This window comes from Archocentrus centrarchus, chromosome 17, assembly GCF_007364275.1.
Source record: "Archocentrus centrarchus isolate MPI-CPG fArcCen1 chromosome 17, fArcCen1, whole genome shotgun sequence".
Lineage (NCBI taxonomy): Eukaryota > Metazoa > Chordata > Actinopteri > Cichliformes > Cichlidae > Archocentrus > Archocentrus centrarchus.
The window spans coordinates 2,667,004-2,811,182 of record NC_044362.1 but is presented as its reverse complement, the minus strand read 5'-3'; the positions used below and the strand labels follow the sequence as shown (position 1 = coordinate 2,811,182).

Genomic DNA, 144,179 nt, shown 5'->3' with positions numbered 1-144,179 from the left:
ATTCTCTGTGACCAGGGGACAAACTTCCGAGGAGGAGAACGTGAGCTGCAGGAGGCATTTCAACAACTTCACCCTAACCTCAAAGAGCAACTAGCTTGCCAACAAATCAAGTTTGCCTTCAATCCTCCTGGATCCCCACACTTCGGAGGTTGCTGGGAGCGGGAAATCCGCTCGCTAAAGACTGCTCTTCAAGTCATCATTGGAGCCCAAACCATCACTGAGGAGGTGTTTCGCACAGTTCTGATTGAAATTGAGGGGATACTCAATTCAAAACCCCTGGGCTACACTTCATCTGAGGTAGCAGATCCTGACCCTGTTACCCCCAACTATCTCCTCATGGGGCGGCGGGATGCCTCGTTGCCGCAAGTCATCTATGATGGCCCAGATATTCTTGGGCGGCGAAGATGGAGACACAGCCAAATTCTAGCTGACCATTTCTGGCGAACTTTCCTGAGGCATTACCTGCCAGGACTCCAAGCCCGCCAGAAGTGGCAGACAGAATCAGCCAATCTACAAATAGGAGATGTTGTCATGATAGTGGACAACCAGCTCCCGCGGGCCCTTTGGCCTGTGGGGAAAGTCTCCCAAGTTTTTTCTGGATCAGATACCCGGATCAGATCAGCTGAAGTGACTGTAAAGGGAAGAACCTACGTGCGACCCGTGGCACGACTTGTCAGCCTACCCACCTTGCCAAAGGATGATTGATCGCCCTCCCCTTTACTCAGCCTTTTCTTGGTTGTTCGTATTCACAGGCGAATACGGGGGCGGCTGTGGAAAAGGCTGCCTAAAAGGAACTGTCATGCTGGCCCTTTAAGGGGGGGGCGGAGCTTAGACCACCAGTGTGCAGCATGCAGACAAGGAATGGCAGAGAGGGGAGAGGAGCTGAACCAGAGTTTACAGTCTGAAGTTGGTGGAATTATTTGTTGTTTAGAGTTTGCTAGCCACCCCAGTTTGAGTTGTGTGCGTGAAAATACAAGTAAGTGATGTTAACAGTAAATGACCTAGTTTATTTATCAAAATATACATGTTTCACCCTTAATTGATATCATGCTCTGTTTGCATGCGCATTTAGTAAGTGCTATCTACGTGAGTTCCGTGTGTTGTACTTTTGTAAACCCAGTGTATTGAGAAACATTAATGTTGCAGTCATGAAGAGTGTCATTGTGATAGTATTTCAGTTATTTGGCATTATTTAGACACTGTTGTCACATTATTTGTTATCTGTTTTAGGACCACACACATCCAGTTCCTGTACCGTAAAGAATAAGCAGTAAATTCACGTTACTGAACCCACGGGAGTGCGACTCTACTCTTTTCTGGAGTTCTAACCGGACTCACCACAGTGATCCAACCCCTCCAACCAGCCCAAGATAAAACCTATTTTACAAGGGCTCTTCAACTCCAGGCCTCGAGGTCTGGCGTCCTGCAGGTATTAGATGTGTCCCTGATCCAGCACACCTGAATCAAATGGTTGAATTTCCTCCTCAGTATGCAGTCAAGTTCTCCATGAAAAACCTGTAACTGTGAATAAACATAAAAAATGTTATTCTTTTTAAAAGTTTTTTCACAGTAAAAAAACTGTAAAAATACAGTCAAACAGACCTTATAAGAGCAACCACTGAAAATGTTTATTTTCAGACAACTGCCATGGATGAAAATTGTTGACGTAAGAACAATGTCTAATTCTGAGGGTGGGAAAACGACAGTCAGAGCTGCAGGCCCAATGGTACACACTGTATCTGCAAGACAAGTGTACCAAAGCTCAGTAGCATTAGCTTGATAATGTACCACCCTGACTTTACTCCAGCTTAGCACTAAATCTCTGACCAGTCATGTTGCATATAGTTAATGAAAGTGTCACCTTTAAACTAACTCTTCCCTTTCATGATAATGAGAGGAGAGTGGGCTTACAGCACAGTTAATGACTGAGGTTTTGCCTTTTTAATTACCTGCAACAAAATAGTTCTCATTCACTATACATGCTTCTTTTAATTTACCTACTCAAGTGTCCCCTGCGCTCATATATTTTCTTTCTTTCAGCAGATTTATTAAATGACTTATTCTGAAAAGTTAAAAATTAACTTTGGATAACATGGTATTAGCTGCACTACATTTTAAAATTGACCTCACAGCTAGCTAATAAACCTAACACATTTTAAATACATTAATTATTGTAGAATTGGAACAAAGTGTATCATCTCATCCGTATCTGCCTCCATTCACAGGACATGCAGTCTCTCTTCCACACTGCTGTGCCTCAGGCTGCAGCTTCGCCTCGTCACCTCTGCTCCTGAGGCCTGAAAGCAACGTGATTCAACTGTTTCACTCTGAATTTCACTCTTTAGCTGCTCTGATAGGTTCTCCACACTCTCTGCCCAGTTCAGCTACAGCCCCCCTGCTGCTCTGGACAGCCAGCAGCCCTCTCCACACACTCTGTCACACACTCCCCTGCTCCAACACACTGCGCCGGTGTTGTGCCAAAAAGTAAATTCCAATGTTTTCTGTGTTTTTTATGTCCTAATAATAAGGTGATGTTGGAGGCCTGCAGCACCAGGTGGACTCGTCATGTTCAGTGTTTGGGGTACTCTTGGTTTAATTGCTAGATCTTTTTAATAAGTTACCATTTTGTCATCAAGAAAGTTGAACAAGGGGCAATTTTTTCTGTTGTGATTGATTTCTTAACGCAATTAAATGCTGTGGACAGGAAGTGAGTGCATCCTAATTGCTTACGAGTTGTCACTATAAAACTAAAATTACACATAAAACCCAAAAAGTAATTAAATTAATTATTATAATTAAAAATGAATGAATTAAATTGAATCTGAAGGTGCAGGCATGAATTAAGATTTGCCTCCAAAACAAGGGAACAAGTTCTCTTCTCCATCTTTGGCATATTGTGCACGTGGCTGGTCTGTAGCTACATACATAAACCCTGACTGATGATGACTGACTGTACCTTAAAAATCCCCCTGGAGCCTACAGCTGGATTCTGGGTGGCAGAGAGATTGAAACAGTGAGCAGTGATGCAGCAACACCGTGCTGTCAGAGGGGAGATGCGATGCTCTGCAGATCAAATAGCATTTTGGTTTTATGACATAAGGAGAAGAATGCTAGTGTGCTGCCTGCTTGAGCAATCTCAAAGGTTTCACTATATACTTGAAGTTGGTAAGTTTACTTCACAGATCCTGGGAAAAAGTCCAAAGCAGTTCTGCTTGTACATCCTGATGGTATGTTAAAGCCGTCCCTCTTCATGGTTTCCTGCATCTGGAGCATTTATAACAGGAGATTCTGGTTCCCAGCAGTTCCTGTCTAGCTGTGTGTTTTGTCTCAGGCCATCTGTGCCGTGTCTTATCCAGCCAAAGATAATAATGAGTGTTCAAAATCACCCACCTCCTCTTTTATCTTAGTGACCAGAAGGAGGCGTATGAAGAGTTTTTGATGTAAAACCAAATATAGCAAGTATACATCATCATATGCTCAGTGATTTCACACTTTGCTAAAACCTGAATTACAATTACATAAAAGTGCTGCATGAGGTTGTTGCATGTAATTGTCCTTCAGTGGTTACTTGCTGTATTGTGATTCGATGTTCGAATGCTCACTGTCTGTTTCCACTTTGGCACATAAAAGGCTGATCTGAGCCGGCAGAGCTTTCTCATATTGCATCCTGTTTTTTTCCTTCTTCCTTTTTTTAGCATCCTACCAGATGCTTCTCGGGTCTGTCACTCTAACACTCCACACTGTGTTTCACACTCAACTTCACAATTTCACACACAAAAAGAAGCTCTTCAAACCTGTGCCCCTTCAAGACTTTGCTCTCTTCACAACTTTACCAGAATCCATTAAGAATTTCAGCACACCCCTACACACACCTGAAAACACCACTTCTCTTTCTTCCAAAAAGCACTTAAGGGTATGTGACCCTCCCTTCTGTCACTCCCTTCATCCTTTCTATCTTGCTTCCTGGAGGACCCTCAGATGGAGGCTGTGGACATGCCTGGAGAGCATTAAGCTCCATTCCACTGTTTGATGGCTTGTGATTGGGTGATAATCTGTGTGCTTATGTGTTCACTAACTTATCTTCTTATATAGAGAATATAGAGAATGGCTGCACAGAAACCCATGCTGAACGCATGTTAATGGTTGATTCAACTCTTCTTGAAGTGAGTGCTGCACACTGAGCTAATTTCATTAAAGCTCGCTTTTTATTTTAAAAATGGATCACACGACAGTGTGTTGATCCCACAGAAAATTACCAGCAACTCTGCAGTTCTAACATCTCAGATGTTTTTAATAACTTTGAGTTTGCTGTTTATTAATATTTGCTGCAGCTTTTCCAAGTGAAATGCTCAGCACCAAGCAGAGAGAAATATCAAGTAGGTCCTCCTTGTGCCATTCATCAGCATCATTCTGGGTTTTTTGCTGCACGCTTTGTGTTAGCATGCTGCTTGTGCAGGCGCTTCCAAACAGCTGGTGTCCTCTTAGCAGCAGTGCACGTAACCATCATACTCTTGTCCTCTCATGCAATAACAATGCATGCACAGGAACACAGTGTGCATCTGTCCATTGTGCAGAAAAGACAAGTAACGACATAACTGTAACTGTAACATTTGCTGAACTCAGTACAGTAATATCTAAGGTCAGATTACTGCATTACACCCAACACTGTAGATGATCAGTGTTTGTCACTGTTGTTCTTTCTATTCCACTGGTTCCAAATTCTAATTATATTAAGTAGTTTAGTTTTTACAAACTTCAGTGTGTAAAGCCAGAGGCCATGCAATAACCCCTTACAGTCGATTGTGGATGTTTAGGAGGGAAGAAATTTCATAAACTGACTGTAGCTCAGTAGGTAGAGCAGGTCACCTACTGATCGGAAGGTCAGTGGTTCGATTCCTGGCTACTCCGGGCTACATGCCAATGTATCCTTGGGCAAGATACTTAACCCCAAGTTGCTCTCCGACCGTCCCGTCGGAGTATGAATGTGTGTGAATGTTAGCTAATTAAAAAGCACTTAGCTTAGTAAACATGGAAGTACTTGTATGAATGGGAGTGCATGGGTGAATGTAAAACGTGTTGTATAAGCGCTTTGAGTGCTCATACTGAGTAGAAAAGCGCTATATAAGAACTAGTCCATTTACCATTTACTTGTTACAATTACTATTACAGCACCACGCTCAAACACGGCGAGCTCTGTAGAGTGATCCATTCGTTCTTAAATGTTTTAAAGGCAGACTCTGGTTGGGTGTTGGATCGTACATACCTGCAGCACCGGGACTGAAAATGCCTGAATTCAGAGAGTTATGGCCATTACGTTTGTCCTTAAATTGTATGTTCTACAGTCAAATGGAAAGTTAATCCACTGACTCTTTACAGTTATGAGATATGTTATTATTTAGATAGTGAATGTTTTGATCAGTTAATATTTTTGTAATTAATTACATATACATTACAGCATGCAAGCAGAACTCTGCAACGTATGATTTTCAATACATCTGTAGTTATGTTTGGTTTCTGTTGCAATCCTTAGTTTTCTCATGTTTCTCAGTGTCATTTCTTTTTCTCTGTTTCAGAAAAAACAAAAATTACCGGAGTCAACATTATTAACCTTCTGAAAAACTGATCTTTTCATTGAGTCATAGCACAAACCACTTGCTGTGCGATGATGTGCTTCAACTCTGTAATACTCAAAGCTTATAAAATCAAGTTCAAGCTGAGGATTATCTTCCAATTTATTGACTGTATAAAAACTTCAGCAAGAGTTTGAGCTGTCACTTGAAAAAGTCTCATGCCAAAAATAAAAGAAATCAGTTTAGACGTGATGCTTGCAAAGCAGGAGATGGATATACAAAGTTATCACAGCATTTCCAAGTCTGGAGAAGTGGAATGAGAAATATCATCATGAATTCAAAGAGTGCAGAACAAACCTGGCAGAGGTAGGAAGCCAAATATTCCAAAGACTCTGGAAAGAAAAAAAGTGAGAGATGTTTTCAAAGACCCCAAGACTGCCAATGCACCAGTGAACGACTCAGCCAAGTTGGGAATTGTAGTCTCAAAGAAGACAATCACTGGGACCCTGAAGAGGAACAGACTGCAAGGTTGCAGACCAAGACAAAATCCACTACTGCAGAAGAGACACTGTCAAGCCAGACTGAAGCACGCTAAGGACAATCTGGTGAAAGATTATGCATACTTTGCTGAGATGAGAAGAAACTAGAGCTCTTTGGCCAAAGATACGCTGCTTCTGGCGTACCAAAGAGCACCATCCCCACAGGGAAACACAGCAGCAGTTTCATTGATTGATTATCTTCATTTTGGACATATAAAACAACAAACCAACATATACACATACTGGCATATATGTATGCACATAGACACGTACACAGAGAGACGTGCACAGACAAAATCAAACAAAATCTACGTGCCTGAAATGGAGTAGGACGAAGTATGTACATACTTATTAATCCCTACCACTGTGCTATGTTCACCGTCACCCTCACTTCCCTTCAGCACATGTATACACTAACCCCACAAAAAAGTGAGAGAGAAAGCAGAATTTAAAAAAAAAGTATAAATATACCTATAAGTGATTAGCTTTACTAATTATACTAATTTGTTTCACCAGAGACATAATTATCAGTCATCAATTTCATACCCTTCCAAAAGTGTGTTTCAAAAGTATTTTTTGCACTGAATAATGCTCGAACATTGCTGTAGGAAAACTGTTCCACAATTTGACTCCACGAATGGAAACACAAAAGGTTTTAATTGTTGTTCACGCCTTAAGAGTCCTCAAATTTCACTTTCCCCTCAGGTTGTTGTTCCCCTTTCTCGGTCAACAAACATCCTCTGTACATTTCCCAGCAACATATTATATCTGGCTTTAGACATAATTTGTCCATCCATTCGCTTACCCTTTTCAGGGTCGCGGGGGGGCTGGAGCCTATCTCAGTTGTCATGGGGTGAGAGGCAGGGTACACCCTGTACAGGTCGCCAGCCTGTCGCAGGGCCAACACAGAGAGACAGACAACCATTCACACTCACACCTATGGGCAATTTAGAGTGGAAAATTAACCTCACCCCAGTAAGTGCATATCTTTGGACTGTGGGAGGAAACCCAGAGGAAACCCATGCAGACACAGGGAGAACATGCAAACATGCAAAAGTTTTGTATGTGTTGCCCCAGACTTCCACACAGTACTCTGTATGTTTTGCTTTACTGAGTACAGAGATGCTTCCCGACACTTTAGTTTGTGAATATTTGATTTTGACTCAGAAATTTCCCAACTTCCTTTCCTATCCCAGCTGTCATAGGGCAAGAGGCAGGGCACACCCTGTACAGGTCACAAGTCTGTCATCAGCCTAACACAGAGAAGCAAACAACCATTCTCACTTATAGGCAGTCCAGAATCACCAATTAACCTACCCCCAGTAACTACATGTCTTTGGACTGTGGTAGGAAACCCACACAGACACAGGGAGGACATGCAAACTCCACACACAAAGGTCTGGGCCAAGGTGGAGTCGAACCACCACACCACCATGCTGCAACTCAACTCAACTCAGCTCAACTCATATAGCACCAAATCACAGCAAACAGTCACCTCAAGGTGCTTTATATGGTAGGCAAAGACCCTACAATAATTACAGAGAAAACCCAACAATCAAAACGACCTCCTATGAGCAGCACTTGGTGACAGTGTGAAGGAAAAACTCCCTTTAACAGGAAGAAACCTCCAGCAGAACCAGGCTAAGGGAGGGGGGGTCATCTGCTGAGACCGGTTGGGCTGAGGGGAGAGAGACAGGACAGAGGACACACTGTGGAATAGAGACAGAGATTAATAATAATTAATGATTAAACCTTCAGCTGAAGCACCCTTTGGATAATGAATGATTATGCATCTTTCACTTGTATTTATGAATACATAGCATGTGTGTGCAGTACTCATTGAGTGGGGCTGGGATTTTTTTAGGTTGACAGCCCTATGAAAGATTTACTGTGAGGAAAAAAACATGAAGCATTAATGGAGACACACCATGTACTCCAAGCAAGATAAAGTTACAGTTCTCATCACACACACAGACAGACACACACACACTGAGGTGACGGATGCACTCTACCTCTCACTTTGTGCTGTCCATAAGAGGAACAGAAAATAGAGCAGTGATGCTCTTAGTGAGGGTTAGAGGTTTAAAGTCCCGTCCTCCTGTACAAACAAACAAAATGAGTAAAAGTGCTGCTGTCGGCAGATTTACTGTATCTGCAGTTCTCTCTGAATTCAGCCCAGAAGGAGAAAGTGTGAATCATTTATGGCATTCTGTCTTATCTCAATATGTAGGTTGTTTATTCATTTCTCTGTTTCATTTACAGATATAAACATGGTCATGTGCTGTTAAAAATTGATATCAGTGCAGCACTGACCCATTTTCTTAAAGTCTTTTTTTTAAGGGTTTCTTGGGGGCAAAAAAAACAACTCACCAGACAGAAGCATGGACTAATTTTATTCAAGTATCCATAAAAACAAGTCAGATTTATTTATTTATTTAATTTTAATTTATGTATTTATTTATTTTTTGCCAACCAGTCTGCAATCAATAAAAGAACATGGGGGGGGGGGGGCATGATCGTTTGAGCATCATTGTCATATTATATAGTTTAAATGAATATAATTAGCTGATACTGGCCAATGGGCCTCCTGTATGTGGAATAAGGTAAAAATGTGACTGAGTAATCCAGTAAACAACCAGTATCACCTGTTTTCTAAGACTGGGCCACAGGGTGAGCTAATGATGCAGAACATTTCTTAATTTCATTTAACACATCATGATTTTGTGCTTTAGTGTTCCTGGTTCCAAAATGGGAAAGCAGTTTCAAATCAGTGAGTTTACTTCTAACCAGAGGAACCAGAAGTTTGAGTGGGCTGGGATTCTGGGCTTTAATTAGTAACATAACTTATACACAATAACATAAACAGAACAAATGACTTTTATTTCTTCACCACCATTTCTACCAGGTACTGGACAGAAAACCCCAACAATCAGATGAGGAGCAGGAGCAGCACTTGGTCACAGTGTGGGGGGGAGGAACTCGTTTTTAATAGGATCATCCAGGCTGAGAGAAGGAGAGTCATCTGCTGCATTTAACAATAACTTATTTCAGACTGAATCTATAATATTGTACAATTTTGATAAAGCTGTTTAGTGATGAAATAAATGGATTTGAAAATCATCCAAATATTATGTGTTGCCAAATGTGTAATTATTCATATTTTTAAGATTAAAACAGCTGATCCTGCCATTAAATAATTTCTTAACAATATAAATCTACCAAAACTAAAAGCGAACAGACTCCGGGTTCACCTCCTTCTCCACAAAGCCCTACAGCATCTTCCAAAGAATAAAGCTCCAGGTCCAGATGGTTTTCCAGCAGAGTTTGGCATGTGCTAGCACCCACTTTTTTCAGAACGATAACTCAAATTTAAAAAGATCGCACACTATCTCCGAACATGAACTCTGCCTCCATTAGCCTGCTTCTTAAACCAGGCAAAGACTCCCATCCAGCTGTCCAGAAAGACAATCAGACGAGGTTACAAAATCCATCTTCATAGTGACCAGCTGTCAGTGCAGATTTAACTGGACCTCATTCAGTGGATTAGGCCCCAAACACAACCTCAAAGGGACTGAGACCCTGTTTGACCCTAGTTCACATACGCATATAGAAAAGCACTAATCAGGGGGGGAGGTCTGAGCTTCACATTTAACAACAGCATCAGAACGTGGTAGCAAAACAACCTCTACAAGGGCGGTGACAAGGTTGTGGTGTGCGATGGATTTCACTGATGAAGCGAGGAATCCCCTTTATATTATAAAATAAAGACCATACAGTAAATACAGAGAAAACCCAACAACCAAAACGACCCCCTGTGAGCAAGCACTCGATGACAGCAGGAAGGAAAAACTCCGTTTTTAACAGGAAGAAACATCTGGCAGAACCAGAGAGGGGGCAGTCATCTTCAGCCGGTTGGGGGTGAGGAAGGAGATTACATTTTTAACAGTATGTTGGGCCTTTCTAATAATGTGTGATATCTGAGCCCTCTTTGTGCTGAAAGGTGCGATGTTTGTTGGGCTGGCAAGATCTGTGACACAGCATGTGGAACCAGAATCACTTCATCAGAATAACCCCAATATCACGGGGTGCAAGCACAGTCTTCTCTGCTGCTGGCACTGCCTGCAGGCAGTGAGGAAGACCAGAGGCTACTGGACCGAACTAAGAGGAGAAGTAGTCAACAGGTCCATCAATTACATGACCTAAATGAGTAACCTGCTTTTTTTGGTGTTTTTTGCCAACTGGAGCTTTTTGCTGGCTTACCTTGTGACCATTCTCTGCTAAATGCAGTACCAGTGTGTCCAAGCCTTTGATTGGTACTGTATGTTAGTAGTGCTACAGTGACAACTTTACAAGCCTCCTCAGAAGGGCTGCAGATCAATAGATCTTCAACATACTGCACAAGAGCAGACCCCCGGGGGAGATTTAAATTTTTTTGCTCTGTGAAACACGCCTGGGATTTGGTGGTAGCCCATTGGACACCTGGTCCACGTGTGGGCCCGCCCACTGAAGAAGAAAGCAAACCAATACTGGCTGTCCGGATACACTGGGATAGAAAAGAATGCATTAGCCAGGTCACCAACAGAGAAATGCGTAGAATCAGGTGAAGTTACTGATAAAACTGTATGTGGATTTTCTAAATCAAAACTTCCAAAATGTGAGGCAAATATTTATGTGGATGGGGAAAAACTACAACTTGTGAATGAATGTAAATATCTCGGTATCATAATAGACTCAAAACTCACTTTTAAACCTCAGATTAAAAAAGTTTGTAATCGTGTTAAATTTACTTTATCAATTTTTAGGTTTATAAGACCACAGCTATCACTACAGGCTTCTAAACTGTTCATGCATGCATGTGTTTTATCACACATAACTTATTGTCTCACAACTTGGTCACAAGCAAAAACAACAGCACTGAAATCCATAGAGTCATTATACAAACAAACAATGAAAATATTGGACAAAAAACCATTAAGATGTCATCATTGCAATATTTTAGACAAACATGGGTTCTTGGGTTGGGTTGAGTTTGGTCAAATTCTCAAATCTCTGTCTTTTTTACAAAATTGTTAAAGGTCTGTCATCTCCACCACTCACTCAGTCTGTAAATATAAGGAACAATACATCTCGATTAACAAGAGGGGCAATCCGGGAAGATTGTGTTGTTCCTTTCCGGAAAAGTGCTTTTGGTCAGAGTGCATTTTCGGTTCCAGCTGCGCGGGAGTGGAACTCTATTCCTCAGACAATCAGAACATCTGCCACTTATAATCAATTTAAAAAACAACTAAAGAATTGGTTCATAACACATCACATCTGTGAACATTCTGTATAACAAACACCTTCTCCTAATCCAATCATGGGACCACCCGTGGCATCAATATGAACAAGTAATTTAGTTTTAATTACTTATTCTTTTTATGTAGTTTCCATATGTATTCATTGTATTGTATTGTTTGTATTGCTTGTATTTTCTTTCATTCAATTTTGTGTAGTTTAGTCATTTTAATCTTGGTTGTATAACTTGTTTGTTTATTAGCATGACAAATTGTGGTTTGTCCAGGGACAACAGATGAAAAATAGCCTTTTGGCTAATTCTGGCACATTTACAGGATTGTTTATTAATGTGCATTGTCCCTACTAAATAAATAAACTCAAACTCAAACTCAAACATCAGGTGCTCACTGATAAACAGCGGGATTTGCTACATTTAAGTCCTGCATGAACCTCCATTCAGTGGCTGGCCTTCATCACAAAGCTTTTTAACTGGAAAAATAGGCTTACATCATGACAAGGCACGATAATCCCTGATCTCAACAATGATTCAAACACTGGTGTTATTCCATCAATGGCTTCTTGCTTAGGGGTTATTGTTTAAGACATGGCTGATAATCTGATGGCAGCATGGTGGTTAGCACTGTTGCGTCAAAGCTAGAAAGTCTGAGTTTGAATCCACTTTTCTGTGTGGAGTTTGCATGTTCTCCCTGTGTTTGTGTGGGTTCTTATTGGTACTCCGGGTTCCTCCCACAGTCCAAAGACATGCACTTAGTAGGGTTAGGTTAACTGGTGATTCTAAATTGCCCATAGGTGTGAATGGAAGAGAATGGATGGATTGACATTCTGATTTGGGACTTACTAACAAAAGTACCGCCCCCTTTAGCTGACAAGAGATTAAGGGAGACTGAGCAACTAGGTGTGTGATGTCACCAAAAGAGTACCCAACCAAAACCAGTGTCAACCATATCAACATGCCAGTGTTTATAATTGGTACCAGCTTATGCACAGGAGAGCTCAAACTCTCAACAACATAAAGGATTCATTTGGGTTATATTTTTCCTTTTATCAGTTATAAAGAATGGAAAAAAAATCAAGAGACGCCTCGTGCAAAGTTAAAACTCTGACTTTAAAAAGACAAAGTTTTTACAATGATCTGAAACCGACAACTGAAGAAGTCCATTGACAGCCAAACTGTACCAAGGCTGTGTATAAAACAAACTATATATTTATGACAGAAAATAGAGCAAATTATGGAGATTAATATTATAATTGTACAATGATAATTCTCTGTATCCAATAACAGCCATGCCCAGGTGGCGTTTTTCGACAACATCTTGTGTACAAAAATGTTTGTATACACATATTATTTTACCATTTTATTAATAGCAACACTTAAAAAAAGTGATTTGTGAAAATTTTATATTTTGCAATATTTTATGTTTTTACCCCGGAGTACCTCAAACGCTCTGGCTGATGAGTGCTGGCTGTTAGATCACTGCTTCTCATAACAGCTGCTGTGGAGCAGCCACAACTATTTACTCTGGAGGAGTAAAAGTGAAAGGAGTCTGCTACAGGTGGATGAGTCAGCGAAGCTCATGTCTGACTGATACCAGCGATTCTGATGTAAGTTGTTGAGGATTTCCAGAGCTTCTCCGTCAGTAACTGCCCCTGTTTGTGTGCAGTGAGCTACAGTTAGCCGGTGTTACTGGAACTTTCCTCAAGATGGATCTATTATTATCAACGACTCAGACACTGAGCAAATAAACTCTCATACAATGTGAGAATGTAATCAAACTGTTTATCAGAGGAAAAGTGATTTTTAGGACACAGAGTCCAACATTAGCTGGTACACAGCTTATAGCCGCTCCTGTCGGCTGTCTGGAGGGTTGCATGTCTGATCTGCTGAAAAATCAGTAACTTTGACAAAATCTGTAATAAACAAACACCTTTATGTATGCTTTATGCTAGTGCTATCAAGAGTTGAAGTCACATGCTATTGCGGTATTGAGTGTGAAATAATGCATTGAATTGACAGTAACTCCGAATGCATTAAAATAATGTTTCACAAATCAGCAAACACCCATTCTGATTCACTGACCCTTATTTTACTCCATCATCATCAGATTGAACTTACGGCATCGATCGCTCACTTCTCGTCAGTAGTAAATCGATGGAATCTGTACTCCTGACCCACCCTGGGGTCAGTGGAAGTCTTGCTGTTATTGCTGCGGTTTATGGGACAGCAAAGTTGAGCCCCTTTGTGGTCATTCTTGCAGACATTCAGGAAATCTTTGGCAACTCGATACAAAACTAAACAAAAAAACCCACACCGAGCCTAACGCCGCACAATAGACAAATACTGTCACGGACAGTGGCCGATGCACTAAGTCGACCTGAAATGCAGACGAGGCAGAGACGGCACTTATAAGACAGTTTATTAGGAACAGAAACTATAAATGACACGTCTAACAAACGGGACTCTTAATGACTGCGTCCAAAACACTGAGGGTTCAGAGGAGAGGCAGTTCATGAGAGGAGAGGTCGCTCTAACAAATGGTGAAAAATCCAGAAGCAGTCAGGGGTGAGGGGTTAATGGGGGTGAGTTACTTGGGGGTGGCGGTGGTAGAATCCAAAGAGGGGGAAAAGGTGAGTAGGAGGTCAGGCAGGCTGGAGAGGATTTATGCTTCCTGCAGCACGTTGATAGGTAGTCAGTTCCACCGATGCAGGGAGTAACCGGAGGATTGATCTTCAAAGCAAAGAAGTCAAGCAGGTTGGAGGTCCACTACCACACAGACTAGCAGACACTGGTGAAGACAGGAGGCCAAAGCTGGTCCTTCACAGCAGATCACATTTAATGAACCACAGGTGTGCCGGCCCGCCGCATGTCAGCCTCCAGCTCCACCCTGCAGAGGAAGAGAAACCAGCCTCCCCACCTACTGGATCAACAAAGGGGGAAGAGAGGGACAACCACAACAATCACACCCAGCTCTATGACAAATACAAATAGCAGCCTCAGAGGTCACGTGACTTGCTGGGCTCATTGAAACGTGACTTACTCAGTCACCCTTAATCTCTGGTCGCTGAGGCCCATCGTACATATGAATAGCCCATAAATAGGGGGGAAGTTGATCCATTTCCGTGAGTGGGTACAGCTCTGTATGCTGAACATGCTCCTCCATGCTACTGTGCGCCAATACCTCACGTGCCAGTATTTTTCAATACACCTTACCAGCAGTGCTGTACTCAATACCATGGGCCCCCGCAGCCCATCCAAAACTAAGGCAATACTGCAGCCACAGGCCAAGGTCTTCCCATCGTCCATGTAACGGTTTAGCCAGTGACACATGGGGGGCGGTGGCACAAAAGAGCTTTGCCTATGCAAGGGTGAGAGACAGAGACACAGCAGCGCTCTCTGTCCAATATACATATTTCATCTTATTAAACCATTCATGTGTGATGTGCAGTGTTTGTTCCTGTATGTAGTCTCCCAAATCTGGACAGTGTGTTTGTATAAATGTAATTAGGTCACGGGAAATTAATGCAACACTGACAATTAGATATTTGTATGCATATAAAAGAAAACTTGGACTATGCTTAATCATTTGAAGCCTCAGGCCTGTGTAACGGCTAAACGGCATATCAAATCCCATCCCAACAGATTCACAGGACAAATTTGTGATACTAAGAAATTGTGTTTAACCTTTTGATCATCTAGTTCAGTTCTCAAGGGAACAGTACAGTTTTCTGAAATTGGGACTCCCACTGTAAGGCATGTTCTGCCACTTTTCTTTGGAGGATGTGGCAATTCTTATACCCGAGTGTACCAAAAACCTTACAGGATGGTCAGAAATCATTAGGCTTAATTGTGGAAATATTCTTATATCCCTCAACATCAGCATAGCAATTAGCCAGTGACGTGCAGTCAGGGGAGGCAGGTGAGGCACGGCCTCACCTGTCATCGTGGAAATATAAAATTAAAAAATAAATTAAATGGTTATATTCATTCAGTGATTTGTATTTTAAAGTTCTTTTCCATTTAACTACACCATTTTTAGATTAGTTTTTTTTCAAAATCGCTGAATTTTCGCATTTGCCGGTCAAATACTAAGAGACGAACGGTGAGGCACCAGCCCGGCGAGCCGCACCACGTATTGCGCAATCGGTGGTGCGGCTCAGTATAGTCATTGCCAATGACTACTAACTGTGCTGGCATGCTATGCAGTGAGACCGGATTACTTTCCGGTCTCACTGCACTTTTACTATATGAACTAAATTTCCATATTTTAGCTGGTGTATATAATGCACAGTTTTTTTTTTGTTTTTTTCATTAACAACTGTATGTGTGTGTAATGCATTCTTGTGTTGAGCGATCATGAAACTGCTGCGAAGAGACTCTAGGTGAGGCACGCAGTTCTCGTGCCTCATGGTAGGGGGCGCTGGTGATCCCAGGGACTCTACGACTCCTCGGCGGCAAGCTACCATAAACAGTTAGCAAGGCCAGTTAGTTTTTCCTGTTGCTTGGCCTTATGTTCAACATGGAAGATTACATAACTCAACTGAAAGAATTTTCTAAACTGGACTTTCAATCGAAGCAGAAGATAATAATTAAAGGAAGACCAACACCGGAGCTAAAAGGTTTGCTTCAGACTATGTTAATGTTAAACAAAACAACTGTTGCCAATCAAATGGTGAATAAGCTATATGTTTGTAAATCTGATGTGATGACGTCAGTGCCTCACCAGTCACGACCCTCACCGCACGTCACTGCAATTAGCATAGCATTAGCATAGCATAGCAGTGTCTGTGCTATACCCTGTGATGGTGTGTGCATCAAGTGTTTCTTAAGAAATGAGGCACTCTCTACCATTTGTGACAGTTCAGGTTTCATTCTGCTCTGAAAATGTTCCTTCAGATGAACTTTGTAAAGCTCTCTGCCCGCAGGGGTTGGGTCTCGTGAGGCCACTGTGCAGACTGATGGCTGACATCACAGATTGCAGTGATGGCTGATAAGTTCAGTCTCAGAGCGAACTGTCACAATGTCAGTACGTACAGTCAGTGCTCTTCTGAGCTCTGCATTGTCCCCATGGTCAAAGTCTATGTGCTCCAACTGAGCCATCATTATGTGTGGGGTGAACACGCTCTGGATGTGGTGATTGCCCAGAGACCGACTCATCAAGAGTCTCAGTTCAGTCTTTGGACTTGAGTGACAGACCTACAAATTCGTGTGAAGGCAGATGGACAAATACAGTGCAGTGTATTTTGTAGATGTTTATGCAGAAATTAATGGTGGAACATATGTGTGTTTTACAGTAATCCATCAGATAAATATCTGTTATCAGGCATACCTTTGAGAGACTTGCCTATGGTATGCAAGCAAAAAATGCAGACATCATGCTCTGATCACACAGCACAGGTCACAGTTATGTGGAGCCACATCGAGGAGAAAACTGTACGTGATAAAAAAGGGTTTTCTCTGGAAAACTCATCATTTCAGAAGAAGGTTGGAGTCGTGTATGATGAGTGGCAGCTGCTTCCCCAAGGTCGAGCCTCGCCTTTTGGGTATTGATTAACTGTTTTCATCAAATCAAACTGAGGTTGACTACAACCTCAGTTTGATTTGTCAGTTCAGACTACAAGTACCATTTTCATGTCTGATTGTTGGACCAGTGAAAGTGGAAATTAATTAATTAATTGTAATTAATTAATCGAAATTAATCGCATTTTAATCACATTTAAATATTTAACATGATAAATATTAATTTAAGTTTGGTTGATGAATGAATGAATATACATAAGCTTAAACTTCAAAATTTTGTTTATTTTCCCACCGGTCTACTACACAGACCAATGAAGGGTGGAAGTGCTCCTGTAATAAGCAAACTCCTGAAATTAAAGTTCAGCATCATAACTGGATAGTTTTATTCAACATTAATGTCTCACTTGTTATAGTTGGAAATTAATCATTCTCTCAGCTGTATTCCTTGATGTTGTCATGCTTATTTTAACAGCTTATTTTGAATTAAAGACTTAAAATTAAACCACAAAAAGGAGAAAAAGTTCGTTCTCCGTTTAACCAGCTGCTGTTACACAGCTGTGCTTCGCACTCACGGTTGCTAGGCGACACGAGCTACGCAGAGGTGAGGGCAGGTGACGCTGACATGAAGGCCAGCCGCTCACTTCCGGTCTTCGTGGGCTGTGAAGCACCCGGTGAACGTGGGCCGGGTGCTTCACAGGATGCGGCCCCTGAATTTGGGCACAGCTCCTGAATTTTTGACATCGTGCGTCGATATAATCTGTATGCCGGGAACTCGTGCACTGAGAAATGTTCCGGTGCAAAGTGCGATTAAAATGCGTTAAAATTTTTAATTCATTATTTTCCCCGTAATTAATTAATCGAAATTAACGCGTTAACGTCCCAGCCTTAATATATATATTGGATGTCATGATTTTGAATATATTTCTCCAAGACAAGCACAGTTGTATGATGAGACTATGAGGGTGGATGTGTGCAGTGAGGGGACTCATCTTATATTGCTGGGCTTAGATTAAAAACAAATAAGGCACTAAAAATCCTCTTGGCTGATGCAGAGAGGTAAATCTTTTAAATGCCTCCCTGTCACTGTATAAATAATGTAGAACTCTCTGACTGACTGATCCTTATTAAACTGTGACTGAAAAGCTTTTGCAGGTATCTCTCTACTGTCTTAACAAAGGGACAGATAACATTTTGTAGAGGATCGCAGGGGGAAAAGGGGACCATGTACAGAGCTCACCAAGTTTTATTCATTTATTTATTTCTCCTTAGTGGTCTGACTTTATCTGAAAAGTACTTAACGTTTTCTACTTCCTCATCAATCATCTTCAACCATTCCTTCACAGAATGCACAGTATAGTTTCAAACACGGATCATTCTGAACTGTAGTAGTTCAATACAATTTTGCCCGATGGTTTATTGCTGTCTGTGATCTGATGGCTCGGAAAGCTGTACTATTTACCAAAAGGTGCACTTTTTATCTCCCACGTGCTGAATGTTGACACGTTTCCTCTGATATTCTTTTTCTTTTACCCTCACTGTGCTGGTGATGAGCATTTGTGTTTGCTGCTCTTTCCTCGGCGGTTCTTCCTTCTGACGCTCTTCTGCAGCAATGCTTTCTGTGTGTTCTCATGAAATAACACAGCCCAGTCTGCCGGTGTCAATGCTGACTTCACCATTATCAGGCCACAACTTTTTCCTCCATCCCTGACTCACTGTGTCAAACTCCCGCCCACACACCTGCTCAATTTGACACCCCCCCCTGCACTTAATTAACCCAGCTACTCCAATTTGAATGAACTCTGCTAAGACCGAAGGCTTGTTAAATTAAAAAAAAAAACCCAAAACAATTATATTTTAAAAAAGCACACATCTTAACATGTGATAGTTCAATACAACAATCTTCATTCTGTGGCTTGTATTGTTAATGCCTTAGCTAGGTTAGCTGTTAGCCCACATATTCAGGGCATTAGCAGCTTGTAGTTAGCAATTCCACACACCTGTGCTGCACTCATTTTTATTATATTTGAATGGATAGTTGCAGTTTAGTTTTTCTTATCCTCATTTTAGTGTGCATCAAATTTTGCTTTTTGAGATTTTAGCATAAGACTGTGGATGATATAAACACACTGAAGGTTTATAGCCCCAAATCAAAACAACTGTCATCTGAAGGTGCTTTATATTTTAGGGTAAAGACCCTACAGAAATACAGAAAAAAACAACAACAATTAGACAACCTCCTGTGAATAAGCACTTGGAGACAGTAGGAAGGAAAAACTCCCTTTTAACAGGAAGAAACCTCCAGCAGAACCAGGCTCAGGGAGGGGCAGTCATCTGCTGTGACCGGCTGGGGCTGAGGGGAGAGAAAAGACATGCTGTGGAAGAGAGCCAGAGATAGAATAATAACTAACGATTAAATGCAGAGTGGAGTATAAACAAAGTAAATAAGGTGAATGAAAAGAAACGGTGCATCATGTGAACCCCCCAGCAGTTTAGGCCTATAGCAGCATAACTAAGGGATGGTTCAGGGTCACCTGATCCAGCCCTAACTATAAGTTTGATGAATAATGAAAGTTTTAAGCCTAATCTTAAAAATAGAGAGGGTGTCTGTCTCCCGAATCCAAGCTGGGAGCTTGTTCCACAGAAGAGGGGCCTGAAAGCTGAAGGCTCTGCCTCCCATTCTACTCTTAAGTATCCTAGGAACCACAAGTAAGCCAGCAGTCTGAGAGCGAAGTGCTCTGTTGGGGTGATATGGTACTATGAGGTCTTTGAGATAAGATGGGGCCTGATTATTCAAGACCTTGTAGGTGAGGAGAAGGATTTTAAATTCAAATGTTCAAATGTTTAGATTTATTTAATATGAAACCTAAATTATAATGTCCAGAGTGCCTGCAGGGCGCCACATGTACAGTCAGGTCAAGTTGACAATGACACAGTTTTTCCTTGATTTGCCTCTGTCAACCACCACAGTGGATTTTAAATCAAACAATCACAATGTGCTTGAAGTGTCGAGTTTCAGCTTTAATTTAAGCAGTGCCACAAAAGTATTGCCTTAACTGTTTAGGAATTACAGCCAGTTTTACACAGAGTCCTGCATCGTTGTCCAAATACTTGATGACCTAACTGTATGTCTACGCTACATGTTCATTCTCTATCAGGTAACGCTTTCTTTTACGGCCCGCCCTGCGGCCATAACTACACGTAATTTTCAGGGATTTACCCTGTAAGTAAATTTAGGTGTAATTAGGCTGCACTATTTTTAATTAGGCCGTAATTATTTTGACTAAGGCCATAATTACCGTGACTAAGGCCACACTACTTTGATCAAGGCTGTACTATTTTGATTAAGGACGAAATTACCATGACTGAGGCCGTACTATTTTGAATTAGGCTGTAATTATCGTGACTAAGGCCATACTATTTTGAATAAATAATGTTTTTTCTAAATTATTTTTCCTAAATTATGCAGTTTTTCACTTATTTAAATGATACTTCATTCACTTACAGGGTATTTAAATTAAATTTACTTACAGGGTAACTACATTTACTCAGACATTGGTTATGATGTATGATGAGAAAGTGTTTTTTTCTCTAAATAACACTGAATTGTACTTAGAGGGTACATCCCTGTAAAATATTTAGTCAAAGTAGTATGGCCTTAGTCACAGTAATTATGGCCTAATTTAAAATAGTACAGCCTAATTACACATAACTTAAATTTAGTTTACTGGGTAAATCCCTGTAAATTAAGCGTAGTTAAGGCATAAAGACGGGCCGTAAAAGAAAGCGTTTATCACTGTACTTTGAAGCAGTGGTCCTTCCTTTCAGCTGTAGATGTTGGAAGAAGTATTTACAGCAGAACTTTAATGAGAGTTTAGTGATGGACAGCTGTAGCAATGACACATCAAAATGACTTATTGGGCTGCTAAGATATCAGATAGAAACAGACCACAGCTTCACTATAAAAGTTTATTCTGATAAAATTAAAGAACTTGATAATACATCATTGTATACAGACAGCAGACTGCCCACAGCAAGTTTCACACCTCCAAAATTACATTAAAAAACAGTGAAGCTGGATGGCATTTAGATTATTCTCCCTCCCAGAATATCATCATTGTGTCCTATAAATATTTGGTACAAAAAGAATGACTTACAAGATAAAGAAAAATAAGAGGACATTTCAGTTTTAAGCCTTCAGAGCAGAGCACGTCACAAAACACTACTGGAACAAACTGATGCTTTTACTGAAACTGCCAAGACGCACAATACAAAACACCTGATATCAAATAAGAAGAACAAGAATCTGTAAATGGGCATGACCTCATAGTTTCTTCCTTCATCTGGAAACTCTTTTCTTTCTCATGTAGCACTGAGGTTGGTTGTTGTGATTTTTCACCTTTAGCTTCATTAATTAGTGTGACATCAAAGCAAATGACAAATACACTGCCCTCCAGTTTGACTTAATTACAACATTTAACAATAAAACCTCGGGCTGAAGAAAAGCAAGCAAATAAACCGGCGGCTCTTTTTTTTTTTCTCATCTCACACAAAGCAGCGAGTGAGATCTGTGCCACAACACTTTCGGGCAAAAACATTTAGATCATATCCTCAAACTATGAACTACAAGGGAGACGACAACTGATATGAAACTGAAAACAAGGTTACCAGTCACTGAAAGACATTCAAGCTGCTGTGCTGACTGTGAAGTAGGGGCTGTCACTTTTCCAGCAAAATCGACCTGGAACAACAACTGTGCATCGTTTGCTGCCATTCATTTGAATGCACGTCTGGCTCTAATGATGTACTGCAATATGAAACGAGCGCGCTCATTGCGCTGCCCCCCCCCCCCCCCCCCCCCCCCCCCCACGCTGCCTCTTCAGCAGCTTACTTTGAATTTCTTACCTTAATGTTACTCTGAGGCCATTTCCCCGCTATTCTGACCTCCTGAAAGAAAAGATGGAGTCTGGGAAATCTTGTCATCCCCACGAGTTCTTTCAGTCTTTGTTTTAGAAAAAAAAAACAATTATATTAACTTTATAGGCGCTGATGCTGATGGGTTATTTTAATTAGTTTTAAAAACTGCCTTGCTAGCTGTTTCCCTCGTTTCAGCCTCCCTGTTAAGCTTTAAGTGCCTGCTTGCTTGCTTTGTATTGAGGCCACAGTACTTATCCAACTCTCAAGACTGCAAAGAAAACCAAATTTTTAAAATGTGCAACTAATGACTTAAACTGAGCAGTGTGTAGGATTTAGTGGCATCTAGTGCTGAGGATCCAGACTGCAATCTGGTGAATGCCCCTCATCTCGCCCTGACCTTCCCAATAAGGAAGAGAACGTAAAGCGGCAGCTAAAAATGCCAAAGGTCCTCAGCAGAGCCACAGCGATTGTGGTAAAAGTGAAGCTGTCAGGAGGCTGCTGCTGCTTGCTTCATGGCTCAAATCAAAATACAGGGTGCAGTAAAGCGGCTGTGGATGCTGTGATGCTCAAAGAAAGGTATTTTACTGCAATCTGATTCGTTTCTATCAAAATGCAATGATTAGGCCAGAGTTTTGGGCTACAGCTCCACAGTACACCAAGCAGAGTTCTTGAATATTTAAAAAAATTCTGTCCAGTTTTTCTATTGCTAACAAAAACGCAATGACTAATATTTTGAGGTGATTATACGCTGATGCCAATTTACATTTTTGGAATGCAGTCCTCACACTTCTGATAATAGAACCCCCTACATCCTACACACTGGACAAAATATCTTATTTACAATATTCTTAATATGGCTGATGTGTTAGCATACAGTTGGTAATACTAATGTCCAACTGACTCTGAGTCTCCACCAGCTCCTGAGAGAAATGTGCAGCACCGCTGAATTGGCTGGATGTCTCTGTCTGTACCCACACCGAGGACTTGATGATTATTCGACGTCTAACATTACATGTAGTAATTTCATGCAATGCAAAACAGTGCATTGCATGAAATACTGTACCAGCAGGCTAAATTTTTGCATAAAAAAGGGACACCCCTACTGTGAAGGCACGGCCTCTCCATGTCCTTCGTGAAGGCTATAAAGCATAATCTCAAAGAAAACCACTTTTTGTCTGAACTTGTATTTTGTTCTAGAAAAAGACTCCAGTGAAATGAAAGATCCACAGAACTTACTGCACTTCCAGTACAACTCAGTTCAACCACAGTTCTGTCACAATAGACAGCAAGGAGCTAAAAATGCAGAAATGGTGCTGTGAACATGTCTTCTTCTTCTTGTGTGCAGTACATAAAAAAGAAAAAAAAACCCAGAAAGAAATCATTGCATTTAGCCACACAATTTGTCCTCTTCTTTCACAAAGAAGGCGATTTTAAAGAGAGGACCGTTCAGAAAAGTTCCTCTGGAATGGTCATTTTGTACAAGAAAGCAACCCCCCCCCCCCCCCCCCCCCCCAAAAACAAAACAAAAACAAAAACAAAAAAAAACCCATCATGTAAGATTCATTAGCCCCCTCCAGTCTCAGCCAGCCAACAGGCATCCGCAGTTCAGTTTGAAGGGCAGCAGAAGGGCACTTAGTTCAAAAGAAAGAAAGAACAACTCATCTTTCCACACACGTCACATCTCCAGTGTTGTGTGTTCGGCTCGGGCCTGAAACAACTATGGTGGGCTTTTCTGATGACGTCCTTCTCAACGTTTGATTCAGTTTGCCTTGAATGGCAGATGTAAAGCCACAGAAACACTCTGCAAAATGTTTTCTTTTGGTTACCAAGAAAATTTAAAGAAAACCAAAGAAAGTATTAAAAGTCCAATTCTCAATAAAAAGAGTCCAATTTTGGCTCTAAACTCCATTTAGGCCTGACACGAGTCTTTGAAGGAGGTTCACGTGGGTAGAGCTGAAGATCTTTGGGCTCCACTGTTGTGCTGGTTGATTAACATCTCTACATATGTTCCCAAAAAATAGACATTTAAGACTTTTGCCCCCTTTGTAAATGACTTGGCAAATCCCATTTCTGGATTGGTGTGCAGTAAAGGCAGATCAAAGGTCAGCTGGGGATCCTGAATATCATTTTAATGGAACTGAGACCTACCAGCACATCTGTTGGTTTATCGTGTGTGTGTGTGTGTGTGTGTGTGTGTGTGTGTGTGTGTGTGTGTGTGTGTGTGTGTGTGTGTGTGTGCTTAAGTTCTCACATTTTCTTAAAGCTCAGCAGCAACTTTCTCAGCCTCTAATACTGAGCTAGTAGCTGTCATCAGCCCTGCACTGGTCTAAACGTCACCTGAACTCATCTTTGACATGGACAGTGTAACTGTTAGGAGAAGTCACTATCGTCAGCCCCATACAGGTCAGCTAGTTTCCTGAACCGCGGCCCCCAGTCACTCAGGTAGTTGTAGTCCTGTTCAGCCTCAGATGAAGCCGTGCCCAGTGAGCTAAGAGACTCAGCCACTGACCCCGCTCCCTCATAGGCGTAAGTGGCCAGTGAGTCGTATGGTGGTGCTGTAGGGTTGCAGTCGTTCTCCATCACTCTCTGGCTGATGAACTCATGTACATCCCCATTATCCTGTGGAGCCATGCTTACTGGGGGCATGAGGAGGCTGGAGGGAGCAGGGGCAAGGTGGCAATGTGGTGGGTACAGCAGAGTATCAGTGGGAATGATGTCACGCCTCTGTTTACCACACTCTTCCAAGGCGGCCGCGGCATCAGGGTGTCGGAGGGCACCAATATCAAAAGCCTGGGTGTCCTCCTCACCACCACCCTCGTCATTGTAGCTAACCACGTTGTCCCTGACATCCTCTTTAGAGATGATGAGAGGTTCCTGCTTCCTTTGGCGTTTTAATGCCGTGAACAGAACCACAATCACTGCAAGAAACACAACAAAGATACTGAATTAGATCACAACCATACACCAAATGAGCATGAATTAAAAAGAACCAGAAACAATAGATAATGGATCTAAGGACCATTTGTGGTTGATTCATTTTGGTCACTTTGCTTTTCTTGGTTATGACTGATGATGAACATTGTTCCCAATATTTCCTGAGGTGGTAACAGATGACCACTGATGCCAGGGTACCTACACCATTTTAAGTTGTGGTAAAGCCAGACTGTACCTTGGCCATGAAAACATGCTGTAACATTTCTTCCACATGTATGTGGCAGGCACCCTCTTGCCTCTCACAGTCCTAAAGTTGGTGGGCGTGATTTAGACAATTCTAAGGAAATGAAGAGTAAAACAACTGTGTGCTGTCACGTGATCAGCGCAGGCATAACTGTTAGCTTGCATCAGGGGTTAAAATGGGCTGGAATAATGTGAAACAATATTCTGGGACTGCTGAAATCAATAAATCTGATTGGCGGTTTCATACATAATGTCAACTGGTGTGATTTTTACTGTGCTGCAGCCTGGCGTTCCTTCCAGCTGAAGCATGGGGATACCGACTCAACAATAACTCGCATGTGTTGAGCGAGTTTCTTGGTAATTTCAAAGGTAACATTTTTCAGATAGCTCAAAGCAGAACACCAAACACACAACCTGTTTTCAATATGCAACCTGACTCTGTAGCTAACAGCAGAGAGACACACAGCCAGGTAAAGACACGGGCAAAGATATTTCTAAATTTAAGTAAGCAAATAAAATTTTATTTATATAGCACCTTTCAGTATAAATACAAAGTGCTTCCCAACAAATATACTAGAACATAAAAACAAAAAATCACCCCAAAACAAGTTTAAAAGTTTTTAGCTGCTTTATGAAAAGGAATCACCGAGTCTACAGAGCTCAGAGGAAGAGAGCTCCAGAGTTTGCTGCAAAAGCTCTGTCTCCTTCAGTTCTCGGCGTTGCACGATGCACAGCCAGCAGGCCCTGATCACATGACCTCAGGGATTTGCTGGGGATGCATGGACATAAAAATTCACACTGGTGCTTGCCCATGCAGAGCTGTGAAAGTCAAAACCAGAATCTTAAAGTGGACTCTGAAGTTAATGGGGTGACACTGAGATGTGCCATGTGACTACATGTGAGCACAGAAGTCTTCCAGCCCGCAGATGCTCCAAACAAGCTTTGTTAAGACAAGTAAGCAATATATTACCAGACATGATGAAGTAAATACATGAATAACAATGTCCAGTTTTGAGCACGATACAGTAGAATGGATTCTTCCTGATAAAAGGAAGAGTGAAACAGACGCTTGGAGTCTTCCCATGATGCACTGAGTGTTTCTTCTTCACTCACCTCTTTTCACTTGTTATGTGTTTATGCACCACTCTGCATTTAATCATTAGTTATTATTAATCTCTGGCTCTCTCCCACAGCATGTCTTCTGTCCTGTCTCTCTCCCCTCACCCCCAACTGGTTGCAGCAGATGACTGCCCCTCTCTGAGCCTGGTTCTGCTGGAGGTTTCTTCCTGTTAAAAGGGAGTTTTTTCCTTCGATTGTTGGGATTTTCTCTGTATACTTACAATATAAAATGGCTTGAATAAAATTTAATTGATTTAAACAAAGATATAGCTAAAATGTCAAGAAAGCAGGAGAATGCTTTCATTGAGTTAACTAATTTGACCAGCTCAGGTTAAAAAAAAAAAAAAGGGTAAGCATCTTTCTAAAATAGGCAATGATCATTAAACTGATCTGCTGAGAGATCAGCAGTGTTGTAAGGGGATAAAGATAAATTAAAAGCATCGGAAAATTCATCACCAGCAAAGGAATTTATAGATTCCTTTATGACTAGCAAGAGCAAGCCGTATGGCGAACATGAAAGAGATACATAAAAAAAAGATGATCAGAAATAAAAATGTCCTCAGAACAAAAACAGTCAATATTTAATAAAACAAAGTTAAAACAAGGTCTGGTATGTGTGTCCTTTGGTATGTGTGGGGTCAGACACATGCTGGGTAAGATGAAAAGAAGCTATGATGCTGATAAAAGCTCTGGCAAAGAGGTCAGAGTCAGTGTGTTTATACTGAAACTATAACTAACCTGGAGAGCTTCATGGTGGAAGATAAAACTCACTTCACTCCTTCAAGAACAAGCTATTTGGGCCAGGTAGATGATACACCACAGCACAATCAATCAATCAATCCATCAATCCATCAATCCATCCATCCATCCATCCATCCATCCATCCATCCATCCATCCATCCATCCATCCATCCATAACTGCTTACCCATGGCTGGTCTGCATGGGCAGCAGCGTAAGCAGAGAACTTTTGACCTCCTTTTCCTCAGCCACCTCTTTCAGCTCATCTGAGGTGTTCCGAGGCAAGCTGTCAGACATAATCTCTCCAGTGTGTCCTGGGTCTAGCTTAGAACCTCCTCCTGGTAGGACATGCCCACAACACCTCCCCCAGGAGGTGCAGAGGAGGTAACCTAATCAGATGCCCGAACTACCTGAACTGGCTCCTGTTGATGTGGAGGAGTAGCAGCTCTGCTCGAGTCCCTCACAAATTACTTAACCAACTGCAGGAGTGCTTCCAGCAGACAGAGTGGGCCATATTTGTTCATATGGAGCTACAGGAGTGCACAGAGGCAGTTTTGGCATCAAGCACCACGCAGACACTGTCACTGTAGACAAAAGAAACTGGCTCTATCGCAACGAAAAACCTTGGATGACCTCCAAAGTGAAGGCACTTCTGAAGGCCAGGAACTTAGCATTTAAGTCAGGTGACACAGAACTCTACAGTGCAGCAAGAGTTAACATCAAGAGGGGCATCAAAGTGGTCAAAGATGATTACCTGGAAGCCAACAACTCGTGACGGTTGTGTCAAGAGACCCGGCACCTGACAAAGGCAACTTACCAGCTGCAGTTGACGCTGATGCCTCGCTAAGAAGAACTCAATTACTTCTTCGAGTCACCCAGACCTGCTACTCCAGAGGTGACCCACCAAACCACCAGTCATCCCACTTTCACACTGCAGGAATGCCAGGCGAGGTGCACACTGAAGACAATAAATCAGCGGAAAGCTTCTAGATTGGACAGTGTACTGGGCACAGTGGACATGCATTGACAGGGGTCCTGACTGGGACCTTCAACACCTCCCTGTCACTGGCTCAGGCCCCATCCTGTCTAAAGGCAGCCACCATCATCCCGGTGCCAAAAAAGAACCACCTCGAACCTAAATAACTACAGACCTGTGACACTGACATTTGTGGTCATGAAGTGCTCTGAAAGACTCCAGCACCTCAAAGCCTGCTTACCAGAGTCCCACGACAAACATCCATATGCCTACAAGCCAAACCAATCTATAGAACACGCCATAGTCACCACACTCAGATGACCTGACCTGGACAGTCCACACATCTATGCTCGTCCAAAAGGCTCAGCAAACTTTCTGTGGGTGCTGCGGAGGTGTCAGCTGGAGGAGAAGCTGCTTGTGTCTTTTTACAGGCCCACCATCGAGTCAGTACTGACTCACGGCATTACGGGGTGGTTCACTGCTCCTCTGCTCACCCTGGAAGACATCGGTAGCTCCCACGGGGGATTTGCAGATCCAGGAAAATTTCCACAGACACTACTTAACCCAGCCATGTACTGTTTAACTTTCTGCCATCAGGCAAATGGTTCAGGTCCCAGAAATGCAGAACCAACAGACTGAACAACAGTTTTTATCTATGAACTCTCAGACTCCTAAACACATCACAATAACACACCTGCTCCTTCATCCCATGAGACAATTATTTATTTATTTTTTTTTGCTAGCAGCAGAGCAATACTCAATTGATAATAGTGCAATATTTTATTTGTGAGTGCAATGCCAAATTATGTGCAATATTTCAAACCCTCGTGCAATACAAACTGCATTATTTATTAACAGGTACCCTCCCTATGTAAATGTAAATATACTTTTGCTGTGTGAATGCTGTTTTTCTCTCATATTTGTATCCTTGTATCCTTACACACATTTGCTCATTCACACACACACACACACACACACACACGCTTGTATTTATTTATTTTAATAAAGCACTGACCGGCACTGACTGTCACAATTTCATCAAGCACCTCTGTTTGATGACACTAAAGGCTGATTCTGATTCTGAATAACATCAGTCACCCTTCACAGAAAACTCATTCCTGCCGCTTGTATTTGCAACCTCATTCTTTCGGTCACTACGCAAAGCTTGTGACCAAAAGCGAGGGTAGAGACGTAGATTGATCTGTAACTCAACAGCTTCACTCTTACACTCAGCTCTCTCTTCACCACATCACTCCATCACTGCAGACACTGCACCAATCTGCCTGTCAGTCTCCCACTCCCCTTAGGATCCTTAAACTCCTCCACCTGGGGCAATAACCTCTCTCTGACCCAAAGTGAGCACTCCACCCTTTTCCCACTGATTAAGGATCCTTATTCCAGACTTGAATCAGCTGTAGCTCAAACGATGAAAAATGTCTGACATTCAGTGAATGACATGAGAATTGGTTTCCAAACACTGCAGCGAGACCTCCTCCTTGAATGGATGGCTGGCTAATGAAGGAGTACCCACTCGGGCAAAGTTTGAAGGACGAATAATCTGAGTTGTGTTGCCAGGTTTCAGGAAGAACTAAGAAATCCAGTTTCTTGGACGATGTAAAATCAAGAACAGTCACAGATCGTGCATTAAACAGCACAACGCTCAGCGAAGTAGAAGTCTGATTATTTGGAGACGTCGTCTGAGTTAGGGAACGTAAAAACTGATGATGCTCCTGAATTCCACTCGCCGAAGGAAAAGAAGCCAAAACAACCAGAGAGTCTGGATATACGCTCCTGAGGTAATCCAGGCCCTGCGTTTCCAAGTGGGGATGAGGAAGAAAAATTCTCCTCCGCAGAAATCCTCTCAGCACAGGTAATCAGAAATGCTTGACGTTGCTTACCAGCCGCGCTACGCTTCCAGAACAGTCTGGCTTCACCTGGACACCTGCTCCTCCTCCACGGTCTGCGTGGACCCAGGAGAACACCACAGAGGGCGCCAGATGAGGATACAGCTACCAGCAACAGAGGATGGGAAACACCGACCCAGGAGGATGAGGTATCTTGATCCATCATAGAGGATCGGACAGATAACTGTGTCAGGCGATCACTGACTAAGGCATCATTGCAACAAAGCATGAACAGCAGAGCAGAGAGCGGGGCACGCCGACACCATCATACTGGAAGTTGGTTCATGGCTGTGATGTGGTTGCTGCAGTAGTTGTATTTCACAGTTAAAAAGCACAAAATCAATGTTAATGGGTGATAACTTAATTCTTAAGAATGAAGATATGATTATATTCAAGGCTCACTTAATGAATTTGATAAACTGAATTCAAATCTGAAGTTTGTGTAAGTAATGCTATTTTACATTAATCGGACTGAATATGTACCATAAGCTACTTGACGTATTGCTGAAGTGTTCTGGTTCATTCTAATGAGAAGTCTGTAAAAACAAATGAACTGATCCATTTATGTCATTCAAAGGTTGTATGAAAATACTGGAGAAATGTAGGATATGAAGCTGGCTGCTTGTTGTGTTTGGTAAACTTTAAAGTAATGCTCAGTATATTTTTAAGCCGATGATGCTCTTTAGTATCACTTGCCACATTTATCCTGAAAACAGCCACGGCGGCTCGTGCAATATCTGCTTTTAAATTATAGCTGGGAGTTGGCTAAATCCACAGAATAGCAGATCAGTAAACCTCAGAGCGCAGCTTGACCACAAAGAAAACAGGTGAGTCAAGCTTCCCCCACCTGCCAGATCCCACTTTAACCCGCGGCTGCTGCCCCTGAGCATCACGAAGCATTTCCACACATTCAGAGGATTTTAATCTAAATGATATCCTGTCACTTCAACTAAGTTTGAATGTGTCAATCGGGTTCAGTCTCTAAATTGTGAAAGGATTTACTGTCTTTGGGTAATAAAACTTCCTATTTGCCTTCTTCTTTTTATTAATTTATAATTAATAAATAAATAATAGTAATTTCCAGTTAACTCGGACAAAACTATCTAGAATTACAATAAAGTTTAGAATGACAGAAAACTATGAAAATAATCATCCAGCACACATTGTGTGACTGTAAAAGATGGACAGTGTTGACATTTTACATCTAATCTTGGACCTCATCTCCCTCTAAAACGTGGAACGAAGCTGATGAAAAAGTGGGAAGTGAGGATAAAAAGTAGCCCCTGTGGGCTGTGCAGGTTTGGAGCCCACAAGTGGAAGCTAGGTCTTTTGAAATATTACACGAACAGCAGCGAGTGACAGCGTAGCTCTCAGGTGAGCGCTGTGGTAGCAGAAGAGAAAGCAGAGCTCTTACATTCCTGCAGTGACAGGAATATGTCATGTGACTGGTGTGGCGGACTGCAGTCAGCTCATAATGAAGCTAAATAATCAGCGACAGCCTGCAGACTGCACAGTGTTATTCTGCAACGCAAAGATGAAAGCTTAAAACAGATCTGGAGTGACAATGTGCACCACATGTAGTTTGTAATGATTTAGACAACATGGAAGAGTACAAATGAGGAAGCGAGCATTCCTGGTGTTCAGACCTTTTGTGCTTGTAGTCATGCACAGCCATCATAAAATCTAACTCTTGTTTCTAAATATGTGGTATTTTATTTGCCATTGTAGTGTAGATAGTAGGAGGATATGCCAAAACCTCAGTGGGTTGCTAATGTGACACTCACCCATTCATATGAAAGGGTGAGTGTGTCTGGTACTGTATATATGGATGCCTTGTCTGAAAAGCATCTTATTACACTAAGCTCCTTTCAGACAAGTACTCGATGGTATCTGAACATGTTAGCTTCACGACTGAATGAACACTTTTCTATTAAAGCCATGGTGGCAATGTTACTAGGTCATACCCAGTAACATTAACATATCACATTCAATGTAGCACAAGCCTGAATTTCAATGCGTGCTGTCACATTTACACATAAGTCATACGTTTGTATAACTGTGCGGGTCTCTCCCACAATTTGAGTTGCTCAGCTCACTGAAAGATAATTGTTTTGGAGAGTGCCCCAAACAGCAACAGCATGAGGAAATAAAATCACTCTCAGTCTCTGTTTGCATACTAATCCCACAAAAGTGTCTATATCCATATCAGAGTATAGTATGTAATACTGTACAAGTACTGTGGCTCTATGAGGGCCGTGGCGATGGCTTGAAGATGTGGGGATGAAGACATGAGAAACATTAACATAAGTGACCAACGTCTGAATGACAGAATACTGTGACCCTAACAGACTGATGAAGCTATGCATCCCATACCTGAAAGGTGCCTTTTTTGTCTTTTTTTTTTCTTTGTGCCTGCCATTTGAGGATGCTGTATGTCAGATCCCTGCCTGAGCACTATGTGCTCATTCTTCTAGTCGGACAGGAACGTTAAAAATACTATGAATGTAAAGTTACTTGAGTTATGTGTGATGACTGTCTGCTCTCATCACTATATGCACTCAGATCTGTATGGATTCTGCATTACAGCACTGCCTACCTCCTGTGTGTATCTCCATACATCCCTTGTTTTGTTCTGTGTGTGTGTGTGTGTGTGTGTGTGTGTGTGTGTGTGTGTGTGTGTGCGTGCGTGTGTGTGTGTGTGTGTGTGTGTGTGTGTGTGTGTGTGTGTGTGTGTGTGTGTCTACCAAGTCTGCAATGACTGCACTTTCAGAGGCATAAATATGTATTCATTTTTCCAAGCAGCCCACTGGACTGTGACCACTGTATGAATAATAGGATAAGTAGGGATATGGTGGCAGATGGGCAGATGAGATGCATTCATTTCCATATGAGGTTTGCCTCAAACGAATGGCAAGTTACTGGAGCTGTGAACCAATACTGTTTTCCATTATAGCAATTTAGAAAGCATAACAGCTGCATGTGTTTACAATATTGGGAAAATAGAACCTCTACATATACACTCACTGTCCACTATATTAGGTATAGCTTGGTAGTACTGCATTGGACCCACTTTTGACTTCAGGGCTGCCTTAACTGTTGGCAGCTTAGGCGGCTGCTGCAGATTTGTTGGCTACCAATCCATAATGCGAATCTCCCATGTCACCATACCCCAAAGGTACTCTATTTGATTGCATTCTGGTGACTATAGAGGCCATCTGAGTACAGTGAGCTCAACGTCACATTCAAGAAACCAGCTTGAGACAATCTGAGCTTTGTGACACGGTGTCTGATCCTGCTGGAAGCAGCCATCAGAAAATGCGTACACTACGGTCATAAAGGGTTGAACATGGTCAGCAAAAATTCTCAGGTAGGCCGTGGCATTTAAATGATTCTCGACTGGTAGTAAGGAGCCCTAAGTGTGCCAACAAAATATCCCCTACACTATTACGGCACCACCAGCAGCCTGAACTACTGACAGTGCAGGATGGATCCATGCTTTGACAAAATTTGCGAACTGTTAAAAAACACTATCAATTTGTATAAAATCCAATATGGTGGCTCAATCAAATCAGTCAACATCAAAAGTGGCCACTTCTCAGGCTCAGGACCTCTGACAGTATTAGCCAGAACACGAATTTCATTGTAAATCCTAACATGACTCATTATTGGTCCAAACCCATTTTTACTAATTAAAGCACCCCCTAAAGGTCAAATGTCACCAAAATTATTGTGCTTCCTTCTGAAAGGGTTCCAAGTCTACATACAAAGTTTGACTTTGATAAGTTAAAGTGTTGCCAAGATATGAGATCAGTTCCTGTTTGCCAACTTTGCCACTGATTTCAATTAGCTCTGACAGGCAAGCGCTTTCAAAAATCCATCTGATAACTTATGTGAGGCTTGGCCTGAAGATGATCTGAGTCAGTTTTGGTGAACACTGGATAAACTTTGTTACCTGTGAAAATTTTTGAAGGATTTCCATAAAATCCTGATGTCACTGAACTTGGCTAGATCCGCGGATTCCAACAGTACCTTGATTTTGAAAATCAGCGCCATGGGTCACAAGTTGCAGTCACAAACCCATCAAGCATCACCCCAATGGTGATGCTAGAGTTCTCAAGGTAGTGGCACATAACTTGGTAAAAATGATAATGAGACTGTCCTGAGGAAGTGTGCCAGATTTCAAAACTTTTGACCAGACGGTTCTAGGGGCTGCCACAGACTCCCATTGGAGAGGAAAAGCATGATGATGATGATGATGATGATGATGATGATGATATACAGGTGCTGGTCATAAAATTAGAATATCATGAAAAAGTTGATTTATTTCGGTAATTCCATTCAAAAAGTGAAACTTGTATATTATATTCATTCATTACACACAGACTGATATATTTAAAATGTTTATTTCTTTTAATTTTGATGATTATAACTGACAACTAACGAAAACCCCAAATTCAGTATCTCAGAAAATTAGAATATTGTGAAAAGTTTCAATATTGAAGACACCTGGTGCCACATTTTAATCAGCTAATTAACTCAAAACACCTGCAAAGGCCTTTAAATGGTCTCTCAGTCTAGTTCTGTAGTTCTGTAGGAGGCATGAAAGCTGATGGGACGCCAGGGTGCTGCATTCCTTGCCAGCCTTTTCAATCGTATCTTTGAAGACAGAGTCGCCCCCAAGGCCTGGCTGACCAGCACCACGGTGCCCATCTGAAAGGGCAAGGGCGACGTCCTGGAATGCTCCCATCCGCCTCCTTTGCCACGCCATGAACATCTTTGAATGAGTCATCGATGCCCGCCTTCGCAAGATCATCGAGACCACACCCAATCAATGCAGTTTCGTCAAAGGCCATGGAACAACAGACACCATCCATGCGACCAGGCTACTTGTCGAGCGCCACCGGGAAAAGAACCTGCCTATCCACATGGCATTTCTGGACCTGGAGAAAGCCTTTGACCGAGTGCCCCGCGACCTAATTTGGCACACCCTGCGCTCCCACGGAGTGCCCGAGGCCTATGTCCAGTGGATCTGGCTGCTCTACTGAGATGTCAGCAGCACCATCCGATGTCCATCCGATGACCACAAAGAACCCCTGGTGTACTCCCACCAGGGGTTCAGAATGACTGAAGGCTGAAGGCCACTATCAGAGCAACCTGGGCTCTCATAACACCTGAGCAGTGCCACAGACTGATCGACTCCATGCCACGCAGCATTGCTGCAGTAATCAAGGCAAAAGGAGCCCCAACTAAGTATTGAGTGCTGTACATGCTCATACTTTTCATGTTCATACTTTTCAGTTGGCCAACATTTCTAAAAATCTTTTTTTTTTATTGGTCTTAAGTAATTTTCTAATTTTCCAAAATACTGCATTTGGGGTTTTCATTAGTTGTCAGTTGTAATCATCAAAATTAAAAGAAATAAACATTTGAAATATATCAGTCTGTGTGTAATGAATGAATATAATATACAAGTTTCACTTTCTGAATGGAATTCCTGAAATAAATGAACTTTTTCATGATATTCTAATTTTATGACCACCACCTGTAATCAGAAGAGTGTGTTCCAAAGAACATGTGTCACCTGTTCAAGGGCTTGTCAGAAAGTATGTTCTCCCTCAGGGCCACAGACTAAATTCCCCAATACTTACTTTACACATTGTCAGTGTCATATTAATATTAATGCTGCATTCAGCACATCATCGGTAAGTTCCTTGTTCTCCATGACTGAGAAGACCACATATTCAGGATTAAATATGGCCCTCTGTGTGGATGATGTGTTGCCATTATGCACGTGCTCCCTTGTAGGAGAAGCAGAACTGGACCCCCTGGCTGTGTGTCATCATTGGAAGAAAAAAATGTTCAAAAGTTTTTTTCAAAAACCAAAAAAAAAAAAAGGGGGGGGGGCATAGGCAATAACTCCAGTAGGTAGGGTTATGGTTCTATCCTCCACATTTGAAGCTAACATGTTGCACGGTTACTGGAATACTGACATCATGACAGACAGACGGATGGACAGAAAAGTGATTCCTAAGCGTCTCCCTGCCTCTCACCTAGAATCACTGTGGGTGCCCGCAGCTTCGCTGCTTGGCCCCAAACACCATTTAAGGCAAAAACAGTATTTCTACAATTCTAAAAATATTTGGTATGAATCACTTTTATTCTTAAATACAGACTGAACTCCTAGGCAAGCCTTTTTGTAATTTCTTGAAGCAGTTATAGTGAATAGTTCTCCGGACTTCTTTAAGGACATTCCGAAGGTCTTCTTTGGATGCTGGCTGCTTTTCTTTCCATTCTCTGTCAAAATGATTCCACACTACTTGAATAATGTTGAGGTCAAGGCTCTGATACGGCCAATACATGACTGACTGTGTGTGCGTGCGTGTGTGCGTGTGTGTGTGTGTGTGTGTGTGTGTGTGTGTGTGTGTGTGTGTGTGTGTGTGTGTGTGTGTGTGTATGTGTGTTTATATCCAGGTAAGCTTTAACTGCTTTGGCAGTGTGTTTGGGACAATTGTCATGCTGAAAAATGAAGCTGATGCGATCAGACGCTTTCCAGTTGGTGTTGCATAGTGGATCAAAATCTGGCTGTACATTCATAATTCCATCAGTTTTATCAAGATCCCCAATACCACCGGCTGAAATGCTGCCCCAGTCCATGACTATAGACACTCATTGTTGTACCTCTCTCCTGACCTCCTACATACATTTTGATGGGGAATTTTATTCCAGTTCTTGTGTAATTTGGGATATCTCTGCCTTTTCTCCCTGTTTCCCTTCAATAAGAATGGCATCAAAACAGCATCAGGATCAACTGAAGGGTCCAATGCATTTCTCAGGTCCCGTGTTGCGTTTTTCCTGGATTTTATTTCCCTATTTCTCAAGGACTTGACTTTCTGAAACTGTTCATCTGCTGGTGACAGTTTTTTTTTTAGGCCTGCCAGTGCTGTACTGTACATACCAGCCTTTGTGTTATTTTGACTGGTTGATAAAAGAGAATTTTCATTTATTTGCCAAAAATTCTGAATGGCACAGTTTGGCCATAATACACAACCAAATGCTGTGGTGGGCCCTGAAGAGAGCTGCGCAGAAACAAATGCCTGCAAACCTCAGTGAAGCACTGTTGTAAAGAAGAGTGGGCCACAATAACTTTATAACAATGTGAGAGACTCATAAAGTTGTACAGAAAATAATTACTTCAACTTATTGCTGATGAAGGTGATTCTAAAAGCCACTGAATCATAGGGTGTACTTCATTTTCACACACTGCTTCTGTATTTTGTCTTAGTTTTTGTTAAATAATGACAGTGAAATATTTCACATGTTCTTGTTCATTTGAGGTTCTATTACTTAATTCTAAGACCAGCTAGAGATCATTTTTATGATGTCCTAATATGTAAAACCTTAGAATTAAAAGATGGTGTACTCTTTTTACCATTGTTGGAGTTATGGTATAAATTCCATTCTGTTTATTATAAATTATCATATCTTCTGTTTGTATATTTTCTATAAGTTGTTTTATGTGCATATGATACTGTTGTTTTTATGTTTGAAATGGGAACACGTGGTGGTATTTCTTACAAAGGAAGTTGTAGTTATCTGCAGGCTGCTCTCAGCCTGCAGAGAACACATATAGGATACGTGTCTCGTATACGCCATGTTACATGCGCACATGTCACAGTATGCTTACGACCATATATGGTAAGGAAAAAGCCAAGAATGTTGTTTATTACATGCTGTAAACTGTGTTTGATGTAACCCACGTGATCTTATTGTGAAAATCCGAATAAAAGCGCTGCGCAGGAAGCAGTTCGCCAGGACAGATAACTTCCGCTCAGCTGAGAGCTGAGTTCAAGGAACGGATCTCTCCTCCTTGCGCAAGTTCAAAAGAGTTGTGTGTTTGTCCTCTGAGTTTTTAAAATGATCTGAACCTATCAACCATGACTTTATATGCTGTTGTAGTCGTGGCATTATTTCATAAAACAGGAGTTAAACTGGGTCTAGACGCAAACAGACTGTCAACAATGCCATTAAATAAGAACTGACTATATATGATGGCATAGAAGCGATTTTGTTCAGATTTGAATGAAGGTGAGTCTTGATATTAGTGTGCCTTGGGAAACAAAAGTTTGAAAACCACTGATCTACAGATCCCTGGGCCACAGTTTTCCCTGTTTGAGTTCATCCTCTTCTCACACTTCAGTCTCTTTCTTTCTTACTTTGCTTTGACGATTGTCCTTAACCACCTTTATATGCTTGAATTTTTACTAGAAGGTCACTCAGAGGTGCAATTTCTGTCAAGATCAGTGGCCTGTGTAGCAGCTGTAAAGAAGGTGAAATGTATCTGCACCAAAATTGAAAGAGTGTTTTGTTTGCCCATGCTCGACCTCAGAGTGCTGTTATCTGTCAGTTTTCCTGTAAGCAAAATAAACCATAGACACAGAAAATGCCTCAGCCCTCTACTTTGATGGACTAAGGTGGGATGATTTGGTATTACTATGGTATATAAAAACAATATATACATCTCCTTACATATCCAGCCATACTTACTGAGCAGTATGACCGCACACAGGAGGATGGCAATGAGGGCTCCGGTGCTGAGGCCAGGCGAGCTACTCAGAGCTTCTGAGTTACAAAGCTCCATGTTGCCTTCACGGTCACATTTACACACCCTCACAGTAAGTGTGCCAGTGCTGCTCTGCATGGGGTAGTCGCCATCAGTTATCACCACAGGAACCAGGTAGACACTCTGGTAAAAGCGACTGTAGGTGGCTCGACGAGTCAGGATGCCAGCAGTGTTATCTAAGTGAAAGAGGGTTCTGTTAGAAGACGACACACTGTGCTCTCACAGCAAAGACCTGAATGAAAATCACTTTATTATCAGGTTGTAAGGAGATACTTGGGTGCAACAAGGCATTAATTAGTCATTCTACACCACTGTAAAAACAAAGCAAACAAAGCATCTTTTACAACTTGGGGCAGAAGAGCTACTGTATAAAGTGCGGATGGGTGGCGGAAGGAAGTGACTTGCTGCAGGTAGTAATAATCACAGTGCGACAAAAGAGCTCTGATGAACTGTTTTAACTTTTTTTTAAATGTCTGACAACATTCAAGGAGAATATTATATTGCAGAAAAGAAGCATTCATGACACCTTTCAATCTTAGATGCAGTAATTTTAAATATGTCAATGTTCTGTCATGATTCTAAACCACAGTCCTCATAAACAAAACCGCTGAACGGTTCAAATACTGGAACCCAGTCGGTAGAAGAAGTGCCTGGCAGTGTCGGATGGACCAAAACACAGAGTCCCAGAGGTGTTCTATTGGATTTAGGTCAGGCGAGTGTGGGGACCAGTTGATGGCATTGATTCAGTCATCCTCCAGGACTTGCCTGCATACGAAGTGTGTCAGAAAAGTTCCAAGACCGTGTGTGCTGGTTTGGCCAATGAGTGGGGGAGGGATTAGCGGTTTGCATCACCGTGTGTTGTAGCATACACTTTTTACTTCAGCTCTCTGAGGTCATTGAATATTTTAACACATTTCTGGGGAGGCATATTCATGAAGGGATGCAAAGATGTCTACAGGTGACTGACAACGTTGAGTGTGTCAGGCAGGTGATGCGTGGGGATCATCAGCTGACTGACTGCAAATAAGCTGGGCGTGAACCTGGACAGTGTCTGGAAGATGATTACTGAAGATTTGGGTCCCCACGATCACCATGCACCATCTTTTATGTCCTTGCATCCCTGTTTGATCCTCTTGTACCACTCAAAAACACGTGAGTGTGACATCTCATCTCCATACACTTGCTCTAGCATTCCTAGTGTTTCTGACCGAGTTTTCCCCAACCAGACCAGAAATTTCAGGTTGTTTCATTGCTCTTTCAGTTTCACTGACCCACCACCAAACACATGTGCTTAAGTAAGGGTGAACCTACATTCATCTAGCAAAAGTACAGGGCGCCAGTGGTGGACCTGTCAATTTGGTTATTCTATGGCAAATGCCAGTTGGGCTCCATGGTGCCGGACAGTGAACACAGCTAGAGGATGCTGGACCCTCAGGCCACCCCCATGAAGTCTGTTTCTGATTGTTTGGTCAGAGACATTCACACCAGTGGCTGCTGGAGCAGATACTGGTCCTGCTGACGGGGGGTGGCTGTAGCTCAGTAGGTAGAGCAGGTCACCTACTGATCGGAAGGTCAGTGGTTCAATTCCTGGCTACTGCAGGCTGCATGCTTGGGCAAGATACTTAACCCCAAGTTGCTCTCCGACCGTTCCGTCGGAGTATGAATGTGAGTGGTGTCATGGAGAAGGCAGATGCTAGCCAAAAATCCACCAAAGGCAGACTCAAATGTAAACACTGTCTCCAGGTGTACAACAGGAAGAGTGACACACCCTGGAAGTGTCAGGCCTGTGATGTGCTCCTCTGTCTTGTGGTGGACAGAGGGGCACATCACAGCCACAAATACAGCAAGTTGTGAGGCATTGTCTGCATTTCAGTGTTCACAGTTGTATATAACTTTTTTTGCTAAATCTTCACATAAGTTTTGGGAAATTACACAAGACCCCAGAGGGTTAAGGACCTTCTACGGCCCTGTCCAGCTCTCCTTGAGTAACGGCCTGCCTCCTGGAATCTCCTCCATGCTCTGAGACTGTGCTGGGAGACAGCAAACCTTGTGGCAATGGCACGCATTGAGGTGCCATCCTGGAGGAGTTGGACTACCTGTGCAACCTCTGTAGGGTCCAGGTATCACCTCATGCTACCAGCAGTGACACTGACCCAAATGCAGAACTAGTGAAAAACAGTCAGAAAAGATGAGGAGGGAAAAATGTGCATGTCCTCCACCTGTGAAACCATTCCTGTTTTGGGGGTTGTCTCATTGTTGCCCCCTCTAGTGTACCTGTTGGTAATTTCATGAACACCAAAGCAGCTGAAACTGATTAACAACCCCCTCTGATACTCTCTTGATGCTGAACTCTGATTAAAAAGTGTTCCTGTAATGTTTTTGTTTATTTTCTGAATCATGCAATTTCAACAAATATCCATCCTCTTCAGGGTCGTGGGGGGGCTGGAGCCTATCCTAGCTGACACAGGGCGAGAGGCAGAGTACACCCTGAACAGGTCGCCAGCCTGTCACAGTAACTGCACGTCTTTGGCTTGTGGGAGGAAACCGAAGTACCGAGAGGAAACCCACACAGACACAGGGAGAACATGCAAACTCCACACAGAGAGGCCCGGGCCAAGGTGGAATTGAACCCAGGCCTTCTAGATATCATTCTCGCTGGGAGGCAGCAGTGCTAACCACCATGCCACAAATAATGCCTCAGAATTGAGGGTGAATAAATTGTGTCAGATCACCTACCTCCATTGTCTCGGACACTGAAGTTGCTGCGGTGTGCCCCCTCTGGAGCCAGGCTGAAGAAAAACTTGTGTCCTGAAGACGGGTCATCAGCATCGACCGCGCTCACTGTCTGAATCCGCTGCCAGAGATACCGACATCCATGAATCGGGCCGCACGGCCATGACAAAAAAAGGGAGACGCACACACACACACACACACACACACACACACACACACACACACACACACACACACACACACACACACACACACACACACACACACACACACACACACACACACACACTTATTAAAAGACTGTTTATTTTACAAACATGAACATCCTGGTGGAGTCAAGCAAATTAAGACGAGTGGAAAAAAAAATGACTGGCAGGGTTAGAGCTTGCATTCACAATAACAATACAGATCTGTGTCCTCACTGTGTGCACTGTAAAGCTGCCAAAGTGAGCAGCTTGGATATTATTAGGATCATTTCTGCCTGTGTTACAAAAGCCGTCAATATCTCTGTCAACAACACCAGTCACCATCAAATTAAATGGTACACTGAAATAGGAAAGAGCAGTGCAGTTTGGTTTACTGAATCACACACAACAAGCAGTTCAATAAAACACAACCTGTCAGATGTCCAGGTTCCTGTGCTGATGCGTTACACAGCAGTGCTAATTGCCTTCTCTTTGGATATGATTATGCACCCATAGAAGAGCTGTTTTCTTTTTGGTGTTCTAATTTCTTTGCTCTCCTATTTCTATTCAAATCTGACTAAATACCTGCTTCCAGCAGCAGTTTGAAGAATGTAACAGCAGGGCACAAAAGCAGAGTATTTAACAGAGAAGTGGGTTATTCTACAGCAGAGAAGGTTCTTGGCTGTTTTGATACTTTTTATCCAACAGTGTAAACTTGCCACCATTGGGATCCATTGTAGCTGCCTAAAATCAAACTGAGCACAGCTGCTGTTCTCTGTGTATCAGCACGCTATCAGCTTTTTACAGCTACCTTTCAAGTGTGCAGGGGAGGAGAGCTTCACACTCCAAAGATAGATTTTGGGTGGAGAATCACTTTAAGGCAACAAAAGCCGACAGCAGCTCGATGAAATCTCAATGGATTTCAGGCTATTGGGTGGAATCAAATTCAGAAACTATGAGCATATAAACTGTGGGTTTCACATATTGAATAAATATACGCCTTTACATAACATTTATAATTTATTAGTGTAATAATTAACAATTTAATAGAGTATGTTGTGGCATGACATAGAAGATTCAGCTGTTTATCTGCAGAAACCTCTTGCATGAGAAGTGAAACGTCTTCACAAGCTTAAAGAAGTCCAGTCACCTGCTTTTTCAAAGTCTTCGGACTAGCATGACCTGGATGACTGAGAACCTACACAGACAGTGTTCTAGCAGCATTCTGTAACCATGGCAGATAGATAACGTGCCTCTATAAATGATTCTATGACTGTAATTCGTCTTTGTCTTAAAGCAGTCAGTCTGTCTTCAAGAGTAACTTCCTGTTTGTGATCAGGATTGTTGTACAGTTGGTAGTGTCTCTGTGCCAGAACACAATAGACTTGTTTGACAGCACTTACTGGACTGACCAACACGCAGGAAAATGAGGAAGTCCAAGGAGCTTAGTGTAGATCTAAGACAGAGGATGGTAGATTTACACAAGCCAGCAATGTTTATAAAAACAAACAAACAAACAAAACAAAACTGCAGATTCCAAGATCATCAGTTCAAAGTTTGTACAAGCTATTGGGAAGAATGGAAACTAGCCAAGATAAGGAAAAAAACTCTTACACTAAACTGAGAGGAAAAATCCAATAGTCACCAGGACAAAAGTCTACATTTAGCTGGAAGCTGTTGGACTGTCAGTGTAACAGTTTGTTGTAGTTTCAAATCCTCATGGACCGAAGAAAACTTCAAAATCTACTCCCTGAGATTTGATTAAAGCCTGTAGCTGACCACACGGACAAAGAAAGGCCTTCTGGAGGACGGCTTTATGGGTAGATGGTTAATGACTAATTTGTTTGGCCCCAATTCCCCACTTGTTTGGTTAGATAAAGGTGAGACATTCAATCTAAAGAATTCTGCACCAACTATTAAATATGGTGGTGTAACATCATGCTGCTTGGGGGCTGTTTTGCTGCTGTTTGAATAGGTGCACTGAAGAGACTGGCTGTAATGATGAAGGATGTAGACTAACGTGGACCATCAAGGGGCCTTGCTCAAGGGTCCACAGTGGTGTACTGAGAGTGGAGACAGGTAGCACTTCAACTTCAATGTTCCAACACCAGTGCCAACCCGAGGGTGCTCTGGGGCGTTTTCCCCCCCAGTGGTTCGGATTCCAGATGGTTTTCAATCCATTCAAGGGTGGAAATCCCATTTTTCCCAATGCATGCCAGTCTGGGGATTTGAACCAGCATCCTCAAACATACAGCATCCTCAAACATACAGCATCCTTTCAGTCACAAATCACACTCTCCTCCTCTAGGCCACCACTCCCCAAAATGAATGCATGCAAACTTTCAACTGATTGGTGATCCGTCACAAACAGAATGGGTGGTGATTCTGTGCTTACAGCCAGAACTGTGAGCCTGATGTGACCACGTTAAAGCTATCCCCTCTCTATAACATCAATCAGAGCAGAGGGTATTAAAAACAGTCTACAATAAGAGTTAAACATGTTTCAGCAGCCTGCTTTAGGTTTGAGTAGAGATGCATCCATACAGCAACATTTATTTTTGATCCACATGTTTCTCCTGAGACTCAGACGCGTTGCTGTTGTAAAGCAGAGCCAATCAAAAATGTGGGACACTTTCTTAGTATGTGGCAGAAAAATGCTGTGCAATTCCATCTAATAATAAAGTTAACATAAACTGACCAACATTTTACAGTGAATGTGCTAAAGTTACTCTCAAAAGCTGAAATCAAATGTTTTGTCCTAAAGAAATAAAAGACTCAGACACACAGAAAAATGTTGGACTCAGAGTCATCAGTTGGTCATAAACACGGCTTTAAATGAAGCTGCTTTGCATCTGCTGCATCTGTGTGAATCAGCTGCTGTTTAAACAGGTGCTGATGTGTCTGTTGTCGATCCATATGGAGCTGTCTGTTCCTCTTATTATTATTGTCACTATATAGTGCGTTGTTTTTTTAACTAGTCTTATTTTATTGAATGGGAGATACTAGCTGAGAGATTAAAGGCTTTAACATAGCTCAGTGCCAGTATCACACACACACACACACATGCACAAATCCAGCACACAAATCCAGAGCCTGAGATAAGCACCGGAGGATCTCCGTGGAACAAAAACTGATGATTAACACTGATGGACAGATGAAAGGGCAGAGGAATTAAAGGATGACAGAGATGTAAGGAGACCAGTGGCAGCAAGCCACCATACTGAAGAATGATGAGATCATGCTGGGTGCGTGCCAAAGTGCGATCAGCATAACACATCTGCGCATATAGTTTTGCTGTAATTTAATGTGTGTGTGTGTGGCTGCATATACAAATTTGTGTCTTTATCCTATTAACTGTTGTGCGATGTTGTAGGCACAATATACTTAATGAGTGTGTGTGTTTGTTAGTGTATCAAGCCATATGTACAACACAATACTCTGTTTATGAAAGCTCCTGCCAGCTTCCATGGCAGGTTGGCACATCAGCCAAAACAATAATCCAAGCGCTCGGTCCTCAGCTGCAGAAATGTGTGTCCGCCTTATGTGTACATGCTTAATCACATTAGCTGAATTTGATACACATAGTGTGTGAAATGGGGGTGCCAATGCTTCCGATGGGTCAGTACACGGTTGTGTAACATGTACAGTATGGTTAGATGGAAGAAACTGTTCAGTTCTGTTCACTGATCAAACCCGGTTCAAAGGTCACTGTCATAATAGAAGCTGATTCTATTCCTTCACTGTGCTCTTCTGTTCATCAAAACTGATTCTCAGTTTATCTGTTCTGAACTTACGTCCTACAAGTTGCTCATAAAAACACATCACTGCCCTGGTGTTGGCTCTCACTGCAGCAGTAGCTCAATCTGTGTAGCTCATGTAATTACAGCTCTTTAGATAACAACATTTCATAGTGTAATCTTTACCCAAATACCAGGACTCTGCTGAATCACCTGTAAATTATATTCATAGTATTCACTTATCGTGTCTTTAGGGATTCACTACCTTAGCATAGCTATTAGCTTAGCTCTCAGCCGAGTCACTAACAGCATGGCTTCTTCACCTGTCCCTCCGCACTGTCCTGCTTAGTGTGTCAAATGTTTGCCTGCTTTGCTAATAATGAAAGTTTCACCGGAGCCTGTTTGTAGCTTTGGAGGCCAGGCTGAGCGAATTGGAGACCCAGCTCCACACCCTGGAAAATCCTGTAGTAAACCGGGCCCCTGTAGTGGGTGCGGGTGGCGGTAGCTGAGCCACCATTAGCTCTCCCCCAGCAGATTGTCCTGAACAGCCGGGAAATCAGGTCCACCGGGTGACTGTCGCAGTCCTAAACAGAAGCCCCCGGTACACCACCAAATAGTTTCCCCCCCATTACAACCCTCTACCTGCAGTCTAGGAGTCACAGAGAGTATAACACAATGAACCAGCAAATCACAAACTGACTCTGGGTGAGATGAGCGTGCAGTTAAAGAATTTATTTACAATAACCTATTTACAATTAACGTGTGTGATTAAAACAAAACAAAACAAAAATATTAGAGAATAAAAAGGAAGCAGGTCAATCGTCAGGGTCTCCAAGGCCAAAATAACAAGCAAACTCCCCCCACTCTTCCTAGAAAAAAAAGCAGTGCTAAGCTTTGGGTTAAAACAAAAGACAGCACCTAAGCTCCCGTCTGGCCACAAAGAAGCAGAATAAAGTGTAAACTTAGAGTTTGCAAAACAATAATTCACATGTAATGACATCTGCTTACATCAGTTGGAGTTTATTGTTCATATTGAATTGGTGTGCCAAACAATTCTGAACTCTGTAGTTTACCTGGGCCCCTCCCCAGTTGGAGCAGGAACGACACGTTTAGCCGCTTGTTCTCTTTGAATCGCTGGCTGTCTAAAAAAAAAAAAACCTGGTGTGGGCTTTATAGATAGTTAGGAAACTTTCTGGGGAAAACCTGGTCTTGTTAGGAGAGGTGGCATCCATCCCACTTTGGATGGAGCAGCTGTCATTTATAGAAATCTGTCTAAATGTATTAACACCCCCCCGAACATGACTATCCGGAATTGAGAGCAGGAAGCAGAGTTGCAGTTGTACACACCTCTCTGCAGCTTCTCTCCTCTTCTCATCCCCACAAAACCCCATCTCCATAGAGACTGTCTGCTCCCAAACCACCAAAATTCAATTCAATTTTATTTATATCACCAAATCACAACAGTCGCTTTAAGGTGCTTTATATTGCAAGGCAAAGACCCTACAATAATAGAGAGAAAACCCAACAGTCAAAACGAAACGAGGGGACCAGAGAAAACAGGTGAGTCCGACATTATGTCGGCTGCTTTGGCTCCTAGAACAATCAGCTATGGTCGCTGGTGTTGCTAGCTTCATGTTTCTTAAAAACAGAGTCGCCAATAACCAGATTTTGTTCCTCTGTGGGTGTGTCACAATGTGGGGAAAAACAAAAGGGCTGGTGGTGTGCTGGAGGCTTCTGTTTAGGGCTCCTCACAGTCACCCGGCTGGCCTGATTTCCTGGCCGACTGACCGACTACAGGGGCCTGGTTTGCTGCAGGATTTTCCAGGGTGCGGAGCCAGGTCTCCAATTCCCTGAGCCTGGCCTCCAATGCTACAAACAGGCATTTATTACATTTATTACAAGTATTGTTATTACTAAAGGAGGCCGGGCAGTAACTAAACATTTAACACACTAAGCAGTGGGACAGGAGAAGAAGCCATGCTGTTAGTTACTTTACTGCTTCCCTGAGCTTCCATAGAAAATCTCCCTCCCTCTAAGTCTCTAAAGTGAAAGGAGACATGACTGGCATGTATTACTTGCACTCACATTGAAGTACTTCTTAAAAAAGCTTACTTAACAATAGCTACAAAGCACACAGCAGGGCAAAATGTGCATGCTGCAGCATTTGACAGTGTGCTGATTGCCATGATGGAAGACTAAACTGCTGTGGAAGGAACACTCACAAACGAAAACTGCTTAAACAATCAATACCGTCAAATATCAGAGCTACAGTGGGAGCCAGACTCTATTTCAGTGCCTTCAAGATGATGTGTTTGCTGTATGGGATTATTATGTTCATTTAAAGTCTAATACACATTTTTCCTCTGAGTGCAGCCCTGTCCTGCTCCACTATGTGGTCTATAGCTTCTCGCTGCAGACAGTCCCTGGCTGAGGTGAAGTAATAATTAGTAGCTTCTCTCTGTATCCTCAGCAGTCACATTAATCAGATGATTGCTGAGGAAGTAACCTTTGCTTTGCTGTCATTCTGAGGCCTGCAGTCGGGCTCTCATCTGCACTTCGCTGATAGGTTTTTTTCCTGCTACAAAACAAGGTCTCTGAACTGTCTCTTATTAAATTTCTTATTAATAATGAAAACAGTACAAAATGTTCAAACGGCCACTTTAGCTGACTGAAAACACACACACACACACACACACACACACACACACACACACACACACACACACACACACACACACACACACACACCAGCAGCAGATTACATCAGTGCAAACAGCAGTTCTCTAGAAGCCAATCAGTACACATAGGGGGTATTTTTACTTTTGAGATCATCACACTGACAACAATCACTCAGTCACAAGAAAAGCTACCCAAGCTTCAACTACTAGCAGTTAACATGAGCCAAGACAGCTACCTGTCACTAGCTTTGTTCATATACAACCACAGATTGTATAAAAGGACTGAGGCAGTTTGTGGGTCTCAAAGGTGTTTTCCAATAATGGACATCAGCAGGTGACTCCTGCAGTTGTAAAAAGAAGCCTAGTTGTACATAAATCTCTATAAAAACACCCCTCAGCTACCTTGATTTACGGCCCCAGTAAAGCCTTTCCTCATGAAACTCAATCACTTGTTTCCAGTTGTTAGCCAGTGAGTGTGCCGCGTTCCTCGGCTTCACAGTCAGATCCTAGAAAGCTAAGATGGCAAACGTGAGAACGCTGGGACTTCACTAACTACTGGGTGACGTCATCAGGGCTACATCTGTGTTTTACATACAGTCTATGTATATGGCTGATTACTCACTGGAACGATCAACCTCTTCACTATGATTCACCTACCTGAGATTTAAGAAGTTACGCTTTCTCTGCTCAGCACAAGCAAAAACCAGTAACGTCTCCACAGCTCACTGTGAATCTCCAGTGTTTGAGAATAATTATGTGCTAAAGATTAGGCCAGCTGTACATCTGATCAGCACTACGTTTTCTTCCTTACACCTTTGTCAGGTTGCAGCTATGTGTGAACACCAATGAGGTCACAACCAAATACAAATGAGATTTTTTTTTTACTTTAGTTACAGACAAATCTCACACACTGAATGTTAGTGACTAAAATCATTTTGATTTTAAGTATAACATGTTGTGTAGAGTCTAGACTGGCTGAAGGACGGACAGTTCTGGTACTGCTCAAGTCTAATCAGCTTTTGCAGGCAGAAAGACGCCTCCACAGTGCATGGTAACCCAGTACATTATTTCTACTTCTAACAAGTGTGTGAGTACCTGTCCGGCCTTGGTTTTCTCACAGACAAAGGTTTCATACACAGTGGCAAACGTGGGAGCGTTGTCATTGATGTCCACCAGGCGGATGTAGACGGTGACGTGGCTGCTCTGACGGGGATTATCTGGAGAGAAAGAAAAAAAAAAAAATCACACCCAGGAAACTTAACATTTTGTGTTACCTTCACAATCTTCTACATATCCACCCATTAACAGCTCCCACTGAACAGCATGGTGCCTTGCTTAAAGGCACCTTGTGACTCATCCGCTGATGAGGAAAGACTCTGAGCCTGGTGGTCATGCAGTTCGTGCAGCACGTGTCAGTTCACAGCAGGAAGCCAATCAGACCTCCATTTCACCCTCGAGTCAAACTGACTGTGTAAGCTTAGGTTACTCGACGTTACTGAAAGGTGAAAGTGGCAAAAACAATATTGTTTTACGGGGTGGCTGTAGCTCAGTAGGTAGAGCAGGTCACCTACTGACCGGAAGGTCAGCGGTTCGAATCCTGGCTACTCCAGGCTACATGCCAATGTATCCTTGGGCAAGATACTTAACCCCAAGTTGCTCTCCGACCGTTCTGTCGGAGTATGAATGCGTGTGAATGTTAGTTAATTAAAAAAAAAAAAGCACTTAGCTTCATAAAAATGGGAGTGCATGGGTGAATGCACATGTTGTATAAGCGCTTTGAGTGCTCATACTGAGTAGAAAAGCGCTATATAAGAACTAGTCCATTTACCATTTACTCCTCTCTTTTATAGTATTCAGATCTTCTTGATTACTAAGAAATGAGTCTTAATGCATCACAAACTTACTTAATTTACTCCATTTACTTTACTTCTTAATTTCAGAACAACAGCATATGTAACAGGCAGTGAATCGGCTGGACGGGTCACCCTGCCATGTCTTCATAGTCGCACTGACTTAATGAAATATGTATTTATTTTATCATTATTATGTCTGCAGAGAAAATACACAGAAAAAGCTTACTTGCTGTTTATGGATAACCAGCATATTATTGTCTGCGCATTCTCCAGAATGAGCTGCATAATAAGTCAAATATAGAAGTGTCTGTGAGGCTGTGTGATTTGATTTTTACCTCTTCTTCTCTTCCTGCTGTGGAAATCTAATCTTTACATCTTTTTTTATGGGCAGACCATGAAAGCTGGAGCCTTCCTGCTAGAGCAACACTGCGATAAAAATGCCAGTGCCCAGCAGCTACGGGAAATTTCTTTTAAATAATCAAACTGAATATGTGACCCTTTTTGACAAAATGATGTACTCAGTATGAATTAATGGGCCTGAGGCTGAGTGCAGAAAGCTTAGAAAGAACTGAGTGATAGACTGAAAGATTTTGCTTTTCATGGGATTTGATGGCAATAAAAGAATGTGGACTTTCATGGTCACCCAAAGTTCCTCTTTATAGAAGACTTTTCATGGCCTTTGTTCAGTTTGTAGTTTAATTGTGAGAAGCGCTTTAGACCGTACAAAAAGGTGGACACGGCCATCAAACACGCTGCTGCTTGCAGAATTTGTTAGTTATTCCTCATCCAAGATTAAAGACTAGAGGGGTCAGAGGGCTTCAGCCGACGGGAACAGCCTCCCACTACGACTACATTTCGCTGACTCTGTGGATTCTTTTAAAAAGCAATTAAAAACTTGGTTTAACCAAACATTTTGTTGACTTTTTATTGATTGGAGTCTGTTTTTTATTTTTTTTTAAACTACTTGTTTACTTTATTCTGTGTCTTAGCTTGATTTAGTATTGTTATTACAGTCTTTAATTTTCTTTAATTTCCCACTTCTTCCTGCTCTTGTCGGAGACGGTCGCACTATCTCTCTCTCCCTGCCCTCCCCATCTCTCCGCTTGCTGCTTGCTGTGAGAGCGTCTTTTACACACTGTCCGAATAAGAACAAGATTGAAACATGGATCTGGCAAACTGGGCATTCTCCATCATTGATCAAATTTTTTTCCACTATGAGATCCGGGACAGGGGAGCCTGCGTGTCCGAGTGGAACAGACCCGGTTGGATACGTCATCGACTCCTGGAGCTCGTGGAGACCGGTGTGCTTCTCAGCCCTTGGAGTGGAAGACGTGGAAGACGCATATATATTCGGCTTTTTGGTAGCGGTATCTTCTCTGTTTGGGCTCGGTGGATACCTGCTTTACTGGCAAATTAAGAAAATCTGGACGGCGGTTCGACATCTGCAGAGGCTGCCGACCCAGGTGGAAGGGCTGAGCAGAGCCGTACAAACTCAGACTCAAAGCCTGGTGGACCTGAGCCGCAAGATTAGCGAGCTCGCAGGCGAGAGGGGTTAGATCAGGAGATATAGTTCGGTTCTGCACAGGGAGGACGGCAATCAACGAATTTGGAATATTGGATTTTTGAATGGTTTCCCAGTAAGACTGAAGGCTGTTGGAAAAACAAGCAGCCTGTTCCAAAAGAACATTTGTTATCAGGAATTCGGCTCCCCTGCCGGCCTTGGGTTGGCAACCATATCTCTCTCCAGGGCTCTGTGTGCGGCTGCTCTTCCCCCCACTCCGCGTTGTGATTTGTGAAGCTGGGTCTGGTGTACCACGGCCGCTGATGAAATTCCACCACTATCAGCGAACTGTTTTGGCTGGAACATGGCATCTGGCTCCACAATGCCCCCACCTCTCGTCTCCGTCTGCATTCCCTCCTGACCTGACCTCACCTACCGCCGCTGTCCTAGCTTTACATGTGCAAATGCTTTGCTAAGGTGGTTTTTTTGGACCCTGGTATAGTGCTCTTTTTGAGCACTGTACCAGATGACTTTTTTTTTTAACCTAACTTCCCCATGATGTGCTGTTTTCTCCTCCTGCCAAAGGTAGCGCTGCAAGTCGGCTGCATGACCCCAGGACACATATCCCCCCATGTGTGTTGTGTTTTGTGTATTCTTGGATGGTGTTCTGTAACTGCAATTTCCAATGTGTGAACTTGTTCACCCACATGGCAATAAACTTCATTCATTATTTATTTTGCTCTATTTTGTTTGATTGCACTTTGTGACTGCTTGTCTGTGAAAACTACTTTATAAATAACTTTTCTTACTTATGACATCACCTGTTGGGTTTGAACTCTCTATTTTTAATGCTAACAAACTCAAAGTTAGCTTTCTGTCCACTGTCAGAGTTGGAGCTGTAATTGACTATATTTGTAAAAGAAGGTGGAGTGTTAATTAATCAGCTAATGCTGGAAAGCTGCATTCATCAGCTGTGCAGGTATCTGCTGATTAGTGCTCAGTAACAGACTAATCATTTTTCAGATAATTCTAGTAGCTTCAAAGATAAAGAGCACCTGGTGGAAAGGTCCAGTTCAAAGACAGGAATTAACTGAGGTAAAGCCCAGCTCAGGTTGTTGGCACACCTGACACACAAACTTTAAACCTTAACAGTATCCACATGGATGAGATCTAAAAACAAAAGCTACCATGTAGGAAAAAATTATCCACAGAGGCCAAAATATTCTGTAAACATGCATTTTATGCTGTGGAGTTTTAACACAGGACTCCCATATTAAAGCCAATGCAGAAGTGCCTAAAAACTTCATTCTATTTGAAGGCCACAAAGGTGGGAACTCAGATTTTTGCAACTGACCCGGTTGCATATATAGTTCCTTTTTTAAGGTGCAAAATGTAAGATGGGGAATATTTAAATCAAGAGTTTTGTAAATCTTAGTCATACCATGTTTCACAATGAAGGTCTACTTGTGGTATGAAATCGTGTGCTCACTGGCTAATGAGTTGTCATTCACAAGTGATTAGCCAATAAGCAAGCGGTTTCCCAGTCAGACCCACTCTTCTTCTTCACATCCTGTTTTTTGGCAGCTACGTTCTTCTGTTATAATATCTGTGACTGACTCACTTTTGGAGCCAGCTTCAAGTGGCCATTCCAGGAACTGCAGGTTTTAGCACTTAGCATTTTTTAGCCCTGGAGGATGCCGCTTGGGAAGCACAAAGTTCTACACACTTCCTTTTTCTTGTTTAGGCAACAGCAAATGGGTGGTAAATAGACCCGTTCTTACAGAGTGCTTTTCTATTCAATATGAGCACTCAAAGTGCTTCATACAGCATGTTTCATTCACACACACACATTCCATACAAGCACTTTATACATCTAAGTGCTTTCTGTCTAACATTCACGCACAATTACAATGCAATACGAACAACTTGGAATACAGTATCTTGCCAAAGTATACTATGGCATGCAGAATCAAACCGCCAACCTTCCAATTAGCAGATGGCCTGCTCTGTCTCCTGAGCCACAGGTGCCCCAGATGTGGAGACCTACACAACCTGGACTGACATGCCCTTCAGAGGTGAAACTTTTTGTAATTTTGCGTCACTAAATTCAGTGTTCTAACTCTTATCGCTGAATTTCCTCCATGATAAGCGACTGTGATGTGCCGTCTGGCTTCCAACATTTATAGTCTTCATCAATATATCACATCAGGCCTACAAATAGTCCCAACCCCTGCAACTTACTGAACTCTGTGGCAACAATTGAAATATTGTGCCAGGCAGTCTCCTCTCTGTCCAAGCTTTTGAGCAGGAGGACAGATCCATTCCCTGGATAGATGCTGAAGAGGTGGTCCATGTCAGTGCGCCGGTCGATGGAGTACCTGTAACAAATGAGACAGTGAGAAGGTGAGAAAGAGCTAAGCTGAGTCAGTGGGTGGGATGACCCACAGTCACCTGAGTATTTGTGCAGCCCTACCAAGGAGCCAGTGCAGTAATTGATTTATCTGAATCTCTGATGGAGGACACATGGATGGAGCCAGATAAAAAACGTTGTGCTGCACTGTGGAGTTACTATGTTGCAAACTTTAAAGGTGTTTAAGGTACAACATGAACTCATAAACTCTGCATTAGTCTGTGTCTGAACTACTGTGTGAGGCTGTTTTCCTTCCCACAGGACTGTTAATATGCCTCTTTCCCTGTAGCCAAATGAAACAAAGGCGCATGCTGTTTTTACTGTGTATTGCTTACACAAACGTTTCCATGGCAGCCTGTGAATTTAGATGAATAACAAATACTGTTTTCCATAAAAACATAACATGCAAAAATGAATCTAAGTGAACCACTGACTTCATTAAAGTTGGACACTGAAAACATATTATATTTAGAAATCAACAATAATTAAATAATCTTTGGGTAATAAATGAATTGAGGGTTTTTCTGGTAATTGTTTGTATGGTCAGTGCAGAGTTCAGGTCAGGAATGTGGTTCTCCTAGCTAAGTTCAAAAATGCATGCCATAATATTTATTGCTTTCTCTAACATTTTATCCATTTATTGAATTGTTTTTTATGATCAGGCTTTCTTTATAACCTGCATTAAAGCATTCATGCTCCGTGCCCCCCCCCCTCCCCACTCCATACCTCACAAAACAAACAAAAAAAACAACAACAACAACAAAACCAATGTGTATCACACATCTGGTGTAGCAGGGCTAAAGTATGATAAAGATGCATCTGTGTGGGATGCAGTCATCAGCAGAAAAATTTGCTTATGTTGACGAAGAAGAGGGAGAACAAGTACTAACAGCACTTTGTTAAAAAGGCAGCAAGGTCCATCATTTAAATGGGGCTACCTGCATAAGCATTTCTGGGAGATTACCATTAACCTGTAATGGCTGTGATGCAGGATAACATCAGTGTCAAAAAGATAACGTCCGAGTGTAGCAACATGTGCAGGGTTGTTGTTTAAGGATTTAAGTTCTGGTAGTTGTGCAGTGTGTGAAAAACAGGAACTGCGTCTCACACACTGCACATGATTCAGATCATTTCTAAAACAAATTAGGCTGTTCATAAGCCCACCACAGGAGCTGATTTATTTAAACAAAAAAATATGAAACGCATTTACTAAAGCAAGCTCATGTACTTTTTCACAGTTTGTGCCCTTCATCATTTAATTTGGTTTTCTCTGTAGGGTCTTTACCTTACAATATAAACTCCTTGAGGTGACTGCTGTTGTGATTTTGCACTATATAATTAAAATGAATTGAACTGAACACAATAGGTCCTCACATATTTAAAAAGTGTAGTTTAGTGCAGGCCATTCAGTCTCTGTACAAACACAGTGAGAGCTTGGTCCGTCAGTAATACATCAGACTCGTTTCCTGTGGGTGTTGGACTTTGCCAGGGCTGCCGTTTGTCACCGATTCTGTTCATTAATTTTGTAGACAGACTTTCTGGGTGTAGCCAAGTGGAGGAAGGCTTCACCTTGGTGGCCTCAGAATCTTGTCTCTGCTCTTTGCAGATGATGCAGTCCTGTTGGCTTCATCACGTGGTGACCTCCAGCTCACAGTCGAACGGTTTGCAGCTGAGTGTGAAGCGGCTGGCATCAGAATTAGCACCTTTAAGTCTGAGGCCATGGTCCTCAGCTGGAAAAGGGTGGAGTTCCCACTCCATCACAGGGATGAGTTGCTGCCCCAGGTGGAGAAGTTTAAGTATCTGGAGTCTTGTTCATGAGCGATGGGAGAAGGGAACGGGAGATTGACGGATGGATTAGGGCAGTGTCTGCAGTGATGTGGATGCTGCACCGGTCTGTCATGGTAAAGAGGGAGCTGAGGCTGAAAGGGAAGCTGTCAATTTACTGGTCAGTCTACATCCCTACCCTCAGCTATGGTCATAAGCTTTGGGTAGTGACCAAAAGGATGAGCTGGAGGAGGAGGCTGGGGAGAGGGAGGTCTGGGCTTCTCTGCTTAGGCTGCTGCCCCCGTGACCCGGCCCCAGATAAGCAGAAGAAAATGGATGGATGGATAGTTTAGTCAAATGAGCCATGTTAATTCAAAATACAGTCACTGAACACAACCTGACACAGTTTAGTTCTTCAACTTAAAGTAACAAACTTGTTATAATTTGTAGTATAGTAGTTTGCCTCTGTTTTAGTGTCTTAATAACTGACTGGATTTCCTCTTCTAGCCAGTACCAGCATAAAGACACCAGAAGCAACGAAAGCTATTGTATTCATTCAGTTCAAGAAATCTCTGTTGTTTCTTTGTCTGGCTCAACTTTATCTCGTTCAAACTTGATGGATATAATGTTGAGATCTGAATAAGTGTTCTGCTGAGCCAGAAGGTTGTTTGGATGAATGGTTCTCATTTTTTTGGCTAAAATATTGTGTCCCTTTCCCTTAAATTTAACCATCACAGCAACAGTGTCAAACCCTTACCCAAACCTAAACTGTATCCTAAATTTAACCATAAATCCACCTTTTTATCTAGTCCAAAACTCTCAAAAAGAAAGCTGGATCACTACAGAATTGTATTTATTGATTGTCTTAAGTTTCCTCTGAGTGTAATCAGTCATGCTGGCATGGTTCTGCACTGGTCTGGGGCTCCTGTGTCACACTGTTACCTTGTTTAAGTGAAGGAGCGGTTGGACAGGGTTGGCCTCCACCTGCTGGTGGAGCGTCCGATCTGGGCTTCAGCTGTTCCACCTGTTCCTCATCAGTTCATTAGGGACCACTTCTTGCCTCCAGTCTCTGCCAGATTGTCTTCAATCGTCCTGTGGTAATCAGGCTCTTTATGGCTCTGTTGTTTCCTCAAGTTCCCTGTGCATCTACCTCTACGCTCTTTTGTTTCCTGGACAGTTGTTTGTTCTGCCTATCCAGGTTGTTTGTTATCTGCAGTGCCTCAACTCAAACAATCTATTATAACTCAACCTCAAACTCATCCAATCTATCTTATGTTCCAGAGGAATACTACAACCTCCAGCAGCTTTTCAATAAGCACAAGGCTCTCTCTCCCACTACACCATCCCTATGACTGCACCATAGATCTGTTACCAGGAGTCACTCTACCTACCAGCTGTCTATTCAACTTCACCCAGCCAGAGAGAGAAGCCATGGAAAAATACATCCAGGTGTCACTAGCTGCAGGTATCTGTCTTTCATCCTCTCCCGTGGGTGCAGGCTTTTTCTTTGTGGCAAAAAAGGATAAGAATTAGAATTTGGGAGGGAGATGAATGAAAAATGGCGTTTATCACCCCATTAGGCCATTTCAAGTACCTGGCCATGCCATTTGGGTTAACCAATGCCCCTGCAGTATTCCAGGCAATCCTGTAAAATCCTCTTCTTTGTCTGCTTAGATGACATTCAGATTTTCTCTAAATCCTTAGAAGAGCATTGCTGCCACATCTGTGTTACAACGCCTTCTAGAAAACAGTCTTCATGTTGAAGCAGAGAAGTGTGAATTTTTGCTTTGGTAATCCTCCTGGGGTACGTGTTCGAAGGTGGTCAGGAAAAGACTGATCCAGAGAAGATCAAGGCAGTTGCTGATTGGCCCACTCTCACTTCTCATCAACAGTACAATGCTTCCTTGGTTTCGCCAACTTCTACTGGTGCTTTATATGCAATTACAGCCAGGTAACCACCACCATTAACCAGTATCCTTAGCTTGGTCTCCAGAAGCAGATGCAGCCTTCCAGGAGCCAAAGAAAATATTCATCTCTGCCCCAATCCTGGTCCAGCCCCAAGCTCCAGTTTGTTGTTGAGGTGGATGCCTTGGACTCCAGGGTGGGCGCGGTCTGGCCAATGTTCTCGCCTAGAAGGTAAGCTACATCCATGCCCCTTCTTTTCCTCACCACCTAACCGCTGCTCAGCAGAGCTATGACATCGGGTACCACAAGCTGTTGGCAGTTAAACTTTCCTTCAAGGTGTGGCAGCATTGGTTGGAGGGATAGGGACAACAATTTGTTGTTTGGACTGACCATAAGAACCTCTCTTACCTGCAAACAGCTAAAAGGTTGAACTCCTATCAGACACTATGTTCTTTGTTTTTTGGAAGATTCAGTTTCTCCATCACTTATCGCCCTGGCTCTTGTAATGTAAAACCAGATGCTCTCTGCTGTTAGTTCTCCCCAGAAAATGAAAACATGGAGCCCGAGACCATCCCTCCTTACCCCTGCACAGTCAGAGCCGTGTCCTGGGAGACAGAAAATGTCATTCAGCAAGCTCTCCTGGGATAACCAGATACAGGTAATGGCTTGCCCAACCACCAATATGTCCCCTCCTCCACCCACTCGCAGCTTATCCACTGGGCCCACACTGCCAGGTTTGCCTCAAACCCTCCATCAGGTCTTCTTCACCCTCTGCCAATTCCAAATACGTCCTGGTCACCCATGTTGTATAAAGCACTTTGAATGCTCAAAGTAGAGTAGAAAAGCACTAATATGAGAACCAGTTCATTTACCATTTACCATCTCCTTAGACTTCAGCACTGGTTTGCCCCCTCTCTGATAGAAAGACGGTTATTGTAACCATTGCAGACTGGTTCTTTAACCCTCTGGAGTCGACAGACAATCCAGGACGTCCAAATGACATTGTCGATTTTATATATATATATATATATATATATATATATATATATATATATATATATATATATATATATATATATATATATATATATATATATATATATATTTTATTAACAGTTTTGAAATTTGAGAGATTTGTGACTTTTGATTGGAGTGTATAGTTAGTGTGTAGTGTAGTGTGTTTAGTGTGCTGTGTACAGTAGTCATGGACAAGGCACATACTAGCCAAAAACCAAAGGCATCCTGTGGTGGACAGGAAAGTCATTTGTGTGGCATGTTTTTCTGACACCTAATTTTTCTGTAAATAGTTGTATATAACTTTGTTTTTTGCTAAATCTGTACCTAAGTTTTTACAATGTACAAATCATATTTGGTTTTAATTTATAAAAATAGCTCATTAAACATTAAACATAAAATCTAAATGTTTCTCCTTTAATTTGATTTTTTTTGCGTGATTTTAGATTCAATGTGTTAATACAATGTGTCAAAATGAAAAAAAAAAAAAACAACTGTACAGTTACATGTGAGGTTGTTCCTTTTCACAGGAACTAAGGGGCCAAGCCAGGTTCCTGAAAAACACCCCCACACCATAATCCCCCCCTCTACCAAACTACACTTGGCACAATGCAGTCAGACAGGTACCGTTCTCCTGGCGACCACCAAACCCAGACTCATCCATCAGATTGCCAGACCAAGAAACGTGATTTGTCATGCCAGAGAAAACGTCTCCACTGCTCTAGAGTCCAGTGGTGGCGTGTTTGACTGCATCTGACATTTTGCATTGTGCTTGGTGATGTAAGGCTTGGATGCAGCTGCTCAGCCATGGAAACCCATTAATGAAGCTCTCTACTCATTGTTCTTGAGCTAATCTGAAGGCCACATGAAGTTTGGAGGTCTGTAGAGACTCTGCAGGAAGTTGATGACCGCTGCCCACTATGTGCCTCGGCACGCTGACCCCGCTTTGTGATTTTACGTGGTCCATAACTTCGTGGCTGATTTTCTGCCATTCCCAATCACTTCGACTTTGTTATAATCCTACTAATAATTGACTATGTAATATTTAGTAGTGAGGAAATTTTATGACTGGACTTGTTGCACAGGTATGATCCTATCACGGTACCATGCCAAATTCACTGAGCTCCTGACTGAGCGACCCATTCTTTCAAAGTTGTTTGTAGAAGCAGTCTGCATGCCTAGGTGCTTGGTTTATACACCCGTGGCCGTGGAAGTGACTGGAACACCTGAATTCAATGATTTGGATGGTGAGTGAATACCTTTGACAATATAAGTGCAATAGTGTGGCTGCAGCATTTTGTTCTTTCCTTCTGTTCAGTCGTACGGCCTGTTAAAAAGATCACAGCTACTTGAGAAAATCTTCCCACCGTCTTTTGACTGCTCCAAGAGCTTTCTCTCTTTCTGAGCTAGTTGCTGAATGCAGCTATTCACAGCTTCAAAGCACTCCATAGATAATAGAACTGAGATGCCACTGCCTCTGTCTTTTTCGCCTGCCTATCAAATTGGGAGACAAACTGCTCTCTGAACAGGAAACTGCATATCGGGCTATATGTGAGCAGTGTCTGGATCAAGGCTGGTTTCACAATCCACTCAACATCAAACTGCTATCAGCTGTTAATTATGTACCTTCCATAACGAGATATATGGAAGTGAAAAGAAAACAGCTCCTGAGTACATCTTGCTTGATCATAATTAGAAAGCACTCAACAGTGAAATAATAGTTCATTGACACAACGTGAATGGATGATACAGCATGAACAAGAATAATTGCAAACTGTGTATGAGTGTGTGTTAAGTGTGCCCGAGGTCCTTTGTGACACATCTTTTTAAGAGCACTACACGGTTCCATGCTTGCTTTAATTGGAATGTGGTCCTCATTATTTTGCCTGTTTTAAATGTAGAGTACCAGTCCAGCAGTGCTTTGTCCTGCCTGCTTCGCTCCTGTCATCCACTCATACGGTACATCATAATTATTTCTGTTTAACTTAACCTACACTTCTCTCTGTTTGCACTGCACCGTTATTATTTTCATGCCTGTGTCCTGGTTTTTTAAAACTGCCCTACAAGATCTGGAAAGTTCCAACTTGTCCTAACAGTGCTGTACTTCCTGATCAATACCTGCTGCAACAGAACAAAAATACTGAGGACTTTAGGCATTTTATTTTTTACTTAGCAAACATTCACAAATTCCCAGGATGTGTTCATGCCATTTGAGTAATGCACAGTTACTAACAAGAGAGCAACAGAACTCAGACTAGCCTAACGCCAAGCATCAATAATGAAGAGCACCGCAGTGAAGCTGTGGGGTTTAAATATAGCCTGTAGGTGCAGAGTTGTGCTGTATATGTACTCAGCAGTTTTCACACACAGCTGTACAGTCCACACATGGCTTAGTTTATACTTTAACAGTGATTGCTATGCAACCTATCTCTTAACCTACTTCATACTTCTCTGTTCAGACTCTTATCAGAATTCGTCACAAGCCTTTAGAGCATTGAGGGGCATTTGAAGTCAAACTTTTGCGCGGGTTTGGTGAGATTTCTAAAATAGCAAAGCAGGAAATGCAGATATGCAAACTCAAATATAACACCCCTGCACTGAAGAAATAGGCATTCTGCTTTATTCCCATATATGCACTGATTGCAGAGAGTCAAAGTCAGAGAGAAATCAGAATTAATACCACCCCCTTTATAAAATATTGAAATAATACATTTCCTTAACAGCCTGAACATTCTGTTCAGCTCCTTGTTGAAGATGAAGCTGACCAGCTTTTCTATGTGCCATTTCTTGTCTTGTGCCCATAGACTGTATAAGAAAGATGGTTGGATGGTTTGTGAAGCCTCACGCTGAGCATTTCTGCTGTCGCCATATTTCTAGTTTTAAACCAGACATGAAGAGAGGAAAATCTGACAGAGAAACTAAAAGACACTGCACAAACCTGTCAGTCACTCTAATATAGACTCTGCTTTATAGTACTTTGATTCAGTTCAATTTTATTTATATAGCGTCAGATCAGCAGAAGAGAATGGATGGATGGATGGACGGATGGATGGATAATGCCAGATCACAACAAAGAGTTGCCTCAAGGTGCTTCATATTGTAGGTAAAGACCCTCCAGTAATACAGTGAAAACCCAACAATCACAACGAGCCCCTATGAGCAAACACTTGGTGACAGTGCGAAGGAAAAACTCCCTTTTAACAGGAAGAAACCTCCAGCAGAACCAGACTCAGGGAGGGGCTGCGATTGGTTGGAGGTGAGGGGAGAGAGACAGGACAAAAGACACACTGTGGAAGAGAGACAGAGATTAATAATGATATTATGCATGATAATAATGATAAAATGCAGAGTGGGGGTATAAACACAGAGAGTGAAAAGAGGTGAATGAAAAAGAATTACTCAGCAGAAATACTCCAGCAGAATGACCTATTGCAGCAGGAGCAGAAGTTGCCAAGGTCACCTGGCCCAGCTCTAACTATAAGCTTCATCAAAAAGGAAAGTTTTAAGCCCAATTTTAGGTCTGAGAGTGATGTGCTCTATTGGGGCCATAGGGTAATGTGAGATCTTTAAGATAAGATGGGGCCTGATTATTCAAGACTTTGTACTGTATGTGAGAAGAAGGATTTTAAATTCACTTCTGGATTTAACAGGGGGCCAATGCACACTTTTTTTTTGGTGAGGTCCAGCAAATTTTAGGGCTGTGTGAAAATCACAAGGATCAAGAAAGCTTTCTAGACCTGCATGTGAGACTGGTCAGGAGGCAAATCAAACCTCCAACTCCAGCAGACCATCAACAAACTCTGGAGCGCTCGTATAATTTTCAAGTATGCAACCAAAACTGAAGATGAGAAGAGGGTAACTTTAAAACAACCAGTTGAAGAATATGCATTTTCTGGAGGCTGCAAGATCTAGAGACAGGTTACTGACCGCTCACTGACGGGAGGCGGGGGTGCCCCTCGGTTCGGTCGGTGGGGGAGGGGGTGTTGGCTCTATGTACCTTGTTCGCATGACTTTTCTACCAGGTCGTTCGTGCCCCACCTGTCATGACCCTGTGCCCCAGCAGTGGGGCATGCCCCACAGTTTGAGAAACATTGCTCTAGGCCTGTGTGACTGAGACCTGTGGTTGCAATCACAGCTGTTACAAACTGAGCTCTGATTTATCTAAATTAAAAAGACCAAAGTACTTTGCTGTTAGGAAATTCTGACGTCAAGATGCTTTCTTCTCTGTAACAGCAAACATAATGGTGGCAACTTCAACAATTCATGGACTTTGATAACAAGTTCAATCCACTAGACAATCCACTACACAGTAAAACCCACTAGAAAAAATAAAGCACAAATCTTAGCAGATTTTAGCTCTGTTTTATCTTTGCAATCCTAAACTGCCTCTTGAAAGCAGCTTTAGAATCTAAGAACAGTTTGCTGTCATTATGTAATTTCCTTCTCTTCTTAGTTCAAGCTGTTGGATTAGAAAAAGACGTTTTGCTTACCTGACATTGCTGCGAGCTCTGTCAGGGTCCATGGCACTAACTGAGCCCACGGCTGTGCCCACCGCAGCGTCTTCTTTCACCTCCATCAGGTAGCTGGCTTTGTCAAACAGAGGTGGCTCATCCACATCCTCCACGGCGATCCGAACCGTGGCCATGTCTTTGGAGCCTGAGGACATGAAGCGAGGATCTTCCTGGGTGTTCTGGACCTGGATCTCTACGGTGTATGATGGTTTCTTCTCATAATCCAAAGGCTGCAAAAATAAAGAAATACTGCTTTCAGTAATAGTGTCTGAAAACATGAAACCAGCCTGAACACTGCTTGGCAATGACATATGTCTACTAAAGCCAATAAATACAGAGTATAGACAAATACTATAAATAAATAAATACCATCATGTGAAGGGTGTGTGGCATGGTCATAAAAAGTATTTTTAGTTACTTGGATCATTTTATCTGTTTGCTCTTTGGTGTAAGGAAATCGTGTAGAGAGGGTCAGAGGCTTCTCACAGAAACAGCCTCCTATAACATCAGTTTGTATGCTGGAGAAACCAAACAATGAAAACTAAAGGTGAAGCTGAAAGGCATGAAAATGCAAATGCTGCTAAACAGCCTCATTTAGTTTCAGAACATTCGAGAACGTGCGCTTCAACTGGGAGCAGCAAAGTGACTCTGATCTTTACTCAACTTTATCTTTGTTGTTTTATTATTGATTTTTTTTGTTTTTGTCGAGTACTGATGGACACTTCTGTGGGGAGAAGAGTTTACACAAGAGAAGAGCTTTTTTTCATTGAAATGGAGCAAATCTGGAAGATAGCACCCTTTTCCAGCTGAGATAAAGAGGTGTTTTCGTGGTTGCAGTGCTGGTGCAAAGGTGAAGACTTGGAGGTGGAGATGTAAACCCTTTTTGGCAACAGTCATCATGGGAAATGTCAACTCTCAGCCCCACAAAAGTGACGAGCTGGAGATACTGGTCAGAACCATGAGTGCAGTCTAAATGATTACAGACCAGCGGCCCTTATCATGAAACCTTTGGAACGGCTGATTCTACACCAACTGAGACTTGAGGTCAAAGACAAACATGACCCCCTGCAGTCTGCATACAAACAACACATCAGAGTAAATGATGCTGTCCTCTACACGCTTCACTGAGCCCTCGCTCATCTGGAGGAATCTGGCACTTATGTTGGAATTATGTTCTTTGATTTTTCAAGTGCTTTCAATACCATCCAACCAAATACTCAAAAGACAAGCTCACAGAGATGAGTGTAGATGCTTCCTACTTGACAGAAAGGCTCGAGTTTGTCAGGTTTCCGTGTTTCTGTGACATTAATTAGCAGCACAGGGGCTCCACAGGGGACTGTTCAAATACAACTCTGAGTCCTGCCACATCCAGGAATGGACAGGAACCTATAGGGAACTTGTTTAAGCCTTCAGCAACTGGAGTCACAAAAACTACCTCATATTGAACACCGCTAAGATAAAGGCCTCTCTCCAGCCTGGGAAAATTTGTGAGGTGGACACAGACACTCAGAGGGAGACTCTGACCGCCCACTTTAAAACATCTTTATGGAACACAGACAACATCAGTACTGGAAGAGTCCTCACTCTCATTTGTACCCACAGCCATCAGGCTTTTCAATTCTCATACAAATAGCAGATTAGCCATGTCAGACATATGAATTTCCCTCTGGGATCAATACAGTTCTTCTTCTTCTTCTTCCTTCTTAGTTAGTCATGAGCCTTAATGTGTTTGTTACAGCAACAGACAGCCTTCACATTTCAGAGAGCCATCTGAAAAATATGATGACAATGTTTATATAAAGAGAATGGCAGATGGAGTGAGCAAAGATCTGGGGGTGAAGGCCTCAGTGAAGACTGTCAATGGCAGAGCCCCCTGGCACCAACAAAAGGAGATGAGAGATAAGAAAGAGGCAGGGAAGGTGGGAGCACAGAAACAAAAGCAGTGACAAGTAGGGGAGGAAGGTGTTTACAGATGTACAGCTTGGAGAGGAGGTGTGGTCCTTCACCTGCCCAATTCATGATTAGTGTATCTTCGAAGTCCAGCTATGGAAGTCCATGTGTAGTTGTTTTCTTGTTACTATACCTAAAAAAAACCAATCTCGATCTCCAGCTAGTTACATTAGATAGATATAAAAACAAAGCAATAGACCCACAGCCTGGCACCTCCTCCTCATGCTGATCACCAGCTTGTTTCACTCTTGTTTTGAGCTTCTGATACCCCAGCTGCTGACAATCGGGCTTGCCATCATTGGGGGGGGGCAATCTCAATAAAGAGAGACATCAAGATGAGATTCTGCAACCAGTGGCAATCCCATATCTCCGCAGTCAGTCCGACACAGTCAGTTGACTGTTTTTCACTAGTTTTGCATTTGGCTAGGGTCAGTGTGTCTATTGGTAGGTTATACCTGGACCCTACAGAGGTTACACGGGTAGTCCAACTTCTCCAGGATGGCTCATCAATTTGTGCCATTGCCAGAATGTTTCCTGTCTCCCAGCACAGTCTCAGAGCATGGAGGAGATTCCAGGAGACAGACAGTTACTCTAGGAGAGCTGGACAGGGCCGTAGAAGGTCCTTAACCCATCAGCAGGACCGTATCTACTCCTCTGTGGGAGGAGGAACAGTATGAACACTGCCAGAGCTACAACATGACCTCCAGCAGCCGCTGGTGTGAATGTCTCTGACCAAACAATCAGAAATAGACTTCATGAGGGTGGCCTGAGGGCCCGACGTCCTCTAGTGGTCCCTGTGCTCACTGTGGAGCCTGATTGGCATTTGCCACAGAATACCTCTTTGACCAGTGTGTACACATTATTTTTTATATATAACATAGGGTTAGGGTATCAGGATATTTAACATATCAATAATACATTATTTCAAAATTAAAATGTAAAGTGGATCAGTTGCCACAACAGTCAGTGACAGATTTGTACAATAAGTTCACAATAGAGGGCTCGACGCCTGTCCAACACCGCATTTTCTTGTAGCTCAGCAAAGCAATCGATGATTTAATATTTAATTTGACGGTTGATAAGTTGAGAATCGGAGGCAGGATTTATAGATTCCAAGGACACATGTGTTTTCCCATTTCACTGCTGCTGACTGATAGAGGAGGAAACACTAACATTAATAAAATGTGATATAAAGCTGCTGACATATCCAATCCAATGACAAATGATAATAGCTTTTCAAAAGTAGAAATGATTTTGATGGAATCTGGTATTTGACATTAGCTGTGACAATGCTGCACGAGAAAAGAACAAAGCCTTGGATTTAGTGGGAAAAGTGCTGGATGCATTGCCTTTGCTTTCTGAATATTGTCCTCATTTCACATGCTGCTGACAGAATATTATTACCTCTTTGTTGGAACTTGTAGACTTTCTTATGATGTGTCAGCAAGAGGAACAAAAGAATTTCAAAATATCAATTTTGATTGCACATCAGTAAACACACACACACACACTGTGAGAACACTGAGTCATTTCTACAGCCCAGGAGCACGAAGAGCTCAAGTCCTGTGTGTTAGCGCCTGCTGCAGAGGGTACAGCTGGGTCTGCTCAAGGTACAGAGGAATACGTTTAATTTGGTTTCTTTCATCTGTCAAGCATGCCCGGGCTTTGCATATTTAATAGTTCGTGAAAAACAGACTCCGTGGGCAGGATCCTTATGAGTTGAAAGGGATGTGATGAATCACCGCTTTAGAATTAACCACTGCTGTGAGAAAAATATCAAGATAATTAAAATCCAGCCTCATTTGAACGTGGGCATCGGGAAAGCTGTGGATTTCACATTGTTTACAAAAATGTAGTTTGAATCATGCTTCACGTTTTTGGTACACAGCAGCTCGAGTGTTTCCTGTTGCTCTTTGTTGCACTTACGTTTATTATAACCCACCATTTATCCTATTTAAGAGATGTGTGATTGTGATATCCCCGAGTGCTCATTAAACTCCAGTTTTTTTAATTAGTACTACAAACAGTTTGGTTCCTCTCACCTTGCTGACGGTGATGACTCCCTCTTGTGTGGCTTTGTCAGTGGAAATGTCAAACATGTCCATGCCGTCACCACTGATGATCGTGAAGTCCATCTCAGCATTCTTCCCAATGTCTCTATCAGTGGCCTGAATTCTTCCAACTGTAGTTCCAGACTTGGAGGATTCAGGAACTCTAAACTGGTATATACCTGGAAAACAACACTGACAGTCGGTTCTTTGCTCACTGTAGAGTTTTAAAAAAAATTCACAATTCAATTCAGTTTGTTACTGTTAAAGGGGGGTTAAAATTTGTAGGGAGAATTATGCCTGAAGAATAATTCTCTCAATTGTACAGGTAAAAAAAAAAAATACGTCAGAGGGGACAACAGAGAACCTGTGAGAGATTAGATCAGATAAACGGGGCTGCAGGATTCCTGAGAGTCTTTAAAAGACAGACAGACAGACAGACAGCTGACAACATTAAGAAGACCCTGAACACATACAGAGGATCTGCTGTTTATGTGTGTGTGTGTGTGTGTGGTTTTCAGTGGGTGCATTGGTGGAGGTTGTTGTACTTGTGCTTTGGAGGGAAGGATCTCAGTAAATCAATGCAAACTAACCTCTGGGGCAGAAAAAAATAAGCCTGTAAGTAAATAAAAGTAAAAGCATATTTACAGTCTGCTGCACAAGGCTTGGTCTCTATGGATAGTTTCCTCCTCTGTAACAACTACCTGGTTTTACCTTTTTGGATGTAGTTAGGCTAAATGTGACAGGTGTGCAGACACAGGTGACGTGCTGCCTTCCAAGCCTCAGTTAATTCATATCAATCAACTGGACGTCTCCGTTGTGTTTATGCTGTTGGTGCCTTTCGGAGCATTTTAATGTAATTATCTGACAAATTATCCAGTATTAGTGAGTGAAATTCTAGTATTTTAAATTTTTGCTACTTCGTACTAATTAGCAGGTACGCGTGTCTGTGTGTTGAACCCAGTTTATTAATGCAGCTTCAGTATTTAACACCAGTTATATTGAACACAAAGACCCTACAATATTATAGTCACAGGGCAGGAGGTCTCACTCATGTTTCACTGATATGAATCATAAGCTAGTGTCTTCATATTTAACAGATCTCAGTCCAGTTAAACCTACATGGGAGGTTTTTGACTGATAGTGCTCTTCATCAACAAGTGAATATCTTTTGGAAGAACAGTATTTCAACACTAAGACACTTAGTAAGGTAGCTGATACACTTTCCCTAAATTGTCAGCTGTCAGTGTTTAAAGCACATCTCTCCTGTTTGAAATTCTCATTGGAGACTTGCATGCTTCTTGTATCACTGTGAGGTATGTGTAGGTGCAGTTTGTCATTCTTAATGTGAATAAAACCTGTCACAGACAGTGGATGCACTGCAATAACACAAAGATATCAAAGACATTTTCTCTCCTTTAAAACAACAACAACAACAAAAATCATATAGAGGTACAAATACTAAACAGAGAAACATCTGTTGTCTTAGAAGTTTATGAAGCAGGTTAGACAGGCAGACAGCAAGAACAAAAGAAGCATTCTTGGTCCTAAAAAAAGCAGCAGCAGTGTAAATGCTGATGGAAAACAAGGAACTGGAACAATGTTTCTGCTACAGTGCTGACGATCATTAAAAGAAAGCTTTTCAATATATTTTTTGAGAATAATGCATTCTTTTGTTCTCTGGAAAAAGTGCTAACCCTGAGTTTTAGCATCAGTTTTTTTTGCTGAGAAGAAATTCCTGTTTGAGTCACTAAGTAGAGTCCAAGCACAAACAACAAAATGAATGCAAATGAGATGTCACTCTGCTATATGAACCTGAGGCAGTTTGTGTCTATGTGTATATGCTCCATCTCTGTGTGCGGTGCGTATAAACCACTTGAGTGAGTAATTATACGCTGCTGGGACACAGCGTGCAGCTAGAGAGGACTCAGACTGCTACTGTTATAAGTGTGCGTGTGTGTGTGTGTGTGTGTGTGTGTGTGTGTGTGTGTGTGTGTGTGTGTGTGTGTGTGTGTGTGTGTGTGTGTGTGTGTGTGTGTGTGTGTGTGTGTGTGAAGCCACAGAGAGAGATATCCACATATCAGTGGAAGGGAAACACACTGCCACATACACAGGTTCCATTCATAGCGTTCATAACGCATTCATATATATTCACTGTATCCAGTATATAGTCCTTTGATGTCCGAGTGATTTGACAGACCCTGTCAATCACAAGGTAGAAGAAGAAGAATTCTGGTTTAATGCACAAACCCAGGTACTTTATTTATCTTTTATTTAAAAAAAAATCAATAAATATTAGATTAGAAATATCTTATATAAATATAAGTTTTATACTATTTACAGTCAAACAAATATCTACTGTGTAAGAATCTGAAAGGATACAGAGACAGGTAAATGGTTAAAGTAAAGGTGTCCAGAGGCCAGCAGACATGTACACTATACAGACAAAAATGGGCCACAGTTCATCTTTGAATCCAGGAGTTTTCAGTCCCACTGGTACAGGTGTATAAAATCAAGCACCTAACCAGGAAAGCTGCCTTTACAAATATTTGTTAAAGAATGGGTGGCTCTAAAGAGCTCACTGAATCCTGGTACTGTAATAGGATGTGAAGTTTCTTCCTTCCTCCACTGATCAATTGGAAGTGGTATTTTTGCAAAGTGGAAGCAGACACGTGAAGCTACAGAGTGGGATCAGTGTAAATACCTCTCCCCCCACCCCCAGCAGGTCGCAGCAGATGACCCCCCCTCCCTGAGCCTGGTTCTGATGGAGGTTTCTTCCTGTTAAAAGGGAGATTTTCTTTCCCACTGTCACCAAATGCTGCTCACAGGGGGTCATTTTGACTGTTGGGTTTTCCCTGCAATTATTTTTATGGTCTTCACCTTACAATATAAATTGTCTTGAGGCGACTGTTGTGATTTGGCATTATATAAATAAAATTGAATTGAAATTAATTGAATTTACAATTTTATTTATTTATTTATTTTTTTTGGGGGGGGGGGGGGTGCTGCCCCGCTCTACTATGATCATACTGTAAAATTGTAGCCACAAAGTGGAAGCTTCCTTTTTATTGCAAAACATTTGGAGGTTACTGAATACTGAAAACACACTCGGGGGAGGGGAGAAAAAAACAAATACATGGGACCCTGGAGAAAGCCTGCAGAGCCCAGAGGTAAAGAGAGGAGAAGCAGATTTCATCTCCACTCAGTTTTCTTTCTGGCTGGTTGGAGATTGTGTTGCCTCTTGGCTCCCACACAGACAGTACTGATTGGAGCCCTGGTGTGAAGTGAAATGAATTGACATGCACAGACTGAAGCGAGTGTGTGGCTGTATGTGTGTTCTACCAATGTAAAAACCAGTTCCCGGCTTTAAGACTGAGAACCAGGTATTTGTTTAGCAGACAGGAAACATACAGTCTGTAACCAGAGCAGACAATTCTCATGTTAGTTGAAATACAAAAATATGTGCATGTGTGTGTCTGCTACATGTGAATTAAACAGAATAATAAGGCCACTTGCAATCTGTTGAGCATGTCCTAGGGTGATCTTGAGTGCATTCTGCTCTGGAGACAGAAAACAGTGGGTGAACAGGTGCTGGAGGGAGGGAAGAGGGAGAAACTGTCACTCTCACGTAGTGACTGTGACTGAAAGAGACAGAGATGGAGGGGGAGAGAGAAAAACAATTAAAAGATAAAGATGGATTCAGAAAGCCAGAGATCTAAGGGGAGGAAGGATTAGATGAAGCTGCAGTTCACTCCTTTGACACTGCTATGGAACACACACATAACATACAAATGCTGGCAAACACAGGTATGCATAACATCAACATCAGCTGTTGCTGCAGTTAAACATCAGCTCCTCTAATGCAGCTTCTGAATGGAGATTATTTTTGAATGAAACTGAACTGCATAAAACAAGCTGGTTCTGACCCCAGACTAAAAGACCTCCGTTTTTGTGTTATGTGTGTCACCATATCCATTTTGTGAAGACCATACTTCGAAGCCTGCTTTGGGGCGAAAAAAAAAAAAAATCATGTGACATATGACATCTGAACCAGCAACTGCTGGCTCAATCTAAAGGACAGCTGAAAAAATAATGTACTTCAATAAAAATCTTTGAGTGTTCCCCATTTCACAAAATCACCCCATGCCATAGTTATACAAGCACACCCAATTCATGCCATGCTTTCCCAGCACTCTCTCCTTAATAACATAACACACACACCTCCATCTTTATATGTAAATAGAACATCATATCATGATATTCAGGCATAATATGTGTGTCTCAAAGAATGCAAAGATGCTTCAGAACAAAAGGTATTTTCTGCAAAAGTAGTGTAGATCATTGAGGTGTGTGTAATTAAAAGCATCGCACTTCTCCCGGATAGGGTGCTGGATTTGAAGCTTCGAGTAATGAACCCATTTTCAAAACAACTGGCTCAAGTGATTCAGTGCTTCACAAACACTTTATTTGCCCATCACTATCAGCAAACACAAGTGTTGTGGTCCTGGGACTTTGACCCAGTGTTTTGGGTTTGTGGGCTTTCTTGTCTCGTTACCTGGATTCTGTTCACCTGTGCCTCATTTCCACCAGCTGTGTCCACTTCCCCTAATCGCCCTAGTGGTGTCTTCCCCTCAGCCCTTGTCACAGCATCAGTTTTTCTTTCCTCCCCTGGATTGTTAGAGTGCTGTATGTACAAAATTTGGGTTTTGGACTTTTCTACCAGTTTAAATAAAGGTTTGTTTTCAGTTTATTCTGTTGCCTTAAGAATCTGCATTTGGGTCCTCTTCCTGCAAATGAAAATAAACTGTTTCTGTGCAGTTTGGATCACAGCTAATTCTAGCTAATGTACAGTTATATTTACCAGGGAGAGAAAAAATGTTAATGTGTGACACTTAAAGATGGTACATTATAGTTTTTCATAATGTGAAATATCTTGGAAAACCAATTGAAACAGGACTGATTACAGGGCGAATGTGTCTGAGGAGATAGAATGGGTCATCTGCCAGTCAGACGGTCAGTGGTTTGATGCTCAGCTTAAGTCTGCATGCCATAATATCTTTGGGGAAGATGGACCCCAAGATGCCACCAATACGTGCATGAGTGTTAGACCAGACAGGCAGAGAAAAAAAGTGCTTGTATGACTGCATGTGTGTGATTGAGGCTTGTGATAAAAAGCACTCAGTTAGAAGCTCACCCTGCGGGCGGTCTTTGTTCTCCAAGCTCAGGTCCTCTACCAGAGGCCTGGGAGCCTGAGGGTCCTGCGCAGTATCTTAGCTGGACAGAGATCTCTGATGTCATTCTTAGAATCTGCTGGAGCTGCTCTCCCAGTTTGGGGAGTTTTGCGATTACCACGGGGACCACTGTTACCTTCATCTTCCACAGCCTCTCCAGCTCTTCTCTGAGCCCTTGGTATTTATCGAGCTTCTCGTGTTCCTTCTTCTTGATGTTGCCATCATTGGTATTGCAACCAACGTCCATCACTACAGCTTTCTTCCGTTGTTTGTCCACCAGTACAATGTCCGGTTGGTTAGCCATCAAAAGTCTGTCTGTCTGTATCTGGAAGTCCCACAGTCTCAACCACCCTTGGGGGCGTTTCCCTTTTGACCTCAGGACTTCCAGGTCATACTCGACACAGATGTTCCTGTATACTATGCCGGCCACTTGGTTATGGCGTTCCATGTATGCCCTGCCTGCTAGCATTTTGCACCCTGCTGCTATGTACTGGATTGTCTCAGGGGCATCTTTGCACAGCCTGCACCTGGGGTCTTGCCTTGTGTGGTAGACCCCAGCCTCTACTGATCTTGTGCTCAGAGCTTGTTCCTGTGCTGCCATGATTAGTGTCTATGTGCTGTTTGTCAATCCAGCTTTGTCCAGCCATTGATAGGATTTTTCTCAGCCACATCTTCTATCTGCTGGTGGTACATGCCGTGCAGAGGCCTGTCCTTCCACGTTCCTGTTCTTGCTCCTCTTCTTTCTCAGGTTTCTGCTGCCTGAGGTACTCACTAAGCACATGATCCTTTTTGGCCATCTTCCTGATGTATTCATGGATCTAGGCTATCTAGGATAGTGGTTCTGACACTCTCTAGTCCTCGGCCTCCTTCCTTCTGCTTAGCGTATAATCTCAGGGTGCTGGATTTTGGGTGAAACCCTCCATGCATGGTAAGGAGCTTTCTTGTCCTGACATCAGTGGCTTCTATTTCCTCCTTTGGCCAGCTTATTATCTGACAACAGGCAGGGCGTAGGTATTGATAGCCCAGATCTTCCATTTCGTAGTCGGTATCCATAGCCATCTTGGTAAATCTCCTTGGTGACTTGTGCAATTGGCTTGAACTTGGCTTCTAGTGTTGTTCTCCACAGCCCCATTGAGCTCTTGATGAAGGCTCTGAGGGTCCTGTTGATCTTGTATAGTTCTAGACATTCCAGGATCCACGTATGAGGCATTGAGCCATAGGCTTTCTTGTAATCATCCAGGCGGTGCACAGATTGCTCATCTTAGGTGCTATGATGCAGGTTATTGGCCGGTCCCTTCTGAGGATCAGTATATAGTACCTATGTCTACATCAAAGTAGAGGTCCATAGTGCTCTGAAAGTCTACTTTCAGAGGGTACTTCACATAGTCTTGGTAGTTGGGGGGTTTACCCATGTTGAGCCATGATCTTATCAGCTGCTCTGGCATTCAGCATACTAGTTGTTATTGGGGCTTGGTACCCAATCTCAGAGTGTGGGGATGATGATATCTTCCCCCCCCGACCTGTTGTCCTGGCTCCCCCCTTGCCGTAGCATGGATGTTGGTGTCCCACATCCTCTTCATGTGTAGTAGCATTCCAACAGTTCCTGATTCTCATCTCGTGTCTGCCTTTGTTGGCCTGCTATCAAAGTGTTGTCTCCACCGGCAGCCATAATCCCGTGCACATATTTATACAACTATTTTTTACATTGTTGTTCTCCTTCTTGCTGCCCTCTTTAAGGGTCACCAGAGGAGATCATCTGCCTCGATTTCACCCTATTCCTGGCATCCTCTGTCACACCGCATGTCCTGCTTCACAACATCCATGAACCTCCTCTGTGGTATTCTTCTTTTCCTCCTGCCTGGTAGCTCCATCTTCAATATTTGTTGTCTAATATATCAACTGTCCCTCCTGTGTACATGTCCATCTCTAACTTTGTTTCCGAACTGCTCAACCTGAGCTGTAAGTAAATATATTTCTAAATGTGGTAAAGCATCTAATCCACACATGAAAAGAAATCACACCATCGATGTTCATAAATTAAGTTATGTATAATAATGAGCAATAACACAGGGAAAAAAATTATTGAACATATGAAAAAGTGCAAATTAATATCAGCTGGTTCAGTTCCAATAACAACTTCAGAAATATATTTACCTAGAAAATTGGTGACCTGTTTAATACTTATTTTACCCACTGAAAATGTCCAGTCTGCACAGGCAAAACCCAAATCTGAAACTGAGTGTAGACATTCAGTGCTATTTATTGTTTGAATTATCAATGTAACAGGACACTCCTGGGCAACAAAACACATCTGTCAGTCACATGTTCCAAAACTTTTGCTCACAAGAAAAGTGGGTGGGTTCAGAGAAAAGGGTGCTACCTTCTGAACTATGTATCAGATCCAGATCCAATGTGACTATGAAGCAAATGGTTCAACCCTATTACACCACATACCGTTAACTAGTTAACAACTTCGGGGGGGTTGGGGCCATTTAAGACTACCTTTGTTTCCTAAACCTCATCTTCTCTGTTTATTTTTGGGAAGTTTGTAATGACAGCAAAATAGCTCATCCCGATTAAACTAACATGACTTTAAAGGGCAGCTCCAAATCAGTGAAATCGGTGTTAACACATTGCACTGCACCATAAAATCGTTAAAAAGCAAAATGTCAAGCAACACCTCACTGATTCCAGAGGGAAAATGCGAATCCACATTCTGTGTATTCCCATTTCAGCGAAGTGAGAGTTGCTCAACACAACAGTTTGCTTTAAAACTGAGAGAAAAAAAACTTTAGCAGACATGACTGCAAGCTGAAAAATATGGAAAACACAACATTTTCCCCATCTTTTTCTGCTTCTGAACGCTATAATTATGCCCGTGTGTGACTCAGTGTTTCATCATTCGTATACAGTCTGTCCTTCTTCTGTGCCGTTGTCTTACTTTGAGAGAAACGGGGAGGGTTGTCGTTGACATCAGTGAGGGTGATGTTAACCACAGTGCTACCAGTGAGGCCTCCTCTCTGTCCAGCCATGTCTTTGGCTTCGATCACCACCTGGTAGTGTTCCCTCTGCTCACGGTCCATGTCACCAGGACCCAGGGCTGTCCGGATCACACCTGAACAAAAAGAACTGGGCTTTAGTTTAAATTCAATTTCAGTCATTTTCTTTTTTTACTTTGCTGCACCCTCCTCATCAACCTCTGCTGACCTGTTGCTGTTTTGAATTAATTTGCATTTCTTTAGGTATAAAACAGGTATAGCTTTGTCTTTGTCTCTTTTGTGGGTTGTGGAGAGACAAACCAGCCATCTGTGGCACACTGATTTGCCATTTTTATCCAAATCAATAAACCATTTTTTCTGCAGCTAAAATCAATCATATTTACAGAGCTTTAACTAATTAGCTGATAAGGACTCTAAACCCACCTTAAATCTTTCAAGCTGGCGTCTGGATCCACAAAATCATTTGAAGCAGACACTACAGACACACAGCTGCTAATTTAAATAAGATCTTGAGTTGAGAAATGGGGAACTGTGAGGATGACTGTCAGTATAATCTATGTGGATACACATACATATGTGCATACACAGCAGGAAACAGGAAGTTCTTTGCTGGAAATGTGAACTGTTAGCTTAATTTTAGGCTAAGTAAAAACAAAACAACTACAAACACAATACTTCCAAAGCTGATCAATCAATACTGGGTATGGCATTTATTGAATCTGTACATAATTAAACAGATACCCTATGTTGCCAAAGGATTCAGTCACCCATCCAAATCATTAAATTCAGGTGTTCCAATCACTTCCATATCCACAGGTGTATAAACCAAGCACCTAGGTATGCAGACTGCTTCTTTAAACATCTCTGAAAGAATGGGTCGCTCTCAGGAGCTCAGTGAATTCCAGCGTGGTACCATGATACTGTAGGATGATACCTGTGCAACTAGTCCAGTTATGAAATTTCATCACTACTAAATATTCCACAGTCAGCTGTTAGTAGGATTATAACAAAGTGGAAGAGACTGGGAATGACAGAAACTCAGCCATTAAGTGGTAGGTCATGTAAAATCACAAAGCGAGGTCAGTGGATGCTGAAGTGCATAGTGCACAGAGGTCACCAACTTTCTGCAGAGTCAATGACTACAGACCTCCAAACTTCATGTGGCCTTCAGATTAGCTCAAGAACAGTGTGTAGAGAGCTTCATTAATGGGTTTCCATGTCTGAGCAGCTGCATCCAAGCCTTACATCATCAGACACAATGGAAAGTGTTGGACGCAGTGGTGTAAAGCACACTGCCACTGTTCTCTGGAGTGATGAATCACGCTTCTCCATCTGGCAATCTGATGATGAGTCTGTGTTTGGTGGTTGCCAGGAAAACTGTACCTGTCTGACTGCATTGTGCCAAGTGTAAAGTTTGGTGGTGGTGGTGGTGGTGGTGGTGGTGGTGGTGGGGGGGGGGTTATGGTGCGGGGGTGTTTTTCAGGAGTTGGGCTCGGCCCCTTAGTTCCAGTGAAAGGAACTCTTAATGCTTCAGCATACCAAGACATTTGGGACAATTTCATTGTCCCAACCTTGTGGGAACAGTTTGGGGATGGCCCCTTCCTGTTGCAACATGACTGCACACCAGTGCTCAAAGCAGCTCCATAAAGACATGGATGAGTCAGTTTGGTGTGGAAGAACTTGACTGGCCTGCACAGAGTCCTGATCTCAGCCTGATAGAACACCTTTGGGATGAATTAGAGCAAAGACTGTGAGCCAGGCCTTCTCATCCAACATGTGTGACCTCACAAATGTGCTTCTGGAAGAAAAAAAAAATATTCCCATAAACACTCCTAAGCCTGTGAAAAGCCCTCCCAGAAGAGTTGAAGCTGTTACAGCTTTCAGAGTCATTAGGTTTTATATGTGACAATCAATTTTAGTAGTTGGGCACCAAAGATAAGTGTCACCAGTTCAGTTTGTGAAAAAAAGTACAAGATGGTTACAGTCTCCCCTTTTTTCCCCTTATAGAATAACGTGTCACAGTAAAGATGATCTTTGACCTTTTAGCCCTTGCCTACTAAATTCTAATCAGGTCATCCTCGAGTTCAAAAGAACATCTGAAGAAATTCTCTCAAGTGATTTCATTTTGAATGAAATGTCTGAGCCATGGCTGAAAACCTGCATCCAGCCCGTGTCACAGAGAAGATCTCGATTTACGTACTAGAGTCACAGAAACAATGCTGCATGTAATCTCTCTGTCTCTACCAAAGCTGGAATAAATTATTCTAATAACACTGTTGAAAGTGTTCAATCAGCAAAACACAGTGACATTCTGTTGTCAATATTCAGCCAAAAGCCAGTGTTCACCTGATTTTATCATATAGTAGCCAAACAATAGTGCAGGATAGTATGTACTGTGTACATAGACTGTATATAAAAGATGGACGACTCTCAAAAGGTAACTAAGTTTTGATTAAAGAGGTTAATCTTACCTCTTTTAAATACAGTCTGACACGTTTGCACATGGTGTTTTTATTTTTTGATTTAGTTATTTTTTCATGGACGTTCACATACCAGTGAAGGTGTGTCTGATGATCAGATTTGTCAAACTTTGAACAGTCTACTTTCTGCATGAGTACACAGCCTGTCACTGCTACATAATCTGCAGGCAACAGTAATCTGACCACGGCCCCAACCCCACTATTTGTTAGAGGTACACAGAGGAGCAGAGAGAGGGAGATCGCCGTGCTGATTACCTAAATGGATGACTGACTCTCTTATTTCCAAGTGCATTAAATCAGAGGGGGACTCAGCTGAGCTGGGTTTGTTTTACGTTAGCAGATACAACAGGAGAAAATATAACCATTTTCTTTTTTTATTAGATATGGTTGGCCCATAAATGTGTGAAGTGAAGTTGCACTAAGTGTGCATTTACTTTTCAATAGTAGTTCTTTCCAAAATTTTATTGAAAAAAAAACTGATGTACTGACTGAAAACATGATCTGAAGCTGCAGCAAAGAAGAGCATCATATTCAACGTCCCCCGAGAAGCTGTTAATTCACACTGTGAAGAATATCCTCCACAGAGATATGATTACTGTACCACTGATACAACAAAATACACAATGTGTTCATCTGGATTGTTTGGGTTATGCTCCCACCTCATATTTGTGTCTACAGAAAGTAAAGGTTCCAAGATTAATATAAGGATCATCTGACACCTTGCTAAACTGTGTTTTGCCTACTCATTTTTTTTATTGCAGGGCATGCTCTAGCATATATGGCTTGATATAGAAAATAACTGATGCTTCAACGTATATTAAGTGTTTATTTTACCCATTTACAATGGGGTTGATGATTTAAAAAAAAAAAACACACAACAGAAATTTAGCATAAACTAAATAAATGTTTGAGCTCTAAGTGGAACTGGTCCTATCTACATGCTGCTCTCAGGAATTTAGTTACTTCTTTGTCATCATTTTGGTCTAACACAGGAATGTAATGTGTTACTGTTCTTGAAATCTAAGCCTGCCCCTATTCAAATATACACTCATTGTGTAGGTATTAACTTCAGTTTTGGTGCTCCAATAACTTTCTAAAAAGATGAAAGTTAAAGGCATCTCTGCACTTCGCAGATCATTTCATTTTAGTTCGCCTCCATGTTTCTAATTTGTGACATTGTCTTCCAGATTTAGCAACTTTCCACAAAGACAAAGTTTCTCATTTTCTCTCACTGATTTTAAATGGAAATACAAAGTCACAGCTCAGCCCTTACCTTTAACTTCTGTGTGGTGTAGGCTGCAGAGAGGACGTGAGCAACAACAACTGTGTTATTGAACATGACGGCGCGCCACTCACTGCAAACATTTCAGTGATTACTTTTCTCCGCCAGCTTACTTTTAGACAGCCTTAAAGGTAATAAAGAAAATTTTCTAGACATTTTTTCAATACTTTCAGCACTCTGGAGCACGGTGAAGAGGACCTGGACAGTTTACAGGTTTATATTGATGAGTGTTTCAAGTGAGTTGTCACAGGTAAATCAAACAAGGTGCCAACTCCCTCCACCAGCATAGGAACTCCATCCACCAAGAGAAGCCACCCTGAAGACTCCCACAAAACAGCCTCTCCACCTACCAGTAACGTGGTGGACATTTTGGAGTCCATAAATAAACAAAACAAAACAAAACAAAAAAAACTGTCCAGTTTTGCATGTCTGCCATTAGTGGAAATCCTCCACAAAGAGTTTCATGTTCTGCAGGAGTCGGTGGAGTGGGTGGAGTTCAGCCAGCAGCAGGTGGAAACACTCACTGCAGGAAATGCAGTCCTCAGAGAGTCAGTGAAATCCCTTACTGAGGGAATGACCCGGTTCTCAGAAGAAAATAAACATATTCTAGAAACTGTTATTGAGCTCTGGGCCTGCAGTGTGAGGGAAAACCTCGTGTTTTCAGGCATCTTGGAGAAGATGGAAGAAGACCCGGAATCAATGGCGACATCAGGTGATCTGTATCCACACACCTTTTTCTGGTGCTTTCTTCTTTTCTTTGATCTAAAGGACATGTCTAAATAGGATAATTAATGCCAGGTCAATCAGCATTGTCAAAAGTTACTTACCCGTTCATATGAATGGTTGAGTACTGTAAGTGAAGCAAAGGGGTCACACATAGTTCTTACTGCCTTGTGCATCACTAAGAAAACTATGGGGCTGGCTGGTGGTTCGGGGGCTGGGCGGACTGCTTCCTGGGGATGCTGCTGGCTCTGAAGAGGTACCCGCTCACCCACACTTGGTAGGAGGGGTTGTACGATTGGTATATGGTCATGTGTAAGTGAGTGGGTGAGTGGCCTATATGTGTGTTTGGGTGTGTGGATATGTGGTTTGAGTATATTGGCACTTGCGTGTACAGCTGGGCCTGGGTCTGAGGCTTGCTGAGCCTTGGCTCCTGTGAGACATGGTCATAGAGTGTGGGGGCTCTGCTGGGTGACGGGCAGATCTTGGGCACCTCTGACCTCGGGGCCGTATTCTCGGCTCGTGCTGGGGTGGCTGGCCTCCAGTGGGGTGGGCTGCTTGTTGCCTCTGGCTCTCTGGGGCTCTTGCACTTTGGTCAAGAGGGCTCTGTCTAGGGCCTCCCTACTTCCTCTTCTGGGGTGTGCACGTGGTTGCCATCTGGATGTGTGGCCTTGGATCTTTTGAGCACCTGGGAGGCTGCGGACAGCCCAGGTCCCCTAGGTCTTTCTCTGTCTGCCTCTGACTCCCGGGGGGTGTTGTTGTGGCTTCTCATGCTGTGTGGGCGTGGTATACAGTGGTGTGAAAAAGTGTTTGCCCCCTGCCTCATTTCCTGTTTTTTTGCATGTTTGTCACACTTAAGTGTTTCGGAACATCAAACCAATTTAAACAATAGTCAAGGACAACACAAGTAAACACAAAATGCAAGTTGTAAATGAAGGTGTTTATTAGTGAAGGTGAAAAAAAATCCAAACCATCATGGCCCTGTGTGAAAAAGTGATTGCCCCCCTTGTTAAAACATACTATAACTGTGGTTTTTCACACCTGAGTTCAATTTCCCTAGCCACACCTAGGCCTGATAATTGCCACACCTGTTCCCAATCAAGACATCACTTAAATAGGAGCTGCCTGACACAGTAAGGTCCACCAGAAGATCCTTGAAAGCTACACATCATGCCGAGATCCAAAGAAATTCAGGAGCAATTGAGAAAGAAAGTAATTGAGATCTATCAGTCTGGAAAGGGTTATAAAGCCATTTCCAAAGCTTTGGGAATCCAGCGAACCACAGTGAGAGCCATTATCCACAAATGGCGAAGACATGGAACAGTGGTGAACCTTCCCAGGAGTGGCCGGCCGCCCAAAATTACCCCAAGGGCGCAGCGACGACTCATCCAAGAGGTCACAAAAGACCCCACAACAACGTCCAAAGAACTGCAGGCCTCACTTGCCCCTCTTTTTCACACAGGGCCATGATGGTTTGGATTTTTTTTCACCTTTACTAATAAACACCTTCATTTACAACTTGCATTTTGTGTTTACTTGTGTTGTCCTTGACTATTGTTTAAATTGGTTTGATGTTCCGAAACACTTAAGTGTGACAAACATGCAAAAAAACAGGAAATGAGGCAGGGGGCAAACACTTTTTCACACCACTGTATATACTGATACCAGGATTTTTCCTGAATTGGACTTGGGGATACCTGGTTTGTGGGCAGCTGTTCGGGCCCTAGCAAGGCTGCCTGTGAGGGATGCAGAAACAGTACGAAGTCAATCAGACTCAGTAGAGCTGAATCTAAATGGATTACATCTGGAGGAGTGTTGAGTGTCTGTTTCTGCGTGGCGGAGTAGAACCAAAAAAATTCAGATGATTGGATTTCTGAGAGGTAACCAGAAAACCGTGAGGTTTGTCAGCAATCAGTTATGACGGCCTGAACCAAAACAACTGCAGTATTTGTAATTTGTCTCCCAGACGGCCTTGGATGGCTGTGTATCTAAATCGTCTCCTGGAGATGTTTGTAAACAGATGCTCTTCACCCCCACCCCCACCATCTTATCATGAACATTATCATGAACTGCTGGTCTGGAAGCTGGTTGGCCACCACAGTATCCTGCTCGTGTCTGCTGGCAGCCCCTCCCCTCCCCACCCTAGTGCTCTCCAGGCTTTAAATGTGCTGCTGCTTTGCTGAGGTTTTTGTTTTGGAACCTGGTAAGGTGTTCATAACGAACACAGTACGAGAGGATTTTTTGGACCTACCTATCCCAGTGTATCTCTTTCTGTTTTCCTGCTAAAGGTAGCGCCGGTAAAACGGCCTCAGACACCTGCCCCCCCTGTTTGTTTCTGTGTTTGTATTTCTTGGATGGGTGTTCTGTTAACTGTAATTTCCCCATTGTGGGACCAATAAAGGTATTCATTCATTCATTCATTCATACATTGTTAAATATGTTTCATGACAAAGACACACACACACACACACACTACAAGATTGCTTGTGTATCTATGTTTTCTTTTTTCTTTTCTTTTTTTCCTCTTTCAGGTGCTGTGAATTTTGTATTTATATGTGCAGCAGATGGTAAAATGTATATTTCCACTTGTCATCTGTCTTCTTATTTCTCCTACTTTCTCCCACTTTTCCTTTTGTACATTCCTTCTGCTTTCTTCCTCCCTGTCTGACCTGACAATATCATATTACACATGCACTTGTGTAAATAATAATATAAATAAATAAATACAAGAAAAGAATTAACAACAGGAGCCTACAGAGAATTTTATTGAGCTCTTTTTTGTAAAAGCAAAAAAGCAGTCTGGATTTAACGAGAGAAAAAAAAAAAACTTGTGTGGTGATTTTGTCATTCCACGTCACAAGTATAAAATCTGAGACGCTTCCTCTAGTTATTATTTTTTAATGTCTAAATGTTTACTATCTCGGTTTGTCCTCTTGACACTCTCTAACTCACAGCAGTTCAGCTCACTGTTGCAAACTTAGCAACTTTATCACAAGATTTAGCAACCTCTGTTACTCTTTTAGCAACTTTTTTTTTTTTTCAAATAATCACCTAGTGAAAAATCTGTGGAAGCTCTTGCAGTATCTCAAAATGTGACACACCTCTATCTGTACCACTTAATGAGCAGTAGCACCCAGACAGTTTGTGTGAGACACTGTGCTGCTTCTACCTTTATAGGTGGCCATAGCATCTTTTGGACTTTGCTCCAAAGGTGCTTGATAGAGTAGGGCAAAGTCTCACAGTGGTTTCACCTGAAACCACAGATTGTCATGAGCCACACCTTTTTTCCCACAGTGACAGATGTGATTATGCACATGAACAACAGTGGGTCAATGAACACTTCCAGGGGACATCCCTGGATCCCTGGAAATATCTTGGACTCTCCACCATTTGGTTTTAGAACTGAAGAAGCCTTTCCAATGAGAGGTGAAACATCTTCAAGAAACCTAAAGAAGTACAGTTACTTTTTTTCCAAGCTCCAGAGACTTTTCTTTCTATCCATGTGTTAACAGTGCTAGATACTCATTTCAGTTGCACAGACCACAGCAAACGAGCTACCATCACAAGTTGTGTGGATGCAGCCAAGATCACCTCTTCTATATCTGTATAAAGGGTGTATAATGCCACAGATGGTGGAAAAGGGCTGGCCCAGCAGGAAAATTGTCAGTAAAATCCAATAAAAGTAGTAAAGTCCACTGCTTTGATTGGACACTGTCAGCAGTGATATTCACACTGACATTTTCCAAAATCTTTGCTTTATGCCAAACGTCCTGCCACTGCTTTACATTCAAATGTTCCACTTGTGCAACACTTTATTGGCAGCGCTGTTTTGAGAAACGTGAAGCTAATGACACCAGCAACCATAGTGGAACGTCTTCCAGGGGCCAGAACAGGCCACATCGAAGGCCATTTGAAACTGCTGGTTAAGGCTAAAAGTAAATTTGGTAAGATAATAATTCACATCGGCAGCAATCACACTCAGTCACACCAATCAGAGGTCACTAAAGTTAATACTGAATTGATGTGTAACTTTGCAAAAACAATGTCAGACTCTGTAGTTCTCTGTCTTTTCTCTCTTTTAACCCTAGGAGATCTATGGGTGCAGAAGGGGAAGCTCAAGTGGCAGTCCTGCTTTGGGGAATCAACATGGAGAGAACAGTGAAGAGCCAATCCTCATGAGTGTCTCTTATTTGCTATGTAGCAAGTAACAGATCCAGAGACGAGGGCAGCTGCAGGTAACTGATAATGATCCTTCCCCAAGTTCACTTAAAACTTACCTACTTCCTCTAAACACATCTTGTTCACCAAAGACTTTTAATCATCTCGCCTTGAGCTGAAATCCACAGTGTGTTTGGACTTTTGTGCCACAGTATAGGAAAGAGGTGCATTTGATTTATAACACAAGACAAAACAAGAACTTTGTAGGGAACATGAACGTAAATATGTTTCATCCTAATTACCATATCATTTTCATAATCTCTAAAAATGATTCTGATACATTTTAAGGCATTAAAGGTTCTGAGGGTGTAACTACATGATGGGATAATTTGCTTTGTCAAGACAAGTTTTACAAAATGTTATACTTTTGATGGTGATCTGCAGTATTAGTACTGAATCTGACAAACATACCAGTGTTTGGCTCCACAGAGAAGTATGGGTGTCCCTGGCTGATGCTGTAGACCAGTTTGGCACTGTTACCATACATACTGTCATCAGCATCTGTAGCTGTCACCTGGATGACCGACGTACCTGAAACAGTTGCATTTCCATGACTGTTACTCACAAATATTACCAGAACACAAAGGCAGAGAAGATTACACAGAGAGACAGATCAGAAGCAGCAAAGTGCAGTGAAAGTGGCCCTTACCAATATCAGACCTCTCAGGAACACTGGCGGTGTAAACCTCTTTGCTGAACTGTGGTTCATTATCATTGATGTCATGGAGTTTGATGGTAAACTCAGTCTCTGGCTCCAGTTTTTGGCCCGTCCGTTTGTTGACCACTGTGGCTCTGAGGATGTAAAAGGCCTTCTCCTCTCGATCAAGGCGGCGGGTGGCGTGCAGGTCACCGTTATCCTCATTAATGACAAAGATGCTGCCTGCCCCATCGCCGGAGAGGACATACTTTACTAAGCCACTACCATGGTCCTGGTCTGACTGGAGCTGCAGGGTAACATACACATACAGCGTACATGTGAACAAGAAAATCATCCCATGATGTTTTAGTTATTTAACAGCTACATACACACATATGTACTCCAGCTTTTATAATGTGTATGAGCAACTGTTTGAGACAAGGCAAACTGCAACGAAAGGCAATTTCCATAGCCAGCTTCTTCCACTACAGCACACTGATTAAGTGAGGTTCAACACTCAGTCTATAAAATAATGGAAGTATGTTTTAATATGAGTGAACCTCCAATGTTCTCTCTATTAACAGAGCAGAAGCTAATTTAATACATCCAATAATGGCTGGACAAAATATTATCTGATCTCATTTATTCCAACAATTCCACAAATTCACTGTAATTCTGCAGAGGCAAAAACTGTAGTATATTATAATACTAAACAGTGTAATATAAAATACTTTTATATTATAGTATATAGTTTGAATTTATTCTAAATAATGTTCTCATTTATTCATTCAGTGCCACTATAGTCAAAACACTCCATCTGTAGTAATTTAGTTTATATGGCTCTGTTCTGGACACCTCCCTGAAATTCCACGTGCAGACACGGAGCGCAACAGCACAACATCAGTGACGCCTATTATGATGCTAATTATATCAGAAACAGCACAAAAAAGAGAAGCAGGGGTGGGGGTGGTTTGCAGAGACAGCAGTAACTGTAGGCAGGGGACAGTTTAAACAGTGAAGCCTAGAAGAGGCTGAACAAATAATGGCCCACACCAGGTGACCAGCAGACAGAGAGAGACATGGTACTTAATGAATCCTCAGCTGAGAAAAATGGTGGCAGACCTTTAACTTCACAGAAAAAAATGCTTCTTTTTTTTTTTAAACAGATGTGTTTGGAGATTGTATACATGCAGTTTTTATGTTCCCATTTTATTTAGATAATGTTTTAAAGTAATTAGACGGCTGCTGCAAGCTTTGCCTCTAGAGCAGCTGATCTGCCAGAACGGCGGCTGAGCTCGACTTTGTGGCCTGCCTTAAATAACTCTGTACTCGATTCCATCAACCAGTGCCCCAAACTGTGCCTTACATACTGTATGTCCCACTTTATTTATGTGAATTATTACGGCTGCGTGCCGTTTTGTCTGTGTCCCCCCCCCCCTCTCCCCACAGCAGGGGCGTCTCCTCCTAATCAGGGCCACAAGATATAAGGAGGCGGGATAGGAGGCGGTGCAGAGGAGAGCGCAGAGAGTGGTGGTGGAAGCAGTCTGCGGTTCTGGTGGCTCGAGAAACTGTAGTGTTACTCCTGTGGAGAGTGGTTTGTCTGTGGGCTGACCACAGATGTGATCCGGGGTTCCAGAGGGTTGTTTGGCGGGGTTTCTTTTCTCCCCTGATAAGATAGGTGGCGTCTCCCGTTTGGGGATTGTTTTGTGTTGTGGCCGTTTTTGGGCTTTTTTCTCTTAAATAAACATTATTTATTTTATGAACGAATCTGGTTTTCTTTGGTTCCTTTCTTGATCGTATGTTGCTCCCTTTTTATAAACTTTTCAATATGCTCTCCTTCTTACTCCTGTCTATAAAAAGCACTTCCATAGATGAAGGATGAAGATGGACAGGCCAGCGGGTGATGGTGACAGGTTTATATAAGACAAACAAAGAGCAAAGGCAGAAAAAGTCAGCTCCACACTGAGAAATAAAACAAGAATCTTCTGAAGGCAGAAACAGCAGCTGAAAATAAAGAGTTTGTGTTGTGCCTCACAGAATACTTGTGCACTCATACCTGCAGCAATAACCCATCTCTCTTTCTCCTTATCTCTCTTTTGCCTCTTGTCTTTGTATCTCTTAAACTCAAGTGGCTTGCTGTTCACCTTTCATCCCTTCATTCCCGCTTTATTCCTCCAGGCCAGATGTTTGGGTGAAGCCTTTGATTATGAGTGTGCGGCTATGTGAGTGTGTGTTACAGAGAGCCATTTACAGCTGCTCCTTTTCTCCACTACACGTGTGATCTTGGAGAAATTTATGTGAGATCTAACATTTTTGGACTTAAGCCAGCAGATATATGATGGAATATGATTCTGTATGTGCTACGAAACGACTGCTTGAAGCTTTCACTGCGCTCACTTGTGTAGAATTTAAATCAAACTCAGGTGGGCGCTCCATAACCGAGCTACGCTCTATTTTATTTTTCTTATTGGTTTTGTTTACTGTACTACATAGGAATTTAAATAAACTAGAACAAATAAACTGCATCTAATCTTATCTTTGCTTGGACCTTTATTGGAGAGCACACGTTATTGCAGCCTTTGTGCTGACCTGCTCTCTGCACTGAGGTTTGGGATATTTGGGACTAATATAAAAGCAGAGGTTAAAAAAAATATATATATTATATATCTTACTATTTTAATCAAAATAATAATGTTGATCGCACTTTGATAAAAAGGGAGAAGAAATTAACAGCAAAAAAGATCGCATAATCTCAACAAACAATAGCACAGTGAATGGCTGCATTCTTGCTCTCTTTATTTCTTTTTCCTTGTTTTTCCTTCTGCGTTTGCTCTACATCACCTCATTGAACCATCCATTCATCCACCTCATTCAGTACATTTTTATGTATTCATAACTGTAGCAGTAAAACCAAGGATGTCTCTAATGAAAACAATCCATCATGTGAAGTTAGATTAAAATGTTACATATTGAGCCTGGTTATTTACAGAAGTTTGGCTCCAAACTGCAGGAGACAGTCAGTTCCTCTCATGCTGTATAAATATACTGTGCATTGTTTCTACTGCAGTCAGTCATCTTAAACATATACAGTGCTTTGAAAAAGTATTTGCCCCCTTCCTGATTTCTTTTGTTTGTTTGGGGTTTTTTTTTTTGCATATTGGTCACAGCTGTTTCAAATCATCAAACAAATTCTAATATTAGACAAAGATAACCAAAATGAATACAAGACACAGTTTTTAAATGATGATTTCATGTATTAAGGGAAAAAAGAAATCCAAACCTATCTAACCCTATGTGGAAAAAGTAATTGCCCCCTAAACATAATAACTGGTTGAGGCACCCTTGGCAGCAAGAACTGCAATCAAGCATTTGCAATGGCTGCCAATGAGTCTTTCACATCACTGTGGAGGAAACTGGGCCCACTGTTGTTTGCAGAACTGCTTTCATTTTTCCACACTGAAGGGTTTTCGAGCAGAAAGGGCCTGTTTACGGTCATGCCAAAGCATCTTGATCAGATCTAAATCCAGACTTTGACTAGGCCACTCTAAAAACATTCATTTTGTTTACTTGTTTTTTTTGAGCCATTCAGAGGTAGACTTCTTCTGAATCACTGTCTTGCTGCGCGCTGAGCTTCAGGGACTCATTTTGGCATCACTGTTCCAATACTTTTGGAGGGGCATGTACCAGGTTCTTCTCTTGATCTTTAGGAATCTGGTCTTTTGGACAGATCAACCCCTGTCTCAAGGTGTTGGATTTAAAATACACAGGAATGCTAATTTTGGAGAAAACCCTCTAAACTTGTCAGAACACCAGGCCACTGACTACATGTGACCCGTTTCTCCTGGTTGCCTGATTGTCTTCTTGTATTTGAGTTCTAATAAAGCCCACTTTGGATAGCCCCCCCCCCCCCCCCCCCCTTTTTTTTTTTTTTTTTTGTTCCGGGTCTGTGCATATATTTTCTGCCTGGTGATGTAGGGTGTGGATCACTCATGAGGTACTGGTCTGTGTGGGTGGGTTTCTGGTAAACCTCAACATGAAGGTTTCCCCCCTTCAGAGATCTTTATCCCACAGTCAGAAACAGGAGTTAGTTTTGCTTCATGTTCTATAGAGTAAACTTGATGAACTTGTCCACAGAATTAATGTGCTTTGTGAGGGCATCAACTTCCTGGGCTTTAATCTTTACCCAGATATCATCAATATACCTGAAGCAATGGCTCAGAGGAAACCCCCCATAGGTGTCCGGTGCTCTCCTCTCTACTTCCTCCATGTAGAGACTAGAAACAATGGGGGGCACTGGTGAGCCCATCAGACAGCCGTGTTCCTGTCAGTAAAACATACCCTGATATTTAAAACAGGTGGTGTTCAAACACGGTTCCAACAGTGAGCACCACCTGTTCTGGACTGAGTTTTGTCACTTCAACCCATGCCCATGAACAGCAATATGACCTCATATGAGTTGATTACCTCATCTGTCTTCAGAGAGTGTCCTTGAATCTTGTCCATAAAATCCTTTGAAAAGTTATTTTGCCAGGTTGTATGTCACAGAGTTAATGCTACTAACAACTGGTCTGTGTGGGATATTGTCTTTATATATATATATATATATATATATATATATATATATATATATATATATATATATATATATATATATATATATATATTTGTTCAGTGTCCTTTAAAATAAAACCCTTTTTAAAGCTTCTATGACCTGGATATTTAAGGATGACTCTACACAGAAAAAAAATCTGTCACACATCATTATGTAGAAGCTACCTGGTGCACTAAACCGCAGCAGATGTGGAGCTTTTGAGCTCTTAGAACTCTCTTTTCTGCACATACCAATCTGCCTTGATGGAAAACAAGCGCTGACTCAGCCTCTTCTGTCTGTAGAAAAAAAAGTGCAGACTTGGCTTGCTGGAGTTTTGCTGGGCTGTCAATAAGAGGATTTTCCTTTCAATTTAATATCTCTGTCCCTACACAAGTCCTGCTCCTTGAAGCAAGAAATAAAAGAAAAATGAAAAGCTAAAAATGTCTTAAAAAGCTAAATTCAGCTGTGCTGTCAGGACATCTGCTTGTTCTAAAATGTGCAGTTTATCTTAATATGTGATATGACCAAAGATACTGGGGGTCACCTTTCTGTGCATCAACTTTTCAGATGTACCTGCGGCCAGGCTGCACTGAGCTGTGGCTCCACCACAGCCTTCTGTGCACCTACGTGTGCAGACCTGCTACAGCTCAATCTTCTGTGACACTATTTTGATGTTCCAGGAAAAACTAGTACACTACTGGAATAAAAAAAATTAAAAAATACAATAACCAGTTGAGTTTTTACTCCTCCTCCATGCTGCCACTGTGACCTCTATAAACTGGTGGTGGCCCTCCCTTCATACTCAGTGGCTCCATCACTGGTTTCACTTCGTCTCTAAGACAAGACACGCACTCATCTGTCATCTCCTCTTCATCTAGCCCATAAATAAATATCATACAATATCATTGTTCTTGTTGATCACCTGGATCATGCTAACACACACACACACACACACACACACACAAACACACACACACACACACACACACACACACACACACACACACACACACACACACACACACACACACTTACAGTACCAGTCGAAAGTCTGGAAATACTCAGCCATGCATGCCTACATACACAACAATCACACACTCACTACTTTCCCCTCTCTCACTTTAATGCCAAATGCCCTGTTCTTCTTCTTCTTCTTCTTCTTCTTCTTCTTCTTCTTCTTCTTCCTCCTGTGTATTATTCTGTTTTCATGATTTACAAGCTTGCTCCATTTTAATTTGTGATTTTTGTTATTTCATCCTTGATATGTTTATATGTTTATGTCTATGTGTTGTGTAACTACTCCTACTGGGACCTCTTGGCCAGGTCATGTTTGTAAAAGAGAACTGGTTCTTAAACATTTTATCCAATAAAATAAAAGTTGAAAAACCCAAAAAGATCCTGTGACAGTACAGATGACACTGCATGGGGGGATGATCCGAACCTGTCCCATTCCAACTTTTCATTAATCCACTAATGAAACCATAACTACAATTAGCTAAATAAAAGAGAAATGAACCATATTCAGAACGTCAGGAGACTCCAAAAAAATCCTGTTAAATTCCAGTTATCCACTGGGGCTGCAATCTGCATCATTCTGCAGTCATGAGGAAATGATGTGCATGGTTTGTTGGTTTTGCATGTAATGGTGCAGCTAGAGGAGCAAATAGGAGCAGCTACGCTGATGAATGAAAAGATCAACCCCAGCCTGACCATCATTCACTGCATCATTCACGTGTTAATACTTGTAAGTCAAAGGTCAGTGGAGTCATTTCTACATATTTATTAACTTTAAAATTCCAAAAGTCTGCTGCTGATCTCAGCAAATGTAACAGAATCGCCTCCTTCCCTGAGAAAAAGTCAACGATCGAAGCAGACTGTTGTTTAAGTATGACATGCCGGAATCCACTATAGCAGAATATTTATTAGTTTTTAAAAATGATAGCTGTTTTGCCATTGATATTTTAGTTTATTTCATATTAAATGGCACAGCTGGCCAGAGAGCATAAGTGGCGAGAGATTTAATTCTGGCATCTTTGTATTGCATTGCTACGTTTGATTGCATTACTTGCATCTAAAAAAGAAAACTGAAAATACTGCTCATATTTATTTCACTTAAAAATATGCTTTTAAAAAATATATATATTTTCATCAAATTAACATTTTTTGACCTGTGCTTCTATACTTTCAACAACAATAAAATGCATCTGAATGGAATTTGATTTGTAATGTTTGAGGTAGTGAAATGAAAACCATGCTGATGGTTTAACACACACACTGACATCCTGGTTTTGATCACATTCAAGTCATTATGTTCAAATGACTCAGAGAAACCTGCTATAACATCTTGTGATTGTCTGCAGTGGTGCGGCTGTATCTCTGTCTCTGCATCCAGCAAATCTTCTGTCATCTCACATCAGCACCATGTGTGTGCTCACTGAGCATCCTCCAAGCTGATGATATTCAGCTCAGTTTGAGTCAGGATTGTATTTACCACTCTGCCGGGTTTAACCTCACCATCGCTGTGCCTAGAAAAGGAAGATTAGAAAAATAACTTTGTCTTTTTTGACAGTAGGGAATGCTAAATACGATAAACCCCAGTGCATGTTTCAACCAGGGTACTTTTATGCTTCACACGCCGTAAGATTTCTTGACCAATACATGATCGGTTTGGTCGTCTCTGTCAAACCACTTACATTCAAGAACCACAGAACAAACTGCACTGCAGTAAGCTGATGCATTTCACCCAGCCGGCTCTTTATCAGGTTCTGCAAATACTTTGCTTTCCAAATACAGCCTTCAGTCTGAAATAGCTACATTGTCCTGTGGCACAAAATGTGATATTTTGAAAATGAAGGCACGAAAATTGTGACATTTGTTTGGCCTTTTCTTGGGGTATGACTTGTAACCATAGCAAACAGGCTCTGTTTCTGCCCAAATAAAGATCATTTTCCAAACTAACCAAAGACAGACTTAAGTGATTATTTGGCTCTTTTTTTTTTTTAAGTTGCTTTAATGGTTCCACGTGGGACACACGCCATATGAAACCATGTTTAAGGGTGAAATCGGGGTCTACATTTATTAATCATGCCACCACTATCACCCCCTCCTGAGCTGGGCTGTTCTACAACATGCACAAAGAGAGAGATGATTTCACATTAATAACAAAGAAAAAAAACCATGCAGGCATATCACATGTGGACCAATCTGTTACACATTTTGCTCTTGTCTTGGAGCTCCTGCTGATATTAATCAGATATCCATATTGGCACTAAAAGCAAAACCCTTCTTCTCCATTTTCCTCGGTTGTTTTCAAGGTTTTAGTGCATGTCCTTGATGGATTCAGGTTTAAACACATATCTGATTAATCACAGCAAAACTTTGTCCGATAAACAACTAATTCATCGCTGCATTGTCCCAATCTTATTTCACTTATTTAACTAATTAAATATCTGACTACATCACTATTTATGGTATGATTTTAAATGTTTTGCTGTAAATGAAGCTTTACTTATCTTCCATGAATCGAGCTGCAGTGCATCACCTTCTCGCCCTCTGCTTCTCTGTATTCTTTATGCTGCCCCTCACCTCGCTGTCTTCTCACAGCTGACTTTTGTTCTCTTGTTTCTTTGCCTTTGTTCTTTGGCTCTACCTACCCTCCTTTCAACACAACACCTTTTGCGTGTTCACTTTTCAAATCACACAACATACATTTCCTCAGTTCCTTCCCTTCTTTCCTCACTCATCTTCCAGTCCCCCCCCCCTCACTCTCCCCCCTCCCTCTCCTTTTGATCCTTGCTGCCTTTTCTTTCCAGCAGTGTTCAGTCTGATTTGATCTGTCACTCTGCAGGGCTGCAACACCTCCATGCTTTCACCTAACACAAGCTGACGAAGCCTGCGGACATTTCAGCATAACACATTTCCAGAGCAGAGTATGCTTTATGGAGTCCTTATGTGTCCCAGATCACCGTCTCTGCTACTATAACTGCTATCTTTTATGTTTTTTTCACAATCATCTTCATTCTGACAATGCGACCACATTTATTAGATATCACAAGACATATTATGCTTACTGCTATTTCTAACATTGACTGGAAAAAGCTGCAGCCACCTTGCCGTCCCTAAACGGTGCCTCTCTTAGTCATGTGTTTTGTTTCAACCACATGATTAAGTCTGCAAATACTGGGAATCTCTTTTACCTATGGATGCATATTCTTATGATAATGAAATATTGGATGTGTTTCTTTTCTCAGCCTCAGGTTTCTCAGGTTCTCTTACACTGTCAATCAATTTTGACATCAAGAAAAAAGGGACAATCCCTTTTGTTCCATGAGCAGTCAGAGGATTATCATAATCCACACCACTTCATTTGGAGATAAAACTGAATGAAAATGCACATGGACTGTTGATATTAATCAATAATTGCATGGAAATACTCCAACTGAAACTGTAGCAGGCAGCATAGGTCACAGAAGCATGACTCCAAAACGTTAATGCTTGCTTCAGGTTGTCTGACCTCTTAGTAACTGCAGGGTTACAAGATATAACTAATTAATTGGATAAATCTTGAATCTCTTGAAACCTTGAAATAATGTCATTATTCCTAAGCAGTCATTACACTGTTCATATTTAGTTGTTTCTTTTATCTTGATTAGTTGTCCCTGTGTTCCTCTGCAGTATTGTTTTTCACCACTCTTGTTTACCTGTATAATTACTCCTTGTGTATTTATTCATTTGTTCCTAAACATAAGTAACACGGGAATGAACAGAACACATACAAAAAAACAAATAAAATAAGGAGAAGCTGCAATAGCAGAATTGTCTAAATTTTGGGTGGTTGTCTCTGGATGAATGCTCCACATACAAGCACAAAGCTCCAGGTGTTCCAAATACTAGGGGGATACTGGGATTTTGCTTCCAGACATGGAATTTGATCGGGATAGAATGAACACAGCCAAGTGCTGTCTGCTATTTGCTGTTGGCTGTCCTTACATGGAAAGGGATGATGAAGATGTCAAGCAGAGTACATCTGTAGGCTCCATAGCCGTGTAATTGAATATTAATAAAAGGGATCAAATTTTATTAAATATTCAATTTTAGACCATGCTTAAAAGTCAGCAGTCTGTGGCATCAGAACTATTAAACATGGTATTAATTTTTGCCTAACCATATTTTGCCTGTGCTAAACATATCCTCTTCCCTGTTAATCTGTGTGTAAACCATACTGCTGTCATTAAACCATATCTGAAGCACCCAGCAGACCCCCTGCAGTGAAGGCAACACCCCAGCAGGGAGGAACAGTCTGCTGACTCTGCCTTACTCCTCGCTGTGTTTACCTCAATCACAGCAAACTCTTGTTTGTTTCAAAGCTTACTTTGTTTTTGTGCTGTCAGACAGCAGGCTTCATACAGAGCTGCACAATACCTCCCGGCATCTGGCTGCTGATCAAACAGCAGTCTCCAACTATCATCATGCTGCACTGTGTGTTACCCTCACTAATAGGCCTATGAGTGAGAATCTCTTGTACTTATTAAACACAGCAGCCAGTTAGATATCAAACCCTCATATAGCCTTACTGCCTATGCACAGGGTAAGTGAACTGTGAGTGCTATGATGCATGTTTTCTTCATAAAATTTTTATGTGGAATACTGTGCTGTTTGAAATGTATGTGGACAGATCCAACTTACTTATTCACAGTCATTAATCCATGTACACTGGCTCACAAAGTTTACTTTCATTTACATTTTGGTCAATTTTTGGCCAGGTAGTTTAAAGCCCCTATCTCCCCTAGAAAAAGGAAAGAGCTATACATGTAATTTCTAAGGTAACTAGGACAGTGAGTAGACGCTCATCTTGCAGCTGGAAGGTCACAGGTTCGAGCCCCTGTCTCTGCGCTGCCTTGTGTCCTTAGGCAAGACACTTAAACCACATTGCCTAACGGTAGCGCCGGTCTCTGGCTGCATGACTGCAGATGCTCGTCTCTGGATGAGCGATCTGGAACGATAATTTCGTTGTGTGCCTTGTGTTGAATCTAATCTAATCTAAAAATACAATGTTTATAGTGTGATCTTATTTTAAAAAAACAACTTAAAATGCATGTACATACATGTCTGTCTACAAAAATATGAACAGATATTATATGATATCAGCAATATTAACATTCTTCTGTGGAAAAGTGGAAAACCAACTTCCTTAGAAGATTGTATTGGCCCATCTGAGAAATCAGTTCTTGCAAGCACCCCACAAAAAGTTTCACTGAGATTCAAATTTATGATGAAGAACTGATCAACATGTCTGCAGTTACTATGAGCAAAGAAACTATCCTTGTCTGTCCAGTGCACTGTTCAGAGGCCTGGTCTTTGCTTCTGTTTTCATGTCAAACTGAAGTTTTGCTCTAATTTTTGTTTGTTTGGACACTAAAGGCCCTTATCTTTTAGGCTTCCTGTGCATGTCAGATTTGTGCATTCAGACTGCAGACGCATGCACTCCGGAACCAACAATTGGAAGGAGCAGCTTGCTGATGGGGGATGAAATTTTGGAGTTCTTGGAGACTTGCCTCAAGCAATCTGCTGTGAGCTGAATTTGCTAGGGAAGCCACACCTGGACAAAGTGACAGTCATTTGAAATCTAGGCCACTTTTAAACTAAACACTTTTCAACATGGAAGGGTTTATTTTAAATCTTTGAAAGATGCTTTTAGATCCCTTGCCAGAATCATCAGAATCAGAATCAATTTATTGTCATCATATGCCAGACATGTAATGAAAAGGAGTTTCATAGGTACCCATATCCTCATTTTTCTGTAAAAACTTAGAGAGCTATTCACATCTTAGCTTGATGAAACCACACATCAATAGTAAAGAAATCCGCAGATCTTCGATGTCAGTGGTTTAGATAGGACCATCACTCCTAAGAATGCTCTAACCACTGGCGCCTCATTTGGAATGAATTTGAAGGTGTGATAAATGTAAGTGACTAAATACACACACACACACACACACACACACACACACACACACACACACACACACACACACACACACACACACACACACACACACACACACACACACACACACACTCAGCTGATTTGAAAGAGAAGCTCATCGCTAAGGTGGAAACTTGGACGCTCCGTAATGGATTACCAAGACTAAGTGAAGTATCCTCTGAATGTCTACTAGAAGATGTGAATGTAGCACTACAGACAGTCCCTACTGCAACCATCACTGAAACCGACCAGCATGATCTATACCATGGTAACAGTGATCCTTGAGATATGTGGCTATTAGATGAACAGCCATAAGGAGCAGTACCATCCATGGAAAAGAAGACTAGAGGTTAAGATAAAGGCAGCATAGAGGGAAGTTAGCCAGCTATCAGAGCTGCAGAAAGGTGTGATGAAGACAGCGGTGTCTAAGACGGGCAGTCCATACCTGAGGCCTTACAAACTGCCAAGCAAAGACTCATAGCCTTGACTAACCGCTTGAAGGGATGTAGCAGCCAGGCGAATAGACCAGATGCTCTGTCCCCACTGCTGTTCTGCAAAGGCCTGGAACCCCTCAGCCAGATCATTAACAAGACTGGCTACGGATTCTGACTACAGAATGGAGTAAATATCAGTCACCTCCTCTACATGGATGACATCAAGCTGTATGCCAGGAGTGAACGAGAAATGGATTCACTGATCCACACCACTGGGATCTACAGCAATGACATTGGAATGTCATTCAGACTGTAGAAGTGTAGCCAGATGGTAACAAAGAGATGGAAGGTAGTTATAACTGAGGAATTGCACTACCAGAAGGCAGCATTGCAGACATGGAGGACAGCTACAAGTACTTTGGAATCCCACAGGCAAATGGGAACCACGAAAGATGCCGCTAGGAAAGCTGCAACCGCCAAGTACCTGCAGAGAGTAAGGCAAGTCCTGAATAGGAAGAACAAGACATTTATGCCCTGCTGGTCAAGAGATACCCTGCTGGGATAATAAGCTGGCCAAAGGAGGAGATAGAAGCCACTGACATTAAGACAAGAACGCTCCTTACCATACAGTTTGGGCTTGACACCAATTCCAGCACCCTGAGACTGTATGCTAAGGGGAAGGAAGGAGGCTGTGTACTAATGAGGGTCAGAACCACTATCCCAGATGATGATGATGATGATGATGATGATACTTTATGGATCCCACAATGGGGAAATTACAGTTAACAGAACACCCATCCAAGAAGACAAACAGAACAAACATGGGGAGATAGGTGAACTGTGGCCATGCTGCCCCCCCTTCTGGAGGCGCTGCCATTAAAAAGACAGAAACAATAGTGAAAACATATAGGGATGAGTGAGGAAAAAAAATCATCTCCTACTTTGTATACATACGCACACACACAGTATAAGGTTACAAAAACCTCTGTGAGAGAGCAGAAACATATAGCATGGGAGCACTAGGGTGGGGAGGGGTGGAACGGGGAGCCAGTGGGGGGGGGGGGGGGGGGGGCTACTGTGGGGCTGACTCAAACTCCCTCCTCAGCTAACAGTTCTGATAAGATGTAGAGTTCATCAGCAGCTAGGTCAGGGAGATCAGTCCAACACAGATCAGAAGAAGACATCACAGCGGGGGGGTAGAGTATCTGTTTACAAACATCCCGGAGACAATTTGGTAAGCGGCAGCCCAAGGCTGCCAGGGAGCCAAATTCCTGATTCTACGACTTGTTTTGGTACAGACTGTACTGATTCATTTGTTGACAGCCTTCAGTCTTACTGGCGCCTCTCTGTGGCGAAAAAATCCAATTCATCTGAATCTTCTTGGTTCGTTCCTTCTTCGTGCAGAAACAGATACATACATCTCCAAGATCTTACCCCTCAGAATCAGCTCCAGATATACAGAGTCTGAATTTGAGTCTGTACCTTCCTGCGTTCCCGTCATAAGCAGCCTTACCAAGGCCAGACAGCTGCCTAGACTTCCTGAATTGCAACGACAAACCAGGTATCTCCAGGTCCAATTCGGAGCAATCCCAGTGTCAATAAGCCAAATGCACGTGTCCTCCATTGACAATACGGCCAGGCACAACATCTTCCACACCACACAGGAATCCATAACGTAGCCAGCTGGAATGTCAATTAATAAGAGGGAATAGGTTTCTCCTTCCCCCAATCTCCTCATGGTGAAAATTTGATGAAAACAATGGCGTTGAGAAACCAGCTGATCAGATCCATAATTATAAATTCCAGTTCGGAAGTTGTGTGAAGAGAGGCTCTAAAGCAGCAAGCAGCAAAGCAGGGGAAAAAGGAAGGGCTGGGGAGAGAAGAAAAGTGTGACCGTCTCCGCTGAGAGCTGAGAAAAAAAAAAAAAAAAGAATGAAACAACAAAAATCCATGAGTAGGTCGAGAAGATGGCCACAACTGAGCACTGAGTGAATACCTCAGGCAGCAGAAATCCAAGAAAGAAGAGGAGCAAGAACAGGAACCATCATGAAAGGACAGGCCCTGCACAGCATGGACCACCGGCAGATAGAGGAAGTGGCTGATATCAAAAAATCCTGCCAATGGCTGGACAAAGCTGGGCTGAAAGACAGCACCGAGGCACTAATCATGGTAGCACAGGAAGAAGCTCCTAGCACAATTATATTTTCAGTCCTGTCCTGGGTATGATGTTAAACTGCATCCAGGTACAGTGGCGAGGTCACGCGTGGAGTTCGAAAATGCCAAGTAAAAGTTTGGACACACTCACTCATTCATATGAATGGCCAACGTTAAGGTTTTTGTGGAACTTCACCTCTGACCTTTACCTTAAGGTCAAGATTGCCGAGATTAGAACTTGTCTGATATTTGTAGTAGTGCGTCTATGGTGTGAATTTGAACATTGTAGCTCACATCATTCTTGAGTTAGGGTGAACATTATGGTTTTTGTGGAACAGCAGCTGCCGATGATGCCAAGGCTATGACAATACCTCGACTTTTTTCAAAACAACCAAGCTGAAAATGCGTAGTTTGTGAGTAAATATTGACATGAAAGCAGTTTAGCTGGTACAGTATCCCTGGTTTTTGCTCTGTGGTCATCTGTAGTAATTCATTATGCTTGAAGGCACAGAAGTCATGGGCAAAATTAATTAAGAATGATTAAGTTTAGCATAATTTCATATAAATAAAGGAAGAAGAACAAACATAGCTGATGAGTGTTTTTCCTGCTAATCAAGAGAATTTTCTTTAATGCATCTGGGAATATGTCATCCTGAGTGTAACTTAAAGGAAGCGCAGGCACAGATCTTACCTTGCCAATGTACTGGTGGTCAGTGCCTGTATACTCCTCCTGCAGGAAAAACTGGTTCCACATCCAGCCTCGCCTCACTCTTTTAAGCAGCTTCTTTTCTCTGATGGCTGCTTCTATTTCCTCTTCATCTACGGTGTGTGTCCTTCTTCCATTTAAAAACAATGTATCCAGGGTCAGGCAAAGACAGAGCCAAACAATGCCCATTAAAATAGTCCTCATTTTTCTCATGGAGATACAGAAGATACAAGTCACAGTATTTCCAGTTGGGTGATGAGTCTATTAATCATAGTCCTTCAGGTTTTAACTGACAGTGGAAAAGACCTGTGGGTGAAAAAAAAAACAGAGATAAATGAGTATGAACACAGAAGCTGAACCATATTCACTGTCCAGTGCTAATCTTTTCCAACATAGGTGTGATACAAAGCTTGTTCCTCGCTAGACATGGTGAGCTGATCTACCTTGCAGTAGAACAACAAGCACTTGTAAGCACAACAAGATGGATGTCAATATTGAAGCATGGAATGTTTGGACCCTCCAAGATAACCCAAAGAATCTAGAACGTCGCACAGCTGTAGTAGGCAAAGTACTTAGTCACTACAATATAGACATAGCAGCTATTTGTGAAACATTCCTTCTACGTTTTCCATCTCATTTAAGCAGAAACACCAGCACCAACAAGTCCAACAGTTTGATGTTGCAAAGCAACAACTGAGGCATGAGAAGATAGTATAACAGTTGCTCTTGTGTATGGTAGTGAATCCTGGACATGGTAGCAGCAGCATGTAAAAAAAATTGACCAGTTCCACCTCAGATGCCTTTGAAAAAAATTGTGGCATTTCATGGAAGGACAAAGTACCCAGCACAGCTGTACTTGAGCGCTGTGACGTTGAAGGAACTTCCCAACTCTGCTGGAAAGGACATCTTGTCCTGCCAGTTTGCTAGCGTCAATGCTGTTCATGCATAGGGATGATCAGCCACGGTAAGAAACATGTCTGTCTTTACCAGTGAGCTCAGAGAGGTAGGATATCTGTCAGTCCTGTCTCGTTCTGCTTGAACTAACTGTTGCCTTTGATAATGTTGACCACAACATAACTCACAACTTGCTGGCTCTCCTGTTATATGGTGTTCCACAGGGCTCAATTTTAGGGCCCTTGCTTCTTGCACCTTCTCTGCTTCCATTGGGATCCATTCTTAGAAAACATGGACTTAGTTATTATAAACCTCTGGCTCTCTTCCACACCGTGTCACCCCCCACCCGTCGCAGCAGATAGTTGCCACTTCCTGAGTCTGTCATGTACGAGCAGTATGGCGAGTAGGGTGGACTCAAAAGCAGAACTCCAAAGCAGAATGTAGATGGTGGTTTTATCACAGAATAATCCAACAAAAATATAAACACGAAACAGGGAAGACAGTAACCAAACTTAAGTTAATTGGCACACAGGAAAACTGAGAACAAAAACCACACCTCCACGAGGGAGGACGTGCAGACAATATATACACAATACACAGGAAATGACGAGGGATAACAGGAAAGAGCTGGGGAGAACAGGTGGACAGAAACATACTAACGAAAACACAGGAAGCAAAACTCAACGCAACACACAGGGAACACAGGACTGTCAAACTAAAACAGAAAGTAAACAAGACACAAATGCAGACTAAACACAACATGAGGAATAGAATAGACAAGAGACCAGGAACTAACAGACACTGAAACACAGAGACACGGGAAGACAAGAACAGGATACAATCACCAGACAAAACTCAAAACCATAATAAACTGAAGCAACACAAAAGAGACCTAATAAACATAATCAGAGATATAACAAAACCTAACCAAAAGAGCAAAAGACACCAGGCCATCGGCCCAGGATCGTGACAGAGTCTGGTTCCACCGGAGGTTTCTTCCTGTTAAGAGGGAGTTTTTCCTTGACAAGTGCTTGTTCATAGGGAGTCACCAGATTAGTGTATTTTCTCTATATTATTGTAGAGTCTTGTCTTGGTAGGTTTACAGTTGTGCCATATAAAGTGTCTGGAAGTGATTGTTGTTGTGATTTGGAACTATATAAATAAAAGTGAACTGAACTGAATCACAGATTGACCTTGTGCCAGCAGTTATGGTTTTATGGTTTATGTAGATAATTTGACATTAAGGGGCTGAATACTTTTGCACACCGCACTTTTCATTTTTTTATTTGTAAAAAATGTTTTGAATCATGTATAATTTTCTTTCCACTTCACAATTGTACACCACTTTGTGTTGGTCTTTCACATTAAATTCCAGTGAAATATATTTATGTTTGTGGTTGTAATGCGACAAAATACGGAAAAGTTCAAGGGGTATGAATACTTTTGCAAGCCACTGTAAGAACTATACTCAATCAATAAATTATTGCGCATTCATGTTGAAGGATCTAGAAGGAATGCTTACATAGCAATTACTCCACTGAAAGGAAATGTGTTTTTATCATACCACAAAGAGCTCAGTGTCTCTCTGCAACAAGCAAAAACAATGTTCTTTTTTAAATCTCAGCTCCTTTCCATACAATCTAACCCATTTCAGTGGTTGACACAGCACTGCAACATGTTCACACGTCAGTGTGTATTCACACAGACATCTGGACACTAAGGTGCAAATAAGTGCCTAATTTGAAGCTAAAACGAACAGACCCAATCACACTCCGACTGATTAAAATCACCAAGTGACTAATCAACTAATTGCATGTATTGTACTCTGGCCTTGCAGAGCTTGATTTGAATGATAGTGTAACCACACCAGTTCATGTTTTCCACTCTAGAGTGCAGCCCTGACAAGCAACTGTAGTTATCAGCTATCATCATCAAATGCCAACCTCCAGATCAGTGATGTCAGTAATGCATTAATAACGCATTACTCTAATCTGACGCGTTACTATTTGCAGTCCAGTAATCAGATTAGTTATTTAGTTATTTATCCAAGTCACTGTGCGTTACTATTTTTGTCATTTTCCTCAGTACAAAGATATATTTTTGCTTTCTTTTTGCATCACAGGGAGTGACATCTGACCAATGCGACAATTAAGTCCTGTTTTCAGCATGAGGACAATAACAGCACAGCGACACAAATGTAAACAATGGAGGGAGGAGAGAGATGTGTGTTTTCTAGCTGGAAATACAGGCACTATTTTGAGTTTGTGTCAGCTAAAGATGACAGTATCAAGGTTAGCTGTGCCCTCTGTGCTGGCGACAAAGTGCTATCTTGCTTCAAAAACACTACGTCAAAGTTGAAGAAACATTTGGAGTCGCAGCACAGCAGTCAAACACAGTCCCACCAGGTGGGGCGAAGCAGAGGTGTGGCTAATGCAGGAGGCCCCCCCAGCACCCAAACAACAAAAGTAACCAATAAGTGGGGGAGAGTTGGAGAAGTTTGTCAGACAGTATGTAGTAGAGGAAGTGCTGCCCTTAAACATGGCTGACTCACCCTCGTTTTGTGGTCATTTTTATGTTTGGGGGGGTTGTGACAAAAAGTGATGGTCTGCCATAAAATGATTCCGATGTTTCTGTGTGCTTTTATGTGTAATGTCTTTGTCTATATTGGTAAATAGAGTGCAGTCAACACGATTTATGAAGGGCTTATACATTAAATGAAGAAATAACTTGTTTTGCAACAATCTTTAGAAGTCTGTGTTATTGTACCTACATTATTATCAATCCAGAGCTTTTTGGCCACTTAAAACATCTTTATAGATCTGTGATGTTATATTTGTTGCAATTTCTGCAACCTTCTGAGCTAGATTTCTGTTTAAAAAGACATTTTTAATGTCAATGACAGTTTTTACCTTGATAAAAAAACATATATATAAAAGTCACTTTGCCAATAACTGATAGAAATACTGTTCAAAACTTGATATCATTCATGAGAGATATGTTTGACACATTATGGGTTTACAGCTGTTTAAATGCAGACGATCACTTTTTAGCACAACACTGGCAGCTGTTGAATGTAAGTAATAAAGTAACTTGTAATCTAACTTAGTTACTTCTGAAATTAAGTAATCAGTAAAGTAACTAAGTTACTTTTTAAAGGGGTAATCGGTAATTGGATTACTTTTTCAAGGTAACTATACCATCGCTGCTCCAGATTTAAAAGAAGCCAACAGATTCCTGTCAGTTAAGCTGTTAAGTTAAGCATGTAACAGAAAAACAAACAAAATGTTGAATGCAGACTGTGAAAAGCAGAGCTTTCCTTCCAAGGCAGCATTACTGCAATGCATGAGCATTTAAAACGCCAGCATCCTGGAGCCGTGATGTAAATTTTAGAGAGTTAAGTTAGTGCATTATGTTGTTAATGTTAATGTTTGTACAATAATGATTATGTCAGTTTACCTGTCGGAAACAAGGTCTCATGGATGATGCTTGCTAAGCAAACACCATTTCAGTGATGTTGGCTAACGAGTGAAGTGCAATAGCAAATCAGTGAATAGGTGTAGCTACACTGTCACCTAGTTTTTTCTCACAATAATATCAGTGTTCATTCTGAATACTAAACCTCTTCCACTTCACATTAGGTAGTTAATCTGTGGGTTGGAGCACATCAATAATTAATTAAATATATAATCAGTTAAATTGTTTAATTGATGCCGGAACGTACACTGAGATAAACTGACACATAGCCTTCAATTTGTAATAATTAGTAAGAGCTTCCTGTTTTGTTCTTTCTGTTTTAAAAGCAGTAAGCAAAGGTGTGTAGATTAGCTTGTCCTGAAGAGAGGCTCATGCACCAGTCAGAGGCCGAGAGCATCCTCAATGTGGATGTTGGTCTCATGTCGACAACGGCATGAGACCAACATCCATGGTTGAAGGTGAGCGTTTTAAGCAGATGACCAACACATTCCATCCAGGTGACACATTACCTTCCAGAATTCATTTTAGATAGCTCATGGAGGGAAAGTATGAAGCTGCTCTTTGTAAGATTAAAGAAACTCTTAAATCAGCCAAGAACAAGAATGCGCTGACAGTGTGGACCAGTGTTGCCACAGAAGCATGTATTGGCATCACTTGTCACTTTATAAGTGATGACTGGGAGCTCATTAGGTTCTTGCCACTATGTCACTTGAAGAACAATACACTGGACCAAAACATTGCTGCCTGGATTGAGCAGGCTGTGGAACTGTTTGAGATTCCTCCAAGGAAAATTTGTGGCAGTTGTCCATGACAATGGCTCAACTGTAGTGCTGGCTGCAAACATCTTGCAGGAAAAACATACGTGGATGTCTGTCTGCTGTACAGGTCACACTTTACAGTTGGTGATGAATAATGCATAGAAACACCCACAGCTCAGTAAAGCACTTATAGCAGCAAGGTGTCTCATGGAGCAATTTGAATAAAGCAAACTGGCTTCGAGTAAGTTAAATGCAACAATCTCTGACCTGCCTGCTCTGATCAGAGGGCATTAAGTCCACTCACACTGCCTATTATAATGGCATAGTGTGCAGGCCATCCAGGTAGCTGTTTCAAAGGAGATTGTTGCACACTGGTCAAGAGAGGTCACCATCCACATGAATTCAGTTCAATTCAGTTTTATTTATATGGCGCCAAATCACAACAAACAGTCGTCTCAAGGTGCTTTGTATTGTAAAGTAAGAACCCTACAATAATACAGACAAAACCCAACAGTCAAAACGACCCTCTATGAGCAGCAGTTGGCAACTGTGGGAAGGAAAAACTCCCTTTTAACAGGAAGAAACCTCCAGCAGAACCAGGCTCAGGGAGGGGCAGTCATCTGCTGTGACTGGTTGGGGGTGAGGAGAGGGAGACAGGACAAAAGACACACTGAGGAAGAGAGACAGAGATTAAGTGCAGAGTTGGGTATAAACACGGAGACAGTGAAAAGTGGTGAATGAAAAAGAAACACTCAGCAGCCTAGGTCTATTGCAGCATTAGCTAAGGAAAGGTTCTGGGTCACCTGATCCAGCCATAACTATAAGTGATCATTAAGGAAGGTTTTAAGCCTAATCTTAAAAGCAGAGAGGGTGTCTGTTTTTCCACGAGTTTTTCACTTGCAGACCTGGTCACCACAACATAAAATCACATGCTCTTTCACAATAATTCTCCCTTTCCGATGTCACCTCTGAGCCCACAACCATCATTCCTACTTCCTGTATCATCGGCTCACTCACTAGTCAGAAACGCACAGAGAGATGAGCATGACCCAGGTTAGGGTCCGCATAAGCATCCTTTTGTTCCCTCCAGCTTCTGTACCACTAATCCATTCGGCTCGCACTCCAAGTTCCTCTGCCATCCAGTTAAGAACTGCATGATCACCTTCCTCGAACATTTGTTTTGGTGGCCAACGTTAATCAATGATGTTAAAAGAGTATGTGCCTGCCTGCACCATCTGTGCTCGAAATAAGTCTTCCACCACACCTCCAGCTTGTATTCTCCATTCTCTTCCAACTCCTGGACATCCCTGGTCCCACATCGCGGTGGATTTTGTGACCAGCCTGCCACCATCAGCTGGTGAAACAGTCATACTCACAATAATTGATCATTTCTCGAAGTCTGCACACTTTGTGGCTCTTCCAAAACTTCCTTCTGATCTACAGGCAGCCCAGCTGCTGGTTCACCATGTTTTCTACTTTCATAGGATTCCGCAAGACATCATCTCTGACTGGGGACCTCAGTTCATTTCCTGTGTTTGGAGAGAGTGCTGCTCCAACTCTCGGTGCCAAGGGCAGTCTGTCCTCTGGGCTCCACCCTCAGACCAACAGATTCCCTCAGCAGCATCATCTGCATCACTGCTGCCGGGTGTGGAAGGGCTCCAGAAGGCTACCCGAGCTGCTCTGCTGCGGCCCAAGGAACAGAATAAGTGGATTGCTGTTTGCTGAGGGACTCCGGCTTCAAGCTAAATGCCAGGTCTAAAGGCTTGGTTGTCCACAAATCATGTACCTCTTAGTTACTTATTTGCACATTATCTTTTTATTTATTTTTATTATTTTATTAGAGAAAAGACTAATTAATATTAATTATTTCATTTTTATTGTGACAGTCACATTAAGTAATGTTAAAAAAAGATTTGATTACTTTAAAATTCATTTGTTTTGTAGGTCTTATTTGACCTTTGGGGCTTCCAGACTCTGGTAGAGGCTATTGTTAAATTACTTATGTACACATTATCTTTTAATTTAAAAGAAGGACTGGTTTTTATAGAAAGCTTTTCTACTCTACTTAAGCACTTCATACAGCGTGTCTTTATTCACCCATTCAGGCAAACTCTTTCTCTTTAAAATTCATATTCACAATCACACTCTGATGAGCAACTTGGGGTTCAGTATCTTGCCTAAGGATACATTGGCATGCAGACTGGAGAAGCTAGGGATTGAACCAGCAACCTTCTAATTAGTAGATGACCGGCTCTACCTCCTGCTCGACCTCCTGAGCCACAGCCACTAGCTGTGCTTGCATTTTACTTTGTATTGTTTATTTGATTTTTATTGTGATTTTCACATTAATTAATGTACATTTAATTAGTTTCAAATTCATATGTTTCATGGGTCATTATTTTTAATTTGCTGTGGAATGAGACAAAAGGGTGATATTCACAGGTGGGCAGACCTGAGCAGGTGAGGTGCACTGGAGGCATGAACAGGAGCCTGGACCAGAAGGTGTGTACACAGGAAGCAGAGACGGAAAGAGTGATTGAAATAATCGTTGATTAATCAACTAATCAAAAAAATTATTGACAGGTTAGCCGACGACCAAAATAATATCTAGTTGCAGCCCTTGTATCCACCTTATTGTTACAGAATAACATTTATGAGCTAGACGTGGGAATAGTTTACTATCACTGCTGTTCCCTAACAACCTCACTAATAGTCGGAGTAGCAATTAAATTGAAATGTTTCCAGATACTCTGATTTGCTTCCTCTTTTATTCCAAGAGCATTTTAAACATGTTGACACAGTGTTGCTGGAGAAATGTCAGTGCAAGCGCTGACAGTTCTTAAATCTAGCAGCAATTGATCTTGAGCACCATCTGCTCACAGGGCTTAAATATACAAATGTAACCACTGCAGTAAATGAGTGTTAACAAAGCAGACAGACACTATAGTGATTAGTTGCATCAAGATTACAAGAGGAGAGGTAGTGGAATCTTAAGGTTATTTTCCTGGCCATGGACATGAGGATGACTGAGCAGTCCTCAGGGTTTCAGCCAGTGGTTAAACTGCCTGGCGCTGCACCATGCTGAGGTTGTCTTGTGCCAGCCTGAGAATTTCACCGGTTCGCTATCTATCCAAACTGTTCTATCACTGCAATTAGCAATTAGCGCGAACCCCGCACATTCAATGCATGCCACCCTGTCGCTGATACCAGACTAATTTTTTCCCTCTTGCTAGATCGCTGCACTATAGTATTATTTCACCGCAATTTGCAATCTACCACCGGCCATGGCTAGTTTTGTTCATAATGTGGATGCGCGATCTCACGATGGTCCTGTTCACACTTGATTTTGCGGGCAAAATAGTGACCAGCATGAAACCGAGGGGGAAGTAGAGGAAAAAGGGAGCTCAAAGGACAGTTAAACATAAAATCCCAGGAGCTTGTCTTGTTTCTTTTCTTCATAGACTCACAAAGATAACACACTGATGTGTTGCTTAAGGAAAGTTTATTAACAAACTGCAGGTAAAGGTGCACCTTATTTTCAGAGCGTAATAACACAGACTGGAGGGAGCCACACTCCCGGCATCAAGTCACATGGTCCAATCAGATTCAGGCGTCTTCAGTGACCCTTAGGACCAACCATTATCAGACAATATTACATAAATATTATTCAGCTGTTCACCATCACTGAATTAGCAAGCTGGCACGGCATTTAGCGTTTAGCATTTGCAAGCTAATGCTAATTAGCCCGATGTCCAAACACTGGGCTGAAATTATTTTTCTGGTTAGAACCCTGAGTCCTATAAATTTAATATTCTTTTTTCCTCTCCTGTCCTGTCTTTCTTACATCTTTCTCCATCTCTCAGTGAAGTTATCTTGCACTCGTCTTTCCTTGGGAAATAGAGCCAGGAGAGAACTGTTTGTCACACAGTAGCTGTGTCCAAATTCAGAGGCTGCATCATTCGAAGGCCGCAATTGTAGGCCGATTACTGACATGACAGCGAGGCGACGAAGGCTGTCCACATTTGAAGGCTCCTCCAAATGGTCGATGAATGTGTCCTTCTTTTCCCCAGATGTGAAGGATGGGTCTGGTGTATCCTTCATGGCATACCATTTCCCATGATTCATTGCGCATCAAAACTAAAACGCGGTAATGGCGGAGGATAGTGGCCAAAAAGTTTGAAATATGACTGTTTCTGTGAAACAAAATAAACTTTTTCAGCTAAGAATGTAAATGTGTCAACCTCAAATATCTGCTCGTTTTATCAAGATATCACTTAGTTACAAAGTGCTCTGATGTTTTCGGAGATGTCTGTTGCTGCTGCTCTACCACCCAGCTCGCCTCACTAGCTGTCAGCTATCGAGGCTCGCTATACCCGGAGAGAACGCCCGACTCCCGGCACATCCTTTTCAATCCCCCGCTGGCTTTCGCCGCTGAGTGGAGGTTCAACACAGATATAACTCACTCAGATGATCTCCACTGGCTGATGTTTGGTTTATTTCAGCTGAAGTTAAGCTTCATAACTAGATAGTTTTATTTAACTTTAATGTCTCACTAGAGAGCTGTTAATATATTTGGAAATTAATCATTCGCTTATCAGTATTCCTCGATATAGAAATGTGTTATACTTGTTTTCAAAGCTTATTTTAATTAAAGATGGCATTAAATAAACCACAAAAAAGGAGCAAAAGTTCAGCCCCATTATAAAAGCATCTTTTTGCACAGCTGTCCTTTGCATTGTCTTGTTGCTAGGCTACATGAGCTATGCTGAGGTGAGGGTAGGTGACGCTGATATGAAGGCTAGACCGTCCAGTTTCACAGCCGCTCACTTCCTAGCCTTTGCGGTCTTCGTGGGCTGTGAAGGACCTGGTCTACATAGGCCGGGTCCTTCGAAGGATGCGGCCCCTGAATTTGGACTCAGCTAGTGTGTCCGCTTTAGCTAGCAGACACACTGAATGACACTGCACACAAACAGTTTGCATGTTTGCTGATATTTGTTGATCTGGTAGAAACCTTGCAACCTTGGACATTACCTTCCAGTTAAAAATTGTTACTCCCTTTATGCGTGCTCCTCTACTGCAGCACTAGCTAGATGCTGAAGTACCATCACCAAAACTTATGTACCAAAAACACCTTTTCACTATCATGAGTAAAGGCAAACGTTGGCAGAAAAATAAATACTCAAGTACAGATACTTGAAAATTAGTACAGTAGCAAAGTATCTGTACTTCATTACTTCCCACCTCCGGCCTCATGGCAACAGAACCCACCTTGTGTAAAAGTGGTGATGCATCATAACCTTCCCAGATAATTTGCTGTAGGTGGTGGTGTCCCCACTGAAGACTATGAACATCCCAACAAATAAACCATGCCAAAGAAAAAGGAAGAAAAAAATGTTTCTGGGTGTGAGCAGAAAGCATTTGAAGTTCAAGAGCTGACCACGTGTTTCATGTTGACAATTCAACCAACAAGTGAGCAGCAATGCTAAGCATCTAATATTAGGCCAAAATACATGTGTTCACGGTCAATGAATGATAGTCAAAGGTTTGCCTGCAGACTTTCATCCATTCTGCTTCCCAAATGACCCCATGCTCTGGACTTCCTATAATCCAGACATCACCCCCTGCTTATTATTTACAATTATTAACAGCAGGAAATGGCTATGTTAATGTTAGTGCCATTCTGTATCCCTCAGTGATTTTTCTCCACTGTTGCTTTTGTACAACACTGTAAACTATAATAGCAGTGCATTCATCAACAGTTCAGAGAGACATGCTAGAACAACTGGCATGTTTCCAGCAAGGCATCCATGCACGACATTATCAGTCTGCTGCAGAGATGGAGATAACAGTCAAAATTTTAAATGACACAATCCATACAAATCAAATATCTAATGAGCTCAACCGAGCCCACAACAGTGGGGCAAAAATGCACTGATAAAATGGTGAATTCCACCTCAGGTCCACTCAATTATGTAGAGAGTCAGGCTTTACAGTCAAAAATGCAATCACCAGCTCACAGCTGCTGGAGAGCTCCACACATCACACGCAGGGCTCCGAAGACAGCAGCCAACACAATGCACTTCAATTTTCCATGGCCTTTTTAACTAAATGTTCTTAGAACTAGGCAGCCTGTATGAGACGACATGCCCAGAAAAGTAGTGTGTGCTATTAAGGCATTAACCAGTGTAGAACAGCAGCCCAGGCCAATGTGATATTTCCTCTCCAGTCTCTCCTCTTTTGTCTTTACAAAGAGTGATAAATGTTCATGACCTTCAGGTGACAATCACAGCACTGCTTCTCCTCTGCTTCCTCCATCTCCTACTCCTCCTGTATGGCTGTGCATCTGTGTGCCTGTGTGCATGTGTGTCTTTGTGTATGTGTGTGTTGCCCACATGTGTTTTTTTTTTTTTTTTCTGTGTGTGGATGTGTTGCCACCTTGCAGACAGCCACTGAGACCTCTGACAACTCTCAGAGGACCAATTAGAGGTGAAAAAAGTAGGATGTCAGCTACCGAGCAGCTTGTGTGTGTGTGTGTGTGTGTGTGTGTGTGTGTGTGTGTGTGTGTGTGTGTGTGTGTGTGTGTGTGTGTGTGTGTGTGTGTGTGTGAGGAAGGAGGAGAGAGAGGCAAGCACTGTACAAACCCAGCCACCCCTTTCCATCTGAATAGACCAGCCATCTGAAGGCAGCCGACAGTGTCCACACCACCTGTCCAGTTTTAACACTATCACTGTCCCTCCCCCACACACACACACACACACACACACACACACACACACACACACACACACACACACACACACACACACACACAGCTATCAAATAGTCCAGCCCTGGTCCTTGAGAGTATGAAGTCTCATTATGAATAAACCATAAACGAGGTCCAAAAGCTGCACCTTGACTTTAGACACTTGACTACAAGTTTTTAAAGAGGAACTTTTTCCATATCTTGTATGATTTATGTGACACAGTGATGAATAATTCTCCATAACATAGTGGGGACATCAGGAACATATAGATACAGGCCCACTCAGTACATGTATGTCATGCTAATCATGTTACCAGTGAGGCTGTCAGTCAGTCGTCTAGTTCGAGATTCAGTTCAAAAACATGCTGAGAGAAGCCCCCCCCCCATCAGTAACCCAGTTTTTGGCTTAGTGCATGTAAACATCCGAAGTAGGTTATGATTATGAGGAACCTAGATAAGTCTCATCTAAAAGAAGTCACACTGGCATGGCAACATGTCACTACTTTCACTGAGACAGATTCCACACCTGCAAACTCACAGTTTGTTTCTTCTGTGTTTAAAATGGACATATTCATCAAATACTGATCTGCAGTTAATTCACATTTATCCCAGCCTTATTGTGGGGGTTTCACTGGACAAAAGATAATGTACTTGCATTTGTACTTTTCTTGTAGCACTTTAGCTACAAGTCACAAGCTGGAGGGACCAACACAAAACTAATGGTTTAAAGCTCTATCACAGTGAATGAAAACGAATGCCATATCCTGGATTCTTGACGGTGTCCATTTTTTTTTAACCTCTACAAACAGGTTTCCTGATGTCGGTAAACAGCAGCACTGTGAGCTCTTCTGCACTCTAATGGCTTAATCAGACAGCATAAATCAGTAGGATTTAACCTCCGCGCTCCATTAAATGTCTGTACCAAATCTTGTAGCAATCCAAATGATGATGTTTGGGATAAAGTGCTGAACCAAAGGAACAACCAACAGCCAACCTGAGGCTAAAAGGGCATTTCTTATTCCTGTTTGTTGCAGGGTATTTATTACCATGTCTTCTAGTGATTTCAGCTGAACCCCAGAGAGACAGACGTCTTACCTGTCCCATTTCTGACATTCACTAGGATTCAAATCCAGTGAATTTTGCACCCTCCACCTAAAAAGTCATTATAGTTAGTGCTCCCAACTTTTCCTTACTGCTGTCTCGCATGACATACGTCCTATAAAATGCTATTCTTTTAGCCACACGTCCATAAAAACCTTGGTGTGTACAGGGATGGAGTCTCTGTTGGGTCTCACAGAGACTTTATCTTGATATACTGGAGATTTAAGGTCAACCTGCTCTGGCTTTGACTGAAAATGAGTTGCATGAGAAAATCTCTCTGGTGTTTGTGCCGCACTGCCCTCTGAGAAGCTGTGAATTTCACTGCAGTCAGCCAGCAAAACAAACCGGCACCTGATGATGAAACAGTGCGAGCTTATACTGTTTCCCATTTGTTTTGATCTTTTTCAGAAGTCCTTCAGATTTGGGCTTTTTTGAAATGTCTCACAAAGTGTTTTCTGGGTATCAGTAAGTTATAAATCTGTTATATAATACATAAATGTGTTAAGAATCCAATGAAAATGTCAAATTATTTTACAATGCTTTATGAATTATCTATCCTGTTGTGGCTCAGTTTCTTGCCTAGTTACCCCCATTGGGGCTGGGTCATATGGACCAAAGCACAATATGTACACTATTGTTACTGTACAGGGTTGTCAGACAGCCCCTTTCAACAAGTAGCTGAATTCAATGTATCACTCTTATTAAAAAAGTAATTTAATCTTCCAGAGGATGGGAGCTGCTGATGTACTGCTGCCTTTGTTTGACAGGGTTATTGTGTGACTGCTTCTGCTCTTTAAAGGGTATGTTCACATCCAAACTAATGCATTCATACACACAGTCATAATGCAACTGCCATTTTCTGTGCAGTAGAATGACTTTTTCATCTTGTCAGCAACCACCAGAGTGTGGATTTTCTTCAACCTTCAGAGTATTTTTTCTGATTTGATCTACACTGTGTCACAGTCTGAGTGAGTGAGTGAGTGCGACTGGGTTTGAGTTCGTGCAGATGTGAGTAGTGACACAGATTTACTGAAGACGCTGACATAAAGTCTGACCTGCAGATGTTAGCGTGGTCATGTCCAGATGTGCACAGGTATTTTGGTCAACGTCGCTCTTTCGTCCACACGTGGATCACTGAAAACTGAGCTTTTGAAAAACTCCTTGCAGGGTGAAGATTTTCAGAAACGCTGTGTTCACGTGCTGATGAAGAAAACAGGTCTACACATTTATCTCATCAGACTGTGTTACTGTTTGTAGGTTTCTGATTGGCCGACATTTTGGTACGGTTAAGGTTACATTGCTACCTGTTGCTTTGACATATTCTTGACAGCACTTGAGACAGGTTTTTGTATTTCCATGGACAGAGATATTTCTAAAAAAAAAAAAAAGTGCAGACAGAGCCTCAGACAGCTGTTTACCAAAAAGCTGAATGTAATACATTCATTATAAATGGCTTTGTCCCATCCCAAATCTTCTTTGAAAATATATCAATAGCGCTCTCTAACATCCACTGAACAGGTCAGTGTTTTCATTTCCGTTTAGTTTCCTTACACTGGAAGAAACTGTGTATTTGTTGGTACACAAATCAGCAAACAAATGCTCTTATAAGCATTTATAGCACCATGACCAAACGATTCGCTGAAACTGTAGCACATACTGTACGACAGCGTATGCAGGAATTAAAGTACACACTACAGTTTGCCCCATCATTAGTTCAGATTTAAATAAATAAAACCAACCTATTTAGAAGGTCTTCCCATTATACTGTAACAACTACAGTTAAAAAAGCTACATGAAAGCGATTGGTGCTGTGTGGATTTTAACACAATTTGTAAACTGGCTCCCAGTTAACACTGATTTGAGCTTCAAAAGTCACCGAGATAAAGTCTGACCTGCAGATGTTAGCGTGTGGTCAGCTGTGTGGAAAAGACAACAGTCAGTAGACAAAAGACAATTTGAGATTCGCGCGTTGCTGTTAACATGTCACAAAAATCATCTGTGATGGTCCAGTTTGAAAGATAATGTCTGCATTTTGGTAATCTGTTTCAGAAAGGCAAAATTCAATTAAACTGAATTTTATTTATATATAGCGCCAAATTACAAAAACAGTTGCCTCAAGGCAATTTATATTGTTAGGTCCGGATTGTAGCCAGCGGCTGATCGCCCGGCACTGCGTCACACTGACGCCATCTTGTGCCAGGCTGAGAATTTCACCGGTTTGCTGCAATTAGCAAGCGGGGACACACTCTGCCCCATCATCGATCTGCAATCTGCAATCCACCACCGGGCACGGCCAGCTTCATTCACCATGTACACGCACATGTACAGTATCTATTGATCTAACTGTTCACCAATTCAATTCAATTCAATTTATATAGCACCAAATCACAACAAACAGTCGCCTCAAGGCACTTTATATTGTAAGGTAAAGACCCTACAATAATACAGAGAAAACCCAACAGTCAAAACGACCCCCTATGAGCAGCACTTGGTGACAGTGGAAAGGAAAAACTCTCTTTTAACAGGAAGAAACCTCCAGCAGAACCAGACTCAGGGAGGGGGGGGGGCAGTCATCTGCTGTGACTGGTTGGGCTCAGGGGAGAGAGACAGGACAAAAGACATGCTGTGGAAGAGAGCCAGAGATTAATAACAAATAAATAAATGGAGAGTGAAGTATAAACAGAGTGAAAAGAGGTGAATTAAAAGTAACACTCAGTGGATCATGGGAAAGTTTTAAGCCTAATCTTCAAAATAGAGAGGGTGTCTGTCTCCTGAATCCAAGCTGGGAGCTGGTTCCACAGAAGAGGGGCCTGAAAGCTGAAGGCTCTGCCTCCCATTCTACTCTTAAGTATCCGAGGAACCACAAGTAAGCCAGCAGTCTGAGAGTGAAGTGCTCTGTTGGGGTGATATGGTACTATGAGGTCTTTGAGATAAGATGGGGCCTGATTATTCAAGACCTTGTATGTGAGGAGAAGGATTTTAAATTCTATTCTAGATTTAACAGAAAGCCAGTGAAGAGAAGTCAGTATGGGAGAAATCTGCTCTCTCTTTCTAGTCCCTGTCAGTACTCTAGCTGCAGCATTTTGGATCAGCTGAAGGCTTTTCAGGGAGCTTTTAGGACAACAACAAATACAATAGTCCACCCTAGAATAAACTCGTTTCTCAGCATCACTCTGAAAGCTGAAATGCTGTCAGCTGTTGACATTTATTCTTGCACATGAACAGATGACCTCCAATATGGCTGCAAAGGGGCATGTTACATCACATTAAAGTCATGTTGGAAGTGAACCAGTGTTGCCCAGGCAGGCTTACTGCTCTTTACTAATTTATTCATGAAAACGCTGATCATTACTAATCAATTCTGATCAGCCACACAGCTGTAGTAAAGATGTAGATGTTTACTTTTTTAGTACCATAGGTAGTGTCTGTGTCAATGCTGCTGACGGGGGCCTACAAGTGTTTAGACTATCCTTACATGGTGACAGAGAAGAAGGAAGAGACACACAAGCACAGCAAAAACTACACAGTTCCTCCCTGACTCATTGATAAGAAAGGCAGTAAGAGTCAGGGGTGATAAATAATTTGCAAAAGGCAATATGCAAAATTGGCAGAATCATGTAATTTTACTTATATTGGTACCAACCACTAAATTTATGGCATAAATCCCTACAAACTGGGCATTTAACTTCATATAAGAAAATGACCCTGGACTGCTTTAGATCACATTTTGTGTTACATTTTATCTCTTAACCTGTGTTTCCTTGACTGTGTAGAGTAAAATTAAGTTTTGCTGTTCTACCCCAGAATTACACATTAACGGCACGCCACAATTAAGTTCCTTACTGTCCACAGGGGTACAGACAAGCACAGCAGCTGCTGTTGGCTCTGGTAACTGATTAAAAATTACAGTTGTGTGTTTTCCATGTCATCCACAAGAGCCAGACTCAGCAATAATCCATTCGTGAAGCTTTTAAAACCCACTAGGACAAACCACAAAAACATAACTTCAAATAATTTATTGCTACTTCATATTTCACATTACATACATAAATAAAAAAAATGCACTTTGTTTTAGCTTGCTCAACAAGTGGCTTTATACACACTTAGGCTTTGGTTGTTCTCTGCCCTGCGTGCTCCAGCTCTTTGCTGTTATCTGCAGACAGCATAGCAAAGCTGAGTGAGAGGAGAGGGTGTGTTAGCAACCTTTTAGTCAAAAATAAGAGGCTGCTTGGGGTGAACTTTGACACTTTTCATCTTCACACATGCTACAAATTGCATGTTGCAGTTTGCTCACATCAATTGTAGTGTAAATGTGAATGAAGCACACTGTAAACCCGGATAAGTTGAATCTACTTAAAAAAATCAAGGTAACTCGTTGCCTTAAATTTTTTAAGTACTGAAACAGTTCATTTAACTCAGCCTGTTAAGTAAGCACTACTCCATTTCCAGTTGAACTAAATTGTATGTTCTAATTGACCAAACTTATCTTTTATAGTTCATGAAAAAATAAAATGTCTTTGGATCAATCAATCCCCCTATCCTTTTCATGGTTGTGTGGGGGTGGTGGGGGCTGGAGCCTATCCCAGCTGACAAGGCAGTAAGATGCAGGATACACCCCCATACAGGTCACCAGCCTGTTGCAGGGCTGACACAGACAACCATTCACACCTGTGGGCAAGTTAGAGAGACCAATTAACCTAACCCCAGTAACTGCATGTCTTCAGACTGTGGGAGGAAACCCACACAGACACAGGGAGAAGATACATGAGTCCACACAGCAAGAGTCCTGGGCTAAGGTGGAATTGAACCCAGACTATCAGATAGCTATTCTAGCTGCGAGGCAGCAGTGCTATAACCACTACACCACCATGCTGCCCAGTAACACTGATATTTTTTACAGTGTTGAACTGTGTCTGTTTAAATTTGGTAAATAAACAGGGATAAAACTCAGCCCTGCTGAATGCTGCTACATTAACATTTACAAATAACATTTGTCCATGGAACAATAAAAAACTATACGAGAGAGCGTTGTGAACAAAAACACCAAATGTCCACTATTCCAAACAGCGAGAGGCCTGGGCCAAGCCGGAATTGAACCTAAACCTTCCAATGGCATTCTACCTGTGAGGCAGCAGTGCTAACTATCATGCCACCATGCAGCTGGGCATTAATCCAGTCTGTTAAAACTGGTATAAACTAGATTTTTAGCAGGTGCAAAACTTGATGATATTAAGTTGTTTGAACTCAAACACATGATTATAATAAGATAGACCATCAAAAAGTACAGTCTACTCAGCATTAACAAGTAATGTTCACATTCTAGGCAATTTTAAGTAATATGAAATCAATATTTTTAAGTGGAATCAAAATCTGGGTTTACAGTGCACTTGCACTGCTACCAACAGTGCCTTTTTGCTGTTTTCTATTCCACCGAGAACCCCGTCTGTATTTTAGGATCCTCACGTGCATTTCTTTTGCATTAAACAATTAGGAAAAAAATGAACTGCTGACTCAAATAAATCTACTTGTTCATCAAATGTTCACTCTTGAATGTGACTGGTGGAAACACTATCCCCAGACTGTCCAGGGCCATCAGGTCATTTGCTATGTCAAAATCTCCAGGACTTCCCAAGATTGCTTCTTTCATATGCACAATGTTGTAAAAATTAGGAAGATCCTGTCTCAGAATAAGACATCTGTTATCTCTAAGCTGGACTACTGTAAATCCTTTATTATGTGCTTGTTCTAAAAGCTCCATGTAGAGTCTTAAGTTGACTCAAAATGCTGCAGCAAGACAAGGACTAGAAAGAGATGTCATGCTTCTCTCCATCGTCTCTTCCGCTTTGTTAAATCCAGAGCTGAATGTAAGATCCTGTATAACAGGGCCCCTCCATATCTTAAAGATCACATAGTACCATATTATCCCTATAGAGCACTTTCCTCTTAGGCTGCAGGTCTCTCCTGTGGAAACAGCTCCCTGACTGAATGTGTTCAGATGTGCACTGAAATCAATTGAAACTTGAAATTGATTTATAATATAATTAGGACTAAATTTCTATTTTTGGTAATTATTATGTGAATAAATGACACATGTTCAATTTTTCTTCAGTTTTTGTATTTTCTGGGCAGCTGGGCGGGGGGGGGGGGGGGGGGGGGGGGGTGGTTCAAAGTTTAAACAACAGCTTACCTGCACACTAGGAAAAATATTATTTTCTGATACAAAGTATGCAGATGGCATTTGGTTGACACGTAAGTGTGGGAAAAAGCATCTTAATCTTTTCTAACCCCCCCATTCTTGGTGAATGTGGAGCTGTGTGTAAACCAGAGTAAATCTGTCATCAACTACTTGTGGCTTATCCAGGGAAACAAAAACGTGTGCCTTCATACTAAAAAACATTTCCTATTTCAAAGTAATATTAAGAAGGTGTATGAGTCTCATTTGTGTTGCTTGGTTACCCTTCTCCTGATGATTTTTAGGAGTACTAATGGCAGTTTGATATGTGTGGTTGGATGAACCTCAGTAATCATCACTATTGCTTCAATAAACTATGAGTAATGCGGTTTTATATGTGTGGAAAATGAATCAAAATGTTCCTCAAAATGATACTGCAAAGTGTCGTATATAAAGTCACAAAACAACACTTGAAATGAGCTTCAGCCAAACTGGTCCTGATAAATCTCATTGTTTTTAGTAAGCAGTACACACAGAGACAATGTTCACAAATGGCATGAGGGTAATATAACCTTGTATCACATTCACTGAGTCTTCTCTGCAACATTTCATTGAAAAAATGTCTTCAATTTGTGTAACCACAAATACTGCGGCTAATTTGAATTCAGCCTCTGTGCTGTAACAAGGACAGTACTTATGCCATTGAATAAATGATTGAACAGTAAGTATTTCCTTCATGACCACTGGTGGTGTAATGATTGGAAATATGTATTTTAGTAAAGTACTAGTATTGGTGAAACCTATTTTTATGTGTATATCACCTTCAGCTACAGGGACAAACTATTCTCAGAATGCAAAACAAACATATTCCTGTGTGTGTGTGTGAGGTGTTGACAGATAAATCATGTTCAGATAAGAGCTGGGCAATACACACACAGACACACACACAGTGGGGAAAATAATTATTTGATCCCCTGCTGAATCTGTTAGTTTGCCCAGTTACAAAGAAATGAACAGACTCACAGACTACCATCAATCGATATATTAATTACAGACACTCCTGAGCTCAGCTCATGTGCATAAAACACACATGTCCACAGAATCAGTTTCTTCCACCCCAACCTCTCCATCACCATGGGTAAGACCAAAGAGCTGCCAAATAACACCACAGACAAGATTGTAGACCTGCACAGGGCTGGAATGAGCTACAAGACCATCAGCAAGAAGCTTTGTGAGAAGGTGACAGCTGTTAGTGTGATTATTTGGAAATGGAAGAAATCTAAAATGACTATCAGTTGCTCTCGGTCTTGGACTTGATGCAACTTGATGAAGATGTTGCGTCATGGGATGATGATGATGATCATGAGAAAGGTGGAGGATCAGCCCAAAAGCACACGGGAGGAGCTTGTTAATGATCTGAAGGCAGTTGACCACAGCCACCAAGGACACCGTTGGTAAGACACTACGCTGTAATGAACTGAAATCATTCAGGGCCAACAAGGTTCCCTCTGCCTAAGAAAGCACACGTGCAGGCCCATCTTAAGTTTGTCAGTGAACATCTAAATGCTTCAGGGAAGAGTTGGGAGAAAGTGCTGTGGTCAGAAACCAAAATCGAGCTCTTTGGCAGCAACTTGACCCACCGTGTCTGGAGGAAGAAAAATGTTGAATATGAACCAAAGAACAACATCCCCACAGTGAAGCACAGAGGTGGAAACATGCTTTGGGCCTACTTTTCTGCTAAGGGTACAGGATGACTTCATCGCATTGAGAGACCAATGGACGGGGCCAAGAACCTCCTTCCATCAACCAGAACACTGAAGATGGGGCATGGATGTGTCTTCCAGCAATAGCACCAAGGCAACAAAGGAGTGGCTAAAGAAGAAGCACATTCAGGTCAATTCTATAGAAAATCTGTGGGTTTTTTTCTGGATTTTTGGTTGATATTCTGTCTCCTCCATTAAAATGAAACGACCACAGACTTCATTTCTTTGTAAGTGAGCAAACTTGCAAATTCAGCAGGGGATCACATAATTACTTTCCCCACTGTATATATATAATTACTGTATTTACAGTACTGTAAATACAGTAATTACAGTACGGTACTGTATATACTGGTGTTCAATCGAATTCAATTTTATTTATATAGCACCAAATCACAACAGACAGTTGCCTCGAGGCACTTTATATTGTAAGGTAAAGACCCTACAATAATTACAGCCAAAAATGGGTCCAAATAACAGACACAGCATTTTTATTTGGCACAAGCTGTTCACTGTTTGAGTTTTCCTGCATGATGTTTCCAAGTTGCTGACTGGACGGGGCAGTCACATGATAACACACTCACTACCATGTTGTAAAGAGGACAGTACATACTGGGGGGAATATTGACAGAATGTAAAAACAAAAAGAAAAAACAAAAGAACTGACATGGGCAAGATTACACTGATTAGAGGTTCTAAATGTTGGCTTTGATTATTTTTTTTGATTAATTGCCCAGCCCCAGCTCACACTGAGCTCTATGACCAGATGCCATGCTGTATGTGAAGCCTGGCATTGTGCTGGTGTTTCTGGATACTTCAAAGTTTCTGGCTGTGGTAACAGCATGCTATTCACAAGCTGTACTGACTACTACTCAAAACTGCAAACCAAACTAGAAGCAGGCAGCCTTCAGTAAGGAAACTTCTCCAATTTGCATCTGAATTTTATGGTTCAAACTTTGAACATATTTGAGGAGTGCTTTGAAATTTTAGCTTCATTTATTAAATACTTTTCAAGATATATTTCTTTGAAAAATAGTCTGTCGACCCTTTTAGGTAAATGGTAAATGGACTGGTTCTCCTCATTATGAGCACTCAAAGCACTTTAAACAATATGTCACGTTCACCCATTCACACCCATTCAAATGAGGACCTTCTACATCTTTTACTGAAGTATATAAGTCAACTCCTCTGTGAGTCACTTTGCACAACTCAATTCTCAGCTTTCAATTTCAACAGTGATTTCATTTAGATTTATAACACAGAAATACTGATCCAATTAAACAGGTTTGCTTTCTAATAAATAATGTTGAAGTAACTCAGCTTAAGAAGACGAGCATGAACACGAGCAGTTTGGCTATTACTGAAAGTGGACAGTAGCATTTAATGCTCAGCTTGAAACTTAATGTTGAACACGAGGCTCCAACTCTAGAAAAAAATGCTTTCTCAGTCATACAGTCATGAAAAGGAAAGTGCACCCTCTTCCAGTCAGAAGGTTTTAATACCAGGATGTAAAAACTCATCTGGTCCTTACCGACAACAACATAACAACAACATGACAATAATTATTTGAGAAAATCTAAGCCAAGCTAAGAAAAAAATGCAACAAGCTAGGCTCCTTTAGCAGCAATAACTTGAAGTCTTAACTTTGACTGGGCTACTGAAATACCTGCAACACCTGAGACCTTGATTTGCTGGTGTTCTTGGGAACGCTGTCCTGACGCGTGTCCCAATTTCGGCAAAGCTTTAGCGGTCAGACAGGTGGCTTCACATTTGACTCTTGAATACTTTGGTATTCAAAAGTCATGGCTGACTCAGTGACTGCAGCAAGTCCACGTGGTCACCCCTCCACCACTGTGCTTGAGAGTTGTATGTTGTGTTTGTGCTGATACGCTGTGGATGGGTTTTGCCAAAAATCTCCATTTTGGTCTTGTATATGCCAAGAACATTTTCATAGAAGCCTTACTGTTTGTTCTGATGGAACTTTGCAAACTTGTGTCGTGCTGTACTTTAATATATGAACTTTAACCTTTAACATGATAACTGAGGCCTGTAGAGTCTGTGCTAACGCTGTTGTTTTTTGTTGTTTTTTTTAAACTCCCCTGAGAATTGTACGTCTGACCTTTGAGTCAATTACTGGGACATCCAGTCCTGGGAAGGTTAGCAGCTGGCCTTATAAACTGGCCTTTCCTCTTTGGCGTTTTGTTAATACATCTGGATGCTCCAGGCCTGCAAACTGCCAGAACCTCTGTTTTTATAGAGGCGCCCAGGCTTTCTGATGCTCAATTAATCAACTGCAATCAAGTTTGATCGGCACCGCCTGGCTGCTACTCACCCTCTTAATTCCTATAGAAGCGGTAAATGTGTACTTAGGTGTACAGCTTCAGCATTTTGGCTCAACTTTTGTTAAATAAATTCTGACAAAAGTGAGGCTGCAGGTACCTGTTCAAAATGGAGCAGGAATAAGCATAAGCTTATTTAAACCCAACCTCTAACTATTACTGATAAAGTTTTTTGTCCTCTTTATGCCCTATCCTGTCATAAATCCATCCATACAATTTTTTACACGTATTTGGTTTTATAACCCTAGAAACATGCCAAGAAATATACATATTTACAGTTATATGTACATCTACACGCATATAGACAAACATATACAGTATCAGTCAAAAGTCTGGACACACTGATACTGTACATGTGCACACACATACACATATACACACATTCATAGTGTGTAAATAGTTGGTGAGAACACCCAATCAAAGGCCTGCGTCCTCTTTGTACTTTGCAAAAAAAAGAGTGCTGCTGGGACATTTTGAAAAATTGTGGTGGTGGAGAAAGAGGTCTGTAATTGTGTAGCGGTGTAGGTCCCCAGTCTCATACAGCGGCACTGTAGCTATTTTCATTTTGTTGGACTTTTACCAAGCAGAAATGATGAGCTGCAGATGTCTGTAAGTGGTTCTGAGATCCCCTGTATGACCTTCCTAACAATTTTCAAATCAATATCATTACAATCAGCGGATGTTTTGTATTTACATTTGTTTATAATATCAATTATTTGTCTTTCCTTTGCTGCTTTAAGGAACATTGAGTTAGGATTCCTATCAATCAGGCTTCCATTACAGTCTACAGATGGCAGTAGGTCAGAAATGTCTTTCTTCCAGATTTTGGTCCAGCACTTACAAAATATTTTACAAATATGTTTAAAACTATTCATTCAAGATAAATTTCAATTATCTATCTATCTATCTATCTATCTATCTATCTATCTATCTATCTATCTATCTATCTATCTATCTATCTATCTATCTATCTATCCGACATTCCCTTAATCATCTATTTGTTATTGTTCAATATTTTACTACAGTATTCTTTTCTACATACCTGCATAATACTGGTCAACTTATTTTTGTATTTTCTGCCTCTTTGTTGAATTCCCTCTATAGTGCGTTTTTCTATTTATGTGCATTTTGTAAAGCCTTGGTGATCCATGGCTGATCTGTATATTTCCACTTTTTGCTTTACCGTATTATTGGACAATTTTTACATACAGTACTATGAATACTTTTAAAAATCAAATTAATGAAATGCAGAAGAATGTGGAATAGTTTATTATGTTCAGTCAAACTTTCCTTATTATCAGAATGTGAAGCGATGACCTTTTAAGCCTAAAGCAAAATATCAAGTACATGATGAAAAACATGAAGCACAAAACCTCTGCCAAGGCTGGGCAGCATGTACTTTTAAAGGAAAAGTATTTAATGTTTTGGAACAGATAAACTAAATTAAAGTGAGTAAGACTAAATATTTAGTTGCAAATCTGTTGCTTGGAGTACTTCATCAAGCCTGTGATCCACTGACATCACTAAATTTTTGCATTCATTTGTGTTGTTTTTCCAGGTTTTCACTGCAGTGTGACATCATCAGTGTAAGCCATGTAAGCCCAAGCCATGACATCACCTCCACTGTGTTTCACAGATGAGCTCATATGTTTGGGATCATGAGCAGATCCTTTCTTTCTCCAGACTATACCAGTGTGATAGAAAGCCTAAAGGTTCATCTTTGTCTCATCAGTCCTTAAAACATGGTCCCAGAATTCCTGACGCTTGTCTCTGTTCTTTTTGGCAAATCCCAGCCTTCCTGCTCTTCTGGCTACTTAGTGGTTTGCATTTTCTGGTGAAGCCTCTGTGCTTTAGTTCATGAACAGTAAACGGTAAATGGACTACTTCTTATATAGCGCTTTTCTATTCTATCTGAGCACTCAAAGCTCTTATACAACGCATTTACATTCACCCATTCACACCCATTCCTGACCCTGTCCTTTGAGTCAGCATTTCCTGCTGCAGAAAACATGTATTCTGATAGTGGAGATAATAATAATTAAGGTTAATAATTAAAGTTAATAATAATTCAATGTTCAACCTAACAGCCCCAGGTCTTAATGGTAATTGTTGCTGTTGTGTTATCAGTCTTTTTGTTGAAAAACTGGGGCCTACATGGGCTTAATGTTATAATTATTTTTATTCACATGTATGCTCCTCAACATGTTTTTACTGCAGGTCGATTTTTAGTCACAAATGCGGGTGAAACGCTCGTGCTTACATGGTGACACCTGAGCGCTGCAGAGCTGTGGATTAAACAAAGCATCGAAGCAAAAATGTGTCAAGGAGTTTTTTATAATCGAGTTAGCTGATGAATCATCGCAGCCCTAATTGTTAACATAACCCCATTCTGAACACCTACAAAGTTTTATTAGACTTAATTCAAAACTTTTCAAGCTATCGTGTTCACAGTCAGAGTGACACACAAATGCTACCAAAAAAAAGAGGTAATTAAGACAGTTCAGTGTAAATGATAGGAAAGTCTTTATTGCCTAAATGTCATACAGGGCTTTGATGTGAATGAGGCCATTTAGATGCAAACTTTTAGTAGAGGAACTGATAAAGCATACACCAGAGCATGTGCAGCACCGTGTCCAAAGACTGGTATTGTACATGTAATCCCTGCCCCCATGCTTGACCCCAACAAACACAGATACACACATGGTCACTGGACGACCCATTCCCGGGAATTACTGAGTCCCAACCAGCTGAACTGCTTTCATTTTAACAAAGGGGACATAATAGATTTTGAAATATATCTGTGTGTGTGTGTGTGTGTGTGTGTGTGTGTGTGTGTGTGTGTGTGTGTGTGTGTGTGTGTGAGACAGAGAGCGAGAGCTCTGATGACAGTTGCTATCTGCATCAACAACAATTAGTGATGGATAGTGCTGATGGTACCAGATGGTGTTTTGGGATTTGCGATGTTACATAATGAGGAGAGAGGGGTTGGTGAGGGGGTCAGCAGGACTGAGGAAGATGAGAGACCTGACACATGATGAGCAGCTTTTATCACACACCAGAAACCCCCCCCCCCCCTAAAACACAGCAGTAGACAATTTGGAAAAACCATTGACCTCAGATCCTGTGAGGTGGCAGTACAGGTCCTTTCTTTGGTGGGCTGGAGGGCTCTTTCTCTGGACACAGTAAGGAGACAGTATGGAAGAGTGAACATGGATCATGATTAAAAATACAGAAACTAAGTGAGGAGGACATTTCATAGCCTGAATGTAAACTGTCCTACAAGCACCAGACATCCACAGTGGATGTTCACCCAGTGAGTAATTTTCTGTTGATTAAAGGTCTACAAGGCAACCTTGGCCTCCAGTAATACTGTGAGGAATCTTGGAATCATTTCTGGCCAGGATATTTCCATCAGTCTTCATATTAAACATGTACGACTGCTTTCTTGAATTTGTGCACTCTCTCTAAAATTAGAAACACCCTGACTCAGAGTGATGCTCAAAAACTAGTTCTTTTGTCCTGTCTCTCTCCCCTCGGTCCAACCGGTCCCAGCAGATGGCTGCCCCTCCCTGAGCCTGGCTCTGCTGGAGGTTTCTTCCTGTTAAAAGGGAGTTTTTACTTTGTTTGCTCATAGGGTGGGGGGGTCAGCTGATTGTTGGGGTTTTCACTCTCTTATTGCAGGGTCTTTACCTTATAAAGCACCTTGAGGTGACTGTTGTAATTTAGCACTTTGTAAATAAAGCTGAATAGAACTGAACTGAATTGAAAGGCATCTAAATAGCAAACAGCTGTGGCAGGTATATTCAGGTTAAATTAATATCAACAGCAAAAGTTTAACAGGCATCAAAAACTTGTTTCAAAAATATAAATGTGCATTTGATTGACAATTTGTTTGTAAAAAATAACGTGATAAGATAAACATGCAGCATCACTCCAGGTACACAGACTGGCAAGTTTATAGCTAGAAACTGTGTTTAGTCCATTTCTATATACATACATGTAAAGGATATTTCTCATGATGTGTATTGCATGGTGGGCTTATTTGCACATGTATATGTAAATATAAACCCAATTTTTACTAAAGATTTCTGTCCATTAATCATTGTGGCAGTCCAAAATAATGAAACTATGAATGTATGCACAAATACTTCTCCTCCCTGAAACGCCTGGGCTTGTTTCACAAGTGTTCTTTCCAGGTGGATCACTGCATGCTTATTTTCTCTATAGCCATTCATACTCCAGTCAAACTTTTCATTTTGGTTTGATGCAGCTGTTGGTTGTATTTATGTAATGTTTATATAACACTCTATTCCTATTTTGGTCTTACTTTTCCTTGCTCTGCTCCAAAAGTAATACTAATATCTGCGTCAATAGCCTCTAGCAGGCAATATTTTTAAAAAAATTACTCATTTTTTTAATACTGACCCAAACGACTTGAAAGTTTGGAAATTTAACTGCAGATGAAGTCAGCATACAACATAAATAAAGGCCTATCAAGATCTTTATTAATACTAGGACAAGAGTGTTTTTTTAAACTACAGAACTTGTATTTATTTGTTAAGGTTTGGCATGGGGAAAACTTGGCTCAGTGTTAAAAACACTTTGGTCTGACACTGTCTGCCAGTGTAAACTCTTGTTGTTAAGGACTGTGACTTGTTACTGTGTGTGTCACTGTTTTTACAAGGGTCTGCAGTGGAGCTCTGTTTGCAGTTCTTTCACTCACAGGAACTTTTTATCACCAGAACTCTTGTTTTACGGCTGCCACCAAGTCAACAAACAGCAGAAACACACATGCAATGAGATGAAGCTTTTTTCACTCTTCTCTGGAATGTAACATCCCATTACTATGCAAATGAACAAGCACCTCCCCTGTAAACTGCTTACATGAGTGTGTAATGGGTTCTCTGTTGGTAGCGAGTTAGCAGACCATAGAGAGCTATGGACAGCAGAGAGTGTCTGCTGCAAGACGAAGACACTGTCCAAAGTATGTGGCACCACTGACTGTGCTGTTGTTGGTCCATCAACCAGCCACAGAGAAGTCATAACATACAAAGAGCTGAAGTGAAACTGAGTGTTAAAACCAATGAAAGGTGTCCAGTTCAGCCACTGTTGATCCCATTCATACTGTATTTGTGATCTTTGATCACTCCCTTTCCTGTTCCTGCCCACTGTGCTACACATTGTTGGACTTTTGGAGGACTGCACAGGAGCACATCTGCGTCGGTTGAAAACCCCTCTACTTAGGCTCTCCATGCAAACGGACACAGATGCTTCTTCCACAAAGGGCAGCTCAGGCGTTTCTGCTGGTTTGAGAGGTTGTCTTGGCAGTTTATTCTGAAAGTCTGCACACAAACTTCAATTTGTGCACTGATATCTGGCCATTAGAGGGCTTCACAAGCTTGCTCTTTTCTTTTCACTATCCCCAGGTGTGATTGTGCATGAGCCTCAAAGTGTGCTCACGCATGGTGGGAGGAACTACGATTCACAGTCTTTTAAAGATGATTTCATCAGACAACGTGAGCTTGCTTGTAGTTTTGTTTACTTCTGATTGCTGACGGAGACAAAGTTCACCATGAAGATGCACTCTAGGACATCCATCTCCGGTGCGTTCTTAAATACCTGTGTTCAGGACAGTGTGCCAGGGAGCTCCATGTCCTGCCCTCACCTGTACTTCACAGTCAGCTTGTACCACTGCAAGCGTAAATTCTCTGGATCCACAGTGGTTTCGACAGCAGGGGTTTCTTGAAGATGTCTTCGATTGATGTGTACTGTCATGTGTTCCAAATATGTAGTTGGGGAACTTGGTGCAGTCACAGACAGTGGAGGGTGTATCCTTCTCAATTTGCGCATACCGTGTCTTTGCATCAATTCAATTCAATTCAATTCAATTCAATTCAATTCAATTCAATTCAATTCAATTAACAGAATTTCCAATTTTACCACACATTTGTCATGTTGGGGTCATCAGGCTGCATTAGACTTATGTTGAGAATTTCTTCATCATCTGGTCAATCTTGATTTGGTTCAGTACTTACAGTGCTTACTGCATGCTTATCACACCCAGTGGTTTGGCTTGTGGCAGTAGAAACTAAGAGAGGCTTTTGCTGGGTACTTGCCTTGGTTCCACTTGTGCTGTGGGTCTTTTCCACACTTTGTGCAGTTTTTTCATAAACTGACCGATGCTTGCTTCAGTTTAACAGAAACTGCTGATACTTGAATCCTCTTCTCTGACAATTTTCATTTGTTTTTGTGATACTTAAAAACTCTGAGGGATTTCTCGCTGAGTAATTATTGTAGGGTTTATACTTTACAATATAAAGAGCCTTGAGGTGACTTTTTGTTGTGATTTGGCACGTAATAAATAAAATTGAATTGAATTGAATTGAATTCCTACGGCTTTGCTTAATGTGAGGTCCTTGCCTCTTTTGAACAGCCATTCACTTCTCTCTCATTAGTGTCAGTTAGCATGTCGTCGGGCTGAGTGTACTCACAGTCCATCAGAATTATCCTCAAATCCTTCAAGAAGTTATCTTAACCTGCAGTTGGCCCTTATTTTCTTTGTTTAAAACTGTACTACACCTCTCAGCCAATGCATGCCGGGAAAGCCTTGAGCCTCTCAGCCACACGTCTCTCCAAATATCACAAACAGGTTGGAAAAAGTGTGTGTGCGATGTTTGGTGATACAGCCACATACAAGTGGATATAGAAAATGGATGGATGATGAGCAGAGAGTGAGCAGTTCATTGCCTCGATGGTGGGCAGTGGCTAAAAAAGGAGCAAACTGTTCAGTATGTTATCTAACAAAGAAGGATATATTATATATAAGGTCGCAGCAGGTGATATTGTGGTATTGTCCTTGGAGATTAAAGCCTCATATTTAACACAGCAAAACTCAAACCTGCAACAACAAGCTAAACAAAAACCAAAATGAATGACATGAGCACAATTATTAACATTATTATCAATTAGACTTAAGCGGGGACTATATTTTCCGTGCCCAAGAGTCTCCTAGGGTCCACTTGGGTCCCAGTGCTGTAAATTTCACCTTCAGCTGCCAGTGTTTGTGTTCCCCCAATTGTGTACTTATCGAGCTGGTTTTCTAACTTTGTGAAACACCGGGAGACACAGTCCAGCTTTCCAGTGGAGGGAATGTTAATAAGATTTTAAGTTTTGTCCAAAATGTTTACATTAAAACACATCCTGAGTGCAGGTGATTATCCTGTTGACAGTGGGAATCTGCATGCAGCTCTACACCATCACCTCCACCAGTGACACCAACACAGTCATGCAGTACAGTGCCACAGTTACCACTCACTGCACTCTCTTCAGCATCCAATAATGATCTGTTTTTTTTTCCCACCAAATCCCTCAAAGGAAAATGTCATCCGACTCCCATCGAGGATGCCATCCTTCACTGCCTCAAACAAATTGATAAGGCTGGGAAAAACTGCACAGAGGAACAGCAGTTTGGAGTTATGATTGCAGACATGCTGGCAAAGTTACCACCCCGCGAGCAAATGGAGGCTCAGTTTGAGGTTTGCCAGCTGCTTTTTCAAAGACAAAAAAGTATTGGTGGAGTACTTAAGCCAGAATGGGTGACATTTTTAAACAGAACTCATACAAAACTGGCTATAAATATTTGCTTTTAGTAATCAATGTGCATGTCTATTCAAAATTTTTAATGAATTTTATGCTTACTTATCTTGTGACGTGTGGATTATATCTGTCTTCTTTCATGAAAGCATGGAAAACGTTTAAAAATACATACCACATGAAGAATCTTTGTCATATCTACTTTTAAATAAAAAAACAGTCTGGCATGTTTATCCCAAAATGTTTTTTTTACAACACACGTCAATCAATGTAGGGTGTATACATACGCATATGGAAAAAGTCTTTTCTAGAAACACTGCACGTGTAAATGTAAGCCCTCTGTGCAGACTTCAAATGTAATTGTAACAAATATAATAGGATAACTTGACCGCCTGTGTGTGGTGTACGTGAGTGCAACCTAGTATAATCTCAGCTTTAGCATTAAAATTCCTACTCTTGTGGGAATAATATGAACATTTTTCTATTTAGAAAATCAAACAGAGGAATACATTTGAAAATCAAAACTGGGAGCTGACGGCCCATCCATAATAGATAGTAATAGAAGCCCAATCCAATACAAGCAAACCATAATCAAAACAGGAATCCCAGTGTAGACATCTGTAAACCTGACTAACTATGAATCAAATGAATCATTCCTCCTTAGTCAAATGTAATTTCTAAATGGGTAACTATACTGTACATGTACACATCAAAAGAGTTCTACAGGCAATTAAATGTGTAAAATATCCCACTAGTGGAAACTAGATGGCTACCAGTCAGCAATACTGAGTAAATGTTCATTAAGTGGCTTCCCTCCCTCCCACTTCTCCTTTGTACTGCAATTAAAACAGACAAAGCTTAATGATGAGGAGCACTTCACACCAAACAAGATGCTTATGTGAGGGAAGAGTTTCCTGATGTGTGTTTGCCTCTGTACCTTTTACAGCCTGTGAACAAGATGTAGGCACACACATAGGTTAAGAGGCAACACATTCCTTATATTCAGACATCTCCTGCATGTCTGTTGAAGCTTTAACCTCCTGAGACCCTGCGTCCACATATGGGGACATTACATTTTGGCTTTGCTGCACCTTATACTTCATTGTGCTCAATAGTATTTTATACTTTGTTAAGTCATGTTGTTTTTGTTGTGTTATGCTATAAAACAATCCCAGTGTCCACATCTGAGGACATCTTTTTTCTCACAAAATTATGTAACAACCATGTAACAACAATACAACTTCCTGTTCAAAGAGGAAGCTTAGTTTATATACATATCAGGCCCATCTAATCACAAATATCTAGGAGAAATTGAAAATGCATCGCAAACAGGAGCTCGGGTCTCAGAAGGCTATAGTGGAATGTAGATGAGTCCACATTAAGGCTTCCCTTTGAAAATTGCATGATTTCAATATTTTTCTAGTCTGCATGAATTTGTCAGACAAATCCTTCTTAACCCTTTAGGATCGATGGACGTGATGGCGCCTCCAAATGGCATCGTCAATTTACAATGACGTAGCAGCAGGACGCTGCCTCGCTGAGTCTCTGTTTCAAAATGAGTCAAAAGTGCCAACTTCAAATTACGCACCAATTTTAAACTGTGTTGATAGGCCAAGTAAAACCAGAGCTATGATCAATAATTTACACCATGCCTTTCCCTGTATATTGTCCTCATGTTTGATGCACATTTTGTGCAAGAAGAAACCGTAAAACCAGGGTCTCCGCTAGCAGGAAGTGCTTAAGAGTAAAACAAAACAAAACAAAAAAAGAAACGTCAACATCCCTTTTCCAATTGGTGGAAAAATGCACCACATCAACCAATCAAAGAATTATATGGCAACATGTGGCATCTGGTTGCTGAGGAACAGGTGAAAGACGGACAGTGATATTGATGGCGCGTTTTGCCTGTGATGTGTTGCTCTGACTTGTGGTGGACAGGAACTGTTTTTTGGAGCGGTACAGATGAATTTGTGTGGTATTTTATTGTTACACATGATTGTTGTGTAAACAGTTGTACAAAAAAAAAATGCCTGAGACATTTCCGGCATTTCAAAGTAAATAGTTGTATATAACTTTGTTGTTTGCTAAATTTGTACATGATTCTTTACAATTTACAACTCATATTTGTATTTTAAGTTGTAAAAATAGTTCATTCAACATGTTTGTGGTTTTCACAGTAAAAAAAATCTAATATTATCTAGTTTTTGTGTGATTGTCCAATGTGTTAATACAGTTTGTCAAAATGAAAAATAACAGTACAGTCACACACCCGAGGTTGTGCTGAAAAAATTATACCAAACAAGGCAAAGCAAACAGTTTTTAAGGTGAAACAGAAAGGTCAAATCAAAAGCAGTCAGAAACAGCCAATTATACCCCAGAGGGTTAAAATAGAAATGATGTATTCTGTGTGTGTGAAGATAAAATTGGCCTCTGTTTTGGAGCTATTCTGTGCTATAACACCTCCAAAACTGCAGCCTTCTTTCAAGAGGCTGTGCTGCTTCAGTAATGGATGCAGTGTGAATTGAAAATGTGAGCCTGCTGTGACAGTGATCACATAAACACAGCAAGACTTTAAAGAATACACCAACCAAAATTTCTCGTTTGACTAGCAAATCCTCAGCACCAGAAGACTTTAAAAGTGAAGTCTACTCAGAATCAGACTGTCATGGTTGCAGTGCACATGAAAGCAGGCGCAACCAAGCTTTCTTAAAGGAATGAATAAAGAATAATTGATGTAATTTGCGACAAGAAGCAATGATGCTCTCTTCAGTGAGTTCCTCGTCCCATGGGTAGTTTCCAAATCTACTCTCTTAAACTGCAGCAAGAGACTGCAGTCCTCGTTCTACTCTGCACATGAACGTTGCTGCAGGTTCTGACTGAGGATGACTCAAACCCATGCTGGAGTTTGGGTAAGAACACTAACAAGAGGAGAGAATCTCTTAGGAGGGAGCTGAATGACATCAAGGACTACCGCAGCTGGTATTCTAGCCAGCGACTGATGGCCCGGTGCTGACGTCCCCTTGCACCAGGCTGAGAATATCAGGACTGTTTCCAAGCAAGCAGTCATTAGATACACTCAAGGGGAGGGGGGGGGGGGGGGGGGGGGGGGGGGGGCACCCTCCTGGTAGTCCGATGCCAGGCTGTGATTTTTTTTTCTAGCTAAATCACTGCAACTAAACTTTCAAAACAAGAGCACAGGGATTGCCCACAACCATTACAAGCAATGTGTCGTTCTGTCTGACAGATCAAAAGCAGATTATACGTATTATACAACTGAGTGGCCTGCCCGTGTAAGGTCTGTGTGGGGACCACTGCTGCTGACTAAGGAATGGTTTGCTGTCATGATTTCTACCAACATCATCAGGCCAGAAGATGTCGAAGGCAGATTGAACAGCTTGTTCAGATCTCCCCACAGTTTAGAAACCAGTTGTGAGATGTCTGCAGTTATATTCAGAGGCCTGTTCAGGGGCTTGTGCCTGGTTCAGAGGCTATTTTCACACCAACACATACTATACAACTGAAGGAGCGATACTGTGTGAATGGATGCATGGATAGATGCATCAAAATTCCCCCCTTTCACATCCAGCCGCGTCCAGTCTGTTATTCTTTTCACCAAAATCCTCCTGGTTGCTGTCTTAGGTGAGCTATCAGACACTAATTAGATAGCTTGCTAGTTGCTGTAGGATAAAAATAAAACAACCTCGCACCTGATTTCAGTCAAAGTGGTAGAGCGCTCTGGAGAATTTCATCATGCTGCCACAACTTTTTTTTTTCATTTTCTGACCTAGCTTTGATGAACGGCGATCTACTGTATTTGCAAACACAACACACTAGACCCAGAGAGCTGTAATTGGAGAAGCTGTCAAGCCAGCCAAGAGGAAGGCTGAAGTTGTCTTTAAACAACAATTTAGCTGCTCTCTTCCAGACAGATGCAGCTGAACACCTGTCAGAGGAAAATTGTTTTGATGTGAACGCGTTCTGCAGTGTGTTAAAAGCCGCTGCTATTCACATGCACACCAATTTGGGATCTGCCGTTGCCTAGAGTTATCGACATGGCCGTGAGAGTTCTGGATGTCTTATACCACAAACCTTCCTTTGGTGTGTGTTTCCCATGTAATTCTACACAGTGGTAAAAAACAACAGACATGGACACAGAATCAGTAAAGCAACTGGAAAACTGGGCACAGGAACACGTGCATCCACGAAAAAGTGATGATCAAAAGGATATATAATCAAATCAGTGTTATCACCCCTCCCACACACACACACACACGCACACACGCACACACACACACACACACACACACACGCACGCACAGACACAGTTGTTGTCCATGAGTGTGAATTAGCATACAGCTCTTTCAGGGCTTCATAAGCACTCACAACTTCCAGCTTTAATGCTCATTACTCTAATAATGAAACTGATACCTGATAAGAACATTTCTGTCTAGAAGCTGCAGTAGTGGTGAACTCAACCATTTCACCTAAATGAAGTGATAATAGGCAACAGGCATGATTCAAAGCACCAAAACACCAAACTGAATGAAGCTCTCACTCTTATGTTACACTTCTGCTCTAAAGCCTGACAAGACAGAAAGGAGACTGACGGCATCACAAGTGCTCCAAAGCCACATGAGGTAGGTAGGTAGGTAGGTAGGTAGATAGATAGATAGATAGATAGATAGATAGATAGATAGATAGATAGATAGATAGATAGATAGATAGATAGATAGATAGATAGATAGATAGATAGATAGATAGATAGATAGATAGATAGATAGATAGATAGATAGATAGATAGATAGATAGATAGATACTGTGGGTTCTGGGTTTCCTCTGTTTTCTTTAACAGCGACCATGTCATCGCCACCACGACGCATTTCAAATGTCCCGCCATTTGCGGACTTCTGGCAACAGCGTGCTGAATGTGAAGCATTCAGCTTTCAGAAACTGATTGAATTTTTCAAATACAAACTGTCACAAAATTACAGTAATGCAAAGTGTGCTTCCTGAGTAACAGGATTTTTCCTTTCATCCATACTGACCTTTTATTAAAAAAAAAACTCAAAAAACTATAAAGAAGTTGGAAAAGAAGTAAAAGAACCACACAAATTATATCACTTTACAACATTGTCTCTTTTTAGCTGATATGTGCTGATATATGGATATATACAATCACATCGTCTGCTATTCTCAGTATCAGATCCTTAATCTGAGATGATATTGCTTCATTAAAAGCAAGATATGATTAGTAGATCCTCTTTAAGGCGCAAAGTCCTTGGACTGAATGAAAACTGAGAGCTGAACAAAGGCCTAGATTTGAATCAGGAAGCTTAAATATGTATCTTTCAACACTAGAATAGCCAACAGGGTAATTTTGACCCCTTTGCATTTTAAAAATCACATAACTCTCTTATGAAATCTCATATTTAAACTATTGTGGCACACTAGGTTGACTCATTGTTTACACACATTGTGATATGAGAGCTGCTATAACACGAGCCACAGCTAGCTACATGTGATTGATAAATAAATATACAGCAGAATGTATTTAGATGCATAATTACTGCAGGGCTGAATGGGTCACGGACGGGATGTTGAGCCAGAGCGGACCAGGTCAGAGCGGGGGAGTATGAGGCCGAACACGTGGAGAACCGGCAGCGTTCCTGGCTGTGCAGAGCAGACTGTAATCCTAACCCCTAACCACAGCGGAACTGAGTCCAGAGTGAGGAGAACTAATCAGAGCAAATACATGTAGTCAGCTTTAAAATCTAGACTATTTTCAATCTGTTTCACAGTCAGTGGTTATATTAGTGTATATAAAAACCACATCCTGAAAAGGATAAGTGGAAGAAAATGGATGGATGGATGGATGGATGGATGGATGGATGGATGGATGGTATTTTAACTTTGTGATCTGTAATGAAATGATCAAAATCATTTATAAAACTACTGGTTTTGTCGGCTCTTACTTCAAATTAGAAAAAACAGATGAAAATTATCAATTTAAATTCTTCATTACTGCATTGCTGCTGTTGCTGTGGGAGCGGTCAGTGAGCGTAGCTTGTTTACTGGTTGAGCTGTGAGCTGTAACGTGTGTTAATCACAGGCAAAGTTTCCTTGTGCTGATTATTGTTTTTGTCACATTGAGTTAGCCCACTCAGTCACTTTTACAATAGCACTTCCATCAGTTATACGTCCTGCTTAGAGTTAAACAGTTAAGGCTGATGTCAGGATCAACCTTGGAAAAAGTGCTGCTAAGCAAACAACGCCTTCTATTGTACTTTGACCATCGCTGTCACAAAGAACAGATTCTGGTACCAGCTGAAACTGAAGGTCTGGTTTTAGAGCAAACCCCTCAGTTAGTGTTAATCTAAGTAACTAAACTATTAACAGACTACTACACACCAGCGTTTAGCCTCTTCAGTGTGGCTGCCCACATCCATCCACTCATTCATGATCGTGGAGAGTAACAGATCACCGTGGGTATGGAAGCAATGGATCGAACAGATCACATGGTTATTGTACTGAAAATTAAAATCAAAAATAGATCTAAATGAATTTGAGTTCTGTCTGTGCCCCATAGTTGACAACCTTCCTTTTCCTCTTAACAGCCGTGGCCGGCCGGCGTGTTTCTACTGCTGTTTGTGTACAAAAGCATTCTTGTACACACTATGTTTTGACATATTTTAATAATAAACAGCAATTAATTGGGAATAAAAACTGGATGTGTTAATTAAGTATTTTACAATATTTTACATTTTTACTCCCCTCAAACGCTCTGTGTTGATCCAGTGAGCGCAGACAGTAAGATCACCGTTTATCTCATGAAGCGTCCACATCTGCTCACTCTGGAGGAGGCTGGAGCCTATTCCCGCTGTCATAGTGTGAGGGGTAGGGTACATCATGCACAGGTCACCGGTCTGTCACAATGCTAACACACAGAAACCGACAATAAAACTGCATGTATCGCCTTTGTCTTTGTTTTACTTGTTGTGTATCGTGTGATTATAATTGGGCTTTTTGTGTTTTGGTATTATGTTTGAGTGTCTTCCCCTCTCCACGTGTTTCCTGTTGTCTGTGGTTCTCTTTTTTTACTCCTGTTTTTTTTATTATTATTATTTTATTTAACCTTTATTTATACAGGTAGTCCCACTGAGACTCTCATTTGCAAGAGAGACCTGTTTCCAAAACATAATACATTTACAGCAATAAAATTATACAATAAATAGTAAGTAAAATGCCAAATGTTTACACAGTCATATTAAAACAAGAACAAGGTCCCAGTGATTGTTTATATGTATTTTATGAACTCATTTGGGAGAGCTGCAAGTCCTCCTGTAGTGTTTTCCATGAAGATGGAGCAGGAAAGGAGAAAGCCTTTTTCCAGTCTCTGTATGAACTGATGGAACAACGAAGGGCAGAAGTTTCTGAGAACGCCGATTGTGATTACTTTGTTTACATAGCATGTAGTTTGATAAATAGGAAGGGACTAAACCAGAAACAGATTTACAGTTAAAATGAGACCAATATTACTGGAATGTGTTTCAGTAGTGATCCATTGTGCATAAGTAAACTCTCAGCTGTGAGTTTTGGATAATTACATGAAAATAGATCAATTTGAGCCTAGAAACATATTGAGTTTCAGTTCAGAATGTATGCTGAAATAGTTTAATAAATATTTATATTTTTGTATTTTTTACCATGAATTCTTTTAGTTATAGTTAGTGTTAACTGCAGCAGCACTGTGAGTGATGATGGGCTAAGCAAGGGAAGTTAATGAGAACACAGTGTCTACACCCTGATTTACTTCCTGCTTTATTTTGAATATTAGATCCTCACGTGTTTTTCTATCCCTCACTTGTTCTTCTTCCCACCCTTGATGGTGTCTGATTTAGTTTACCTGTGCTTTATTTCCCTGGTGTGTGTACTGTGTCTGCTCCCTGAGTTTGGTGAGGTTATCATCCCTCCTGTTCTGGGATCATCCTTTCCTTTCCAGTTGACAGCTGCGGATCTGGTTTGTTCTTTTTTATTCAGATCTAGTCAGATATTTAGTGTTTTTCTTCCATCACTGTGCATTACTTTTGCTTATTTGTCAGTAGCAAATGACTCTGACATCATTTTTATGTGGACTTTCATTCTCTGGGATATTTTTACCAACAAGACAAAGTATATTGAGATGAACTACACACATTTTTAATATATATATATATATATATATATATATATATATATATATATATATATATATATATATATATATACACTTCTGGTGAATTTGACACATTTCTTTTCTTTAAAAAAGAATACAGTGGTCTGGTGAGAGATGTTGTTTGGTGCTTTGGCTGTATTTTCTAAAACTTCACTCGGGCTAATAAAATCATTACGTGCTGACCAGTCAGCAGACTACTCTTTGAAAATTATAAGTGACGGGCTGCTGCACTGAGGTCACATCTGAGTCAGTAAGGAATGTCTAATGTGATGACTGACTCAGGCCATGTAATAGGAATGATGGATGTCAGAGCTAAATACATTTCCAAGGCATGCTGGGAGAGTCCAGAATCCTCCATCTGAATTATCAGCCAGTGCTGCTACAGGTTTTTACTGTTTCACTGCTGCAGTTAAATTGTTAAACCATTTTAATTCGCTAGAAAATAAAATTTAAAAAACAAAACCTCTCCACAATTTTTCTGTAAATTTTGTTGGTTTCAAAAAAGTCATATAATATATATAGATTTTTTTATTTCGATAGGACAGCCTATCCCAGCTACAATAGGGCAAAATAGGCTCCACCCCCCACCCCGGCAACCCTGAAAAGGATAAGCAGAAGAGAAGGGATGGATGGATAAGACAGCCAAAAAAAGAAAAGCCCTCCCTCATCCACTTTAAAAGCTGCCCTCAATGACCGGTATCAACTATACAAATTTTAAATTCCTGAACACACATTTTCCCACAAAAGCTGGGAGCCAAACCATCAAGAGGCCAAGATCAAAAACCAAACGTGTAGACAAAATGTAGCGATGAGATCATTTTAAATGTTTCATTCGCTAACTTTGTAATGAACTAATGAACTTTCTAATCTAACTGCTGCCGCCACAACTGCCCAGATGTTGCAAACCCCGCCCACCTGGCTCAGGGAGCTGGTTAGATGCGGCACAGAACTGATCTGCTGCCACAGTTTGACTCAGACCTGTCAACACGTCCGCCCAAGCGGCCCAACCGGAGAAAACGCGCTGCGTCTGTCCAAGTCCAACAGAAGCTCCAATCAGGGAGACAGCAGATGTAAATGAACCGCATTTCCATGTAAAATGATGTGGGTTTAGATAAAGGCATTTACCATTTGCTAAGAGGAGATGTTAGATGGGAATAATATAATAATAACTGTCAGAAGACTAATATGACAGAAGACTAATACTGCATCATTAATGTTTTATGGTTTATACACCAATATTATACTGATCAAGCTGCAGTCACAGTTCAGCACACATGAACATGTAAAATGACAGAAGAAAAAAACAGCAAAGCTAATACGAAATAAAACTTGCCCCACAGGAGAAAAAAGAGCTCATTTTAAAGTGAAAGCCGTTTATTACGCTGTTCCAGTCCTATCAGAGGCTCTTTAAGTTACTGAGCAGTGTACCGTTTAACGGGTCCAGGCTCGAAGTGATAATGAGTTGTTAGACTTGGCTTGGCAGCCTGACGTTATCCACGTCTGTTTTTTTTTTTTTTTTTTACCAATTCAAGATTTTAAAAAAGCAAGTCATTTGTGAAAACTTCACATCTAATTTTCAAAAAGTGACAAGCGCTAACTTAGAAAAGTTTCACATACAGCCCACAGCCAGGGAATAAAGAAGAAAAGGAATTCACAAATAATCTCAGTGAAAACAAATGCGTTTTCTTGCGTTAGTGTTTTCCCCAAAATGTTCCGAAAAAATAACTGAAATAAAGTTGATAGCTGGCCTAGTGCCACAATTTATCCTCACTATCAACAAAAATACAAACACAAAGAGCCAAACGGACTGCCACCGTGCCCTCCGTCACCAGTGACGGCTGCCAAAGACTAAATTAAATTACTCATCTTCTACAAGCTTGTAAATTATCCGCACTGTCAATCTGCAGTAACAAATACACAAACCTAAAAGTGTTCAAATACAGACGAGCACACAAACACTTTTGTCATGTAGTCTGAACCTGCTGTAGGGCCGGTAAAAGCCGCAGAGCCAGTGCCACTTACCGCCGCGCTCAGTGGATGGAGCTTTCAGAAGGACAAGGCGCAATGAATGAAACGGAGACGGAGCGCCGCTCTCCGTGTCTGCCCCCCCAGTCTCGCTCTATCTCGCCCTTTCTCGGTACTGGTGCGCGAGTTCACCCCCTCTCTCTATTTTGCGTGCAATCTGATCCTCGCTCTACCCAACACCCCCCCACCCTCTCAAACTCAAATTGAGGAGCTGAAATGGCTGCTGATTGGTCATTACGGTCCCATCGGGAATTAAAGGGACGCGCGAACGCTTACACGCACATGAACGGGCTTCAGCCTTTACCCAAGTACTCCACCCAGCAGCGCACATTTCAGTCAGAACCCACCTTACAAGACAGCTCTGGGTTATTGAAGCCATATGAACATGATTATGAAATAGCACGTGCTGGTTCTGAGTGTTTTCTAGATAATGAAAACTGTCCTGCGCCTGCTGTTTTCAAATATATGAGGCCCCAAAGATCTACTCAGCAGCAGGGTTTTAACGGTATGCTGAGATGGGTAAATGAAGCAATAAAATCTGTCAGCATAATATTGATTGAAGTGTTTTTATTAGCAGGAAGTCAGATAAAATGGAGCATTTATTTATTTTTTTTAGCTGTTTTCTTTTAAACGGTTTGTTTTCTCAGGTTGCTCTAACAGTTTCTTACATTATTGCCAACATTTTTTTTTCCATTGTTTTCAGCAGCTGAAGTGCTTCCCTTTTACCAGAAAATCAGTACTCACATTTTCAAAAGAAACACGTTTAATCATATTCCAGCAGTACATTTCAGCACCACAATATTTTACTCTTCCTTATTTAAAGTCTAAGAAAACAAAACAATGGGTAGAATGACACATTCTTTAAATTCTTAATTTACCTTCATGGTACATGATAAATATATGTAATTATTTTAAATAATCTGTACAGTGAGGCAAAAATTATTCAAATTACCTTTAAAATACCTTTATTGGTTCATAAAGCTCTCAATGGTTTCCCCCCCAACTGTTCCTAGAATTAGATTTAAGTGTGCCGACGGTGCTTTCAGTTACATAATTTTATTCACGCAGGCCTGCATGTTTTATTTTGCTTTGCTTTATTATATTTTGCTGTTTTCACCGCCTTAAGCCATTGTAAACCTACAGGAGGTTATGATTTTATCTTCTGTGTTAAGCACATTGAGTTTGCATGTAAATGAAATGTGCTATATAAAATTGTCAGTGTCACTGCTCACTTACAAAGAAATGAACACACTCTAATTTTTATGATAGTTTCATTTTAATGAGACAGAATATCAGCCAAGCACTAAACTGATTTGCATGTCATTGAGTGAAATAAGTTGATCCCCAAGCAAAACATGACTTAGTACATGGTGGAGAAACCTTTGTTGGCAAACAGAGCAGTAAGACGTTTTTTGTAGTTGGTCACCGGGTTTGCACACAGCTCAGGAGGGATTTTGGTCCACTCCTCTTTACAGAAACTCTTGGCGGCTGTTTTGCAGCTCGACTCATCAGCTCCCTCCACAGATGATCTATAGGACTGAGGTCTGGAGACCACGACAGGCTCCAGACTACTCCATGACCTTAATCTTCTTCTTCTTTAGCCACTCCTTCGTTGCTTGGTGGCCCTTAGTATGTGCCCCTGTCTACTGACCCCTCAGTGCAGTCAAGTCATCCTATACCCTCAGCAGAAAAACAGCCCCAAAGCATGTTTCTACCTCTGTCCTGGGGGGATGGGGTTCTTTGGGTCACATTCAGTATTTCTCTTCTTCCAAACACAGTGGGACAAGTTGATGTCAAAGAGGTCAATTTTGTTTTCATCTTTCTCCCAAACCTTCTCTGGATCATTTAGACGTTCACTTGCAAACTTAAGACGGGCCTGTACATAGGCCTTCTTAAGCAGGGGGACCTTGTGGGGGCTACAAGGTTTCAATCCATTATGATGCAGTTTGTCACCAGTGGTGTTCTTGGTGACTGTGGTCCCGACTGCCTTCAGATCATTAACAAGCTCCTCCTGTGTAGTTTTGGGCTGATCCACCACCTTTCTCATGATCATCCAGACCCCATGAGGCAAGGCATGGAGCTCCAGATTGAAGGCAAATGATGGTCATTTTACATGTCACCCATTTTTGAATAATCACACCAGCAATTGTAGTGAATCAAATACTTCTTTAACTCAATGACATGCAAATCAGTTTATAACTTTTATATAATGTGTTTTATTTTTTTCTGGATTTTTGGCTGATATTCTGTCTCATTAAAATGAAACTACCATAAAAATTAGAGACTGTTCATTTCTTTGTGAGCAAAATTACAAGTTCAGCAGGGGATCAAATAATTCTTAATTCTTTAAAAATTATTTCTCCCACTGTAGATCCCTAATACGGTCATCTCAGACACATGCTTGAGCAGGGGTAGTACAAACGCAGTTCAGCGTCCATAGACCAGTTGTACTATATATTTGAGAGAATGCCCCATCTAACAGCGAACACTCTCTGCAGGTAGACAGGCAGTCTGTGACTGCCCGTGGACTGCCTTCACACTATCCCCACTCACAAAACAATCATCTGGGGGAAGTCAGACCTGCACAGAGTGTTGGCAGAGATGGAAGCAGTGTCAGAAACATGATAGAACCGGTCTGTGGGCCACTCGTCCATATGCTGTCGCTGCTCCATCCACCAACTACAGAGACAAGTTATAGCATACAAAGACTCGTCCATCTTATCATGCTTCTCCCAATCTTGGTGAAGTCTGTTGTCACTGCTATCTCAATTCCGGTCCATTTGCAAACCAGTCAGTATTGGACCAATGCATTGCTCATCCATGTCCAGTAACTTGCAGTTGTGATTTTAGATTAGTACAAAATCTCTGTATGATGTCTGAATGGAAACCCACACGTGGACAAAAACATTTGCAGGACCATCAGTTATGCTTACAACATAACCTCTTTGCTCTTCAATGTCATGTGCCAACACAGTGCAGAGCAGCTACCTAAATTCTACTCCCACAGAGATCAACCATCTCGTCAGTAGTTTCACATCCATACTGTGTACAACTCTGAAAAATATACAGCCTGAAATCAGAAGTGCCTGACACCGTGGTACACTGCTCAAAAAAATAAAGGGAACACTTAAACAACACAATATAACTCCAAGTAAATCAAACTTCTGTGAAATCAAACTGTCCACTTAGGAAGCAACACTGATTGACAATCAGTTTCACATGCTGTTGTGCAAATGGAATAGACAACAGGTGGAAATTATTGGCAATTAGCAAGACACAATCAATAAAGGAGTGGTTCTGCAGGTGGGGACCACAGACCACTTCTCAGTACCTATGCTTTCTGGCTGATGTTTTGGTCACTTTGAATGTTGGTGGTGCTTTCACACTCGTGGTAGCGTGAGACGGACTCTACAACCCACACAAGTGGCTCAGGTAGTGCAGCTCATCCAGGATGGCACATCAATGCGAGCTGTGGCAAGAAGGTTTGCTGTGTCTGTGTCAGCAGGCTCACACTGAGCACATGTGACAGACGTGACAGAGTCTGGAGATGCCGTGGAGAGCGATCTGCTGCCAGCAGCATCCTTCAGCATGACCGGTTTGGCAGTGGGTCAGTAATGGTGTGGGGTGGCATTTCTTTGGAGGGCCGCACAGCCCTCCATGTGCTCACCAGAGGTAGCATGACTGCCATTAGGTACCGAGATGAGATCCTCAGACCCCTTGTGAGACCATATGCTGGTGCGGTTGGCCCTGGGTTCCTCCTAATGCAGGACAATGCTAGGCCTCATGTGGCTGGAGTGTGTCAGCAGTTCCTGCAAGATGAAGGCATTGAAGCTATGGACTGGCCCGCTCGTTCCCCAGACCTGAATCCGATTGAGCACATCTGGGACATCATGTCTCGCTCCATCCACCAACTTCACGTTGCACCACAGACTGTCCAGGAGTTGGCGGATGCTTTAGTCCAGGTCTGGGAGGAGATCCCTCAGGAGACCATCCGCCACCTCATCAGGAGCAT

The 144,179-nt window shown here is 41.6% G+C and overlaps 1 protein-coding gene across 1 annotated transcript; it reads right to left on the bottom strand.

Moving 5' to 3' along the window:
* Positions 1-23,387: 23,387 nt before the first annotated feature.
* Positions 23,388-140,261, bottom strand: LOC115796022 (cadherin-6-like). The gene is made up of 12 exons (XM_030752219.1): positions 140,165-140,261; positions 99,080-99,400; positions 84,237-84,531; positions 83,999-84,118; positions 74,830-75,003; positions 66,652-66,839; positions 62,639-62,889; positions 53,297-53,433; positions 48,797-48,918; positions 41,105-41,222; positions 38,293-38,544; positions 23,388-24,751 (listed from the first exon to the last, which is right to left on the bottom strand). The coding sequence occupies exons 2-12, from the start codon at positions 99,305-99,307 to the stop codon at positions 24,204-24,206; spliced, it is 2,433 nt and encodes an 810-aa protein (XP_030608079.1). The 5' UTR covers positions 99,308-99,400; positions 140,165-140,261; the 3' UTR covers positions 23,388-24,203.
* Between the last annotated feature and the right edge of the window lie 3,918 nt (positions 140,262-144,179).

Coding starts and splice junctions, on each gene's coding strand:
- LOC115796022 (XM_030752219.1), bottom strand. CDS start 99,307: ATGAGAAAAATGAGGACTATTTTAATGGGCATTGTTTGGCTCTGTCTT. Junction 75,004..83,998: donor CTCTGTGGAGCCAAACACTG/GTATGTTTGTCA, acceptor CTTTTTGTTCAG/GTGTGATCCGGACAGCCCTG. Junction 38,545..41,104: donor CAGTGTCCGAGACAATGGAG/GTAGGTGATCTG, acceptor TCTTTCACTTAG/ATAACACTGCTGGCATCCTG.